The 144179-nt window shown below is 40.7% G+C and overlaps 3 protein-coding genes across 18 annotated transcripts; 1 reads left to right on the top strand and 2 right to left on the bottom strand.

The window, feature by feature from the left end:
* Positions 1 to 42309: 42309 nt before the first annotated feature.
* Positions 42310 to 67192, bottom strand: frmpd2 (FERM and PDZ domain containing 2). Of its 8 annotated transcripts, none has more exons than XM_085170696.1 (28): positions 66947 to 67192; positions 61940 to 62064; positions 61167 to 61330; positions 60845 to 60910; positions 60567 to 60746; positions 60378 to 60453; positions 58955 to 59042; positions 58512 to 58668; positions 57243 to 57314; positions 56739 to 56913; positions 56515 to 56650; positions 56289 to 56427; positions 55867 to 56019; positions 55557 to 55742; positions 54905 to 55064; positions 54579 to 54771; positions 53705 to 53793; positions 53415 to 53504; positions 53117 to 53224; positions 52720 to 52836; positions 49351 to 49559; positions 49123 to 49200; positions 48397 to 48490; positions 44756 to 44841; positions 43875 to 44070; positions 43204 to 43418; positions 42597 to 42663; positions 42310 to 42516 (listed from the first exon to the last, which is right to left on the bottom strand). In XM_085170696.1, the coding sequence occupies exons 2-28, from the start codon at positions 62058 to 62060 to the stop codon at positions 42479 to 42481; spliced, it is 3453 nt and encodes a 1150-aa protein (XP_085026822.1). In that variant the 5' UTR covers positions 62061 to 62064; positions 66947 to 67192; the 3' UTR covers positions 42310 to 42478. The 8 variants fall into 8 exon arrangements, with proteins under 8 accessions (XP_085026822.1, XP_085026824.1, XP_085026826.1 ...); XM_085170698.1 differs by having other exon boundaries at positions 53415 to 53495; XM_085170700.1 differs by having other exon boundaries at positions 49351 to 49538; positions 53415 to 53495.
* A 1463-nt stretch (positions 67193 to 68655) lies between these two features.
* Positions 68656 to 108391, top strand: mapk8b (mitogen-activated protein kinase 8b). 5 transcript variants are annotated; one of them, XM_085170078.1, is made up of 12 exons: positions 68656 to 68963; positions 81104 to 81284; positions 83730 to 83859; positions 84479 to 84537; positions 85667 to 85805; positions 87508 to 87673; positions 88928 to 88999; positions 92563 to 92745; positions 94696 to 94820; positions 96920 to 96983; positions 98394 to 98471; positions 98936 to 108391. In XM_085170078.1, exons 2-12 carry the CDS (start codon positions 81163 to 81165, stop codon positions 99124 to 99126), a joined length of 1329 nt encoding a protein of 442 aa, XP_085026204.1. In that variant the 5' UTR covers positions 68656 to 68963; positions 81104 to 81162; the 3' UTR covers positions 99127 to 108391. The 5 variants fall into 5 exon arrangements, with proteins under 5 accessions (XP_085026204.1, XP_085026202.1, XP_085026206.1 ...); XM_085170076.1 differs by lacking the exon at positions 88928 to 88999 and adding an exon at positions 89788 to 89859 and having other exon boundaries at positions 68657 to 68963; XM_085170080.1 differs by lacking the exon at positions 88928 to 88999 and adding an exon at positions 89788 to 89859 and having other exon boundaries at positions 68660 to 68963; positions 98931 to 99077.
* arhgap22b (Rho GTPase activating protein 22b) lies at positions 99328 to 143793 on the bottom strand. 5 transcript variants are annotated; one of them, XM_085170073.1, is made up of 10 exons: positions 143007 to 143793; positions 132966 to 133165; positions 127817 to 127904; positions 117473 to 117601; positions 112861 to 113068; positions 112628 to 112760; positions 112477 to 112550; positions 112266 to 112387; positions 111125 to 112136; positions 99328 to 109269 (listed from the first exon to the last, which is right to left on the bottom strand). In XM_085170073.1, the coding sequence occupies exons 1-10, from the start codon at positions 143047 to 143049 to the stop codon at positions 109047 to 109049; spliced, it is 2232 nt and encodes a 743-aa protein (XP_085026199.1). In that variant the 5' UTR covers positions 143050 to 143793; the 3' UTR covers positions 99328 to 109046. The 5 variants fall into 5 exon arrangements, with proteins under 5 accessions (XP_085026199.1, XP_085026198.1, XP_085026197.1 ...); XM_085170072.1 differs by lacking the exon at positions 143007 to 143793 and adding an exon at positions 136423 to 140907; XM_085170071.1 differs by lacking the exon at positions 143007 to 143793 and having other exon boundaries at positions 132966 to 140905.
* Between the last annotated feature and the right edge of the window lie 386 nt (positions 143794 to 144179).

Below are 144179 nucleotides of genomic sequence, written 5' to 3'. Positions count from 1 at the left end.
TTTATTAAACTGTTATAACCCCATTGCCAGTTTATCAAAAATATCTGAATATAGTTGCATTTGTGTTAATCAAGAAATTATTTAAAGCCAATTTTAATGGATATCTTAGCATGAAGTAGATATTTCTGTTGGGAGTTGTCACTCGCATTTTACCCCAAAACCTGAAAGCTGACAGGCCTACAGAGAATTACCCCACTCTTCACACCACTTTAGCATCTTTCAGCTCAATGTTTTGGTTTTATTATCCTTGTTTTCCAGGCAGCAGGTAAAGAAAAGCCTTACCAATGTGGTGAACAGCTTATTTATCAGCTAAGGAGCCATGGAAGACAAAACTGAATCATGCAAAGGACAGAAAAGGTTTGCTATCATGCACCGTTTGCACCACTTTTTCCCTCATAATTTTAAGTTTTCCACTGGAGCTCCAATTTCAAAAAAGTATTAAGACGTTAGAGGAGATTTTTTTGCTCGGTGTATCAGATTCAACCACGGTGTTGCTCTCTAAATCAGTTTTTCTCTTGAAAATGGGATCATTTTTTGTATCCTGTGGACACAGGTTAAGACCCCCCCTCACATCGTAAAATATGAAACCGAGTCGCTCAAGATAGGCAATGTAAATGTGGTGTGAGGAACAACAGAAGCCATCGCCGTCTGCCTCCCCCTGTTAAATCTGTAGCTTATCCTTATTTATGAGCACATGTAGAGGGGGGTTTAGGAGATGACAGAATATGGATATCATAAATGGACGCCGAAGCTACACTCGGCAGACAAAACCGATGTCCATGTGGAAATGACCCAGACGCACCCTCTTCATCAGATGTCCAGGATGAATCCCACAAGCAAACATCTGTAGGAAACTGAGCGTGTGTGCGTGTGTGTGTGGTGAGGATGAGAAAGAGAGTGATAACGATTACAGGAATGTTTCTGATTCATCAGCAAAGCTTGTTTTCAGGTTTCAGATGCCAAATAAAATATTTGGTTATTGTGTTTCAGTGAAGGAGACTGACAGAGTCAAACACAGTTATGGTAAAGAACGAGAGAACATAAAAAGAGAGGAAAGAAGGAAGAGAGGTGGAGAGACAGAAGGAAAAAAGATGCAAGCAGAGGCAGAGAAAGGAAGGCTTCCGCTCTTGCTTCATCTCATCAGTCAGACAGGTTCATGACTGATAGCAGCCAAAAGACCAAGCGAGCAGCCTGTCCCCGCCGTCGTCCGCCCTCTGCTTTATTTCATTGTGAAAGTTTTATACGTGGAAAAATAACAGGACGTGGAGCCAAGCGGCTCAATGGTTGAAAGAAAAGAGGAAAAAAAAGTCTGAGCCCTGTGAAACAAAAGGCTTCTGTTGTTTCTAAATCAACGTTAATTTTTAACTTGGCGATCCCCTGCCTGGAGGAAGCTTGCGGTAAAGAAAAGAAAATGAGGGGGGTTATTTTCCTCACATTTGCCATCTGAGGTCTGGGGTTGTTTTTTATGCAAACCTTGTGGCTTAGCCTTAAAGTTTTGAATTTCACCTCTGTGCCCTCTAACGCCCAAAACGGCTTTTTTGACCATGTGGGAACGAATGCAGTGATGGCAATGAATCAGAGCGAACGCTCATCCTGGGATTTGTCCACATCACGACAGAAGCCTTGGTGGAAACCTTTGTCCTGCATTTGTCCTCCAGATGATTTGTTCTTAAAGGCCCAGAAAAGAGACTGAAGTCAGTGTATTTTAAATTCAAACTCTCGGGCGCAAATGCACGGTAAAAGGCAGGATTTGAGCAGTCACAGAACATTTAACTTTATGGATCTTGGTAGGCTTCACAGAAGCAACAATAACAAAGAAAAAAAAGATACGCAGAAGGGAAACTCGAGTGGTGAAAGCGAGACGTGAAATGTGCATATTCCATATCTACATCTGTCCCTGAGTTGGCTGCTTTGACTTTCAAGCAGGAAGCATTGCTGTTTTAGTTGGAGAGTCGGTTTAAGTTAAATTAACTAGATGGATTAACGGACTGGTGTTTTGCTAAAGTACAGATAAACAAAATCTGATCTGCATTATTCACTGTACACTACGGCAGTACGGGCTGGTGTGTTAATCTAACACTTCAGATGGTTTGTCCAAGTCTTGCTGCTTGCTGTACCAAAACAAGGCAATGAAGATCATAAACTGGGAAAACTGACTGAAAAAAGCCAAAATGAATATCTGAACTCAACATTGTCTGAATTTTCAGTTAACGTTATTCAACTTTCTGCGATGAAGAAGTTAATAGTTTTACATATTTCCGTCTTTCATGAAGTATAAAGATAATATACAAAGATACAGTTATCATTACAAAAGAGGAAGGAACCTGACTTTTAATATACTTTAAGTCCCTTAAGTTGATAACCGCTGTCACTAACCTCGGCTTAATTTCTGCAAACAGTCAGAGAATCAGATGATAATTGCCTAAAGATCTGCATTCTGCCTCCAGGTCACTAGATGGCGATAGGTGTGGCTTTTTGTCTTGACATTGGGGAAACACAATCACATGATCATACTGAAAAAAAAGAAAAGTATGTCTTAAATCTTGATTGCATCGTTTTCCAGAAGGAGACTCATCTGTGGCATGAAGCTGCACAATCAGTGGTTAATTAAATGTCAGTCACAAGTCATCAGCCAACAAGTTTGAGGTTTCAGAGTCAGTCTTCATTCATTGTTTTGTTTTTTTCTGCAAACAAGATGGTGACGTACGGTGAGGCTTCCAAAGAGGACTTTAAAATAATTAAAATGAGCATTCCTCCTAAATTACTGTATCTCTTTCTTGCTTTACCTTTACCGATTCCTGTGAAGCAATTCAGGGAATGGAATAAACAGATTTCAAGATTCATTTGGCTCAACAAAAGACCAAATGTGAAGTTCTCTACTTTGCAGTCGCTGAGGGAAAAAGGGGGCTTGGCTCTACCTTCTCTGAGGGATTACTACTTGTCTGCTCAGTTGAGATCTTTGGTGTGTTGGTGTAACCCATCTTATTGTGCAAGGTGGATGGTGATTGAGATGTCTCTCTCGGAGACACCGATCTGGTCTAGGCTTGGTCACGCAGCTTCTGAGTTGGACAATATTTTGACAACCAGCCAATGGGTCAATTAGACATTAAAAACATGGAGGGGAGTGGTTAAGCAGGCACAACTTCAAGAGGAGATAAAACTTCTGAGGTGGCCAGCGTACAACCCTGAATTTTTACCTGCCTCCCATTACAGCACATTTAGACATTGGGCATGGCATGGTATTACTGCTGTGTGTACAGTTATTGCAAAATCTAAAATTATGGCTTTTGATACTTTATGTAAGACTTATGACCTCGAGAAACAAGACTTCTTCCGATACTTGCAATTTCGTTATTGTATTGGTAAAAAAATAAACAGCTGTGTTCTTGGAGACTTCTCAATTGTTAACATCTTCATTGACGCTTATGACTCTGGGAGTAACAAAGCCCTGATAAGTAAACTGTACAAATGTATGATTAAGCTTAAAAAGGACTCAACAATTTACATAAAACAGAAATGGGAAAGAGAAATGGACATTGAGATTACAGAAGATGGGTGGACAAGGATTTGGGAAACGCAGTTCACCACAACTAATTCCAACATGTGGCGGAACTTTTGTTGGAAGAACATTGTGCATTTTTTCATAACACCTAACACATAACACCGGTCCTGCCCGTCCGTACGACCCTTCTGGACGGAAGTTTCAAAAATAATTCCAAAAGCACTGGGATCTAATGTGAGCGATGTATCTGGGATGTTTTGCAGAAGATTGAGTTACAGATGATGTTTATCTCCTGAGAATTCTTTTGGCATCTGCGAAAAAGGCTATAAAAAACCGTTGGCTTTGTAAAGATCCTCCCACTGTAAGTCTTTTTATTTCTATAGTGGAAAACATCAGATTGCTGGAATGTATGACTTTCACCCTGCGACTTCAGGGGGACTTGGGAAGGAGAAAATGGCTGGGCTTTACAAACTGTGGCAGCACTATTTAATGCATAGAACTTACAATATATAGTTTTTATGTATGCATGTATGTGCAGATGTATATACGTGCATATATTTGTCTTCCCATGACCTCATATCTTTTTTGTTTCCCTTTTTGCTGTATAAAAATTTTAAATAAAAACAATAAAAAAAAAAACAATAGCTGCCTCCACTTTTTATACTGACTAAAATTTCATGATATCGCCTATTGATGTATGTATATCTTAATTTAGCTGTTAATCATTTTCAATCGTGGCTCAAGAGTTGGGAGTTCGCCTTGTAATCGGAAGGTTGCTGGTTTGAGCCCTGGCTTGTCTCAGTCGTTGTGTCCTTGGGCGAGACACTTCACCCGTTGCCTACTGGTGGTGGTCAGAGGGCCCGGTGGTGCCAGTGTCCGGCAGCCTCGCCTCTGTGGGTGCGTCCCAGGATGGCTGTGGCTACAATGTAGCTTGCCATCACCAGTGTGTGAATGTGTGTGTGAATGGGTGGATGACTGGATGTGTAAAGCGCTTTGGGGTCCTTAGGGACTAGAAAAGCGCTATACAAATACAGACCATTTAACATTTTCAATTCAGATTTTTGTTATTACTGTTACACAAACTTAAATTACATAACTAAATGTGGCCATGTGAGGTCATGCACGACACATTTTTAACATCAAACCCTAAAACTCACTGGATTTAAAATTGGGCAATTTAGTTTAACTCAACCCAGCTTACAGTTTACCAGTTTGATTCAAACCAGTTTTGGTTATTTGACCTTACGTTTAAAGGACACTGGGGTAAAATGAGTGTTGGGCTGACGGATTCCTGGAGGATTGAGGTAAAAGCAGGGGAGGCACACAGTCCTGCAGGCTTTGGCAACTCTAGTACTCTGGGAAGAAACCATAAAGAATTTACATATTTTTTTTAACCACCAGAAATAAAAAGTCACATGTAATAACAGTTGTAAAGAGTCAAAATTATCTTGGCACTCTATACAAGGATATCCTTTAAACTTTGTACAGTCACCCTGGGTATAGCTCTTAATATAATCTCCAGGTCAATGACTTTTCAGTATTTGGAAGATGGAAAGTGGTATTGGCCATTTTAAAACTTTAATTTCCTAATGACTTCTCAACATCATCATCAACTCTGTTATAAACTGACCTAATTACATTATCACTGTCGTCATACTGTTGGGTAATGTCGATGTGTTACCCAACAATTTTAATAGAATACAATGACTTGGTATTAAGATTTAAACCTCAACCATCAGTTTGATCAATCAGATGGAAAATCTGGTTATAAGTCAGCTGACCTATAAGTGTGTATGTAGGTTCTTCTTATATAGATTAGCAGGGTGTAAACATGCTTTAAAAGCTGGAGATTTTAACATGGGATTCTATGGGGACTTGAGCTTCAGGTGGCACCTAGCAGAACTTCAGTTTTTGTCACTTCATCACTGGCTTCATTCTTCAGCTACAAAGGTTGCCCCTAGGTTCAACCCTCACAGCTCCCTTACCTAAACCATAAAGTGTTTCCAGTCATGCAGTATTTGAAGCTGATTGTTTCCTCCTGTGTGAGAAAGGAAAAAAATCCCAAACCGATTCTCCCAGAATTTATGTCTCAACAATTTTGAGCGTAGATGCTAACAACAAGTCAGTAGATTGGCACGGCTGGCATGCCAGCTCGGTAAATAAGTAGCCTAATTTAATCCATAAGTGACTGAAGGAAGGACAACAAGATCAAACTCGCTTCTCAGTTATTTCCGCTTATCATATGCCAGCCTCTTTAGACATGATGTAGATGAATATGTATGGTTTGAGAATGAAAGCTAAACGGTAACAGCTCCATGAGAGGTTGCTATCCAAACATACTCTGTGTGAAAGATGCAAAGCATGACAGAGAGACAACAATGGTTCAGAAACGTGAGACAGAGTAGCATGAAAGAAAGCAAATATCTCGCTCCGGGTTCCGCTCTACTTTCTTTAAGCTTCGAGGCATAAAATGAGAAAATTCCACCCATTGCCGACGATAAAGACAATGTTATTGCAAGACTCGCGGTGTTGCGTTACATGATGTTTGTCTCCCTGGAAACGAGCCCATTGGAGAGGCGGATGGGTTAGCAGTAGAGCTGAGATCAAAAACAGGTGAAGACTCTCTGCTGGTCATACTATCTCTGCACCTTCTGCCATATAAATTGGGAGCAATTGCATTCAATATGGTCAAATATGACAATTTTCCTGTCAAAAGCAGATGTGTTCAGTCTGCGTTCTGGGTGAAAAAGCATAAGGAGCAGCATTTACGTCATCACCAAACACTACACTGAAAATCCGATAAAGTTCATATCTGGAGGCTAAACAGATGTACGGTGACAGAATTCTGACTTTGTGTGACTGAGCTCGGCGACTGAGAGCTTTACCTGACTGCCATTGATCTCCATTTAAAAGCCAGGTCTGGACTTGATTGGGAGGTGAGCGGAGAGGCGGCCAATTTGTCATCATTTGGGTGACAACTTGTCTGACTGACACACTCCCTTGTTGACCTCTCTGTGCTTTGAACTGATAACAAAACTGCACGTGTGCGAGCAAAGGGCGGAAAATGAGAAAAAATGACAACAAGAAGGGAACAGGAGACGTTAAAGAGAAAAGCAGGGCTTCTGGGTTAAATTGTACAATTTCAAACTTTTCCAGACCTTCGCATCATGATTTCCTTTGAAGGGATTGATATTCACCGAGGTCTGTGTCGACTTCCATCGCATACTTTTCCCCCCACAAAGACAGATATGAAAATAAGAGATCATTTGCATTTGACACCACATTCAATCACATTTTGGTAAAAATGTTTCACTTTCTAGTTTAATTTTCTTTTTGGTCTATTAATTTCCAGACTTGATGCTGTTCCAATTTTTATTTTTTAAATTTTGCTCTAATTGAGGAAACACTTAATACGCTAATGGCTTTAGCATTATGCCACATTGGGGCTATGTTTAGACTGTATACAAAAGATGGAAAGAAATCATGACATCACCCACTGGTTTATGGATATTTAGAGCCAGAAGTGACCATATGTGAATGAGGTGAAGTGCTAAGTTATCAGCTAAGGCCAGCAAGCTCTCTCCAAATTTCACACACTGAAACTGAGGCAGTTTTTCAGCCCAGGAAGCTGCTGCTCAGTGCTACACACAGCTGCGCAGACACACATCTACATGCTGTAACTGGGTGCTGCCACTTGAGGGCAGTATCAGAAATATGTGGGACAATGTGTAGCCTGCCATGTCTGTGCAGTCAGAGAAGACAGATGTTACAAGATATACAAAGGAGTTCTTTACAGTGGATCAAAGCCAAGTGCTAAACACAATTAAAACTGTCCACTGCACTCACCGCCTGTCCTTTAACACCAGGAATGTTTCATATCTGTTGTTTATGCTCTTTATGGTGATCTCCACTGTTTTCATTCCTTATCCTGTCCAAGCCAACTTCGCAACCAGTCCACAGTGATCCTAAGCATAGCATACAAACAGGCTGATGTTGGCTCACATGTGGAATACACACACTGAAGTCTCTCTGATCTTTGTGTTGGTTGTATACATAAATCACCCTTAAGGCAGATAGAGGAGGACTGCGAAAACAGTATTGCAAACGCTGGAGTCCCAAGTTAACCAAAGAAAACAACTTAAACAGAGTTCAGCAATGAAAACTTCAAGTTTGTATGAGTTTGTACTAATAACACTGTACATTTTAGTATATGAATATTATGAACAACTGATATCTTAAAGGCTGGACACTCATAAATATCCACCAGTTAGTTTTTAAATTACATTTTCCAACAAACACTGATGCGTTCTCATAAAATTGAGTCATACATTCCAAATATCTCATCATCTTGGATACAGTGGCTGAGGTGAACATCACCGTTCTGCACAATCACTTTTCTTTACCAAACAATTGAAAACATGATGGAAAGAGAGAACACAATGGATAAAATGCCATCTTCTTCATCTTTAGCCTCATCTCCTGAAATGACGTCAGGGCTCTAGCACATGGAAATGTTCACAAATGCATATTTATTCCAGATATTGTGGCACGTGCTTACTGCCAGCAGATTAGACATGTCCATCTCCGAACAGCTGACAACAAATCGGCTAAACAACAACAACAGCTGGTTATAAGATAACCAACAGTCAGCTGTGGCTGTTAGGAGATACAGGCTAAATTTCAAGTTTTTGATCTCTCTGCAGTGGCGACCACAGCACTGTGGACTTGGGAGGATGATAATAAATGATAAAAACAGTGTGAAATCAGTTGCCCAGTCTGCCCTCATCCTCAACCTGTGCTCGTGCTGACAAAGGAGCCCGTCAGTCGCCGTTGGTTCTCCATCAATTTTTGTGTTAAAGGTGGTAGGAAAACACTTTACGCTCTTCAGCTACTGGTCTCTCACCTTTCAAAGTATCTCTAGGTTTGCCTTGCCTAGATCCAGTCACCCAGCTTGTTTCATTTGCTAGTTTCAAAACTTCTTTCAATACAGCACTCTTTTAATACACCATGAAGTTGATTTTACAAATTAAGAGTCCAATTCAGAGTAAAATTTGGTGTCCTTTGTGTAACAAATCATATGGACAGTGTCCTGTTTCTCAGTTAGATCAAAATATTCAAGATTCAAAGTGTTTATTGTCATGTGTCACGAAGTTGTTCAGTGTTCAGTTGTATTTGGAGTTACCGTAAGGATCTGAATGTTCAGTTTTTTCCCCCCTATTAATATTTCCACAGTTAATAATAGCTTGCTACCCAAGCTAGCTGGCTAATTTGCTCATCATTTTCAAGCTCTCATCCAAATATTTAACTCAGTTCAATTCAATTCAATTTTATTTATACAGTGCCAAATCACAACAACAGTCACCTTGAGGTGCTTTATATTGTAAGGCAGACCCCACAATAATACATACAGAGGAAAGCACTTTGGCAACAGTGGGAAGGAAAAACTTCCTTTTAACAGGAAGAACCAGGCTCAGGGAGGGGCGGCCATCTGTCGCCACCGGCTGGAGTGAGAGAAGGAAGAAAGAACCAAAGGCTGGGTCTCATCTCATCAAGACATGCAATGGGTAAAACTTAGCGATAGCAGCCCCGAAACTGAGGGGTGACGTCCCGTTTGTGTAAAACTTATTGACACAATCTGTGTTTTAAGCAAATTAACGATGGGGATGCAGTGACAATAGAAATTAATGTAAATCAGAGATCTTATGATTGCCTAATTCTTCACAGGAACTCTGTGTAAAAGCTTTTTAAATACAGCGATGAAACAATTATTAACATAGCACAAGCCACAAGAGCACTGCTGAGAAAGTCCGTGTGAATGTTTATGTTTCGTGTGCCTTCGTTCATATTGGTAATTAAACTGTTTATGCATTAACATTTGCGGTTTGTGCTTTCGTTTGCTTTTTATTTTTGCCCATTTACTTCTTATATCAAACACTGTGCTCAGTCACTGTTTAGTTTATTGCCTGTGATTAAATAAACACATGCCCGTGCCCTATTACTCACACAAACAGTTCAGGACCATCAACGTCTAAATTAGAAGAAGATGACGACCTGGTTTTCGCAACGCCACGAAAAAACAACAGTTAATAAATAAACCAAAATCTGAAGTTGATTACGAAAGTAATGAGTTTTCTGTTTCAGAAGCAGCTTTTGTATTTTTGAATTTTTTTTTACAAGCAGTTGGTAGCTGTGCAAATAACCCGACACGGGGAGCCAGCCAGGTACTTAGATGAGGTTGCAGGCATTGTGAAAGCAGAATAATTACATGGGATAAATGTTTTTTTGGCTAACAGCATGGAATGGAAGATTAGCTCCCCAGGGAGAGAATTAAAAAGATCCAACCTCTAATACTGCTGGCTTGAGGACAATTGCTGAGGCAGACAAGATGCAAGAAAAGAGCCTTTTCCTGCATTTCAACATTTTGTCTTTCTTAGATTTGGATGGATATATAATTTAAAGAGAACGGTAAACAAGAATCATGTGTGCACCAGCAGCTTTAAGAGTTTCCCACCTCTTTAAATTGCTCCACGGGTCTTTAGCGGTTGTTGCAGGCCAGCAAGAACAACTGATGAAAAGAAGGCAAAGTTCAGCCACAGCCAGTTGTGAGTGACTAAAGCAGCGGTCAACAACTGTTACTATCAAAAGAGCCGTTTTAGAGCAATTTTGTATAAAAAGAAAAAAATCTGTTTGGAGATACAAACCATCTGAGTCTTACACTTAAAGTCAAATGACCTATTTAGTGCAAATTTGCCTGTGAACATTTCTAATGGTGTATAAAGAATTATAATCTGGGACTTCAGACTAGCCATTTATGTGTATACGCCCGTGTTTGCCTCTGCTACTGATAATCAGCAAAATTAAGAGGATAAGGGACCAAGCGATAGGCGTAGGCTATGAAATTTGAATATTTTTTTAAATTCTCAATGGCGTAGATTCAGCAGGGCGCTGGAACCATTCCTCACGGAGTTTGGTCCATGTTGAGATGATAGCATCACACAATCGATGCAGATTTGGTCCGTTTCACATCCTCGATGCAAATCTCTCGTTCCACCACATCACAAACGCTCTATTGGAGATCTGGTGACTGTGGAGGTCATTTGAGTACAGTGAACTCACTGTGATGTTCAAGAAACCAGTTTGAGGTGTTATGAGCTTTGTGACATGGCACACTATCCTGCTCTGTGCAGTCATCATTAAAAGGGTACGCTTTGGTCACAAAGAGAGATTCAAGAATGTGCTGCTACACCACCAGCAGCCTGAACCTTTGATACACGGCAGGATGGAAACATGCGTTCATGCTCTTTATGCAAAACTATTCGAATGCTGCAGCAGAAATTGAGAGTCATCAGTACAGGGGCAGTTTTTCTAAGCTTTTGTTGACCATGTCCCTTTACTACGCGGACCTGTTTTATATATACGCAGGGAATAGTTTTCTATACGAGATCGCTGCAAAAAGTGCAGTTACGCCAGTTACGTGTCTGACTGGATCTAAGAAGTTCCTTGAAAAACATGTGCAAACACGCCTGTCATTCACAGGTCTCTCCAGCATCCCTCTTAATGACCAAAAGGTGCCCTGACCTTCTGTGGATATGTGTATGCGTGACACTTCTCTACCAGCCTCCTGCTTGGCACCTTTAGGGGTTCTTCTTTCCTCACCGGTCACGTCCAGCCTCCTTCACGTCCACTTATTCTGTCTTCTTCACTTCTTCTGCCTCTGCTGCTAGTCCAGCCTCTGCACTCCTCACTGGGCTCTTCTACATTCTCTGCTTGACAAAGCTGAACAATTTCATAGTTAATATTGATGTCAGCTTTGATTTTACATAAAAAGCTGAACGTTTGTTCCACATACTACCAAAAATGTGGTATTATAGGATACACGAGTAAACGCATGTTCAGCAGCATGAAGCAGAAACCACCGCTTTTCTGCACAGTTCAGTGTGCTAGCATGTTGAACAGTGGTTCTTTGTTAGAAGACAGAAACATTCTCCCTGTGTGATCACCACAGGCCTCACACACACACACACATACAAACTAATGGAGCTTATGCCACAGAATAGTTGCCCTCCTATGAAAGTTTAATAAGTAGGGAGAGGGGCCAGTCAAAATTCACACACACACACACACACACACACACACACACACACGCACACACACTTAATGAGGGGTGTCTCACACGTAGTGGTTCAACTGACGCCAGCAATGGTGGGAGAAAGGAAGGTGTCTGAGTGTGTGTAAGTGCGTGTGCGTGAGTGTGTGTGTGTGAGTGTATATACATTGCGGTGGGGGTATTTGAAGGTGTGAATCAAACACTTAACTAAGCTTCTCCACTTGTGCTCTCCCAGGACTTACACAAACACCTTAGGCTGCCTGTCATATTTCTGTACACTGACTATATGAAGCAATTCCTGACTACATCACACCCCAACCACAGTTTTTAGTAGTATGCTCAGCTTGTGCTCGACTAAGCATAAGCTTAGAATAACCTGCAGTAGATGCACTACTGCACATTTCATTCACTCTTTTCATTTCATGATGGGGCAGCGTAGAATAAGACTACTGGAGCATTTATTTTTATTCCAGCCCATTCATTCTCTTTCCTTCTTAGCAGACTATGCCTTCCTAACTTTGACAATTACTGAAGCTGGTCTCAAGTATTGCAACTGTATGATAAGAAGAAAAAAGAATATCACAAAAATGACAATTTCCTACACAGTCCTCCAAACAGACTCCATCTAAAACGCACTCATCAAAGGTTAAACCCTTGAAACATGAAATAATTGTCAGAAAATGCCCATTTTTGTTGAAAATAGAGTTTATTGAACTGTTTATTGACTTCTGACAATTGTTTTTTTTTAATTAATTACATTTTATTTAGCATATATCAGCTTGAATTTTATCATATTTACTATATCTGGTATTGTTTTGCATTTTATTGCTCAAAATTGTATTGTGCAATTGATTCTTTTTTCACAGTGATGATGTACAAGTCTCAAAGCTCACAAAAACTGAAACTATCAAATATGACGCACTAGGCATTAAGGGGTTAAGCAGAGCTTCCAGGGGTTGTGGGTGATCCTGATTTAATCGTAGCTGAAGCCAAAACCTTCTTGATATGCGATGATAGGACTCGTCCCTACAACGCTGTGCTGCTCCAGTTTTGCGTATTACGACTCAAGCCGACGCACAAAACCTCAAAGCGAGACTGCACTGGTGGAGGGGTAATGATATGGGTTTGTTTCACAGCTACAGGGCCTTGGCACCTTTCAGTCACTGAGTCAACCTTGAACTCTTCTGTATGTCGAAGTATTAAAATGTGAAGAGCATTAACTGTGTGCACTGGGACCAGAGATGGGCAGATCCGATTACTTTTTTAAAGAAACGAGTAAAGTAAGGGATTACTATTGCAAAAAAGTAATTAGATTACTGCTACCTTCCCGTAAGCACACTGCGTTACTAAACCGTCATGATCCTGTTTGTGAGAGTGTCTCATGACAATGACGTGTGACGTCCGTGACAGCAACAGACGTGTGTAGATCAACAATGGATAATATGGAATGTGGGAGAGAGTACGACCATGCAGCGTTTAAAGCTTGGAAGTACTGACATTACTTTGAGTTTTATTCCGTAAAAAGTGACAAAAACATTAGCGTCCGCTGTGCACTGGGAAGAAAACTTCTTTCTAAAGTGAAAAATTAAACTTCAAATCTGAGCAACCACTTACAAGCCACCCTGAGAATGTGAAATTCACAGAGAAACCCCGCCACTGAACCCCCCACATAGTGGATCCCCCCACTGACATGACCGCTGCAGCACCGGGCAAACCTCCACCTGCCCCACTTCTACTAAAGAGGTGACAACAGACTTAAGAGCGACAGGACTATGTGTCGCTTAATCTTTGATTTTATCTATTTTTTGCTGTGTTTTACTTGCATCTATTTGAAACAATGAGTGTAAACACAAAAAATATTTTCATTTCATATGCTGGAATATGCAGAAAATACTTTAAATGTTAAACAATTTTTTCAAGTCAGAGACTGTTGCATGATTAAATTTTTGCTTAATGCAATGTGCATAAAATTAAAAGATTAAAAGTAATAAAACAAGTTTTTAAAAGAGACTTTTTCATTTGATTCAATTTTACATGATGGATTATGCAGAAAAAATAGAATTTGGCTGAAAGGGCTGAAATTACTTTTGAAAAAAGGTGATCAGTAAAGTAACGGGATTACTTTCTTGGAGAAGTAATAAGTAATTAGTACCTAATTACTTTTTTCAAGTAACTTGACCAACACTGACTGGGACAAAGATTTCAAGCAAAAAGAAACGAATGAAGGTCGAAGTTTAGACCTCAACACGACTGAAACGGTGTGGCTGGACATTAAGAGAGATTTTGAAAATTTTCAATAATCAAAAATATTTCAGATGCTATATAATGTCTTGGGACTACCACAATGGTTTTTGGAACATGAAAAAAAATTCTTTATAAAAGTGTTGATTTTTCACATTTCTTTATTGTTTACCTCTTTCTGTCGCCCTCTGATGAGTGTTTGCCTGTTTGATATACAATGTGGGGACTCGTGACGTTTTAATTTCAAATGCATAACATCAGCGCACAATTATGTATTCACTGGTTTTCAAGCAGGCAAACAAATTTGGAGTGAAACCTGTCGACATCTAGGAGCTCGTAGCCCGGAGCTTCTGGCGCGGTTGCATTTTATGGGAACTGAAATGATAATAATTAGTCGGCAGAAGAGTTTCTGATCTTCCAGAGAAAAAGAGATAAAAGCTTTTGGAGCTTCTGTAGGAAAGCAAATACAAAAAGAAAGCGCTACCAAGTTCAGGTTTGTATATTTTGAAACCCTAAATGCATGTCACTGCTCCTGCTTCTCCTGTCAGAGTTACTTGTTGAGTATTTGCCTCTCCCTCAGGCCTGAGCTGTTGCTGCAGCTTTTGGGATGTGTTTGTTGTTTCTTGAACTTGCCCAGTCAATTAAGGTTAATGTGACAGACATGATTTAAGTACATGAAAGCATCTGTGGCTTCCTGGTAAAATACCTCACTGGAGAGGTACTCCAAAGACGCGCGTGTGTGTGTGTATGTGTGTTAGTTAAGACACACAGGAGCTAAAACAAGCCCCGAGGTTGTAAATTATCAACGATCTCGGGAGAAAACCCTCTCTTTGATATAAAGACATGGCACCCAGGATTTGTGGAATGCACAGTCAAAAACTGCCTGATACATCCAGACATGTTTACTTGGTTCATGTCTTTCCACAAACCAATCAGCGGGCAATAATGTTTAGGCTCTGGGTAAACTGGGTATAGTGTTTCTGTTCATTTAGCTGTTGATCAAATGCAGATCTTGAATTTTATCATTAAAAAAAAGACCGTTTTCCATTTTCAGCATTTATTTTTAAATTTATGGTAAACACAGTCGTGGCATATTGAGTAAATCATAAAACATGACAAAATAATATTAAAAAGATGGGAGAATACAAAGAGCTAACAAATCTGTCCAAGTTACAGCGGATAGCTGCAATGGGCCATACTGGGGCCTAAATGAGCTTTGCAGGGAATGTCCAGTGGCCCATTTTCTCATAATGAGCATGGTTAAAAAAAGAAGAAGAAGAATTTTTTAAAAGCTACCCATATGGAAAAGAAATAGTAAAAACATATATGATTTACTCATGAAAGTGGCCACTTTCTCATTACTTTCATATATTTTTTTAGTAAGTATACAAAACATACAAGTTTCATTATATAATTTTTCAAGAGATCTTATATGTGTTTTCACTCTTGTATGCTTTTCATACAAGTTTCATACAAGACAGATAAAAACTTTATAAGATTTATATATATCTTTTCCATATGGGTACATAAACTGATTTATAGCTGTAAAGTTGCAGGTTTGTGAGCAAGGTTTGCATCCTGTATTGACCTTTTCAGTTTCCAGTTTTTTTGCACTACATAGGTTTGGACACTTTCGCTAACTGATTGGGAAAAGGCTGTTTGGGTTAAAATACATCCCTTTAACTCTAGATGACATAGCACCAGGTTATATCACTACCAAAGGACACTGAGACACACCAGTGGGTTTGGCATAACATAGCATGGCTTTGGTTCTTCATCATCAGACTCTGGTCCATTCATTTACAAGATAGTCTGTGTAACTTCTTGGTGTCTATGCTGCCATGCTCCTAGTGTGATCTCATCTCTGGCATTCATTAAAATCACACATGCAGACCCACCACATGTCCAGAGCAATGGTGGTCCGCCGTCTGATGATCTGCAGCACCCGGTGGGAAAGTGAATCCTACACGGTGTGCAGGAGATTCGGGACTAGTCCAAGTTCTCACCTATTAAAACGAAACAAATCACCCCCTCAAAGAGAGGGCAAAATCCCTGCTAATAGCTGCAAAGGCCTGTCGTGGACCTGCACATTCAGTCACTCACACATACACACACAGAAAATAGAGACAGTGATGAATTGTACTGGGAAAATCCCTGCTGTACGGATCCTTCAAAGGCTAAAACCTGCAAAGCTCTTCAAGCAATAGCCTCACAGCACTCAAAGTGAGCTTGCTTTCCCCCAGTAAAGGGAATTAGGCTGAATGAAAAGCACTGGAAAGTCATTCAGACACTTTATTAAGATCTCAAGTCATAAAGCCACTGGAAAGCCATCGGATCCATGGCCATTTGGACTCCGTCTCCTATGGACAGCAATCAAAACGCTTGATGCATAGCGTACATCTGGGATAGTGCTTGAGTACCGTGTCTCCTATATTGGGGTCCAGTTAAGAAAACAATTGCAGAGGTGAGTTGCAACCAGTGTTCTCTGCAAGGCAGTGGAGTTCAGTTCACCTAAACAATCCAGCAGCTGAAACCTGGAAACTTTACCACAACACTCAATTGGAAATGTTGGACACATAGAAATTTCAGTTAAAATCAGGCCAAAGAACTCTTGGACACTCAAGGAGTCTCTAGATACAGTCATAAAGCATCAACATGTTATATCATGCTGATTGGGCCAGCATGGAAAGGCTGAGTTTAAAAAAATACTATAGATAATTTTAGTGGACTCAATGTTTTGTTTTTCTTTTCTGTCAATCCGGACATTACATATATATAACATCATGGCATTCATATACTACAAGCTAGGTGAAGTGAATAACACGGATTATCTCTTCACCATGGTACCTGTTAGTTGGTGGGATATATTTTGTCCTCCAAGTTGACGTGTTAGAAGCAGGAAAAATGAGTAAGCATAAGGATTTGAGAGTTTGAAATTGTGTTGATTAGATGACTGGGTTACAGCACCAGAATTGCAGCTCTTGTGAGATGTTCCTAGTCTGCAGTGGTCAGTGTCTATCAAAAGCCATACAAGGAAGGAACAGTGGTGAACCAGCACCAGGGTCATGAGCGACCAAGGTTCATCGATGTACGTGGCGGGCAATGGCCGGTCCATGCGGTACTCCCATGCCTCGACGGGTCAGGGCTGTTTTGGCAGGAAAAGGTAACCAACACAATATTAGACAGGTGGTTATAATGTTATTTCTTATCAGCATATAGTTGTTTATTACACTTTTTAATCCACTTCCCATACAATTGCAATACAATAATCATTCTATCTCATAATTGATATTGGAAAAAATGTATCTGGAATATGACTAGTGGTACAGTTAACAGCATGCATAGACATCAAAGCGTTAAAACTGAGCAAACTGTGTTAAAACTGTGGAAATTGGTGATGACTATTGATAGCAACTCAGCTAATCATGTGTTTCTGGTAGCACAGGGTGGCCCAACACCTTACTAAGACAAATGCAAAAACCCAATAATCCCCAATTTTTGTGAACAAACACACATCTATGCTGCTCAATTAACTTTAAAATAAGAAAACATTCTGAATTCTTAAATTTAAAGCCCTATTCTACACTTCCTGTACAAAGCTACACTTCCGTAAGCCATCACATCCTTCTATCCAAAGTCTTCTGACGTTCGGGTTGGTTACTGTAAAACAATATCTAATGCAGCCTGCATTTACAAAACCACTCATCTTCAAAGACTCGTGCGCAGCTGTGATGGGAAAAGTCATGTGAGCCTTCACATATGTTCTGACCTTCAATATCATGATGTTTCTTTCCATTAATTTCAATTTCAACTTTGTGCATCTGGCACTGAGTCATAGGAAACATTCAAATCAACAGACAGCACAGCAATAAGTGGAGATACAGTTACAGCGTCTTGTGCTTACACAGGAAGTCTGTGCTGCTTCTGCTCCACTGGCTGACTGAAAACCTTTCATATCCTTGAGTGACGCATTTTATCTATCAGAGGAGACAGGATGCCTTTGCAGTTATGTAGTGGCAATCTGAGAGGGTGGGTAAAGAAATAAAAATATCCTGGTGAACATCAGGCGTCAGACCATGTCTCTCTCTTTGTTTACTTAAATAAGATGAAGAGGAAGGAAGACAAGAGGAAATAAAAGAAGAGACCAGAGCAGATAGTATTGACATTATGCTAGAAGTATAAAAACACAAGGCAGATGATATAATACAAATGATGGAGGTGGAAAGATCGATCCAAATATAGATAAATATCAATTAAAAAGTTGGTATTGGTATCGGCTTGATACTAGAATGATAGGATTGATATTTTAAGTACTCTACTCTAAATTCAGTCTGTAGTCCACTAAATTATGTTGATTACTTGTCTTGTCTTCCTCCCCTCACCCCCAACTAGTCACAGCAGATGGCTGCCCCTCCCTGAGTCTGGTTCTGCTGGACATTTCTTCCTGTTAAAAAAGGGTTTTTTCCTTCCCGCTATCGCCAAGTACTTGCTAAAAGGGGGCCGTCTGATTGTTGGGTTTCTCCTTATCATTGTAGTCTTTAACTTACAATATAAGGCACCTTGAGGAGCTGTTGTGGTTTGGTGCTGTATACAAAATAAAATTGAACTGAATTAAATTATTTTTCATGGAAATAACAAGCCGTATGAAAAATGTCTGAACCTCTTTGTGTTGACTGTCACATCTATTTTATTTATAGGCTATGGCACATTTAAGCAAAAGACGTTGACCCATAATATTGCCCTTATAGGATAAATGCATCAGTATCAGCTGACCCTGTATATCAGGGGTGGGCAATTCCAGGCTCCGAGGGCCAGTGTCCTGCAGGTTTTAGATCTCACCTTGGGTCAACACACCTGAATCACATGATTAGTTCATTACCAGGCCTCTGGAGAACTTCAGGACATGTTGAGGAGCTAATTTAGCCATTTAAATCAGCTGTGTTGGTTCAAGGACACATCTAAAACCTGCAGGGACACCGGCCCTCGGGGCCTGGAATTGCCCACCCCTGCTGTATATTCTTGGTATTAAAATAGAGCATGTTAAATATGAAATATTATGAATATTGAAATAAAAAAAATGTAAAAATAATAACATTCAGTATAATAATCAAACTATTTTGTCTCAGTAACCCTGCATGTCTGCCATATGGACAAGCCAGAAGTCCAAGAAATATCAGCGGTGAATCGACGACTGCATAGAATTTTTTAAGAATTTGATGACCAAAAGCAGATTGTTGCAGTGACCAAATGGTTGACTAGACATTGAGCATACAACACTTTTAACCTCTGTGCGACCACTTTTGGTTGAAATGTCTTGATGCATGCTCAATCATCCAGGTAAGTAAATCTCCAAAAGCTGATTCTGTTCATCTGGACGTAATGTTTTCAGTGGGAGAAACATTTCGCCACTCATCCAAGTGACTTCATCAGTCTCAGCTGACCTGCAGGTTTCTGAAGAAGTCACTTGGATGAGTGACGAAACATTTCTCCCACTGAAAACGCTACGTCCAGATGAACAAGTCAACTTTTGGACACTTTTGGTTCAATTTTAAGGAAGTTGCAGGAGTGGCATGGTGGGAGGCAACTTGTCTCCAAACAATTGCAGTCAGACTCAGACTGGCTGGTGATGGTTTAAAGACAAGTTGCAGTTGAATTTTAAAACCCAGACAGATGAGTGCAACTGATGTGCAACGTGTCACTTCACAATATGCAACCAGTTCAGGCCCGCATAATTTTGCAGTGAAATTGCCATTCTGCGGCAACTACATCAATATTTGTCGTAGAAAATCTGTTACAAATCTACACGTTTTTAACTAGACTCTAAATGCAAGTTTATGTGAATTGTTGGTATGTTGATACCAACAGTTTCCACAACACAGGTGTAGTTTTCTTCGTACCACAGTTTATGTATTATCACAAACAGTTGCCAACTTTACCCCATTCAGTCTCAAAGAAAATATAGAAATATAAAATATAAAAGTTCACACACGTGAGTCACACATAGCAGGAGGGGGGTTGGTTCTGGTTGTGTGTGCTTTACTAATACATTTGGTTGTAATGTTAAGTAATCGGTCATATCACAGCAATTAAAAACTTGGCAATTTCACACAGAAGAAAACATGATTGCAGGAACTGTGGTGGGTAAAATTCTCCAGGACTTACCACACATACCTGCGGTTAGCTTCCTAAATTGTTGACTTCATGTTCGACAATGCAAATCTCATTAAACACACTGAGCTGCGCAAAGACAAATGGGCTGAATTTAACAAGGCAGAGAGCATCTGGTAAAAGGAAATCTTGGATCTTAACAAGGCCAAGCCACACAGACAGAGCAACGTGGTGTAAAAAGACGTTATATGGAGATAGGAAGAGGATAGCTTTATGGGACAGCTGTTTAACCCAAGAGCAGAAGGAAGTGTTAAAGGATGCTACCGAAGCGTGCTGGCATCAACAGTCCTTCATGACTTTATCCTGCATCCTAAAGAGTTTGTGGAATAGTTTGCCAGGATAATTTCATCAAGACTTTCCAGGATTTCTGGATAAAGACGGAGCATGTTTCTACCTGCCTGCGTGACTTTGTTGAAGAGGGAAGACTCTAATTTTAAGTGAAATTACTGTAATTGAGAGTATTGTTGTTTAAAACATTTGAATGAAAATGATACTGATCTTCATGACAGCGTCAACATGACTTGAAATGAATGATTCATGTCTGCCTACGAATTCAAATGGCTGGTTTCTCTCGGTAAATCTAACTTGAGGGAACCTCAAATATTTTGGCTGTTAATTTTACTGTTGCTGATTAGCATAACCCAGCGTGCAATTTAGCACGCAGGAGCAAATCATTCCAGCTTAACAATTTCCAGACACATTCAACATCTTATCGCACTTGTACACGCATAAAAGTGACTCTTTGGGATCTTTGGATCCCATCGCATTCCTCATTTCTTCGTGGGCACTGTAGCTGTTGTCTCCGTCTTTCCTGACTCATGGGGGCCGGCTCGCTGCCATGAAAGGAGGGAGGGTGCTGTCCTTCTCGTTAGCATTGGGACCATTTAAAGCTGATTATATGGAGCTGGCTGTGCCATAAAGCTTCCCTTCATGAGAGATCACCCAGGCAAACCGCACGTCCGACTGTCAATATGATGGCCGTTGCCGGGTCGGCCAAACGCAGATTGCTGGAATGCGGGGGTGTTTAATCAGAAGACAAATGCCATATTTTGTGCAGTTTGTTTTTAGGGCCCAGCAGGCGGGTGGTTATGTCTCCTTAAATTTGTGCTGTTATATAAACCTGCATTAAGCACATTTTTCTCTCATGCTTCTGTACTTACTTCATATTAATATACCTGTGTGTGTGTGTGTGTGTGTGTGTGTGTGTGTGTGTGTGTGTGTGCGTGCGCATGTTTGTGAGAGATAATATGTGGCTTTTCTAGAAGTGAGAGAAAATTAATGCACACGTGAATAAGTGCACTGTGTGTATACATGCAGAAAAGCATAGTATGTCTAAGTTTGTGCAAGAGAGATATAGAAAAAGAAAGTACTTTGGGCACGTTAACATTTAATTATATGTGCATGTGTGTGCGTGTGTGTGCGTGTGTGTGCGTGCATGCTGTGCCAATGGCCCAGTGTGGCCACCCATGATGACTGTGGGGCCTCAGAGTAACACAGCTTGAAGCAACAGTGAAACAAAACACACTTGAACCCCGATGACTTTCTCTGTAAGTAGCCATTTAATGGTGCTGCCCTGAAAATACAAACAGCACAGTAGCAACCATTGTGTGAGACTGCCTTCATGCATCTAGCCTGTTTTGACACTTCTGTCCTCCATTCAGCAGAATGCATAAAGAAGGGCCATAGAAGAAATGTTCTCTGTGGGAAAACTGACCACAATTTAACTGCTGATCTGGAGTCAGATGTGCTCCTTGGAATTCTGTTTGTTATGCTAGCTAGCCAGCAGGGTTCAGTGTTTATGGCACTTGGATAAGTGCAGCATAGAAATGTACATTTAAAAAAGTATTTTTTAATGGTTTAGAGCACGTCACTTCAGGGCTTTGATGGAAATGATAATGCCGATCCACGCTTAATTTTAAATTTTAGTGATTTACACTGCTATTCAAATATAGATTGAATTCCTAAATACTGGGCACGCGTTTTATTTTCAACATTTGCTATGGTTTTATGGACCTTAATATTCCAGTTATAACCAACATAAAGGGATCTTAATGGTTTGTGGACTACCATTCTTAAGCCAAGAGTTTAGAATGTTGGCCATTGCCTTGGATATTTGAAACCAAGGTAACTAGTAGGACTAGAGGACGCAAACTCGCGCAAGATAGATTGGTAGCAAGGTTCAGCCATCGCTCATTAATAAAAATCTACCGAAAACTAGGATTTTTTTAGCTGAGCTGAACACCAAACAACAGGAGGGACCTGCCTGAGAACTTGTGAGAGCATTAGTTATTTTTCACATGGTCGCCACAGCACTAAATGGGACCAGAAATTAAATCAGCATCATACTTGATCATAGACGACACATCAGAGTTGAAATTTGCAGTCAAGACTGTAAACTGTTCAGTGGAGTACCTTTTCTTTAGTCTTTAAAACAATCCGGCTTCTTATCATAAGCTGAGAAGTCATTCCCCGACATTCACTTTGCAGCTTGGAAAAATTGGCGGGCTTTTGATCACAAGGTGATTGCACAGGTTGCTTTGTGGGAGGCAACCTGTCTCCAAACAATCAGGGTCAGACTGAGTGCAGTCACTCCCGGACAGATCGGTAACGGTTTGAAAAGAGTCTGATTTCTAAACACAAACAGATTGCTAAACATGTTGCAATCGATGGCTGGTTGTGTCGTTACAATGCAGCAACTATGCCTAAATTTCTGTTTCAAGTCTATGAGGTACTGGCTGAACTCTGAATGTGTGTAGTTATTTTTATGAATTTCTGTTTAATGTGAATTCAATTTGATGATTTGTATGTACACAGCAACAAATTTGCTGCGACAGTTTTGTGATTTTAACCAATTTTTCTCAGTGAATTGCAGGATTATCACAAAAAGATTGGATGTAATTGACAGCTTGGCCCCATTCAGTTGCACACTGATGGCAGGCTGATTTTGGATTATTGCCATTTAATCGCAGTCTTGACGCACCAAACTCCCTTTGAAGACAGCAACCGAGCCCATTTTTCAGAGGCAATGGGATAGCAAGTTTATTGCACATGATTGGAATCATTTTTGATCATGCCGTGGTCTCCACCACCATAATGAACGTCTGTTGAGAGTGTCCTTTTTAATGGAAAAGTTTGCCGTGTGTAGATTTTGTCCTTTTGTGCATGTTAACACTGGACTCAAAATCACATTGTGTGTAAATGTCTAATCCAAAATCTTTGATCAAAAATGAAAAATGAATGATGCAACTGGAGCCAAATTTGCAATCTGTAGCTTTCCAACTACAGTGACAATGACGACTGAACATCATTACAGAAAAGCCTCTGAAAAGCTACAATTACTTTTACTTTATTGTTTTAAATCCCTGTGCCTGGCACAGCTGTCATTTTCTTCACTCCCAGTGAACCAGACCTTGGCATTATGCATTTTCTGAAATGCATTTGCACTGGATAATAAAGTCGAGCATTTATCGCTCACGCTCATGTTTCATACTTCGTAAATCTCTGCGTAAAATGCATTAGAAACCCGCGGTTACGTTTAGTTTTAAGACATCAATAATAGTAACTCCATGTCCTGAAGAGAACTTAAAAAGAAGTCATGTTTTTGATTTGTGTAGGATTACTTTTAACAAAAGACATCTGTCTTTAACCAAAAATGTGGAGTACCATTTGGGCATACATGTTTTATAAAACAAACAATAAATAAGGTAGATTTACACTGGATTAAAAACGTACATGACCTCTCCAAACACTAAATAAGAGCCGGGCTTTTGGCAGAGAGGCATTTCGTAGGAGACTGTACATTTTGTTCCAGGCCTTTTGAAGGATGCAGGATAAATAAATGCATGAAGGTTTTCATGGCAGTTTTTCCTTAAACACATTTAAAAACCTGCGGGTGGTGGTGCCAGGTAGCCTGGGCTGGCTTCTGGAGATTAGGAAGACTTGTTATGTCTACCCTTCTGACTTTTTCATTCCGCGTAGCTGCATTTTGTTCTGTAATTGATTGCTGGTTACTTTGATTTGGGACAGACCTATGATGACGGCATGAAGAAATAAACCTGAATTTGAAGTAGAATTTCAACTGCTACCTCTATTACAGCCAGAGCCTTAGAGAAAATATGCATTAAAATCAGTTCCATGGTGAACATATAAACAGTATTTAGCATGATTAGATGCACCAACTCTAGAATGGATGTGGTTAACTCAAGGCTTTACTGTAGAGGATTTTCTGTGTTGTCCAAACCTTGAACTCTACGTCGTGATAAGACCGCATTCTGGCAAGAGACAACTTTTACTTGAAAATCTTTGTTGGAAACCATCCGGGTCAGTCATTCTTGGTCTCCTGGGGCTCCGGAGTACTCTTACCAACCACTACTTTGTTTCTTAAGTGGGGAAATAAATAACCGAAATTTGTGTCTTCCATGTCGATAAGCTCAAACCATTTAACAGGAATGCTGTTTTCCGCTTCTCGCTGGACCTCAGCAACCTCTGAATATTCTCAATGTGCATGAATCAAAAACCACGGGAGTTCAGCCAGACACATACAACGATCAGAAATATGTAGAGGGTGACACACCCCAAATCGCTTGGAATGTCCTGCATTTGTGGGTGCAGTGTTTTGAAGAATGATAAATGAATGCAATCTATAAATCTAATACTCTTTCTGTATTTTTTTTTGATCAGCGTGGCATGATATAACAATGTTTTTTCCACCTTCAAAAGAATCCATGTGCTCCTTTGCACTGTAGCTCACTGTGAAAACAAATGTAAGAGTGTCAGAATCTAACAGAATAACCATAAAGTGCACGAGTTGTGTTTTCATATCAGTAAATCATGAGATTGCACTCTGCTTCCTGCCAGTCATTTGATGCCCACAGGAAGAAACCGAAGTGCTACGGGGAATGCTCCGTCAAAAATGTGCAACTTTATAGACCCTGGCACGTCAAGGATCCAACGGGGTCATATTTGTGTTTTAACATGAACCTGCAAATGTTATCAAGTTATTGCAGAAAAAAGCAGCTTTGGTTCAGATGCTGTGCAGACCTACTTCCTTGTTATATAATTGGATGCAAGCAGTTAACAGCAATCCCCATGTAAATGCTTACGCAGCATGGCTTGATTTCCATTTCAAAATTGGGTCTGATATCAGCAGGGCGTCAACCCTCTTAGTGCTTTGGTTTTATTCCCCACAGTAACTGTATTTGCATTGTTTCATGTACTTTGTGTGGTAGAGCTATACTGTGCTATGCACATTACAAAACTGCTGTGAGATTGCACTTAATAGAAGGCTGCTGCTTTGGAATAACATCTTTTTCTTCACTGAGTTGCAGAGCGCCAGTCTTAGTAGCTGCTATAACCCTGAAATATACTTTTTGAGGGGCACATGTTCGTTACAGCATTGCTTAATTATGGGAAGCATTTGATAGCTTTCTGTGATGTGTGATTTGGAGACAACGGCACTAGTAAAAGACAGGAGGCCAAGCTGGAAATTAGAAATGAGTGCATCAGACAGGTGTTCTGAAGATAAAGTTAAAGAGGCAAAGTTGAGATGGTTTGGGCATGTGCAGAGAAGACAGAGTGGATACACTGGGCAACGGATGCTGAGTATGGACCTGAGGAGGAAAAGAGAAAGACCACAGAGGAAGTTCATGGAGGACATGCAAAGGGTTGGTGTTACGGAGAGGGATGCTCTCCCCTAAAGGCAGCAGCCCAAATAAAAAAAAGAAGAACAGCAATTTAATCCAAGTCTTTAAAAGGATGTATGAGAAATATGTGAGTGAATGAATGACACTATGGATGTGCCAGTAAAGTCCAGTAAATGGGCTGTAAAAGGACAAGATGTTATCCTTTAGCAACGAAAAATAAATGGCTTTGGTCACGTCTGTTCAACATTCGTCTTCCTCTTGCTGCTGCACTTTTACCCAGCCGGGAAACCACATGCATAGTCTATATGATCTAGTCCATATCTAAAGACAATACAGGATGGGCTTCCGTCTGGAGTGCCACTGGGGGTTTTGTATTGGCAGTCTGAAGAGATCATGTTTTGTATCCCACTTAGTGGTTTTGGGAGAGGAAAGACACTTGCGGAAATTAAAGAACTATTTTTTTTTTGTGGAAACAAAGATCATCTGTCTCTCGTCTTTTTCTCTTTTGACAGGAAAAAGAATGTCTGAGGGTGGTGATTAATGAAACCATGGTGAAGGTACAGTAAGTCAGGAAACATGCTCACACGCAGTCAAACAGAGCCCAGGCACCTGGAAGAGGCATGGATATAATATCCATCACAGTGAGAAAGGATGACACATTTTATGTAGTGAAACGTTAGCCTCCACCAGCCGGCTCAGCTGTGTGTCCTGGGGCATATGTCTTTGGCACACACACACACACACACACACACACACACACACACACACACACACACACACACACATATGCTGCAGCTGAAGGAGCTTCAACCGTCATCTGAAGTTAAGGATGGAATCTTAGTTAGAGAGAATAATGGTGTCATTATTACAGTGAGGTCATCGCAGATGGAGCAGCCAGTGTCACATCTACACACATTCATAAACACAGAAGCAGACAATAACCCACTACACACCTATTCATAATAATAATGTATACTTTATTGATCCCTGTGGGGAAATTCCTCTCTGCATTTAACCTATTCACTCAGTGAAGCAGTGGGCAGCCACTGGGACAGTACCTTGCTCAGGGGTACCTCAGGGTAGCCGTTCAGTGGATTCGAACCCCCAACTTTCCGATCATGGGGCCACCATAGGCATCCTTACACATATATGACCTGTCCACAGTCCACACACATGGGCCGCAATGGAAATATCACTTTTTACTGCCCCTCACAGGTTTGTGAAGCATCATGAAATGTTCAGGAAACAGAGCAGCAGCAACTGAGCGTGCTCCCAACCACCAACCGCTAGGGTCTGGAAAAGCTGTGGTCGCTGTGGCTATCCATTGAGGTTTGATGGGAGAAACAGCAACTCAAGATCAGTGACGAAACCTCCCAGGTTTGTCCAGATGAAGTCCAGTAGGTGTTTTTTTTTCACCAACTGTTGTGTTTCAAGTGTCTCTTATTCTGAACAGAATGCTAGAGGTTGTCCTAAAAGGGATAACGCAGAGAAGCCTGTTAACCTCACTCAAGAATGGAGCTTTTTAACACGTGTATAATGTAGAAAATCCTTTCTAAGGCTCTGGGACTCTAACCAGTCGAGAAAATTTGGAACAGTGTGGGTGGCTGTAGGAGGTAGAGCAGGTCATCTACTGATTGGAAGGTTAGTGGTTCGATCCTGCCTCACTTCCTGATGCATCATCAAAGTATGGAGTTATTGAGCACTTAAAATCATAGAAGAAAGTGATTGTGTGAATGGGTGAATATGGCATGTTGTATTGAGCGCTTTGCGTACTCTGGGGGAGTAGAAAAGCTCTATATAAGAATCAGTCAATTTACCATAACAGTGGTGAACCTTCCCAGGAGCGGCCAGCCTACCAAACTACTTCAAGAGCACATCAACGACTCATTCGGGAGGTCACAAAAGATCCCAGAACAACATCTAAAGAACAGCAGGCCTCGTTTGCCTCAGTTAAGGTCAGAGTTCATGATTCAGCAATAACAAAATGGCATGCATGGAAGAGATCCAAGGAGAAAACCACTGCTGACAAAAAACAACATCCTCTCATATTTGTCAAAAAACATCTTGATGATCCCCAAGACTTCTGGAAAAATATCCCGTGGACTGACGAGACCAAAGGTGAACCTTTAGAAAGTTTGAGTCCCGTTAAAATTGGCTTAAAACTGACAGAACTAACAGAGGATTTAATAAAAAAGATAACAGTCAAACATGGTGGTGGTAGTGTGACGGTCTATGGCTGTGGTCAGGATGTGGACGACTTCCTGTGATTGATGGTCTCTAACAGAAATGCCTGAAAGAAATGTTTATGCCCTGAAGTTCATGCTCACTTGGGTTATGCAGCAGGACAATAAGAAATAAACCAACAAGTCCACATATGAATGTTTCAACAAAAAACTAAATTTACAGTGGTCTAATAAAAGTCTGGATTCGAATGAGATTTAGCTGTATTGGCATGACCTTAAACAGGCTTTTCACTCTTGAAACCCCCCATGTGGCTGAATTACCACAATTCTGCAAAGAAGAGTGGGCCAAAATTCCTCCACAGCAATGAGAACGACTCGTGGCCAATTATCATAAACGCATGATTGTAGTTCGTGCTGCCAACGGTGGCACAACCAGTTATTAGGTTTAGGGGGCAATGACTATCACTCTCACTCACAGCCAGGTAGGTTTGCAAAACATTTAACCTTAATAAATGAAAGCATCATTTAAAAACTGCATTTTGTATTTATCTTTGTCTAATATTCAATTTTGTTTGATGATCTGAAACATGTAAGTGTGAAAAATATGCAGTAAGTTAAGAAATCAGGAAGGGAGCAAATACTTTTTCACTACACTGTACATGGATATTGTGATGATTTGTTTTAAATGTATGTTGGCCAGCGTGTAGATGCTGTTTTATGTCACTGAAAACTGAGATTTTGAAAAATTGCAGGGTGAAGATTTTCAGAAACTCTATTTCTGTGTTTATGTGTGGAAGGAAAAACACAGATTCTCTATTGCAATGTCAAAGGTGTGCACTTGGTCTCCTTTTTGACATCAGACACTTCTCTATTTTGCTTTGCTGTTAACAGTACCTGACATTGTTTTTTGGGTTTTAAAGTGGCTGGAGATATTTTTCAAAAGAATACCAGAAAATGGTGTTATTTTAGCTACCAATTTTAGCTATTCGTTCATTCAGCTAGAGTTTATTACATATCATTAACATTACTTTGGCTAACATATATGCCACATGTATATTCAGTATGTTTATTTTTATGTGAGCTGAAGACATATTGACTTACCATTAGTGAACCAGAATAATTGATTCCACTCTGGTTCCATCCTTGGATCCCCAATTAGGACGAGAGCACAGATTTCACATAGAGTCACGCGTATGCAATTACACATGCACATCCATGCATTCACATGCGCACTAAACAGACAGGAATGCACACACTAATAACACATATACTTTACCAATCTGATGGTCTGTCTGCTCCGCTAATAGCCAAGCAGACAAAGACAGTTAGACTGATAGTTCCTGCAATTCTCTGTAATGATGGACAGAGTTGAACTTATAGAACATGTTACTAAAGTAACAACAACAACCACAAAAACATACTTACAGTTATATTAGGATCAACTTCAGGTAGCGCTAAAGTTACATTCATATCAGTCTTGAGTCCTCAAGACTTCCAGAGACGCTACTGAGCACAAACTGGAGCACAAGATAATGTCAGGCTGTATTACTGACAGTAGCTGAAGCTCTGCACTGCCATCTTCTGGATTTGCATATATTGTAATAAATGGCAATGAGTTCATGGGACACATTTGGTTGAGAAACATGAAAAACAGCAAGGGCTGGAGAATCAAATGGAGAAATAACCGATCATTTATTATTCAAATATCAATGGAAACTTTAGAATTCTTCTCTCCTGCAAAAGCAATAATCACAGGCTTTATATTTTTTTTTGTATATTTCAATATATTGTCCTACCATACAGTAACAAATAAAGCATTAATAATGTTTTTTGATTGTTTTATTTTGGTCATTTCATGTCTGTTGATTTTGATCATCCTCTAATTCATACTTTTTACATCAATTTTAATATTGCCACCCTTTCTGCAAAATTATATGAAAAATAATAAAGACTTAAATTTGTGGTTTTGAAAGGCACCATATGTTTTTATACATAAGAGGAGAAAATACATATAAGGAAACTCGTTAAAATTAGAAAGAAGTACATTTCTGTATTTGAATGTGTAAAATGAATCTTGGTTTTGTTGCATTAATGACCCCCATATGTAGTCTTTATTGTGTAATCGAAGATAACTTTGCTGATCCAGCTGAAGGATTTTATGCAAACAGACCCTTTCATCCAGGTTTCTTTCTATGGTTGAATTTATTGGGTATGAGGTCAAAAATCATAAATGATTCAGAACCTGCAGAAAAAGACTCTTTGTATCCGTAAATTCCCAAAAGGAAAAGCAACAGAACTGCCCATAGGAGCACAAATAAGAGGCGGCGATAGCTTGACCCCGCAGGTCAAAAGAATGCCTTTGCATTATGCAAAGTCGCTCTTTTTTCTGCGCTTGCATGCGTGCATCCATCCTTCAGTTCAAACCCCAGTCCACCTTGTAACAATCTGTGCATGCTGTGCATCAAATCATCCGTTCCGGGGAGTGATTGAAACAAGATGGACATCACACGGGGAGCACGATTTGTAAAATACATAGCAACAAATTATTTACAGGGATCTTTGCCACCCAAAAAACATTTACGGGGAGAGGAGTCTGCTGAGTTTCTGCTGGGACGAATAAGACTTTTATGAGATGTGATGGACAGATACAAGGCTGAAATTTATGGCTCTGTTCATCCACGGGGATACATTAAGGAAGAGATGGAAGGGAGAAAGGAGCGAGAGAAAACGGCAAAGGGACGTGAAACGGGAAATAAACTGGAGGAACTAGAAGGGTGAAAAAAAGGGTAAAAGAGTTCTGTGGGAATTCCTTTCATTCACTGCCATTATCTTAATGTCAAAAGAACAGCGAGGGCAGTGAGGTGTGGTCACACTACATTCCTCTGCAGTGTTTTATTTCCAAACCCCGAGCATGTGGCTAATTTGCCCTCCAATGTTCGACAACTCTATTCCATCTTGCGCTGAAACCCTCACTATGTACACATTTCCAGTCGTTGACCCGTGTCCTTACTTTATATTACAGATTTGAATAGCACCGTGATCACAGCCCATCTGTTTAAAGAGGTAGTGAGAAGCTAATTGGGCTATCAGTTTGCTATAAAAGCACATGCTGTGCTGAATGGAAGCAAGAGAATGAACCACAGAACCACAATTTTAAGTCAAAAAGTAGCAGCAGAAGATAAAGTTGCTGCTTTGTTATCCTTAATATGGAGTTTGAAATAATATAGTAGCATATCCCAGTATAACCCAATAACATAACAATAATATATATATATATAACAACATGGTACATTTTCTGTCAGTTCAGTCATTTAATAGATTATATAAAGACCACATGGAAAAAGCTATTTCTTTTATACATTTCAAGTATATTGTGAATCATCATATGTTTAATTCTGAATAAAAGAATACTGTATATCAAATTTGAAACACTCTTCACAAACAAATGGTTAGATGTCCTAACGTAAAATATTGTGATCTAAAGTACAAATGTAAAGATTGTAATTTTAAGTTTAAACGGTAGCAAAGATTCTAACGTTGACTTTTTTTTTTATTCGTAAACTCTCTCCAGACTCTTTCATGTGGTTCTTGTGTAGGTGGTAAAAAGGTTTGTGGTGTCTGAGCCTGTTGCTGGTGTGTGGCAGGATTTGCAAGCACAGTTTTCTTGTCTGTGTCAAGCTTTCTGTAGCCCAAACCGCATCCATGCTGCAAGGGTGCCCACTCATTAAGGAATGAGCCTCTTGCTTGGCTAGTCCCATTCCTGGTTAAAGTCACCTGGTTTTACCTTATTTTCACTCATTATGTCAGTATTCACTTTTCTGCCTGCATCCGTGTGAGACTGGAAGTTATCACCCAAAATTATTGCTGTCAACAGTTTATATTACAACTCTGAAACAAAGGCATAACATTAAATGACACAGAGACCCAGCACTGACACTTGTCAACTCCATGTCTAGAATCGTGAATTGCATACAGTAAAAAACTAACAAAGTTTTGAAATTACCCAAAATATTGCTTTAAAATCTAAAAAGCACCAGAATGAAAATGATGGCATAGGATGGCTGGAACATCTGGCTTACACTGCTGTCAATATGTTGCCGCTTTGTTTAGCAGAAACAGAACAACCCAAGCTATCATTTTAAGTTCGCCACCTGGCAAATGTTCATCTGTAAACCCTGTTGTGTCTTCACCAACTCCTTATGAAAGCGTGTTCCTTTTTAGCAGTTAAATACTTACCAAAATTTGCTAAAAAGGAAAAAGGATTTATTTTCTCCTCTTTGTTTAAAAAAATGCTGTTTGCTTCCACTGTAAATTCTGTTGCTGATGAGGGTTGTAACAACAACCGTACTAAATTACTATTACTAAAACATATCAGAACCACTGCAGGTATAATAATAAAATGTTGCAAAAATGTGGTAAATTTGCACAAAAATACAAAATTAATAAGAACAAAATTGTTTTTTGTCTCAAAATCACGTCCTTTCACTTTGCAAGTGTTGGATAAACCTCCAGTTGCTGTTATTGAGGACATGGATGATGCAACCAGCAACGCCCTTGCACGCGCGCATTGCCTTGTAGAGGGAACGTACGAATCAGGGAGCTGTATTCTATTCTCAAAGTATGCATACTTCTGATTATATTACCAATGCCTGACTGCAAAGTCTACTATAATGTGATGAGATAATTTGATGAGATAATTGACTGGTACCACTTAAAGTGGTGCTGTTGTTTTATGTCTAATAAATTTGTGTCTTTTTGAAATTTAGAAAATTTCTGAACGTTTAATCTGACAAAATGTGCTGTTTTTTTCTAATAAATTAGCAAAACCGAAAATTCTGTTTTGTTACCCTGAATTACCCTCTGTTACTCCACCCGGTCCCAGCAGATGGCTGATCCCTGAGTCTGGTTGTGCTGGAAGTTTCTTCCTGTTAAAAAGGAGTTTTTCCTTCCCACTGTTGCCAAGTACTTGCTCAAAGGTGGCCGTCTGATTGTTGGGTTTCTCTGTATCATTGTAGTCTTTAACTTACAGTATAAAGCACCTTGAAGCGACTGCTGTTGTGGTTTGGTGCTGTATAAAAAATAAAATTGAATTGAGTTAAATTATTTTTTATGGAAATGACATGCCTTATGAAAAATGTCTGAACCTCTTTGTGTTGACTGTCACATCTATTTTATTTATAGCCTATGGCACATTTTCCTTCCCACTGCCAAAGCGCTTACTCATAGGGGGTCATATGATTTGGGGGGCTTTCTCTCTGCGTATTATTGTATGGTCTAACTTATAATATAAAGCACCTTGAGGTAACTGTTGTTGTGATTCAATGCTGTTTAAATAAAATAAAATAAAATAAAATTACCTGAATTTTCTGCATACCTCTTGTAAGAAAAATGTAAGAGGTTCAATATGCCAACCACTTGCTGTATAGATACAGTGCAGCTCTTTTTCCATTTGATGGTAGAGATTTCTGGCTGTATGACTGTTTCATATGTGGAAAGAAAAGGCTCCATATAGAAGCTGTTACATCTTAATTTTGAGAGCAGTTTAAGAAAAAACTAGAACAAAGAAAACATGCACACATTTGCCTTAACAGAGCCAAAAACCATAATGCTTTTTAGTAGTTTAAATCATTTAGGAGTTATAAATCACAGGGAGAAAGCTCAAATTTATGATGTGGTCACCACTAGAACTAGAATCAAAACATTTCCAATCTTTGGCTACTGCCCTGTCTAAGATCTTTTTTTTTTCTTTCTTTAAGTAAAACCTCAAGCTGTGAGTGCTAATGGGCCCCAAAGGAGTGGTCTGACAGAGGACAAAGGGCCTTTGGGGGAGACGGGAGGGCTGATTGAGGCCTGGACAGAGAGCGTATTGGGCTTGTAAAACTTGTCTGGGGCTGATGCAGTCTCGCTTTGTTTCACTGGGGCTGATGTTAACTGCCCCAGCGAGGTGGAGGGTCCAAGCTTAGTCTGTTTCTCCTGGACACGAAGGTAGCCGGGGGCTTAAAGAGAAAAAGAGACAGCTCTAGAAGACACGGCTCTCACAGCAGATGGGCTTTACAGTACGAGTGAGAGTTGTACTTTATGGATTTGACCCTATACATCCATGTGGTGATGCCACCCGGATGACAGAGTTATTGCTGGCGTCACAATAGCCCTCATTTACTGACAGTGCTCATGCACCAATTACACTAATGTAACCAGTTATTCATTGACAGTCTCGTACCTGAATACGCTTTTACATTAAGAACATATTTAGAAGTGTTCCATATGTTCAAATGAATTATAAAGGCCTGGCTGTCTTAGAAAATTTAAAAACATTTTTAAAATTACTACTACTACTACTACTACTAATAGTAGAAGTATTGCTTTTTGGTCAGGATTGATAGTTGTCTAAAGTACCATATGCCACAACATTCTCAGAATTACAGATAAATAAAAATAAATCAATCACACAGAAAGAATATGAACTGCTCCATTGAAAAGTGTAAGCTTTAAACTTTTAATTTAAATATATTTCAGTATTATTATTGTATCTTATCTTAAAGTTACAGTGTGTAAAATCTCACAGTTTTTGAAAGTAGTTCCAGTGAGCAGCAACGCCCAGAGGTTGAGTATGCAACATTGTCAACCCCTACTGATCGCTTTCAATTGCAAGGCAGTTGCACAGGTTGCTTGAGGAGAGGCAATCTTACTCCAAACAGTCACAGACTGAGTGCAGTATTTTTCATACAGATCAGCAAAGGTTTTCATAATAATTACCCTCTAATTTATTAACGCTTCCTGTCTTCCTTCTCCTACCCCAACTTGTCATGGCAGATGGCCCCGCCTCCCTGAGCCTGGTTCTGCAGGAGGTTTCTTCCTGTTAAAAGGGAGTTTTTCCTTCCCACCATCGCCAAAGTGCTTGCTCATAGAAGGTCATATGATTATTGGGTTTTTCTCTGTATGTATTGTTGTAGGGTCTACCTTACTATATAAAGCGCCTTGAGGTGACTGTTATTGTGATTTGGCACTGTTTAAACAAAACTGAATTTAACTGAACGCAGACGGATTGCTAACAAACTGCAATCAATCTGAGTCAGTCTGCACCAATAAGTAAAAAAACTGGTTATATTCTTATGTAAAAACAAGGCTGCTATCATTCTGTTGTTGAATTGTTCTCCTGCAGCAATTATATTACTATTCTTCGAGGAGTTTTTGAATTTGTTTCAAATCTGTGAGGTTGGCTTGATTCAATGTAAGTCGCTAATGTAAATCTCTGTTTGATGTGAATTTCTTCGTATGTAAATGGAAACAGCTTTGCAACAGACAGCAACAGATTTGAAGTTTAAGCTGGTTTATAACAATTCATCACCATATTATCACAAAGTGATTGTAATTGGCAGTATGACCTCATTCTACTATAATGCCAGATGTCTGGGCACTCGAGTTAGCTGACAGCTAGCCAGCTAGTTAGCGTAACCTATCTTTCCGTATTAATACTTTAACGTTTACACCAGTACTGTTTATTGGTGAATTTAAAGTAGTCATGAGGGAAAAATTATAAAGAATGAAAATGGTTCTCATGTTTATTGTAAAGTTAAAGTACTGTAAAGTTCGTTTTTTTTTTTTTTTACATGGGAGTCTACTGGATAGACTAGAATCCATCCCCATTTTCAGCACTTCCATACAATTTTTCTCAGTGAAGTGACAAATGTTTTTATGGTTATCAGCTATTAACAGCTGAATCGACGAAAGGTTAGCTTCATGCATTTGGCTGAAAAAACAAGCGTGGCAGATACATTTCAGACAGTTAGTCACTCCTGGAGTAAGGAGCCAGAGTCAAATGCTGACCTTATTTTGGAAAATATACACTTTTACTGCCTATGCTACTGCTGCCAGTATTAGTAATTTAAAACGGCTGCTTAGACAAGCAAGATGCCAGACAGATTCATTGTTCATCAAAATTCATTTCCTTCTTCATATCATATTTGAATTATATCCCCCCCCTTCTTGACACACCTCATGTGTCAAAGGTAATTATTTTAAATTCAATTTCTAGGTTTAATTTTAAAGTGAGCATAAATTTAAAAGAACAGAAATCAAACAAAATTTCACAGTTTCACCATTTGACATTTTTCCTTTGTACTATTTTATTTGATTGACCTCTTGCACAGCCCTCTCAACTTTTGGAATACAGTTTGTATCTAAATTTTGTAAATTGGTACATTAACTTACATTCTATTATTATTCTCCCTTTATTAATGTAAAACTGGGGCAGATTCCTCTATTTTTTGGCACTACTGTACTCCTTCTTCTTACGTAAGTCTCATTAAAGCTTCTGGAAAAATGAGTTAATTTGTCACACAATACCTTATCCTTCTGGTCTTATCATCACTGTAAAGGGATTCAGACAAATTAAAGTCCCATCACTCCTCTGTCCACGTCTGTTACGAGTACCATTCCTCCACCGCTGTAAGTTCATAACCAGAACGTTTGGCCTTGAAGCATGAAGAACACAAGGTCCTGCAAGAGAGACTGAGCCTCTTTCCTTTTGGCCACTTCATCCTTTGCACAGATGGTTTTCTTCTGGGAAAAGGTGTTGAGTGAGAGCTGAAAAGGCTGGTTTATGGCATTAAAAGAACCCAAGAATACTGAAGACTGTTCATGCTGTTCTTCCAAGAACCACTGAAGAACAGCATAACCAAACCATTAGCAACAGTGCAATGAGCAACGCAACAGGAATGAATGTGAGAATAATTGGGTTTTATTTTTCTGTCTTGAGACCTCAGATTCACCATCTTTACATTTACGAATACGAATAATGAAGAAAATTTGGCAGCTCTGCAGTGTGGCACATGGTAAGTGAATTAGCAATGAAACAACTGAACCTGGCAGTTAGCAATGCTCATTCACCACAACTTCTAAAAACTTACCTCTTGTTTTTCACCTTTACTTACCTTGGTTTTAACATTTGAACAACTTGCTAACTTTCTTTGTAACTTCTCAGACTGCTAGCTAGCTAGCACCAAACATTAGCACCGAGAGAAATACATGATAATCAGCAAATGTGCTGCAATATCAAATTTGCAAATGATGAGCTTTAAATGCTTTAAGAGAATGGCCTTAGGGTGAGCTATGTACTTGTCAAATGTCTTGCGAGCTGGACGTCCTCTTTAGCCACAATACTTTTAATTGGGCGTGCTGTTGATGTAGTGTGTAGCTCCCAGATGTAAATGGGTGTAACCAAGTGTGAAATTGGTGTTGCTGAGAAGGAACACATGCACGAGACACATTACCTTTCCCAGGATAGGTGGATCCCGTCAGTGTGTGGACAACTCCCACTGGGTGGAACTAAGAGAACATGAGAGCTGTAAATCGCATCTAATGAAGTAACTGCTGAACCCTTTGACACCAATCAGAGAGCTTATCATCGCCCAGCAGATGTATAAACGGTCATTTTTGTGGTAGGGGGACATAAGCAAGTGACAAACCAACCTTCTAACTGCCATTTGATAATGTTTAAATGCAGTATCTCTTTCTTCTTAGCTTTGACACATGAGCTATTGAATTCCTGTCATCAAAATGAATAAATCTTTCATGATCCTTTCCGCCTCATGGACTGCGACAACCGCAGCTCTGGCTCCAGCTTGGGTCTCGTCGGTCCTCTCGTTAGGCTGTTTTGCTTTCTTAAAGAGATGTATGATGAGGATTTCCGTTGAAAGAGCTGCTGAATTTCTCCCTTGAGTTCCAGACAGGTTCGGGGCGACCTCCCACACCGAACGGTGTTGACACATTATGAACTAGCTGAGTAATTCTCCCATTTCCTTTGATTCTCATGCTTTCCTCAAAATGTGTCTGTGTGTGCACATATGAATACGCACCCACTTAGTCCTTCACCCTCTATTCATCTATTTGACATATTGAACAGTTTTTTTCTTCTCTTTTGTCTGCTTCCTTTTTACTGACATCCCCTCCATTACCGTTTCAGTCTTCTCTGCCATTTTGACTCCCCCAGAAATGTGGATTTCTTTGGCAAACACCTCCATTAGGATGTGCAATTACCGATGTTTTCATTTTTAAATATTGTCCCATTTTGGTCAGGATATAATTATAATTAGGATTTCCTTTTCCACTCGCCAGTAATAAGTCAGATTTGATGATTTCCCTTTTATATTTCAAGCAGGGCTGGAGGGCTTTTTCCAAGCACAGAGTTTGTGTCGCTGGATGCTTGGCACTGCAGCCATGGTGATGGATTTGAAACCCTTCTCAAAAACAACACAGCTTACCTTTAATCGCGGCGGCCCACTTCACACGTTAGCACAATCAACTTAATTGGGGAAATAGCTGAGCGAGAGGTGACATCAAAGACGCAGGCAAGCAGCCAAACTCATGCAATCACTCAGCATCCATTGCTGCCTCTGGATGAGGCTGTGTGTCACGGTAGCTACAGTGGAAAATGTGAACCCCGCACAATGTCCTTTAATGGGCAAGAGAGGTCTTTGAGGCTTGCCAGCCTGTGTTACGGTGCCTATTTGTCTTGGTGGAGTTTTTATCAGGGCTTTAGAACTCAAAGATGTGTTAGTCTCTCCACAAGAGACACTAACGGATGAGAGTAAAAATGTGCACCCTTTGAAGGTTAAAGTGTGGACCAGCTTTGTTTTCCAGGAAGCAGAGCTTAACCTTAAAGCAATAATACTTTTTGGAGCCTCCAGTGCCACATTATAAAACTGACTCTTAGCAAGCATGCCTGGTGTCATTCATTTATTGCCAAGTTTCTGGCCACATACAAACATGAACACAAACACACACAGTTTAGGTCCATTATTCATGCTCTGTTTTACTCCCCACCAGGTTTGGGGAAATATCTACTAAATGTTGTACTGCCTTCATTGGCTAATAATGTCCTTAGCTGCTGAACCTTGCCACAGAGAAGTGTGCAGAAACCATAAGATGTAAAAATAGAACTGATTTTTTTAAGGAATGTTATTTAGTTAGTTATTCAACCCATCTTTGTTCAAAAGTAAAATTATTCTTTAACGCTATAGTTTGTGCTAAGTAAAATTCATGATATGATCAGGTCTGCAGCATAAAACTGTATATAAAAGATGGAAGTCACTACTATTGGTTTTGCATTGTCATTTTGAATTAAACCAGCGGTAGTGTGTCAGAAATGTCACTGTTGTTTTTGGACTTTTGTTTGAAACTCTCCAGTTTAGCGTTTTGGTTCTTTCCATCAGCCTGGGGGGTTTGTCAGCTGACTAGCTAGTTTGGTTAGCAAAGCAGCATCCTTAACCTGCTGGTAAATGGGATGCTAACCTTTACCAGCAGGAAAAAAAGAGCTAAGCAGCCAAAACCAAAATGTAATCCAATTACAAACAGAATTGATCGTTTAATCCACCCCCAACAAGTAGTCATGGCAGATTACTGCCCCTCCTGAGCCTGGTCCTGGCAGTGGGTTCTTCCTGTTAAAATAGTTTTTCCTTCCCACTCTCACCAAGTGCTTGCTTACAGGGGGTCTTCTGATTATTACAGTGATTATTACAATCATAGTCACAACAAGCTTTAATACCATTTACACATTTGTCTTGTATGAAAAACTGACCATTCATACGATGTCACATGAATGTGGATATTACCTATATGACCAAAATTGGTTTAAGATGTTGGCTTTGTTTTTGTTTTCCACCTTTGGAGGTTGTCACTTGGTCATTCAGCTGTCGCTTTTTATTATGGGCATTCTAAGAAACTATTCCTAAAGAAAATCGAACAAAAGGGAGTTACTTTATTAACTTGGAACACCTGCTTCCAGAAACAGCAACTCTGGTAATGCTTTTACTGCTAAAACTGGGAAAGTCACTCATTAATGGTTGTTACTTTTTGTTTTTCAAATCCAACAAAGTGCGACTTAAAGAAATGTTCCCTTCTGTGTAGAGTCATGCACAAAATCCAAATGTATGGAAAACGTATGTGGAGGATTTTTTTTTAATTATTAGTACACCACAAGACAAGGGTTAGAAAACATCTGAAAGGCCGCACAAATCCATCTCCAGCCCGTCTTTCACTGATCCGTCATCACCACAAGCAGTGACCTTAGCAGAGGCTGCAGAGGTCAAACCACGCTGTCCATCTCCGTTACTCAGTTCATGAATAAACAGAGGCCAGTGTATGGGCGTACACGTCTGCTAGGGTGATTACACGCACGCAGAAACATACGCATGCATGCTCATACATCCTCGTGCCGATTCCACTGGCATAATTAGAAACATTTGGGATCATTTGCAAAGAGAACACAAGCTCTGATGGGATCCAGATGCACTACTGGGTTTCACTGAAAATACAGGAACCCTTATTTATGAGGGGCCTTTGCTGGCTCCTCACTCAGGGAAGTGTGTGTGTTTGTGTGTGCTGCCCAGTTTGTTCATATACTAAATGGGTGTTTGGGAGCAGATCATCCGTATTCAGGTCATACTCAGTTTAATGGCTTTTGTTTTTGTGAGAAAATGAAGGTTTGCATTTCTCAAAATTTCACTCAAATTAAAAAAAGAAGCAGTTAGTGGATCACAGAAATGCCTGATGACGGTTACGTCCCTCTGAATGAAAATATCCTGTTACTTCAAGAGGTTTGCTCCAGTCGTCTTCTTGTTTTGATGTCACCAAAATGTTTGCTGTGGAGAAAAATAAAACAAACCATAACCATTATGAACTAAGTCATAACACAAGACTCAATACTAGTGATCTCTGGTGCAAGGCAAAGACAGTGTTGTTACATGTAGCACAATGCTTCCACCTTGTGGATAAGATATGAACAAACACTTTAAGATCAGTGGGAGTTGATAGATCTCACAGTGGGGTATAGGCAGGAGAATTATGATGACGCGTGATAGCCAGTAGCAAGCTTCTGGTACAGTTTTGGTCAATGTTCTTATTTAAATTGGTTGGTTTTCTGGCACCAACCAAACTTTTAAGCATAGTCTAAAACTTTTAATAGGGTTGAGTGTGGGGCTTTTTAAAGGTCAATGTTAGTTTGCCTTATCCATTCCAAAACTGATGTGTGTTTGGGATCATTGTCCTGGTGGAAAACCCAATTGTGTGTAGTTTTCAACCACCCAGCTGTTGATTGGAGGAGGGGGAGATTGAAGAATGTGGAAGTAGTCCCCCACCTTCATTATCCCATTCACTTTTTTATGTGCCAGTACCATTGCACCAAAACAGCCGTGGAACATGATGATCGAACCACCATGCTTGACAGCTGGCGCACTGTTCTTATGTTTGAAGACCTCATTCAATATTCCTTAAACATACCTGTTGTCATTTTGACCAAATAACTTAATCTTTGTCTCATCTGATGATAAAAAATTTCCCCAGAAGGTGTTTGACTTTTTATCTGGGTAGCTGCAAATTTCAGTTAAGCTTGAAGGTGCAAATAAATGTAAAACTTGCTTCACTGTGAACATTGACACTGGTGTTCCAGCGTTTTCCAGTTCATGGCAGATGTTAAGTTTCTCTTAATTTTCTGTCATCTAGGGATTTGGATCTTCTTCCAGACAAAGTGGAAATAAATCTGAATAATGTGTGGTTGTGTACAGTTGTTTGAACCGATGATCTTAGAATCTGAACTTGTTTAAAAATGGTTGAGAGAAACCGTCCCAACCTGTGCAATGCTACAGTTCTCCCTTTTATTCACTGGGATGCCTGGAGTTTCCCATTGTTCTGAGTATTGGTTAATCCAATAAATGCTGTCAAACCTTTTTATGCTGGCAAGGAGAAACTACCAATAACAAGAAGTTAATAGATCTTGCTGAGTGAAATTATATGAGACATTATAGAACCTCCACCACTGCTTATTAAAATACTTCAGTGGGTGTATTTATATATTTGAGCGTGTTTGCACACTTTTAATCCTCTGTCGATGAGGAAAAATCCTAAATAAATTTAAACTTGTACTCTGATTCTTGTTTGTTTCTTTTTAATGACATTAAAGATGTATGCTTTTTAATCATTCCATTTTAAAAGCATTTTACAGAAATTATGTGCACAGTCTGGGTGTAACAATCTACATCAATAACATTATTATTTCTCATTATCCAGACACTCACCTATACATCAGATATTCTGTCCAGAAATAGCCGTACTGTGTCTCCAACATCTCTGCTCTTCTATCCCGTCTTTATTTCTTTGAAAAACAAAGATAAACTTTCATTATTAGTTAGAAGCACAGCCTCTTAATTTAATAAAAGTTACATTCCTTCATGTCATGGCACGTTATGTAAGATGTTAGTGTTAGCAACATTATGCCAAATTACAATGTTAGTTATGTAAGAGCAGTGTTTATCCCTGTGGACTATCAAACACGATTAAACAGACTTTCCAGTGTCTTTCTGACAGTGATAAAAAGTGACCGTGTAATCACATATGACAAAACTCCCACAGGCTTTTTATCACAGTGTTGCTGTCAAGTCACATCAGCTGACGCTGTGGAACATTCCTGACCTTTCTACAGTGTTGGAGTCCATTTATGAGATCAGCTTAATGTTCCTGTCAACTGATCAAAACAGCTTTATCGGCCGTTCTCCCTACAGTCTCCGTCGCCACCTCCTGCTTTGTTCTAAAGCACACGGTTGCTTCAGACGATGCCGGCGAAGCAAGACGATGAGGTCACTCATGAGCCAGCAAACTGATCAATTGTAGGAAGAATCCCTGGTAAACAGGCAGACAAGTGGGTGAAGTCGGTGCATGTAGAAACGTGTATGTGCGTGTGTGTCAGAGTGCGTATTTACCTGGTGGAGGACGACAGAGGGTCAGCTGGACTTCAGGTGGTGAAGTTTTGAAAAGCTTTAGCACCTTCTGCAGGATGAATAGTTGATAACAAACAAAAATGCATGCAGATATTTTTGAGATTTTAATCATCGTATATACTGCATAGAAACCAAGTTTCATACAGCTATATAAAATCCATCGTATCATAAGACTATATCTGATTTGAATGGAAGAAAATCAAAGCCCACTAACAAAACTAGCAAACACAGATGATTAAGCTTAAATGGACGGTTCACACCAAATTAACAAATCTTCCCTCTTGCCTGCAGTGCTGTTTATCCTACAGATTGTTTTGGTGTGAGCTGTCCACTTTTGTAGATATCAGCTGTAAAAATGTCAGCCTGCTCCTGAATATAACAGAACTAAATTGTACTTGCCTTGTGCTGCTCAAAGCACCAAAAAAGTACATTTGAAAAACTCAGCAGTGATGTCTCTTTCCAGTAATCATGACCCAGTTACTCAAAAAGATTCTCAAGTACATCTCAACGAACATCTACCACAAAATCTACAGCCCCGAGGATGAATTTGCATTTGCACTGCCTACTTTAATTTAGCATCTCCACATACTGGATAGGACAGCTCCTTGAGCGACTGGCCATTGATGGCCAGCAGGACATCTCCCTCCTGGATTCTGCCGCTCTGCTGAGCAGGCTGACCCGGGAAAAGCTGCTTTATCCGGACGAGGCTCCCAAAATCTCGGATGGGCGGGTCCAGCTCACACATCAAGAAGCTGAAGCCCAGCCCATTCTCATTCTTGATCAGAGTCACTTCCTTGGTGTTGTCTTTGAGGTCGAGGATATGGGCGGTAATGGGATAATGATAAGGTGAAGCATTGGAAGGTCAAAGGAGAAGAAGAAGGAAGATAGAAGAGTGTGTAGTAAATGCCTTCATTCAATAACGTCTCTGTTAATTCATGTTGCTTAAATGCTTACGAATATGTTACACCAACTCCTAAAAGTTCTCTTATTCACCTATTCCTTTTTCCTTTTTTTCCTCTCTGGAAGGATTATGTGATAGGCCAGTCTGAATCTGTATTGTTTGCTCTTCAGTCAAGTCACAGTGATGTCTCCTGTTTTCCCCACTACACCTTTTTGTGTAACAGTTTTTGTAAAGATAGTGGTCTAAAATCCCTCCTGACTAACTACATGAAACATCTCATTGATGTGCTTGCCATTAAGCATTTTGTATTCATTTTGTATTAATGTATTAATTTCTGAACCTGAGCTGAGGTGTCGTACCATCAGTAACAAAGCTGTACTCGTAGGGCCGATCAGATATCGTGTTTAAAGTAGTGCTCACAGATGAGGAGCTGTTGCATCTTAGCTGGCTGGTAGATGAACTCAGGCTCGAATTGGATACAGTGCTGCTGGTATCAGCAATAAGATAGACCCTGGGTAGGTTGACCAACTCCCTCTCCACAACCAAGGACACTACCTATGATAGAAGAAGACAGGACAAGATTGGGATTTGGTTAAAAAAAAAAAGGGGGGGGGGGGGGGGGCGGAGATAGGAGAGTAACAAAAGGAAAAATGTAAATGGATGGCCACGGTGGAACAGAATTCAGTTTGATATGAAGCAAAGAGATGAGACCAAAAACTGACAGGATAAATCCATTTGCAGCTGGACTGAAATGGAATTCATGTTGGATTTCTACCAATGTGGCTCAGTCTGGACGCTGTGCTCGCTCATATCTCATCTTCAAGTGTCTTTGCAGACACAATGACCACAGGACATAGCACTCAAATCCAGAATCATGGAAGTGAACTAAATCCATCTTTATACTATCAGGGTATTATAGTTGGCACCATGGACAGCAGCATAGACAGAGTGCAGTACCGGCACTTTAGTGAGAGATTATTTTAGACCTTACTTTAGATCGCTTGAGATCCAATAAAGTTACAAACTGTATCTAATACGACGGCAAATGATTTTCAGGAGTTTTTTTTAAGTCTGAGCACACAAATCTGATTCTATACTTTTGGATAGTTCATCATGCAGTAGTTGTTTCTCACATTGACATCCACAAATCCACATCATTAGTATGGCTAAATCATAAGTCACCATCAAATGCAGACACTGGTAATCCTTGGTCCCTTGTAGTTGCATTTCATTAATTTACCTCCCCAGTTTTACTCAAGCACTCCACAGCCTGCTGGTAGGTGAAGCCCTGGAAGTTAGTGCCGTCGATCTCCAACAGTCTGTCACCTGAAAATGAAAGAGTTAAGAAACAGTTAACTCTTACTATAACACTTCTTTTTACAATTACAAATGTGTGATATTGTAGTTTTGACTCCTTTGTGCCTCCGTGTTATTTGCTTTTGGGTTGTTGTTTTTTTTTATTTATTTGATTAAAGCATTAGGTTTTAGCATTGCTTGATTTAACACAGAGTGTAAGAGATGAGAGATGAGATAGCCTTTATTTGTCAGTTGCTCACAACCGAGATGACAGACCTTGCCGACCGTACATACAATACACAAACATCACATTGGGGAGACAGGTCAGGCTAGGTAGCAAGGGGGAAAAAAACATCGAAATGTGTAACACAAAAGGATAATACAGCAATGCACAGATATCAACACACCATAACACAATAAAACACAGACAAGTCAGAGCTCTTTTGAGCCAACCATCCCTTTAACGTTAACTAGTGATGACTTCATGAACTTCTTCACAAATAAAATTTTTATCATTAGAGAAAAAATTACCAATAATCATCCCACAGATGTAATATTATCTACAGCTACTCTTAGTTCCATTGATGTTAAGTTAGACTCTTTTTTTCCAATCGATCTTTCTGAGTTAACTTCAATAATTACTTCCTCCAAACCATCAACGTGTCTTTTAGACCCCATTCCTACAAAACTGCTCAAAGAAGTCCTGCCATTGATTAATTCTTCGATCTTATACAGTATATGATCAACCTATCTCTAATAATCGGCTATGTACCACAGGCCTTCAAGGTGGCTGCAGTTAAACCTTTACTCAAAAAGCCATCTCTAGACCCAGCAGTCTTAGCTAATTATAGGCCAATCTCCAACCTTCCTTTCATATCAAAAATCCTTGAAAGAGTAGTTGTCAAACAGCTAACAGATCATCTGCAGAGGAATGGTTTATTTGAAGAGTTTCAGTCAGGTTTCAGAGTTCATCACAGCACAGAAACAGCTTTAGTGAAGGTTACAAATGATCTTCTTATGGCCTCTGACAGTGGACTCATCTCTGTGCTTGTCCTTCTTGACCTTAGTGCAGCATTCGATACTGTTGACCATAATATCCTATTAGAGCGATTAGAACATGCTGTAGGTATTACAGGTATTGCACTGCAGTGGTTTGTATCATATCTATCTCATAGACTCCAATTTGTGCATGTAAATGGAGAGTCCTCTTCACACACTGAGGTTAATTATGGAGTTCCACAGGGTTCAGCGCTAGGACCAATTCTGTTTACATTATACATGCTTCCCCCTAGGCAGCATCATTAGAAGACATAGCATACATTTTCACTGCTATGCAGATGACACCCAGCTCTATCTGTCCATGAAGCCAGATAACACACACCAATTAGTTAAACTGCAGGAATGTCTTAAAGACATAAAGACTTGGATGGCCACTAACTTTCTGCTTCTTAACTCAGATAAAACTGAGGTCATTGTACTCAGCGCTGAAAAGCTTAGAAATATGGTATCTAACCAGATTCTTACTCTGGATGGCATTACCTTGGCCTCCAGTAACACTGTGAGGAACCTTGGAGTCATTTTTGACCAGGATATGTCCTTCAACGCACATATTAAACAAATATGTAAGACTGCGTTCTTCCATTTGCGCAACATCTCTAAAATTAGAAATATCCTGTCTCAGAGTGACGCTGAAAAACTAGTTCATGCATTTATTACTTCCAGGCTGGACTACTGCAATTCATTATTATCAGGATGTCCAAAAAACTCACTGAAAAGCCTTCAGTTAATCCAAAATGCTGCAGCAAGAGTACTGACAGGGACTAGAAAGAGAGAGCATATTTCTCCTGTTTTGGCTTCCCTTCATTGGCTTCCTGTTAAATCCAGAATTGAATTCAAAATCCTGCTCCTCACATACAAGGTCTTAAATAATCAGGCCCCATCTTATCTTAATGACCTTGTAGTACCATATCACCCTATTAGAGCACTTCGCTCCCGCTCTGCAGGCCTACTTGTTGAGTATTTAAAAGTAGAATGGGAGGGAGAGCCTTCAGTTTTCAGGCCCCTCTTCTGTGGAACCAGCTTCCAGTTTGGATTCGGGAGACAGACACTATCTCTACTTTTAAGATTAGGCTTAAAACTTTCCTTTTCGCTAAAGCATATAGTTAGGGCTGGACCAGGTGACCCTGAATCTTCCCTTAGTTATGCTGCAATAGATGTAGGCTGCCGGGGGATTCCCATGATGCATTGAGTTTTTCCTTTCCAGTCACCTTTCTCACTCACTATGTGTTAACAGACCTCTCTGTATTGAATCGTATCTGTTATTAATCTCTGTCTCTCTTCCACAGCATGTCTTTTATCCTGTCTTCCTTCTCTCACCCCAACCGGTCGCAGCAGATGGCCGCCCCTCCCTGAGCCTGGTTCTGCCGGAGGTTTCTTCCTGTTAAAAGGGAGTTTTTCCTTCCCACTGTCGCCAAAGTGCTTGCTCATAGGGGGTCATATGATTGTTGGGCTTTTCTCTGTATCTATGAAGCGCCTTGAGGCGACATTTGTTGTGATTTGGCGCTATATAAATAAAATTGAATTGAATTGAATTGAACAAGCAACATGGGAGAGTATTCCAGTGTGTACAGCTGATCTGGGAGCGCTGCAATCTTTGATTGCACCTCCAGTTGATCCGGTGTCCACATCGGATGGGAGGTAAGCAGGAGGCGTTGGATTTGGGGGAGGGAGGGTGATAGTGAGGGCGCATCAGTATCAGTATCAGTGTACATGTTTCGTGCGTGTGCATGTGTGTATCCCGTGTTCAGCTGAGAGAAAGTGTCACCACGCCCGGTTAAGCGAAGGTCAACGGTCTCCAGTGGACCCAGGTGGCCTTGAAGGAGGGACAAAGAGTTCTGACAACAATCCTGTTATCATGGGAAGAATTTGTTGTTCCAGTCAGCTTCAACCTTGGCAGGCCTTCAGCTGGCGCCAGGGGGGCCGCATGAGTGAAGATGGTGAATGTTTGGGTTTAGTGCGAACAACTGCATCCAATTTTTACAGTTGGTCTAATGTCCATCACTGGTCACCAATTATCTCAATTCCCGTTGTTCTTCTCCAAGATCTTATCCATATTGCATTCAAAACACAGTCTGAGTACTCACAGCCCTGCCATCGTCTATCATGTTGGCCAGCTTTATGGGATTTTGAACAGCTGTAGCCGCTTCTTGTTCTTCGATAAGCCAGCTCCAACCAGCCCGAACTCTGTTATCGTGGTTCCAAATTGGTAGATGTCGTTCAATGTCCTCCATCGAGAGTGTCGCCAGACACACGACGCAACCAACCATAGAGTATCCGGCAGCAAACGTCTCCACAGGACAATCGGGCTCTCTCAAGCCTAGCAGGGTGTCAATTCCATTACGGGAGTAGTTGATTAAATCCATAATTCTTTAGGTTTTAGAGAACAAGACTGGGAAACTCTTTGAGGGTTAGAGTTAGATGAGACTAGACAAATACATAGAAGCAGCAGCAGGGAAGATAAGGGAGGGAGAGGGAGAAAGATGCGTCCACCTCCTCCGAGAGCCAAAGAGCAAAAGAGTGTAATACCTATATGCAAACGTCCATCTCTCTCAGCAGCCCCTCCTGGAACAAGGCTCTTGATGTAGATTCCTCCATTAGGAAGGTTAGTGTTGATGCCACCCTAAACCATCATTAACAGAAGACCTTAGTTTAACTTGATGACAACATAGATATATTGATAATTATACTGTGATATACTGATAATAAAGTTGCTTAAAAAGGTTTATTTTGAATAAAATAGGAGAGCAACCTATGTGACAGATTCTCAGCATACTCCAGTCAATCTGGGTCAGTCTCTTTGCAATGGAGAACTCAACTCAGCTGACTGTCAACTGGTTGTATCCTAGTTATTTTCCTAAATCATCCATTCTGCGTGTTTTTATTGAAGAACATTTATTAGAGGAGCTTTCACTACAAAGTACTTTACAGTGTGGTATTGCTTTCTTTTCCAGTGCAGATCAGGTCAAGAAAGGTAACTCTCTCTAATCCTGTCAGACCATAGATGTTAATCAGATTGGCTGCAGTCTACTGCTGGAGATGAGCTGCTGTACTAATTGTCCTCCATGACTGTTAAGCCTAATGTTTTTAATCGAATTATTGCCTTCTTAACACATTAGTTAGATGCGTACAGGCTATTGAATGCTAATACCAAAAAAGCTATTTTCAAAATCTCAGTTTGTAGTCCACATCTTAAAAGTGGGCAATTTCCTGCCCAATCTGTTCATTCTATATTCATTCATGTCACAAACTTACAGATATGCTAATGCCCAGATTTCCTGATATCTTCCTGAGCTCCATGCTGATCTCTTCCGGCTTCACAGAACAGCTATCCTGAACATAACACAGACATTAACAACACAAAGTTCAAGCTTCGTCCTTACCTCACCTGAAGTATGCTTAAAGAAGGTTGTTAAACAGATATTTAGCAATTAACTGTGCAGAATTATCACAGTTTAAATCCCTAAACTGCTTGGATGTTACCTGTGTACTGAGAACTCGAACTTCAGGGGGGAAGTCTAGTTTCTTGCTGGTCTTTGGCGTCATCATGACTGACACAATCTCATCAAGGCTATCATCTCTCGATCGTCCATCTGTCATTAGTGTTGTCTGGGATATATATTTTCTCAACCCAGGAGAACGACAATTATTACTGCTGGGACTGATGGGAACTGTGGATAATGGCAGAGACACTGTAAGAAAGAGAAACAGTATTCAAAGAATCGTAAATGAAAATGTACAGGATAATTTTGCAACAGCAAAGATGGGGGTAGTGCAAAAACTTTTTAAACCCTACTTTAAGTGAAAAAAGTAGGGTTTTAAAAAAGTAGGGTTTTTTTTATTTATCTAAGCTAGCTAGTTGCTAGAGAGCATATGGGAGAAGGACGCAACCCATAACAACAATGCTCAGTGGCTATTGGACCAAAGAGCAGACCATGTCAACCTTCCTGAACAGGGTCCAGTGACCATCACAGTGGCATATATCCAAGAAAGGGTCCCAGTGTGAAGAATTACATCACTAGGCCCTGATATAATTCATGCCTACTGGCTGAAAAAGGCTGACTGCACTCCGTGAGCATCTGGCAGCACAAATGAACCAGCTGCTTGTAGATGAGAGGCCGTTAACTTGAGGCCGGACTGTCCTGATCTCCAAGGACCTCCAGAAGACAACGGACCCATCCAACTAGCAGCCAATAACCGGCCTCATTACCACATAGAAGCTCCTGTCAGGCATCTTAGCAGCTACGATGAACAGGCACATGGTTCAATAAATGAGCGGGACACAGAAAGGAATTGGCAGGAATACCAGAGAGGCAAAACATCAGCTACTGGTAGACCGAGCTGTCGCTCAAGACTGTAAGACCACCGCCTGGATTGACTACAAGAAAGCCTATGAGTCAATACCCCACACATGGATGCTGGAATGCCTAACTATACAAGATCAACAGGACCATGAGAGCCTTCATCAGGAACTAAATGGCAGCACTAATAATGGCAGCACAGTAGGGTTGGTCGATATAACGATATATATCGGATGACGATATAAAAACGTCTATCGTTTAATTTTACGCTATCGTTTGTTTCGTGGTGTCGCAAAATAAACTGTTTACGGCAATATTTTTTCATCGTTTTGATGGTCACTGTAGTGGCTATATTCATTTCTTAAAGCTCTCTCTTTCTCTTATACTTAATATAACCACACTACGGACGGACAAGCGCCTGTTTTTATGCGTTGTCATTAGCAACAACAACAGTAACAGCATCGCGTGTCCGCTTGTTTATGTTCCACATAAAACTTTCACAATAAAGCTCAAGATCCTGTTGAGACTTTTCAAAATAACTGAATCACATGAAAGAGTATGCAGAGTGTTTACAGATGAGAAGTAAAAAAGAGCCGCCAGGTGCTAAAAAATAAACCTTAGACTCAAACATTAGAACAGGCTTTTCCCCGCAGCACGCCGTGTAATAAATACTCACAAAGAAAAAGGCGGCCGTTACAACTTATGTCTAAAAATGTATCGTTTCATGCATCGGTTAAAACACTCGACTCCAGGTACATGACGCCCAGCTGGAAATACTTCACGCAAGTCGAGCTGCCTGAGATTCACAGAATTTACAGAAAATGTAAAATGTTTGTGATTTATATCGTTATCGGGACAATAGATGTCTTATATCGGGATATGAGATTTTGGTCATATCGCACAAATCAAATCAAAAGCACAGGAACAAAATCTCAGCACAAGAGCCATAGAGGCTGGGATCTACCACACCAGGCAAGACCCCAGGTGTGGGCTGTGTAATGCCCCACATGCCCCAAAGACAACCCAGCACATATCAGCAGGGTGCAAGATGCTAGCAGGCAGGGCATACATGGAACGCCATACCAAGTGACTGGCATAGTACACATAACATGTGTGCCATGTATGACCTGGAAGTCCCGAGGTCAAAATGGGTAGTCAAGAATGACAGAGCTAAGATCCTGTGAGACTTCCAGGTACAAACAGACAAACTGGTGATGGCTAACAAACCAGCCATGCTAGTGGTGGTCAAGGAGAGGAAGATGGCTGTAGTGGTAAATGTAGCTATACTGAGCGATAGCAAAATCAGGAAGAAGGAACACGAGAAGCTGGAGAAATACAAAGGCTGAGAGAAGAGCTCGAGAAGAAGTCGGGAGTGAAGGCAACAGTGGTCCCAATGGTAATCGGAGCCCCCTGTATTAAGTGCTTCTGTAGTCTCTTTTTGATAGCTAGGTCTATACAAGCTAGCACATGAACTGAAACCTGACTAGTAACAAAAGAAGTCTGTTGGGTACCAGTGTTGGCAACTCCTCAGTAAGGAAAATCGCTATTGGCTGTCCTAAAAGTCGCTAGAAGTCGCTAAATGATGTCATCACCTAATTTGCATAATTGGTCATGCTAATGTAATTGTAATCTATGTTGTTGGAGAGAGAAATAACATCGTGGATGAGACATAAAGTGAGTAAAAAACATCCTAAATGCATTTAGAATTTATTTAGAACTACAAATTAAATTTATTTTAGCAATTATTGTTTTTTTAATGTCACAATTCCAACCCTGCTCCTTTACCCGGGCTTGGACCGGCAAAAGTGACCCGAAATAGGCACTCTGGTGGAGTTACTTTGTGTGTGTGTTTATAAGTAGTTTTAAACCTTGTGATCAGCAAACAGCATAAGAGTAAAAGAGTAAAAGAAGAACTGATTGCGTTACAGCACCCGCTGCTTGTTGAGAGTAAAAGCGATATGCGCTTTCACGTCTTTTTTTAGCGACTTTTTTTAGAAAAAAGGGGGTCTGAAAACTTGCTAAATATAGCGACAAAGTCGCTAAGTTGGCAACACTGGTTGGGTACTTGCTAGTCTTGCAATCTGTCATCAAATCTGCTTGAAACTCTTGGACAGAGCAACAGTGGGCAGTTTCCCATTATAAATACTTATTTTTTCAACAAAATTAAACAGAATCTGCTTGAAAATAAAATTATTCATTTACATTGATCTGAGTCGTAAAATCTTAAAGTATACAAGCCATTTACGTAATCCTGTTTTATGTTTCTTTCTAAATGTAAGGCAAAGCAGAAAGAATGAAATGCTAACACATATTAACACTCTCAGCCTTAAGTCAAAATGGAGACTGCGGTTTTAAGCTTTTTATAGTGACAATGGAGGCTGGAAGGTGGAATCAACAAAAAACTGAAATGCTGCTAGCAGGCTAAAAGGTAGAAAAAATATAAAAAGCAGCTGAATCCTCAATATTACACATAAAAGTGGTCAAAGGTCACAAGTACTCAAGTATTATTACACACATACAGTAACCACACACACACATGCACACAAAGCACCTTTCGGCTGTGAGATAATAAGCTGCACCTCCTCTGGGCTGTTTTGCATGACCTCTGCTGCCTCGCTGAAGGTAACACCTTCCAGGCTGATGTGGTTCAGAGAGATCAGACGGCCACCTGTAGGCAAAGGTCATGGTGAAATTAAATGGTGCTAGTGTCCAGTGACAGTACATGTACAGACTACATGTGACCTCAAACACCCCATAGACACCTCAAGTGCCATCTTTGTCCTCCTTTCTTCTTACATGCTACATATTCTCTGCATCATTTTTCTTAGAATAAAAGACGATGCTGGATGAAACAGTCAGCATAATATATTGGAATCCGTTTTTCTTCTTTCTAAGTGTTTTATGTGGTATTACTTAACTTTAAGTAAAATATCCACATGAGTCCATACCAGCTCTAATGCGTCCATCTTTATCAGCAGGTCCACCAGGCACAATAGAGGCTACAAAGATGCCCAAATCATAACGCCCTACTGTGTCCTCGCCAACTATTACTATACCTGTAAAAACATATGATGAACAGAGAGTTTGTTGGGTTGAACAGATTCCAGAGGAACCGTCACACATATTTATACAGAATAGTAGTAATATGTAGCAGAAATGGCACAGTGATTGTATCTAACATGTATTAGTTATGTCCAGCTGGTTCTGAAAACAGCATTTTATATATACAAAGTGAGTTTAGCTTACCTAGGCCAAGCTTTGGGTCTTTCTTTAAGGAAACACATATCACTTCTCTCTCAGATGGTGTCCCCAGTTTAGTTGGAGTTTCTACAAAAAAAATGTAGTTTAACAGTAGAGTTAACATGTGGGAAAAGCAGCTGTGTTTCAATGACTTGATGATGGAGCATTGAATCACAAGGCAACCAACCAGAATTAAACGTTTTTAAGATGCTGCTCTATCATAAGAGTACTTGGTGTAAACCACCTGTCATGTGTCGGTTAAAGTGGCTGAAAGTGTGTTTGGTTATATAGTGTACCTCGGGCTGCTGGCGAACCACAAGGGGCTTCAGATCCACTCCTCTGAGAGCACGATGGTGAGAGCATACCACTGCTGCTGCACTGACTGCTAGAGCAAGCATTAAATAAGAAACACAAAGCACAAAAAAATTACCCGTGGTAACTTCATGAAAGCTTTAATATCTTTCCTCTTCTATTCACCTGTCTAGTACACCTTTATAAAAATAATAATCTAGATAAGGATTACATAACTGCAGGAGAATCACTGACATTCTCACGAAAGTATGGGCCATAAAAGCCAATTGCTTCTCTGTCGTTGCTACAGTTATGAGATAAAAAGCTGATGACCCAAAACATTACGACCACCACTAGTTGGTATTCACGTTGCACTACCAGCACAGCTCTCACAAACCAAAGCATGGATTTCTGAAGCAGTCCTGTAGCATTAGGCATCAACACGACAGCAGCAGATCCTTTAAGTCCTGTAAGGCGTGACTTGGATCAGCATTCTTCCAGCACACCCCCCAGCATGCTCTCTCCAGTTGGAGGTTTGTCAATGCCCTAGGTATCGCTGCCTGTAAGTACTCACCACAAGCCTTGCTGTTTCAGAGATGATCCAACCCAAGTGGCTGGCAGCAACCAGTTGGTTCTTGTCAAAGTTACTCAGCTCTTAACACCTGCCCATTTCTGCTGCATCCAACACATTTCCTACAAGAACCAACTGTTCACTTATCATCTAATATATATATATATATCCGTCACCTCGACATGCACAGATGCTACAACACGATCAGTGTTCCCTAAGTGGTCATAATGATTTGGTTCATCTGTAAATTGAATGTTCAGTGCGGGAAACAGTGTTATGCTTGTAAAAACCGCTGGAAAACAAAGTACCTTTGCTCGTTGAGGCGCTGCTGTTTTATGCGGGCCTCGATCTTGGCTGTGACATCATCATACAGCTTGGTCATGGACTCATTCTGAGGCGTGGTCAGACCGCTGTCATCCTGAGGGGTCTCAGAACATGAGGAAGACTTAAGCTGGCTGCTCTGAGCACGGCACACTGCTGCGTACTGCACAATGTTGTCCTCTGGAGAACAAAGAGGCAGAAGTCCTCTTTAGTATTTGGACAGCAGAGTAGACTTTATGGTTGTGTTTTTGTTAGTTTCTTCTGAGATTGGTGTATTTCTTCACTGAGACAGAGTAACACTGAAATAACTAACCTGACACCAGGCTGTGGCTTAGCTGACGGGAGTTCATCTCATTGTTAAACTTGTGCTGCGCTGAACAAAGGTTACAAAGGTATTTGGCTATCTTCGACCTCTCCGTGATGAACGTGTGCTTCTTCTTGCTGCCCCGGCACTCTACTACAAATTTATGCTTCTGCGGAAAAAACAAAGGAAAATTTTCTAGACCATGAAAGGAAACCGTGTGTCACTCCCATAGACTGTATAAAACATGGAGGAAGCTTCCAAGTCTCATTCCTAATCAGCAGAAGGCAACTACTCTGGCTGCAAAGAGATGTCTGGTTGTGTGGAAGTCTATGGGCAAATGGCCCTAAGCTCCTTTGATTCATGCTCTCAGTAAATATTTTTCTGCTAGGTTTACGGTCTTAATGACTAGTGTGAAGTATTATGAAAGTACTTTTTGAATTCCATTACTCTCCAGAAGGATAACTCAACAGGGTGAGCTTAAGGCCCGGCCAACTTTGTGATGGACAAGCAGCTACCATGAAAGAGTATGGTTTCAAAGACCTAATACGGTGATAGCCAGAACTTATTGAGACTTAAGAATAGCTTAGCAAACAACAGCTCCATCCTTTACACAGAGTTTATGATCACTACCAACCAATGGCGAAACCATTACTTCACTCACATAAGACGAGATGGTTGCTGTTTCCCTCCAGTAGAAAGTCTGAGCAGTGGATCTGCTGCCATCTTTCACCTCATAGACGATAACACCTTTGGCACAAACCCCAAGAATAATCTCTCCGTCTGAAGGCTTTTTCTCCCGTGTCACACGGTGGAACGAAACGCCGTACTCAGGCAATTGTTGACACACCTAAGAAAACACAAAGCGGTAACCACCATTTCTGTGAGACTAACAGTGGTCACAGCTATGAAGATATAGTAAAACACACTGCATCATTATTTAAATATTGTCACAATAAAGACAGGTTTGATACCTTTAGAAATTCAAGTTCTGATTCGTCGGTGAGCATTTGAGCATTGTTGGTGTGAAGTTGCAACAGCTCCCCCTGAATGTAAGGCAAGGCACATTTCTCCAACACGCTCTTGGAGACATACTGATCAGGGCGGTAGTAGCCCCTACCATATACCTGCAAACAACACCAGATAACAGACTTATGTTAATGCTATTCAAATAATTTCTGAACAGAATTAAAGGATAATGACATCATCAAGATCAAAAGCTAAACAATAATAATCAAAATATTCACCCCAAACTAAGGGTATGATGGATAAGCAGGATCTATAGAAGCACTCTACCTGGATTCCAGCTTGATCCAATCTATATATGAGTTACTAACTAACTATAGTGACGGCATATAACTATATTCTAACTATAGTTTAGCTTCAGGTACAGAACCTCAGGCATGGAGTCTCCATACTCCGTCTGCAGGGCCAGACCTCCTAGGTACAGAGCAGTCTCCTCATGACAGGACAGCCTGTCCTCCAAAAGATCTCTCCTAAGCTGGAGGTAATACTGGTGTCGGGACTGTTTGTGCCTGATGGAGAAGATCACACACACTCAAAAGTTTCTCCCTTAAACTAGGGCTTTTGGCAATAATCGAACATGGGGAAAAACAACATACAAAAGAAGAGAAATGTCGTTGATGAAGAATTTGACCCTGAAGAAAAGGACAAAGGTGGCAGTAGGCACTTTTTTCCAGCTATCTGGAGCAACTTTAGAAATCTTGGTATCATTGTCCACAAAGAAAAACTCATTATCTGACCAGAGAAGAGAGAAAAGAAAAAAACTTTAGTGACTTGATAACGTATCAGTTACAGCATACCCGCACCACACAAAAACGTTTACCATCAATGTAAGCAAGGCCGAAGTAGAAATGCTCCACAAGGTTGAAGTGAGCCACAATCATGTCGAAGACGTCTCCTCCTCTGGATTTCACCTCGCACCTGACAAGGATGCTCTGGCCATTCGGCATTACAACACTCAGCTCTCTTTGAGTGGTAGGAGATTTCCCTTTCTTTGACTGCAAAAATAGAAGTTAGAGAATATCGGATTTTTATCTGTCTAATTAATCTAACAGGACTGACGGGTCAATTTTGGTTGTAGATGAACAAAATAGATTATGAAAGATATAATTTTTTAGATGAATAGACAAAATATTCATTCTGCAAAATATTACTCTTCAGAATTCTATAATGGATAGTTTGAAACTAAACTGATTAATATTCCATTCAACCAGAGACCAATGCAACTGAGGAAAGCACATCAAAACTTGAGTAAACACATTTAGCAGTATTCTAGTATTGTGTGTCCTTGAAAGTAAATCTCCTAAAATATCAGGACTGTACTCACCACAATGGATCCAGGAAGTTCCAAGACAACCAGCGGCTCATCCAGCACTCTAATAAACTCAGGACCCATGTCCTGCAACACACAGGAAAATGGAGAGGAAAATATAGTGTCTGCCAAATTTGTTGGTCTAGTGATTTCAAAACAATTTAAATCCAATATTTCACATCTCTGCCACTTTACAGATTTCTGATGTGAAAAGTGACACTTCAGAGGCCTTCATACATAATTTTGTGTTGGGTCTTTGGTTTGCAAAGTGTGTTTAGAAGTATTTAAACCTTTTATTTAACTAAAAGTTATAATCATTAAGTAGCTCAATAGTGCATAAGCTGCATAATCAAGATATATTTAAAGCACCTTAAGTAAGAATACTCATTACATCGAATGGCACTTTTCAGAAACATATACATATTACTGGATCATAAGTATTAATCCATTGTTGCTTGTATATCTCTTTAATTTTCTACGTGTTTATCATTCTTATTATTTGTATTTGGTTTTGTGGTTTATCTCTAATAATGTTCAGCTATAAAATAATAAGTACCCTTTAAGGTAAAGGGTACAAAGCATGACATTTGTAATGAAAACGTAAAAGCAGAAAGTGGCACAACAAATACAAAATACAAGTATAAATACAAATGTATTAAATTTAAACTTTATTAAAGTAGCTGGGACATGGGGGAGCTATGGTACCTTGTAGATACGCCACTGGAGGGTTGTGCAACTGACAATTTTACTGTGTGATCGTGGTACACACAGGAAGTGGTGTCCTACTCAATTTGTTAAGGGAAAAAAGTCTGGATGGCGGCATATGTTGCTCCAAATCCTTATCCCTGTAACCCTTGTTCCTTCTCTAACCTATGCTAACAGAATATCCCATATTATTTTAATTTTTTTACTTTTGAAGACTGTTTTCTTGAGTCTTTGCAATCAGTGAACAAAAGAAACAAACTATAGCTAAAACTGAAAAATGTTCTCATTGTTAAAAATTTTACCTACTTTGTCTTTCACAGACTGGTGAACTCTTCACCGTCAGCTTCGAAAGGACCTTGTTTATCTTGGGTGCTTCTTTAAGGTCAGTTATGTTTCTGATTCTGATCAATCTAACAATCAGAACCTGTTTAAGTCTGAAATCCATTTAAAAAGACCATATTTCCCAATGTGTTGTAGTAATAACTAAATATATAGATGATTCACAAATTACATACATTATCACAATTATTTTGGGAAACATTATACTATACTATAATATAATGTCACAAATGCACTCACCTTTACTTTCTTATCATTCAGACTCATTGAGGAGTCAAACTGTGTGAGGGATCTTGAGTTGGCATTTCGATTACCATCCATATAAGGACTACCGGGGCTGCGGTTCAGCTGCTGCCAACTGCCGTACCTCTCTATTTGCCGGCCTCCCAAGGGAATCCTGGGGAAAATTAGATTTCCATTCTCAGTCTGATGGCAGGTGAGATCCGTCACTCATGAGATGATAGCTTGTGCACACAGGAGTAACATTTTGATGGAACTAGCTTTGTTAAACACTCCTTTGGGATTTGACAACTCTGCATGGTTTCTATGTCTTTTTTAGTTATTTTACCACACCTTATTTAAGAAAATACATTTAACTGAACGTGCCCACCCGTGACGCAAACAAAATAGGATTTAAAATGTGGCAGAAAGCTGTTATAAGATGTGTAAAACACATTTCATACCCTGTGGCATTAGCTGAATAAGATACCCCCGAGAATGTTCCGGACATCTTCTTCTTCAGCGACCATGTTGAGTTACTAAAAGAGCTCCCTGAAAAATAAGCATGTATGTCACATAAAAGCTGAATATTATTTTTTAAAATATGCTTCTTAGCTTTCTTGCAGGGTAAAGACTGATACCACTCATGTCTAGCATGTAGTTAGCTTAGCATATTAGCTTAGCCTAGAAGCAGGGACAAGCTCTGTCCACGGATGATGAGACTTCTGTGGCTCATTAATAAACACATTTTATATCAAAATCTATACTTTATCTATGCTTTAAAAAAATCTCAACTTTTGTTGGTTTTAAAGAATAATGTAGTTAGATTTACTGAACAAATTAGGTTTTCTTCAGTTGAGTCATTTGTGTTGTTTCACCAGCAGAAGAGAATGGATGCATGGATGGAGGTTATGTAAAGGTTAGACTGTGTTTTACTCAAGAAACTTATGACCCACCTGTGCAGGCTTGCTCTTATTTATTTTTATCTCTTTGTACTATTTTAATTTGGTGTATACTTACTTCTGTACTGTAAAGCACTTTGTGAATTCTGCTCTTAAAAAGCACTATATAAAAAAACCTTACTTACTCTAAAATGTTAAACTGATTTACTGAAAAGCCATTGAGTTAACCAGCCACAGTATTCTGCTGAAATAACACAAATGACTCAAGTAAATTTATACTGTTGCTTGGGAGTTACTTAACACAGTTATGTGTCTCTAGGACAGTAAGAAAGGGGATTTCCTTCAGGGGGCCCCGAAGGAACAACATAACTTATACTAGTATAACATTCTCTCTTTTGTTTACTTTAATATTTAGCATAAGTTAACTGAGCAAGCAGAGCAGTGCACACAGTCAGGAGTCAAAATTGGGACACTGGCACTTGACAGCTAGCAAGCTGAAAGAACGTAGAATGACACAAATCAGTGAGAAATGACAAAACTCTTAGTGTAACACAGAAAATGTTAGAGAAAAGTGGGACAGACCACAAAACATGACTCATCTGAAGAGTACCTGTCCTATCAGTGCCACTAGAGGAGTATTGGTTCAGCACCAATCAGCACTATAGTTAGGACTGACATCATTCTCATGCTATTGTAAAGCATTGTTAGGTAGTGTACTTTGACCAGACCTTTGACAATCAACATTAAACTCTTTTTTTCCACTTCAGACAAAGTGCTAACTGATGAAAGACCTGCTTTCCCCCTATTAGGTGGGCCTCAACTAGATCTACACTTTCACTAATGAGCACTAATGAACTATACCTGCTGATTGCAGCAGCTTTACATTTAATATACAGACATGAAAGTGCTATTGTTTTTCTAATGCTTTAAGCTAATAAGACTTTTCAGAAACATTATATTTTGACAATTAGAAGCACTTTCTTACTGTGTAATCTGTCCCGGACCACTTGACTGCGGTCTGTTAGCTGGGATCCATTATCAGCCATGGAGACATGATCAGCCTTTAAAGAAATCATTGTCAAACTCAAGGAAACAGAGTTATCACAAAATCAAAACCAGACATGATCTCAGCTAACCAGCGGAGCTTCAACCTAACCACTTAACCACTACTCACCGAGTTTCTGTAAACATCCTCCACCAGCTGCCTAATGAGACGCTCTGCAGGAGGAAGCATTGAAGCCTTGTGGTGTAGCTCACAGGTTTCCAGCACCGTTAGCAGGTCCGTCCTTCTCAACATCATGTCCTCGCACATGCTCAGTAGCAAACCTTCCAGCTCAGCACTTATTTGGACTGGCTGGGGAGAAAAATACAGAAGAAAAGCAAAATGAATGGCACGCAAGTGCTAAGAATAAAGAAGAATGAGATTACGGAAAGATATAAGAGGAGGAGTACCTGGTTGTGAGGTAGGTGATAGTCAACACACCAATAAAGAGTCATCCCCAGTGAGTATACAACCATCTGAAGAGTAGATACACACCAAATACGTGACTACTAAATGAGTTAACCTGAGATTTCATTGTTATCTACAATTTTAATCCTACGAGGTATCATGCATGATTTCCAATTATGTTTTTTCTTTTGGTCAGTGCAAGATTTTCCGAATTTAGTCAGCTGCATATTTAGCAAATTGCCCACAGCTGTGCTTGTGGAACATCTGTTTTTCAGAACAAGCACGCACTGCAATATAAAAGACCTCAAAGTAACAACAACACACCTTTTCGACTGCAGTCCTCGAGGAGGCGGTGTGACCCTGCTGGACTTCAGGGGCTGTGAAGGAGGCCACGTCTTCATTTCGAGCACAGCTTTTGAAGGCCAGACTCCCGTTGGCTGAGAGCAGCACTGAGCCTGGGCTCAGCACGCTGCACATGTTGCCTGAACCTAAACGGAGAGCACACCACAAGCTTGTCACCAGCTCGAGAGATTTGATAAAAAGAGATTTTTTTGAATAAGAGCATGCTTTCAGCCATAGTGTGTTAGTTATTGAACATTACTTTTGGACTAGAGAAAGAATATCAGAGATACTAAATGTAACTTTCAGATCTGAAAAGGGGGTCAACGAGAAGGTGACTTCTTTGGGTTCAGGGGGCCCTCAGTTTAAAACATCAATAAACTTTCATGTATGGAAGCATTTACAGTCTTGGTTGCTAGTTTCTGGTCCTAATAATTACATCATGATTTTCATTTTGTACATTATGAGCTCCCTTAGCATCAAAAGAAAGAAAAAGTAGGATGCACTGTACATCTGCCTTAACTTCTAACTGACAAATAGTTAGTCTATGACTATGAGTTGTCCCCTGGTTTCTTTAATCATCTACATCGACCTTTTCACATTGAAAACACCATGGCAAAGGTGAAAGGTTTCAAAATGGGACCTCATACACTAATGAGTACAGTGGCTATATCCATCTTTATTGTACAGTCTATGTTTTAAATCAAGCCCTGTCCTTAAACAGTTGTGAAACTGGGAAGGTGATGAAGGAAGGTTACCTTTTTTGGAGATTTCGAGTAAGGCATCTGTGGTGGCAAGAAGCAGACACCAGACCTCATCCTCATCCAGCGGTGAGCCCCGGGCCTCCAAAACCTCTGCCAGGGTCACAAACGTACCCATACTTCTGGGATACACAAGCAAAAGAGACAAACCCAAAGCACCCCATTACCAAATTTTTTATTTTATTGCAAGAGAATAAGGCTCTTTGTTTCCTTATGTTACAACGTAAAAGTTCAGATGTTCATCTACACTACATTTTGTAAAATAGACTCAATTTAGATGAAATACTCAATCAAATGCCATCGAAGCTTTCTGAAAGTTGATTTTTCCTTTTTTGTGTCAATAGAATTTAATTTAAATGAAAGCTCTTGTGACAAGCGCTTAGCATATTTTCTTAACAAATCATACTGATATGCACGTCTGAAGATTAAATGAAAGATAAGGAAACAGAAAACGTTAGATGTTGCAAGTGTATTTTTGAATCAGTTTCTTTATCAGCGCTAACTAAGAGCCTGCTGAGCAAAGCATGGTGATCAGCACATTTAAAGCACTTATGTGCTTAGGTTAAAGGATTTCTGAAGTGCTAAATTACCTTGAGAAGCTTCCAGTAAGTGAAAACATCCGGTGTACTGAGCAGCAACATGTAACACGGCTTATTGCTCATCACTATTATCATTTTCCAATCCTATAAATTTAATATATGTATTTTAAACAATACATACTTAATACAGTTCAGGAAGATATGCAGGATGGGTCACAACTGAACACATTAAAATGCAATAATCCTTGATTTTTACCTGCTTATATTTACTTTAACATTGGCTTTAAAGTTCCTAAATGTTATAAAATCATATAAAATACATTTTGAGGAAGTGGGATTTCTTAAAGGAAAAAGTTGGCATTACTAGAAGAAGTGCTAGAAAGGCTTTCTTTCCGTTAACAGCCAGAAAAAAGGCAAAGCTTTTGTTCTTGGACTCGATCAGAACAGCCCTGCATGACTCACTGTTGAAAAAAATGCATCTTATGCTGGGTATTACTGTAGCCCCTCAGTCTTTTTATCTCCTCTCACTTTAAGACCGCCTGTCCTAAAAAGCAATCTTCTTCTGATTGGCTGCCTGTCAGGAGGGTGGGGCTCTCAGCATCTCTCCCTGACATCACACAGACTCAAGAGCAGAAAAAAACTGTCTGAACTTGAACCTTTAGTGCTGTCTGAAGCCTGAGCTTATGACTTACAGGGATTACATTATTATTACATTATTTGAAACTTTGGCTATTGTAACAATACGCCATATGTATATGACAGAATTTAAGGGAAAGTACAAAACTGATTATACACAAAAAACTTTTTACAAAAAACTTATCATCATCAGCAACAATAAACCTGTCAACAAACTTTGTAGCAAATAACAAGACGAAGGAGAAAACTAAGTTACTATTTCTTTATAGTACAGGGAATATAACAAGCTGTAATGTAACCAGATTAACAACCTAAGACATTTACACAATTTAGTAACATTAATAACTTATAAGGTTTCCTGGTTTGTTGCCACTGCAGTATAATGAAGGAATAAAAGCGGAGGCATGGAAAGTTGTCGAGGCTTTATATATTGTTTTCACGCTGGTGTCTTTAATTTACTATATTTATTCATTCAGTTTATTTTTAGATTGTGCTGGTGGCAGGTTCTTTGGTTGGACAGAACTAAAGTTTGGCATGCAGTTTATTCCATGACCTTCCTGACACACGAACAGCATTAAAACAGTGACAGAAAGCAGACAAGCTTACTGTGCCGAGCCTGGCAACATGATCAATTGCCAAGTAACCCAAGCTCTGTTAATCAGGTTACGTGTGCTTTGATTTAATTCAAGATGACCTAGGGTCAGGCGTCGACGTCTTTAATAGACATGTTTCTTACAACATGTCTATTAAAGCCAGGGCGGTATCCCAGTCATCCACCGTGCACAATACCAGTAACAACTGGAGAACTGAAGAAGCTTAATGGAACGCAACGAAAATACCTTGCAATGCAAGTCATGTCAAGAAAATTCAGAGCTGAACACGGCTTATTGTTCATCGCCACTGTCATTTTCCATCCCTATTCTCGAGATAAGGCAATGCTGAGTTTCAAACGATCATCTAGGCAGCTCTTAAGGCCCTTTGCAGACACGATTCAAATAAGTTTGGGCTGTAAAAGGAAATAAATGATGCAGGACTTTTATTGTACATTGCTTCTTTACTGCAAATTAAGCACTTTTTTTTAGCATGCTGTTCTCTCCCTGCTGACCACTGCAAAGCCATGCCCAGGTAACGTATTTGTCAGGCAGCCACTGCCTCACACTTGACCTTTTGGAAGTCAAGGGTGGGTGTTGCTTAGTGATCATGTATAGGCGTGATTGGGGATCAAGCTGTCGGTCCTCAAGTGTATACATAACATAACTGAAATTCTTGCTTTCTGCAGTGAATGGTGCACTTTTTCAGATTTACAGTGGGGCAAAAAAGTATTTAGTCAGCCACCGATTGTGAAAGTTCCCCCACTTAAAATGATGACAGAGGTCAGTAATTTGCACCAGAGGTACACTTCAACTGTGAGAGACAGAATGTGAAAAAAAAATCCATGAATTCACATGGTAGGATTTGTAAAGAATTTATTCGTAAATCAGGGTGGAAAATAAGTATTTGGTCACCTCAAACAAGGAAAATCCCTGGCTCTCACAGACCTGTAACGTCTTCTGTAAGAAGCTTTTCTGTCCCCCACTCGTTACCTGTATGAATGGCACCTGTTTGACCTCATCATCTGTATAAAAGACACCTGTCCACAGCCTCAACCAGTCAGACTCCAAACTCCGCCATGGCCAAGACCAAAGAGCTTTCGAAGGACACCAGGAAAAGAATTGTAGACCTGCACCAGACTGGGAAGAGTGAATCTACAATAGGCAAGCAGCTTGGTGTGAAAAAATCAACTGTGGGAGCAATCATCAGAAAATGGAAGACATACAAGACCACTGATAATCTCCCTCGATCTGGGGCTCCACGCAAGATCTCATCCCGTGGGGTCAAAATGATCATGAGAACGGTGAGCAAAGATCCCAGAACCACACGGGGGGACCTGGTGAATGACCTGCAGAGAGCTGGGACCAAAGTAACAAAGGTCACCATCAGTAACACACTACAACGGCAGGGAATCAAATCCCGCAGTGCCAGACGTGTTCCGCTGCTGAAGCCAGTGCATGTCCAGGCCCGTCTGAAGTTTGCCACAGAGCACATGGATGATACAGCAGAGGATTGGGAGAATGTCATGTGGTCAGATGAAACCAAAGTAGAACTTTTTGGTATAAACTCAACTCGTCGTGTTTGGAGGAAGAAGAATACTGAGTTGCATCCCAAGAACACCATACCTACTGTGAAGCATGGGGGTGGAAACATCATGCTATGGGGCTGTTTTTCTGCCAAGGGGACAGGACGACTGATCCGTGTTAAGGACAGAATGAATGGGGCCAAGTATCGTGAGATTTTGAGCCAAAACCTCCTTCCATCAGTGAGAACTTTGAAGATGAAACGAGGCTGGGTCTTCCAACATGACAATGATCCAAAACACACCGCCCGGGCAACAAAGGAGTGGCTCCGTAAGAAGCATTTGAAAGTCCTGGAGTGGCCTAGCCAGTCTCCAGACCTCAACCCCATAGAAAATCTGTGGCGGGAGTTGAAAGTCCGTGTTGCTCGGCGACAGCCCCAAAACATCACTGCTCTTGAGAAGATCTGCATGGAGGAATGGGCCAAAATACCAGCTACTGTGTGTGCAAACCTGGTAAAGACCTGTAGTAAACGTTTGACCTCTGGTATTGCCAACAAAGGTTATGTTACAAAGTATTGAGTTGTATTTTTGTTATTGACCAAATACTTATTTTCCACCCTGATTTACGAATAAATTCTTTACAAATCCTACCATGTGAATTCATGGATTTTTTTTTTCACATTCTGTCTCTCACAGTTGAAGTGTACCTCTGGTGCAAATTACTGACCTCTGTCATCATTTTAAGTGGGGGAACTTGCACAATCGGTGGCTGACTAAATACTTTTTTGCCCCACTGTATGTAGAACTAACGTGTTTATTTCTTTAAATAATGTCGGTTTTTCTGTTTATTTCTTCAAAGATTTACTTAACCAAACTAGCTTACTCCATTGGGGTGGCTGTAGCTGAGGAGGTAGAGCGCTAATCAGAGGGTTGTGGGTTTGCATGCCAAATATTCTCGGGTAAGATACTAACCTCAAGTTGCTTTCAGATGCATCAATCAGGGTATGAATGTAAGATGTTAGTGCTCTGAGTGTATTGTAGAAAAGCGCTTTATAAGACTCAGTCCATTTACCATTATGTAGCACTTCTGTTATTCAGCTTCTTCCAACATGTTTGCAAACCTATACTTTCAAAGTAGTTTTACCCAACACTGAAAATACCTTCAATGAAAAGCCCTCTTTTTTTAAGATGTTTTTATTGGCATGCAGACACATTTGTTGACACAAATAACAGCAAAGTACAACAGTTGATTTAAAAATCACAGCTCCAAATAAAACCTCCTGCAGAGAAAGTAAGTCACTGCAGTGCTGACATAAATGACAAAAGTCACAGTCTTTCTCTTCACACAGAGCACATGATGAATGACTTCAGTTGCTCTGTGTCACTTACACACAAACAGATAAAAATGAAGGCGGCTCAGTAAAATACTCCCGTTTTTCTTATTAATAAGCTGTATCTCACTCGCTGTGTGTGGGATTGAAATGGGTGTTTTCTGCCTTCCTCAACCGCTCCCTGTTCTGCAAACTTACCAGGACTGTTCTAGAAAAGAGAGTGAGTAGCTATAGCAGCTGACACGAAGGATAAAGTACAAAACATGCCGACTTTTGGTGACAAACTGTGTGACTGTACGCAAACACACACTTTTACACTTTGTCGGATGAGCGCTGCTCAGGCTATAAACGATAAAACCTGCATTCCACACATTATGGGGCCTACCTTATTTCATCCAGTATCTGGAGAGATTCTTCTTAAGTTCCTTTCTCTGAACCTAATCCTTCCTCCTCTTATGCATCCCTTGTTGCCGTTCCACCCACCTCTCCCTCATCCCGGCGCTCCCGTCTGGCAGCTCGTCATACCCCAGTCATCTCCTCATCACAAGAAAAAGAACCCATAGCTCAAATTTCCCCTGTGCTTGCGTCTAATGACGTGGCCCTTTTCCCTTATTTTCTACTATTTTTAGACCGGGGAAACTAAGAACATAATTGGATTTGCAGGGCAAGCTAACAACAGATGGGGCAGCAAAGCACCAATCCATTGTAGGCAGCACTGTGTTAATCTGATGCTTCAACTACTAGTGACACATTAGGTTAAAGCAGGAATAACCACAGTGTCTTCATGCAGCTACTGACAGCTTCATGTGACTTCTCTAAAAGTGATTTTCTGACAATGCATCATCAGTAGTGAGCTTTGCGTTTAAAAATTTGCAAAATAACAACTCAGTTGTAAATGATGTAGGTTACAACCTCGGATACCTCAGTACTATAAAGTCTTGTAATTAGACAGGCTCAAAAGTTAAATATTCCTTGAGAAAACTGTGTAATTTTGGGGAGGCAGTTTTATATGGTTTTTTTTTTTGTCTGCTTAATTACTTCTTTTATTACCCTAACATATGAAAGAGCACTTCGTAGAGACATCTGCATTTCCCCCATTCTCTGCCAGAGTAAGCATTTTTTTTCTATATAGACAACAGGATGAAGTGTGGAGACAAAAAATGATATCATTTAGAGAAAAAATGACTTAATAAACTTACTATAATAAAAAAATGGATAAACAGCTAAATAAAAGAAGGTAATTGATGTGTAAAGCTGTGTATAATTATATATTAGAAAATGTGGTGCTGGAATGATAAATATTGCAGTTCATAAGCTATGAAATAGCGATGAAATATTGAAGTCCACTGTGTGATTTCTTATTTCGAGGTATTGATCTGACAATTGGGCATCACTGATTAGCGCTGCTGCAGTGAGCAGGTCAGTGAAAATGGCAAACAAAGATGGAGATAGTGAGCCTTGGTGTGAATCTTTGTGGTGTGAACCCGTCTGTGTACCGTTCTCTTACTCAATGGGAGACTGCCTCTCCAACACCAAATCTGTGTAGGGTGCTGAATAAAATGTCATATGTATTTTACTTATACATAATTTAATTATATGTATGGGATATATGTTGATTTTGAGGCCTTGATAAGTCAAAATGTTACAAAGTATGAATCTATGGACCAACTTTTGTACTTTTAATGAAAGGTTTTTATCTAGAAAAGTAAAGCAAAGGCTACACCGCATAAAAGTAGTCTATAAATACCTTTAAATTGTCATTCAGGACAAAATTATTTTCATTTGCCGCTTTAACTATTCCAGTTAATCTTATACATGTTATTTTTTTATGTGAACCTGTCTTACATTTGCTTGATAGCTAGGTGTAGAAAACAGCTACAAAACTGATAATACTTTGTTAGCGCTATTTTAAATGTTACTCGTCACTTTTGTATAATGTTTTCAGTAGAAGATGAGTAGTTGCACCCTTCAGGTTTTTAAATAACCCTTTAGCTTGTAGTTAACATCCACCCATTCCCATTGAACGCGACATCATTCCAAAACGTTGCAAAACCGTCGCTTCCGCTTTGCAGACGTAGCCGCCGGGAACGCGCAGGCGGTTTTGAACGCCCCCCTGGTTCTCATTGTGCAGCCGAGGAAACATCGGAAGGTTTTGACGACGTTGGTATGAAATGGCAGAAACTGCCTGGGTCGCGGAAGCACTGAGACTAGGTTGCGTAGAAGCTACACATGTATCTTGCGGTGTTCCCAGCCTGCTAGTGTGACGAAACGGGAGTGTAACCGGAGGGAAGAAAGGGATTAAAGCGCTGTTTTCCTCCTAAACACCGTCCAGCTTGTGTCTCCGGCAGCAGGCAGCGAGTGGCGACTGCGGGGTCGACACTGTTGGAATTAACCAGAGAGGGGTGAGCTCGACATATGGATTTTTTTTCTCCCACTGAGACATGTTTGACGTGTTATTGTCAACTGCTGGGAGGGGAACGGACAAATGTGGGTCACACACATTACTCTAAATAGGTGTCACCATAACGTATAGGGTGACCAGCACCACAGCAGGCAGGACAGGTCTGGCCTAAATGGTACAAGGCAACCAGAGTGAGCGGCTACACTGGGAAGTATACCTATCCATGTCATTAGCACAGCTTACACCGCCAAGCGTGAACCGGGTGGTGTTTGCCACTCGTGAAATCCTCAAGGAAACCGCTATGACCTCCAGCTTGTGCTCACCTACAACCCCAGTGTAAACAGAAATCACTTATTAACGCCTTTGAATACACCCTGTTTTTATTCAGCACCGGTTTTCTGCTTTTTTTTTATGTTTTGTGTTTGGCAGCATAGCTGTACAGCTTGCAACATCACAGAGGTATATAAGTATCAGGCTCAGACTGCAGTCTTTGTGCTTGTGTGTGTTTTTAATGTGATGATTTAACCTGCAGATTGACAAATGTACTCCTTTTTTGCCAGTTGCATCAGTTTGAGAGCATTTCTCAGCTCCTGTCTTTATTATAAACAGGGATGAGATCAGAGGATTGTGTGTTTCTTATCTAACACACGAGATTATTAGCTTTATTAAGAATTTTATTATATGGCCAAAGTTGGGTTAGGCAGAAATCACCCCAGGTTGCAGCTTGTGCACTCACTATGTGCATCTTGGTAACACTGAAGTGCTTCTGTCGTCATATTTGGGCGATGCAGCTCTCACAGTGCACTGCACATTGCTAGCGGGGCTTTTGGGAACAACCTGCCAAGAGGACAGCGATGGTCAGGCCAAAAGATCCAAGAAATCTGATTCCTGCACCAAAAGCAAAAGGTAGCCTGCAGAGCCGGGATTATGAATCCACATCGAGCCCACTCTGACATCTTGATACTGAAATGTCCGAGGGATTATAACCCTCTTAACTTGTGAATTTTACCATGTTTTCAGCTGATTTGTGTTGTCTTTCCGTGACAGCTGTTTGTATCTAGACACCCATCAGCAGGCCATTTTATTAGTAGACACAAGTGTGTAGCATCATTATTTTTTTTTTGGAGAGTGGAGTCATTGTTTGACATAAAACCAGTCGTCACGGTAGCGATGCAGTGCTCGTCCTGCTGTATTTCTTCTGCTGGGACCAGCCCTAACACAAATACAACAATTAACCCAGCACGTCACAGTTCAAACAGTCACAGCTGAGAGCAGAGACGGTTGTGCCTCTCTGCACTTTTAGATTATGGACACAAAAGGTTGGTCCATATTGCTTTGTTTTTGCCTACAGAGGCCTTAATAGCATATACATTAACCTAAATAAATTAAGCTTCTTAAAAGAAGGGCCCAGAATTTCTGAGCAGGAAACGGAAAACAATCATTTTTTTTGTATATTATGAATTGTGACGCGTCCTCTTCATTATCTGCAACATTTTACACACTGCTCCGGTCGTCTTTGTTATTTTCAGACAGCGTCTGTGATTTGACATTGCTGTCACAGTGTTTGCAACTACAGTATTAAATAGTAATGTTAGACTGTTATCAGTTATGTTTACATACTTGGGTTGTGGACGTGCAGTCTCATATAATGCATTTATTTACTGTAAACAGCATGCTGATAAGACACTTAAGCAGAGCCAGTTTAAAAATGCTAAACTAGCCGACATGGTGGGGGGAAAATCCAGTCTGTCAGCATCTTATCCAGCTGCCTGGTTCGGTACCTGTAGATTGTCACCATTCTAAAATTTTCATCATCATCCATGAGCTGAACTTCTTATATGTTGGCGACAACTATGATGACGCTACCTGCAGGTCCTAATTGAAATAGGCTTTCAGGCTGTCAAACAGTGCACTCTTCAGTTTGTAGGAATATTTTGTGTTTGACCAGGCGTTTCCTCAGATTAGATGTATTGCCTTGTATTGAATTTTGAGCTACAAATAATGTAGAAAGCACTATTTTGTAAAATAGAATCACACCTGAGACTGCTTTCTGCTTTCCACCGCCTCCTTTTCGGTGCATGTTGTTCTTCAACATGTTGCAGAGGTGGCATCGGATGCTTTGGGTCCCTTTGTTGTTCTAACCCAGTTTTTTTTAAATTTATTTATTTTAAAGTCGAGCCTTGTGTTGTCTCACACATTAAAAGAATAATTCCCAGTGTCATCCTCAGAGTGAAGATTACAGCTTATTAACTCTGGTATCAGATTACTACTTGATACTGGCAGATACCTAAAGCCAAGGTATTGGTATCCTATCAGCACTGGAAAAAGCTGAATGAGCGGATCACTAGTCTGGAGCCTAGGGGATGGGTCTATTTACTGGTATTATAGCATGTGCCCCTCTGCTTTATAGATTGGTTAAGCTTTTCTTGTGGTGTGTTTCCTGTTTGCTACCATGAGGCATGTGATACTCACACATTATCTGCCTGTTTTTTTTGTTATTTTTGGGGTTTTTTTTTAATTTAGGTTTTTCTTATTCAGAGTATTGTCAATTACTTGATCAGCAGTTTGTCAGACAGCTTGAAATCTAGGCCAAGATTACAGAAGTTTAACAATAAAGCCCTCGTGGTTTGTGTCTGCAGATGGCCATGAGAGAAGTGTCATTCAGGGCCTTTATTGGTACCAGAATTTGGCACTGAATAAGGCCTTGTGAGCTCTTAACAGCAGCAGCTACTTTGGCTGAGTGCGAGCGCTTTGAAGATAAAAAGCGATACTGCTGGTGGAATCGACTGTGGTCACCCAGATAACTTGGAACTGTTTGATATTTGCAAGAATCTCGCGTTTATGGTTTTTCTTTTCTGGGTGAAACAGAACAAAGGTAGAGAAGATGGGAAAAGAAGGATCAGCTCCCAGCAGTGACAGCGTGATGGACAGCTGTGTGGGAGAATATCTGGACAGGAGCGGCAGTTCAGAAGCCATATCTGCTACTTTTTGACACAGTTATCTGTTTAGTTCTGTCTGGCTGTCAGAGACCTTATTTGCCCACCACCAGTGTGTCAGTGTATGGCAGTAGGTGTGCCACGTGTGCTTAATTTGAATTCTGATACAGCTGCAACTTTCATGTGCCACATGTGTTTATAAAAGCAGGTTGATGGGTTTAAAAACACTGTAGTGCTGTAGTATTGTCATTTATTTTCAGATTAGCATGTACAAACTAATCCTAATTGATAACTGAGTCAGTTGTCAAAAAACCTGCACCACTGCTATGGCAGTTTTTCTTTAAAAATGTCTTAAACCTTAGTTCTACTGAGCTGCTTCAGTGTGTTTTCACATGTGTAAAAACATTTATCATTAAGAGCAGGATAATAACATACATTAGCTAATTAAATGGTTGGAGCTGGTGTCTTAAGAAAACATCCCTGATGCTTGGGCCTGGCAGAGTGTTCAAAAGCCAGCCCGGCTGTGGTGAGAGCAGCTTATACTCGGAGTCCTGCTTGGATTTTCATCTGGAAAACTGCAGAATCTTACCTGTGCAGACTAAATAATTAATAAGCTAGTTTAACAGCTTCTTGCACAGTTAAGTATTTCCTGATTCATGTTGAGACAGAGATGATTGCTTTTTTTAAAATTTCCATTCAGTTATATGTAGATCTTGGCCCGTCTTACCTTTGTGGTCGTCTAGGGTTGTGCTGTTGTGATTATAATTTCTTATTCAAGTGGTTCAAACATACCTGTGTAGGTTGACTTGATTTGCAGTTCCACAATTCCTTTACATACATTATTTTATTTTCATGCAGGCTTCCACACGTGCACCATTCGCTGCTTTCTAACAACTGAGGTTGATGGGGCTGATAGCTTGATACACTCCATCAGATTGCTGAGTTCCATCTTAAAAGGAAGCTGGGGATTTACCTGTACCACAGGGATCCTGACAACCTTTGCAATGCTCTTCCTTCACATAGGAGAAATGATCATGTACCATTTGTTTAGACATACTCTTTGCAGCGCTGGGATAGAGCTACACATACTAAGTAAAACAGAGCTTGAATACGCCCTCTCCCTCCTGTGTGGCCTATATTTGATATGCTAAATGACTTTTTCTGAAAAGCGTGTCCAGGAGTGTTTTGCATGGTATTTCTGGTCTGTGCGCAGAAGGATACCTCTGGCAAATAAAGCTGACATTTTTGCTTTGTGGTGGATGCGGCTAAATGTTGTACATGAAAGAAGCTGAGCTCATTTGGATTGAACGGGGAACTGAATATGAAAGCGACGTGGAGGCCTCAGAGTATTTGCTGTCATAGTTACGCTAGACATAATTGTTCTAGTAAATTCTTGCATAGTTGCTATAGTAGTCTAATGACATGATTGAAAACTGAATCCTTAAAACCATTGCTGTTTCATACTTAACTTCATTTAAGAGTTGCTTTGAGGAAACATACTGACGACAATTTTTTTTCCTCTGATTCAACAAAAGCTGGTCAGCTGGCAGTTTTTCTGTGTCGCCTTGGTAGTCGGCAGCATGCAAAGTGAGAAAAATTAAATATCTTCATAGGTCAATCTAGCTAAACTGGATAATTTAAACTTAAATTATTAAAACAAACTAGTGGGGCTTTACACAGTGAGACTTGACCTGAGCATTATGATGATGATGATGAGATAGCCTTTATTTGTCAGTTGCAGTTGCCCACAACCGAGATGACAGACCTTGCCAACCGTACATACAATACACAAACATCACATTGCTGAGACAGGTCAGGCTAGGTAGCAAGGGGAAAAAAACATCGAAATGTGTTACACAAAAGGATAATACAGGAATGCACAGATATCAACACTAGGGATGAGTATTGATAAGATTTTCACGATCCCGATTCCATTTTCGATTCTGTTTAACGATTTGATTCTTTAACGATTCTCTTATCGATTCTTTTTTAAAAAAAAAGGAGAACACTAAGGTCGATTAGATTAGAACTTTGTTTTATATTTTCTCTTTGAACAAGATAGAAATTTAGGAGTAACATGGCCTTACAAACCCAACAGTGAGATCTTAAGAGGTCCACAGCCTACAGCTCTTCAATGGGGTGTCACAGGGTCCCCAGGAAAAAAATTGTAAATGTAAAATAATAAAATAAATATTCTGCTGTAGCAATAACAAAGTATAACATAAATTCTTCTGTAGCAATTACACAAGAATATCCAGTAATGTCCCTGCCTACAATTAAACACATTCACTTACCAAAAATTGGGGCAAATGGGTGCAAGCCTTTTACCACAAACTTAGTCACTGCTCGGTGACATTCGTCTGTCCTGGCCTGAAAGGAGACGCTACCAGAGACTGCAGCGAGAACTGCCAGCGAGCGCCAGCCAGACTCTGTCTGTCTCTCTCATCATGGTCACCTAAATGCACAGTAATGGCAGGTTTTGTAATAAGGCAGATTGCGCTAACATAATATCCACTGTTAGTTGATTATTTACCTGCCGCATTAATGGGAGAGGACGTGCAAACGTTACCGCTGCTGCTGGGTTAAGATTCACGAGTCCGGAGCGGAATTAAAAACACGACATTCATTTAAGGTCATCGTGTGTTTTGTGAGCAAATGCTTTTGCATATTCGTAGTGTTTCCTCCCTTAAATGAAATATCTACTTTGCAAGTATTGCAAGTTGCCCTGTTGTCATCCGTTCTCGTAAAGTATAACCAAACTTTTGAGCGTTTGAGCCGCTTAGGCGCCGTGTTTCCTGCCAGGTAAATGACGCTCCGCAACGTGGTGACGTCATTCGGGGTGACTGGAATCGATAAGGAAATTGTTTGCAAAAATGGCAAACAATTCCAAGGAATTGAAACAGTGGGAACCGGTTCTCAACAAGAACCGGGTTTCGATACCCATCTCTAATCAACATACCATAACACAATAAAACACAGACAAGCAACATGGGAGAGTATTCCAGTGTGTACAGCTGATCTGGGACCGCTGCAATCTTCGATTGCGCCTCCAGCTGATCCGTTGTCCACATCGGATGGAAGGTAAGCAGGAGGCGTTGGATTCGGGGGAGGGAGGGTGATAGTGAGGGCGTATCAGTATCAGTGTACATGTTTCGTGCGTGTGCATGTGTGTATCCCGTGTTCAGCTGAGAGAAAGTGTCACCATGCCCAGTTAAGCGAAGGTCAACGGTCTCCAGTGGACCCAGGTGGCCTTGAAGGAGGGACAAAGAGTTCTGACAACAATCCTGTTATCATGGGAAGAATTTGTTGTTCCAGTCGGCTTCAACCTTGGCAGGCCTTCAGCTGGCGCCAGGGGGGCCACATGAGTGAAGATGATGAATGTTTGGGTTTAGTGCGAACAAATGCATCCAATTTTTACAGTTGGTCTAATGTCCATCACTGGTCACCAATTATCTCAATTCCCGTTGTTCTTCTCCAAGATCTTATCCATATTGCCTTCAAAACACAGTCTGAGTACTCAAAGCCCTGCCATCGCCTATCATGTCGGCCAGACTTATGGGATTTTGAACAGCTGTAGCCGCTTCTTGTTCTTCGATAAGCCAGCTCCAATCAGCCCGAACTCTGTTATCGTGGTTCCAAATTGGTAGATGTCGTTCATTGTCCTCCATCGAGAGTGTCGCCAGACACACGACGCAACCGACCATCGAGTATCCGGCAGCAAACGTCTCCGCAGGACAATCGGGCTCTCCCAAGCCTAGCAGGGTGTCAATTCCATTACGGGAGCAGTTGATCAAATCCATAATTCTTTAGGTTTTAGAGAACAAGACTGGGAAACTCTTTGAGGGTTAGAGTTAGACGAGACTAGACAAACGCATAGAAGCAGCAGCAGGGAAGATAAGGGAGGGAGAGGGGAAAGATGCGTCCGCCTCCTCCGAGAGCCAAAGAGGGTTATGAACCCAATCCAGCATGCAGTTGAGCCAAAGAGACCAGTGCAAAGAGAGAGATCCTAAACACAAGAATAACCAAAACAATCTGACTGTGTGGTTCAAAGACACACGAGTTAAAAGGTGCGTTTGGTTTAATTTGGTTTAGTCTGTGGACTGAAAAAGAGAGGGACCATTGGGCTTGTTATCTGCACTCAGTTCAAACGCCTGCATCACTGATGGTATGGGCTGCATTAGCGCCTGTGGAATCAGCTTGCACATTGGGAAGGCACCATAAGGGTTGTAAGGCTCAGACTAGTGTCGGTTGAAGCATCGTACAAGAGCTGGTTGGAGTTTAAGGGAACGATGGCTGCAGGTTTAATGTATGAGGAACATTGAGTGCACAGTTGGATACTATTACGTCACATTAACACAGCAAAATGTTGCATTTTCCTTCAACTGAAATGCCAATCTAGAGAGCCTGTGTAGGTAAACTCTGATTAAAAATGCATGAAGAGTGTTATTGAATTTAGCAGCTAGCACATTTATTATTGTTTCTCCTGCTGTTTTGTTGTATACACTGTGTGTCTTTTTGTTAAACATCCAGCAGCACACTTCTTGCTTGTGTTCAGGGTTGTTTGTAAGTTGTGCTCTGTATTCATCCCTGTACCTCTTCTCCGTCCGGCTTAGATGCCGAATTTTGACAAGGTTCTGCAACGGGGAAGAGAGATGTTCTGATCAGAGTCAAAGAGAATAATGCAGCAGGAGAGGGCACAGAGGAGGAGAAGCAGAAAAGACAAAACACAAGCAGCACAGGCAGAGCTGTGTTTAGAGCAGACAGGCAGGGTGGCATGTGAGCCAGTATAAACATCCATTTCTGAATGAATCTGTTGGTTTCTTGTAATTCGGGTTTGCTAGTTTTAATTAAAACTCAAACGATACGTCTTCAAACAGACGCGCATCTCATTTTTGATACTTGGAATTAGACCCCTGTTCTTGTTGGGCATCAACATACAAGTAGGAATATCCAGTCACTAGTATGTCACTTTACAACTGGCCTGACGATGCATCTTGACTGACCACTTATAATAGGATCGTAGTTTATAGGTGAGTGTATAATGTCTGAGCCCTGAAAGGAACCAGCAGACATGCACGCATGCATGCCCTGCACTTCAAAGTCAAATCTTGACCGCATCTTTTAAGTCCTACAACCTGATCTGTACTGTGATCAAACACAGTACTTTATTTTTAGTGTGCAGTTTAGCCAACAGCTATATGCAAAACAAATAGTGTATTTTTAAAAATATGGCAGGAGGCACATTATTTGATGTGACTACCACTGCATTTTCAAGAAACGCAGCAAAAAGAATGTGACCCCGTGTGACGTAGACCACTTCAGAATGTGGTCTACCACATCCAATCTCAGTACGTATTGGGTGCTTTCACACCCGTCACTGTTGGGCAAGCGCAGTGACTCAGTTCCTTTCTGCACTGCGTCTCAGATGTGACTCAGGTTTAGCTGAGGTGTTCTTGACTTCAGTCCTTCAAAGCAGCGTTGAAGCAAAGGTGAAGAAAATGAGATAAAGCTGAATGTTCTTGCCCTCAGCAGTTGGCTGTGTTTTTTTCTGTTCTTTGAAATGCACCTGTGTTGGTCACGTGGAGGGGCAGCAGCAGTAATCACTGTTTGTTTGACTGAAAGTGTGTTCTGGGTTTTATACTTATGCATTAAATGTGCCATAGGTACTTGACCCTTCTGAAATCCTACACTGTGCTGTATCCTCATACACACCTTCTTAGACCTACTACATATCGAGTCATCACAGCTATCCCACATCTGTTCGGTACTGCTGTTTCTGCTACTTATGCCTCTGCTGCCATTTTTCAAATTGACTGGAACAGAATGATTCAATTCCAAGAGAGAGACCCCACCACTAACTAATGCTTCAGCAGTGAAAGGATAGAGCAACACAGGCAGACTACCCCCAGGTTTAAAAGCTGGCACTGGTATCGGTCACTTGCTTTCTAGATTAATCTTAGTAAGTAATGACAGAAATTAAGATGACTCCACTGCTGTTATAAAGGTGTTTTTTCCCAAATAATATCATCCATACCAAAACAGTATTTGTTGTTGTACTACTCGTACCAACAGAGTGCTTTGTTTAATATGATTTTGTTAATAGACATATTTCTTTGAAAGCTATCCTAGATAATAAGTTCTTAATTTCTGTGTATCAAACAGAGTAGAGGAGGTTGGTGGGCTGACTGATACTGAAAAGGAAGAGGGTGGGGTGTGGTCTGCCTGCAGTAGCTGGAGAAATCCAGTTCAGGGAATGACCCGTGGAACGTACAGCTATCACTACACAGCCAACCTCCTCAGCACAATGCTCCAAATTCCACTAATGATTTGTCATCTTCATCCCCTGCACGAAACCCGGCTTCCTTCTTCCTCTGTGCCTTGATCACTCCTCCCGTCGCCCTGACCTTTGGAATTTATATATGTGCGCGCAGGTCCTCTGGGCTATAAGTTGGATTGCAGAGGCTTAGTTGTCATTACAGTTGATGAAGCTTCCTTAAGGATTTGAGACACGGCTGGTTTGATTTTTCTGAGATTAATGAGTTCTTCCGGGTTTTAATTGGGGGGGAAGAAGCGGAAGAAAGCAAGACAGGATTTGTACCATTATGTTTTGCGCTGCCGTAGACCTGATCACTACAAGTCAGTTATTTTCAAGAAATAAATCTGATTTTGTTTGATACAGATAATGATCCTAAATATTCATTATGAAAGGGTCATACATAATGCTAACACTGTGAACATTTGATTAAATGTAACCGATAAGATAACTGCTTCCTCCTGGCTTGTTTGATTGAATTAACTAGTAGCCATTGTAAGATAATAAACTGTGTCAGACGGCCTGTATTGTGGGATAGTGTATGGAAATACTTTCCTGAGTGCTTCAACAGAAATTCTTCAAATATCAGTTTTAAATTCGGTGCAGTTTTCAGAAAATAGTTTAATTCTGCTAGGGCAGAATTAAAAGAACAGTAATTAAACATCAGGTGGTAGGAAATCTATAAACTGATAAGCTGATAAAAGATGGACATAGCCACTGTCACATCACTCATTAGTTTTGAACTTTTGTTTTGTTTTTTTTATTTCTTTCAAAACAGTATAGCCCCTTTTCCATTAATACTTACTCTGACTCTTACTGGTTCACAACCCAGTGTGCGTGCTTGTCATCATAGCAACACGTCTGGGCATCCAGCGATGTAATTAATTTGCGACATGAACGCTACAACAAAGGTGGACATGTGGCTTTTTGTGAGACACGGGGAACACAGCCATTTTGTTTGGGGGTTTTTTTTTTGGGGGGGGGGGGGGGTTTGGTGGCTTAAATTTTTGTGAACGAGAGGCTCTCATGACTCATTCAGTGATGCTACTGCAGTGTGGCGACGTCACATTTTACTACCTGCACGGATCGCTTGGAATCCCGGTCGAGCAGGTACTAAAAAAGTTCCTGGTACCAGGTACTATGACCTACTGGGAATATACTGCAAACCGTGCTGAGTCAATCCGAGTAGGTACTAGAGCAGGGCGATATGACCAAAAATATTAATCACGATATACGTTTGAAAATTTGCGATAACGATATAACTGACGATATAATTGACACGAGACAAAACACTTTACAACTCCACAACTTTATTAGTGCAAAAAACCGCATCAATGTATTTTCACTTAAACAAGCAGCTGTTTTTTGTGCATTGAAGTTATATAAAAATGTAACAGTGCAAATTCCTTGCTGACAGTTTAACCAAAAGGCATTTCCAGTGGAAATTGGCCGACATATCTTCAGCATAACCATGTTTAATATCCACAAAACTTAAAAAGAGGTTATACACACACAATACGGAAATATTATGTTGAAGCACAGTACGTATCACTCCGCGAGGCTCCTGCCTACAATAGCCGTAATGCTCTGACAATCCATCAAGCGATGCGGGTTCGTAGCTTAGCAAAGTCGTACTAAAACATGTGACAGATTTTCCAGCGCCGTGTACGACATAAAATCTTTTCGAGGTCAGTAAACACAACCAGAATTCATACATAAGGCACACGGGATTATAAGGGGCACTGTCAATTTTCAGAAAAATCAAAGGATTGATTTTAAGTGTGCCGTATTTTACAAAAAACACTGTAATAACGATGTCCCGCTAGCATGCTCTACCAACAATAGTGTTTCTTTGTGTATCTGACGGACAAAAGCCAAACCAGTTCCACACCACTCAAGTTGCAGCATTTTTACAAACCAATTCTGGTTCATCCATTTCATTCAACAATCCGCTTTCGCTCTTCTCATTCTGCGTCGCCGCCATGTGCGTATGTAAACATAGGCACTGCGCATGCGCGTTTTACCCATATTCTATCGCGATATTTCATTTTCCTATCGTTACCCAAAATTACACCGGTATTACCGTGAACGGTATGATATAGCCCAGCCCTAGTAGGTACTATTGAAAAAGAGTATTATGTGACTGTCAACTGGAAGAAAGGGTACCACAGAGGAGTGATCAACTAATATATGTTCCTGCTACCTAGCTTGGTTAGTAACCTGTGTAATTTTGAGCGCCAGAGAAACTTAAGGGCAGACTGTCGCTGTGCCTTTAAAGCCAAATCTATTTGTTTATGTGCTGTACAGTTGATCTGTGGGTATGGACTGTTGGAACTAGTCCCACATGGTGACTGAAGTAACTCCAGTTTTTAGAACTTGTTTACTTGCATTTCCTGAACAGGAAAGCCTTGAGAAAAACACTGTTGAAAATGTAGCTTTTCTGTTTTGTTTGATGTAATGAGTCAGTGAGGGTGGTCTTTGCTCAGATCTGATAGATTTGTTCCTCCAGTCTCAGCACAGTACAGTGTGTATCATTTACTCGATGATTTATCTGCTTAGTCTGTCAATTGTAGCATTTACAGACACGCGGAGATGCATTTTCAACACTTTTCTGCTTTGTCATTCACATTTTTATGCACAAATTGTAAATATGCCAAAAAAGAAAAAGGACGGTGGAAAAATACTTTTTGGCTGAGATAACAAACGGCAACTTGGATGCTGGTAGGACCTGCTCGCATACTTTGCCTGGGGACAACTATTTATGGCTCACTGATTTTACACTGGGCTTTAAACATAAAGAGGGTGTGCTGTAATGCACAGCTATAGTGTATCTTGATTGAAACATGTGTTCTAGAAATCTCTATAGTCTGATCTCCTGTTAATACTTTGCAGGTCTTGAGAGGCGAGCTCCATTTGGATGCCCAGTCACCGATTTTGTCCAAGACTTCACCATGAACCGAAACAAGCGTGAAAGGGAGTACTACAGTATAGATGTGGGCGATTCAACTTTTACAGTTTTAAAGCGCTACCAGAACCTAAGACCCATTGGATCCGGAGCACAGGGAATTGTTTGGTGAGTATATTTACTTTCTGCTGACCCAGATGACAACCTTCACTTGCAGATTGGTCACTTCTTTACTCAGCGAAAAGTTAGATTTAACTTCACCACCAAAACCTGTCTAACATTTGATGAAAGCTTGAAAAGCACACCTTGGACTTTGCCGGCTGCCGTTGACAAAAGTTGATAAGAACAGATGTAAAAAGAGCAGCATAAGTTGCATACAACACAGAAAATCAATGCATAATATTCTATTTGTTGACAGCACAGTGTGGTGTTATCTTTCCTGTGAAGTTTTGTTGATGTGAGAGGGTTAGGTGTTGGAGTGAACTGATTCACACCACAATTGGTTTCTAAAATTTTCTAGGTTTTTTTTTTTTTTTGGTATTCTTTCATATTTGCAATGAGCTGTGAATTATTATTTTTTGCTTATGCATCAAGTGGTTGATTGATTGGCCCATCAAAATCACACAGGCTGTCAGAATGAATCCATTTCAACTTGTAACATAAGATGAGCTTGACGAACTCATCTAGCGTCTTTGCTGTCATTAACCTTCTCTCTTCCTCATACCAGGTAGGAATACCAGAAAACTGATGCACAACACAGTTAAGAGTGTCAGTTAAGACTTTAGCTTGTCATGTAAGAACTTGTTGGCTACAAAATCTCAACAACTGCAGTGCTTAGTGCTGGAAAAGGATTAATAGTGGGCCTGTTAAACGTTTCTTTATTTTCTGTCCCATCTGTAATGTTACGACGCTGTGAGGTCGTACACACATGATCAAAGTTTTGTTTAAAGTAATAAAGTCAGGTATGTACAAGTAATCCCTAAGAACCAAAAGCTCAGGCTTGATGCTGCTCTAAATGCTCAGTTTCTTCTCTGTTATGTCAGGGAGAGGGGATATTCCTAATATCATCAATTCAGGCATACAGACCCACTCACATGAGGGGTGGACTACAAAGCAATTACAACACAGAGCCCTTTTTAACATGCCCGTTCTGCTTCAGGCATTCTGCACACTCACATTTCTGCACCACCTGACTCTAGTCCTCACAAAATGACACAATTGAGTTCCACCTACAAGAGAATCCGCTCATATGAAGCTTATAAAAAATATTACTAGAAAATCCTACAGAGGGATGCTGCATAAAACAATTGTAAATGTGTTTGTTTGTACACTTGTTTGACTATTCATTTTATTTCTATGACAGCTGCACAGTGGATCTCTTTAACGTGACATTTAAGAGCATTTGCTGACATTTTAGCGGTATAAAACAGAGCAGCACAGCAGGACTAAACATGTTCGCGCATTTTCTACAGTTATAACTAAAGTTCCTCTGACAGTCTAAAGCATACTTGGCATTACTGATGTACATCTCTGCATATGAAACATCACCTATGGCCGGCATTGACAAGAAAAGAATTTGGGTCTACATGGTGCTTTATCCAGCCAATTATAAACCTTAGCTCATTGGCAGTGATGTTTTTTTTGTTTTTTTTTAACAGATAGAGTAACCAACCTAAGTTTAAAGTTGGAGGAGACATTATGGGCTGTCCGAATGTATTGCTCAATAGACAAAGTTTGCTGACTCATTCTGCATAGAAATGTCCACTCCTCAGTTTATCAGTTATTACCAACTAAATTTGTTTCTTTTATTTAAAAGGAAACCGTACGGGTGTAAGGATTTAATATTTTGGTTGCAGAAATGAAGAAAAACCAAGCTTTGTTGTTTAAATAGTGTAAAAAATAGGTCTTCCTCTCTCTTTCTGAGGCCTCGGGGAGCGTGTTATATGTTCTATTAGATGGATTTCTAAAATTCTCTCAAACCACATATACCACATATATTTGGTCAGGTTTAAAACCGAGCAAGGCATGCTATTTGTCAAATGATTCTATTAAAAATGCTTCAAAAGGCGCCGCAAACGTGGTCAGGACTTCAGGTCGAGTGGTTCTGTTACTGGCTGTGAAGCTGTAGCTTTCTGTAACCTTTAAACATACACAACATCAAAACCTTATTTGATGATTTATATCAAAATGTAGTTCGTGTATGGCTTTCATGACCAGGGAAATCAGTTTTTGGTAATGGGATGTAAACATGTTTGTTTCTGTTGTAAAGCTGGTCATTTAACCCAGGGGTCATTGGGTTTTATGGCAGTTTGCAGAACTACAGATTTTTGGACTTAAGTGCAACACAAGGGATAACTTTTTAGAGCTTTTTTAGCTCCCCCTTAGGTGTATATTATGGGCAAAATATTAGCAACAGACTTGGCTCACTTTAGTTCAGTTCTATTTCTCTCTTCCTCTGCTTTCCTGTCAGTCTCTACTGCCCCTAATAAATAAAGCTGAAAAAGGCAAAATCTTCATATTCCTTTGGCCATCAGGGAAAAACAACAAAAACAAAGAACAATTTTTGACATCCATTATTGCTGACTGAATTTCTCCTGTGCTCCTTCACCCCAGTTCGGCGTACGACCACAACTTGGAGAGGAACGTTGCCATCAAGAAGTTGAGCCGACCCTTTCAGAATCAAACTCATGCAAAACGGGCCTACAGGGAACTGGTGCTAATGAAATGTGTCAACCACAAGAATGTAAGAGCCAGAATCTAATGGCATTTTTGTTTCTTTTTGCATGGTTTGAATGTTTTGGTCTAACTCTTTAGACATTAGAGGATAGCCTTACCTTTTGACTGTATAGTGTAGGTGCATTTCATGTAGATAAACCTGAGCATTGAATAGAAGTATAATTTAAGCAGGAGCAGAGAATGTACAGTAGAAATTAAAGGGGACAATTAGCTTTGAAAAGTGTTAGCAGGATGCATTTAAATGCTATTCTCATTCCTGTCCATTAAAATGATTTAAGTATTGATCTTTAGAGTCACTATATTCAGAGCTGTGTAAAGTGTGAGTCAGCAGGGAAGCAAAAGGACTGCACAATATGTTGGTTTTAAAGCAGAACCTGCTGAGCTCCACACATGGAAACGAACCATAAAAAATAGTGTTTTGAATGACCACAAACTTCTCGGTGCTGCTGCCTCGGAGGTGTGAATGAGGAAACCATCCTGCTGTTATTCATAATTAATGCTAACGCTTCCTCGTTTAACTTTTCAAATTAAGAGTTGGCCTTCGTGTCCAGGGATGCGGATGTGAAGATGTTGTCAAATATATAAAACAACTCCAGCAATTACACTTTTTTTTGTTGTTGTTGCAGATTATCGGGCTGTTAAATGTATTCACACCACAGAAGACACTGGAGGAATTCCAAGATGTGTGAGTATCAGCGAGTCAAATCGCAGCTGCTCAAATCAATACAGGATACAGAACGCCGGGGGCTTAGATGATCTTTTTGGGGGCTTAGCCGGATCTCTTGTTGTGCCTCACGTTAAATACTTCAGGGAAATGATGCTTTATAGCCAGTGGGATGTCAGGTGTGCATATTTCATGGTGAATATTAGAAAAGCACAGACCGGATCAGCTGGTGACAGGAATGAACCAGTTTTCAGGCTGATTGGCCACAATCTGTCACCAGCCTGACACTCACCTGTGAAGAGCTGTAGCTATACTATATATATGTGCCATGTATGCATGCACTTTAGTTGCCCTGGATGCCCTGGATGTGTTTCGAAGTCGACAAGATGTCCGTGTAAGTAGCTGTAAAATCAGAGGGGAATGCTGGGATGTGGGGGAAGTGATGGTTACCAAGAGTATGATGGGAACAAACATGATTAATGCCATCCTTTTGAAGCCCAGAGTGTGTATACACATAGATGTGTGTGTGTGTTTGTGTCTACTCTGCTGTGTTTGCCTGATTGGAGCTAAAAAGGAAACTGGACAAATCGTAGCCAGAGGGTAGCGGGGCCATCGCAGAGTCGGAGGATGAACACTGCATTTGCTTTGGTGTTTGTTTACTTGAATGTATACTGGCACATACATATGTGTACCCATACTATTGGTAATGCATTGTAGCCAGTTTCAGTATTTTATAAGCTGTGTGCAAGCACAAGTTCTGCTTTGTAAATGATCGTTCTGACACAAAGATGTTACTTTGTTTTTTGTTGTTGTTGTAACAAAACAAAACAAAAAATCTGTCCGAGGTTTCTTACTCCATGTAGTGACTGATGATGTAACAGCTGACAACTGTGATAACATCATCACTGTTTGGAGGAGATACCGTACTGTCACTTCCAAAATGCCAGGCAAATTAAAGCTGATTGGGTGAGAAAATCTCACACTTTAATGTAGCTTTATATTCTATTGGCATGTAGGAAACGTAATACAGAGTCAGGCACGTGCACATGCTGCATCTATACACTGTAATACACCCACTGAAACAAACATAAAAAGCCCCTGTGTTTGTTTGTCTCTGCCTGTGTGCTTATTTGAACCTCTTTCCTTGCAGGTATCTAGTAATGGAACTGATGGATGCCAACCTCTGTCAGGTGATTCAGATGGAGCTGGACCACGAGAGGCTGTCGTACCTGCTCTACCAGATGTTATGTGGAATCAAACATCTGCACGCCGCAGGGATCATACACAGGGTAAGCCATACCAGGGGGGCCACATATGCAGCTGTACAGATGTGACTCGGAGCAGTTGCAAGCTGAAGCTTACACTGAGTTAAGTTCGTGTTTTTATGAATTAAAAGTTTCACATCAAAGGAAAAATATGAGACTACTGAAAGATATCGAAGTTTAGTAGTGAAAACACAGTAGGGTGGTTGGAGGAAGGCAGTGACGGTGGTACGTTTTTGGTGACCAGTTGTGCAAACTAATGCTTAAATCATCTCTAAGTAAAATGTGATGTAGTTTAACTTCCTGCCATGATATACACTATAGATGGCATGCTTGTGGGCTAAGCTTTATGGGTTCTTGCAGCTTCTTTAGTGTGCAGACATAAAAGTGGAACCTTCCAGCCCGTCCACAGGATAAGTGTGCCTGCTAAAATGTCAAGGCGCTCTTTTAAAGCTGCAGTTGACTGGATCTCATTGCATTTACACTTACTGGCGTTTCTAACATGAAAGCACCAGATAACACAATCACACATTTACAGGTTGCAGTGGAGACACACACTGCACACTTGTCGTTACCTTGAAACATCACACACAGAATGACAGTACACACCCTGAGGCATCAACAGCTGTATGAATAGGTTTTTCATATGGACACACTTACACAGAGTGACTGGCAGCCTCCTGTCAATCACCCTCAGAGAGATGCGCTCCAGTAGATTAGCAGAGCTCCTCTTGCTCTGCCAGGCAGAACTAATTGAGCCGCAGGCGGAGCTAACCAGCCGCGCTCACACTGGCACAGCTTGGCACGCGAAGTTTTCATCAGGTGAACAGATGCAACGTGAGTCACGGATCGCCAGAGATCGTGCTCTCGTTTTTTGGGGGCATTGTCTCAGTGATCAGAGCTCTCTGGTCTGTTTCAGCTGCTCAGAAGCTACCTACGGAGGAGGCAGTATGACTGACTGTGGTTTAGCCCTCCAGTCTGATGTTCTTATGATTAACAAGTGATGATAATTATTATCAGGAGGATTTTCAGCTGTAGCGCATTAAAGATTTCCTGAAATTAGCGTTTGCCCGTGAGTACCCTTCAGGTGTAGTCTGTTTATTCTCTTCTCAAAACCAGACGAGGCTCATTAAGATGTTATCAGATTAGCCTGCATGTAAATAAGATTGAAAGGGGGAAATTATTGCAATAAATCACCTGGCATATGGCCAGGTTATAGCCATAGGCAATGAGTCTTTATCGCAGGATTGCTTATAGTTCCTCTCGATTCTGTCGGGTTAGCTTCAGAAGAGAGGAGACACCCTTGAGCAGATGGGCTGTTTTTTAAGTTCTTGTAAGGAAGCATTGCCAAAAAAAAGCACACAGAAATGAACACACTGAACTCAAGAGAACAGATAAACAAGGATGAAATGGTATAACCAAACAAAACAAAGACCTTTGTGGTTACAGTGATTCATCATCCTCTCGGTGGGTATCAGCTTTTCATTTAGTAGAGGAGAGAATGATCGCCTCTTCTGAGGGAAAACAAACCCTGATATTTGAGCCCCATTACACCAGCGACCTGTGTTTCCCATATATAGACATTTCTAGGAATATTTGTCCCCGCACCAAAAAAAAGAGTCTCCTTGCAAAGCGAGTTTGATTTTCAGTCAAGTCTTTTAGTTGTCTTTTGTGAAATGTTTAATCTATGTCAGGTTGTAACTTTTGCGGTGGTGTTGTGTTTGAACAGGACCTGAAACCCAGCAACATCGTGGTAAAGTCCGACTGCACACTGAAGATTCTGGACTTTGGTTTGGCCCGGACGGCCGCCACTGGTCTCCTCATGACGCCCTATGTGGTGACGCGTTACTACCGCGCCCCTGAAGTCATCCTGGGAATGGGCTACCAGGCCAACGGTAAGTGCAGGAAGTGGATGAAGCGGCTTCTTGACAGCGACCGGCTAATGAGGAGCTGCTGCCTGGCCTGCTGCATGGCCCTCACCCCCTGAGATGTTTCAGGATCACTTCCCAAACACTCTCTCCCACACACAGGCACACACTCCCTTTTCCTGTAAAGGTTACGCTCAGGGGGGGAGTTGGCATGTGTGGCATCGGTGCTTTGTGGGGAACTTCCTGTCTGAGGACTGTGGTGCCCAGCAGTGTTTTAGCATGTGTTTGATGTTTTATTAACAGGTTGCCTGTCCTGAGCTCAGCTCAGCTAAGCCAAAAAAATAAACCTCAGTATGAATACAGGCACTAATGCATGCTTCAGCAGTTTCACCGTGCACCCCTGCTTGAAACACATCACAGTTTGAGCAAGGCAGTCTGAAGCGCAGAAGTTGACGTATGGTATAATATGTCATATTGATCCATTAGATGCCAGAGCACCAATATCATATAGTTGAGCAGAAAGATTAGTAGAGGACTGGGAGGACTGTGCTATGAATTAGTGCAGCCCAAAGCTAGCAGAGATGAAACAAAGCATAAGAGATGTACTGCGATATGTGATTAAAACCTATCACCACTAAAACCTCAGTTCTGTATATAGATAAAAATCTATAACAGTGCAGTAAAAGCTAGGGAGACGCATTGGGTGCAGCTGTGGTGCCGGTGGTTTGTGTTAGATGAGCATTTCCTTTTAAGAAGATGGCCTTGTTGTGGGAAGTCTGAGATTCTCTGCTGTGATTGTGTGAGATATTGACATTATCAGCACTGAGCTGCAGACACTGTAAGGCGAATGCCAGCACAGCTCATTAGGTTACTGTAATACTGGACATAAAATGTATAGAGAAGCCCATGAGTGGAACAGTTTTGTTATAATGTTCTGTCCCAGTAAGGAAATAAAGATTGAATTGATTGGCTAATAACATGCTGAGAGTCAGGTGGAAGCAAAAACACTAAATGTAATTGGAGAGCTGCACTGTTTGTTTGTTACTTTTTAAATTCTGTTGATTTAAAGTGTACATATTCCCCTACAGCACAGGTGCAGGTAGTACAAGTCCCCTCTCAAAAAAACAATTAGAGGGTCTCATAAAAACTAATGCTCATCAGAAACACTGACCTGATTCTTTTATTTTTTTTTCCTGCTGACTTGTTGCATCTTTCTTTCTTATTTTATTTCCTTTTTTTGGGTTATTCTCTTCTCCCTCCTTTTATGCTGCACATATATAGTGGATATTTGGGCTGTGGGCTGCATTATGGCAGAAATGGTTCGCCACAAAATCCTTTTTCCAGGAAGGGATTGTATCCTTGAGCTGCTTGTAGCAGTGTCTGGCATTTCATGTGAAATGAAGATGGCCTCAAAACAGTCACCTTTTTAGATCTTCTTTTGTTTCCTGATTTTTATTATTTTTTTATTTTTCTTTCTCATCAAATACATCGCAGCTATAGAAATTCTGTTTCTTGGATTTGCCTGACACCTTGACTTGCAGCCGCCCACCTGCTCTTCCTGCAGATTCACTGCCTCGACTCCCTCCTCACTCACTCGAGCAGCAACACTGTTGCTTCGAGCACCATGACTGTCACATGAAAGACCTGAAATAGAATTAATAGTTTGCTCTGCCATAGCTGAGAAGTGAACTGCATAAAATCCTCGAACTGCTTAGCGTATGGCTTTTGTTGTAATGTGAAAGAAAAACTCTTAATCTAAAATTTAACACAAAAAATGATTTCTTGGCGTCATTAGTTGACAGTTTCCAGCTTAAGTTGCAGCGAGGATACAGAGAACATTAAATTGCATTTTTGCAAAAAAAACAAAGTTCTCATAAATCTTAAAAGTCTTGATCTGAAGGAGAAGTAAACATACATGTTTGCAGCTATGATGGAGACAAACACCTGTTAAACACTGATCCAGGTGTGAGAGTGCTCTCAGATGCATGCAGGTCATTTTGCGTCATGTGTCACCTTGCACGAACATCATCGTGTTTATGGATTATAATTTCCCCTCTCGTCTTGTTCTTATTTTCATTTTTGTTTTCCATTTGGTTTTCAGTCCTGCATGCTAATTCGGTGGTTGTCATTTCATTTTTCAGTTGATGTCTGGTCTGTTGGCTGTATCATGGCTGAAATGGTCCGGGGTAGTGTGTTGTTTCCAGGCACTGATCGTATCCTTAAGTTGAACCTCCATCCAAACCCCCGTCCTCCTCAAACGACCGTTGTCCCATCCTCTGTCTGACATCTTGTTCATATCTTTGCACACAAAAGGGGGGAAAAAAACCTGCCAAACCTGCTGTTTAATGAGCGATGACAACATTGCGCTCAGGGTCGACATTCATCACTCGCAGTGGCAGAGCTGGAAGAATTGTAGCCATCTTTAATGGCAAATGCTGGCTCATTACAGCAGGCAAAGTACAAGTTTAATTATGTGGTGACAAGAATAATGGCTCCAATCTATTTAGGTGACCCAGTAAGTCTTATTACACCAAGGTTAGCACTTCTATTATGCTGTATCAGACCCTGTTCAATATAAATGGTTATAACAAGAAAGTAAACATGCACTACAACTCTATTTGATCCCACTAGAGAAATTGTGAAGTAGTGGAGGGAAAGAATACAGGCATTTTATGCCCTGATTCAAAAAGGTCCCTATATAACAACATATTGTTAAAGAGCTCCTTTGTTTAGTAGTTATGTTTTTTTTTTTAATGGGCTGATCATGATATCACCGACTAGTTCCTAGTCTGAAACTTCAATATGATATTAGAATTTCATCATCTAGGTGTATTATGTATCAGACTGTAAAACTGCACATTCACTGACTATCAGTCCGCATTTGCTAGAATATCCTAAACAATCCTGCTTTCTGACACTTAAAGTTACAAAAATTCACATAATGGACTTAAAGTTTTATTCAGAATAAGTGACTGAGCCCATAAGATCAGGAAAGTATTTACCGAGGTTGGGACCAAGGCCCCTTACTACAAACTTTCAAACTAGGCTTTTTGCAAATGCCAGTATCGCCCCCTGTTGGACACTAGAGAGAATGCTGGTTTTAGGCCCTCCCCAATTGGTTTTAGTTTAAGATCCAAAAGCCAGCTAGACCTTTTATGTGAAAAAAGGCCACTCTGTAGCTTTGTGTCAAGGATGATATTGTCAATTGATTTGTTTTTATCAGATCTTTTTAGCAGTGTAGGGTGTTTGGTTGAAAACATGGCTTAATGGCTAGCTTCTAGGGGTGGGCGATATAAACGATATACGATAGAAACAATATAAATTTGGCCAACGATAGAGATTTTGACTATATCGCTCTATCGCGATAGCGCATGTTGATGATGTCATCAAGCTGCGCCTGTTTTGGTCGAAAGCATCGCAGTGGCTACAACCATTATCATCTGCAAATTATGGCGAGTGACAGTCACAGCAAAGAGATGAAGCACTGTTGAAATATGGGGAAAGCCAAAAACTGCGCTTCCTCCACTTCCGTACCATTGATTCATTAATGTTGAATTCTCTCGCAGCTGCTCTATTCCCATGTTGTTGCAGTATATTAATAACTAACCTTGTATTGTGAATGAATGATCTCAGTTGTTCTCCTGACTGAAGTTTGGCCCGTGTATAGCATCCTGCTATGCGATTGCATTTGTCCCTGACCACCAGAATCTCTCACGTTAACTTTTACTGTGCTAATGTTTTGCTCACATAGCTGTGTCGCTAGCAATCACGTAGCACATCATTATATACCAGGTAGTCCAACTTCAGTAATCCTGCAAACGCCACTGCTGTTTAGTTTTCTGTCTTCATTTATGTCGGAAGTGGTAGCAGAGCTGTACGTTTTTATTAGTTTCAAAAATCTCTCAGTCAGAACGTGGTATGAAATGTTTAGGTGTAAACTAGCGAGCTAACTTCCTGTTAACTTCTAACTCCATTAAATTTAATAAATTCTGTTTTCATGGATGCATGGATGTTAAACTTAATTGTTACACCCGATAAAGCAGCAACGCTGATGATTTAATTAAAGATGAAATAATTTAGACCCTTTTTAACGTAATGCTCTGACAATCCATCAAGCAGTGCAGCTTACCAAAGTTGTACTAAAACATTTTTTAACAGATTTCTGCACGCCAAAATCGTGATATATATCGTTACCGCACGTGCTTCAAATTATATCGCGATATGAATTTTAGGCCATATCGCCCTACCGACTGCTAGGATGCTAGCAGTCGGTAGCTTCGATTTGTCTTTATGCAAATTATTTACATTCACAAAAGCTGCTAAACAACAGACTAAAGGATAAAGAAAAAAATCAATCATAGCAAATGTACTTTGGCATTAGGAACTTAACAACCAGAGCTTTTTGTTTTCTCAAGGCTAGGTTTCTCCTTCTGTTTGTTCATTCATGTTTGAGAATGAACAAAGATGTGAACAAGCACTCTGAATGTCTTATGTGTCCTTACATGTGTGTGACTTCTATTTCCAACATCTGGATGTCTTACAGGTGAAACTCACATTGCTTCACTTGACGCCTAGCTGTGCAGATGTTTGAAATATATGTGTGTGTGTATTATTTTTTTCAGATTGTGTGTATCCCACTCAGCCCATCCTAACAGGTTTCTACAGAAATAATGTGCAAACGAAAATAATTTAGTTTCAAAGCTGTGTTGTAGTTATTTGTGGTTGTAGTTATTTGCTTTTGTTCTTTTTGTTTTGTTTTGTTTTGTTTGAGCTTTCTTTATCACCTCAGTATTTGGGAAACATGTCCAAACCAGATCAATGCAGCCCTGTCACAAACATTCCTCAAACTTCTCTCAAACTGGAGCATCTTGTTTTCCAATCCAGCCGTGCGCTTTTCTTAACACTATAACCAAAAGATATTGACCAGTGGAACAAGGTGATCGAGCAGCTGGGGACACCATCTCAGGAGTTCCTGATGAAGCTCAACCAGTCCGTGAGGACCTATGTGGAGAACCGGCCACGGTATGCTGGCTACAGCTTCGAGAAGCTCTTCCCTGATGTCCTGTTTCCTGCAGACTCTGAGCACAATAAACTGAAAGGTAGGGGTGTCTTGTAAATTCTTACTCAAGCACAAGAAGGTAATGAGTGCTGAAACAGTTTTGGTGGATGGTTGTTAGTAGGAACAATGAGGCAGTCATTAGTTATGCCACAGTGTGTTTCAGTTTTACTGCTTGAAATCACTGTCAAGAAGTTATCATCTGTGACTTTTTAGAGGTATTGTTTTTTTTTTTGTGTTTTTTTTTTGGGGGGGGGGGGGGGGGTTGCATTTGGAAGTGTAACAGATGAGTCCGTGGGTAGTCAGTGAGTACACATTCAAGGACGTATAGATATGAACTTCTCCTCCACATGTGCTTTGGGTTTGCAACCTAACAAATATCTGCTGACAGCAAAGCCAAAGCAAGATCACTGCTCAGCGGCAGTCTTTGCTTAACTACTTATTCTAGAAGCTGGCAGCACCAAAGTTGTTTCTTCTGTGAAGAGGAATTCACCTCAAGCGTGTCTTTCTCTGTAAATGGAGAGGTGGTGACAGGAACACTCACAGTGAGTGCCACAGAGCTGTTGTAAGATGTCGCAAAAAAAGTAGTTCTTTTTCAGTCCTTGTTACTTCACAGAAGTAGGAACATGTGATGACAGTGTGTTCCCCCCTCAAGTTCTCTGCTTTAACAACTTCAATTAGCTGTGATGACTCACTCTGTCAGGTTTCATACAGAATGTGAAACAATGTGTGATAATCAAGGCGGATGTCCTTGACAGGCTCAAATGGAGACAAAAGTGGATACATGTTCTCTGTTGAAAAGGCAAAAACCATTGGCTTTGTGCAGTTTTTTTTCTAGTTTAAGGTCTGTGTGAGTCAGTGTCAAAACCCTAAAATAGACATCACAGGTACAAACTTCTGAGTGAGCAAATAAGCTCTAACCATGTACCATTCAGACATTTTGCTTGGGAGGGGTAGGCAGTCACAAGAAAGTTTAATTCTCTCAGTCATACAGGATTGGTTCATGACCCCCTATTAACCTTCGTTAGTTTAGGGTAAAATATGTATTCCCTGGGTAAAAATGGTCACAAAGACTACGCTGCACCAAAAATCACCTTGTGATTGCCTTGATTGCTAGTAGATTGGCACAGTTGCCCGTGGTTTGATGCCCAAACTTGCTAGCCAATCAACAAGCAGTAGTTAAACTTGAAAAAGTGGTGCAAAGAATTTTAGAGAATTTAAAGTTGTCTTACTGCTGAAATCAACCAATGACACAGCTTTTACTCTGAAGCTGAACGTGCTCTGTTTCTGATTGGCATCTCACTCTTCAGTTTCACTGCTGCTTAGCAACTAGTTGGTGAATGTTTGCAAACAAGTTGGCAACAACGAGCAAACTCCTGTAACCCTTCACAATTAATAGATTACAAGTGACCTCTGTGTGACTAGTCTCTATGTGAGTGAGGCCTTAACTTAAAAAGGAATGGTCAGTGTGATTCAGATAGAGGCAAACTTAGGGCCACAGAATAAGATAAATGGGGATTAATCTCAACTGTGAACACCCAACCAATTTTGGCAGATGGCCTCCCTTTACCTGAGCCTGGTTCTGCTGGAGGTTTCTTCCTTTTTAAAGGGAGTTTTTCTTTCCCACTGTCACCACCTGCTCGCTCATAGGGGGCTGTCTGATTGTTGGGGTTTTCTGACTACTATTGAAGGGACCTCACAATATAAAGAATATTGATGGGACTTTTGTGATTTGACGCCGTATTAGGAAAGAAAATGGGTCTGAAAATATACATTTGGAGCTGAATATAAGCAGAATTTTTCCTTTAGTGGTACCACGAAAATTTTGTTATGAATTTTTTCCCTTCTTCACGGATACTCATTTGTTTACATTTCAAAGCGGTTGCTGCCTACATTGTTTCCTGCACCAACATCCCATCTCAACAGGAAATGCATCTCATCAACCAAGCTGCACACTCCTGCATATTTTTTATGTTCAATTATTTCCTTTCAGCGAGCCAAGCCCGTGACCTCCTATCAAAGATGCTGGTAATAGATGCATCAAAGCGGATCTCAGTGGATGAGGCTCTCCAGCACCCCTATATCAACGTGTGGTACGACCCAACTGAGGTGGAGGCAGTAAGTACTTGAGTTTCGTGTATTTTTATTGCATTCCTGTTTGAGTGATAATCACGTGGAAGTGATTATCACTGCTAATAGCATCTATGTTCATTGATTATGGCGATCACACCTGAGCTCTACCCATTTCAGACCTCTTAAAAAATCCTTAATGTGCAACATCAAAGCCGCTCTAAGTGTAATATAATTTGTTTTAGGCTGGAATATATCCCTCATATTGAATAGCTGATGGGAAAATTAGATTTAAGGGTCTTTTGAAGTTTAGCAGGAATGCCGCAATGTAGCTTTTCTCTGTAGAACATTGAAAATTGTCCTGTAAAATAAGTTTAACACCTTTCAAATGCCATTTTAAGCTCCCTGTTCTGTCTCAAGACTACAAACTGTAAAGCTGTGTCTTTGTGCTTCAGTCTCTAAAATTGAGATGGTGACAAATGTCAAGCCTCTCCTTGGAAACGCTGTGACTCAGCCAGTGCAGATTGATTTTTGACTGTGTTTTGGCAGATTGGGAAATGAGGCAAATTGTTGCTTTTTCCTCCTCTCCCCTGCCTCCTGTGGATTCCTCAGAGCTGACGGTGCATCCTTGAAAAGTGCAGATTTATACACAACTGCATCAAATCATATGAGCTGTTCTGACGGCCGACTATAACTCATGAGCTTGTTTGTTTGCTTGTGGTTTTTCTGGAGTTGTGCATCCTCCTGGTCTCCCAGGTTTTTACCCTCTGGCCATAGAAGGCTGATGTAGGGCTGCTCAATTAATCGAATTTTAATCACGATTACGATCTGGGCTTTCAACGATCATTAAAAATGACTGAGCCGATTATTAGCCCCTCCCTCGTGCTTTACTCTCGCGCTGCTCCGTGTGGCAAATTGAGCACACCTCTCTGCATTTCGAACACGTGTCACAACCAATGACTGTATGAGCAGCGGTCTCCAACCCTTTTTGCGCCACGGACCGGTTTATGCCCGACAATATTTTCATGGACCGGCCTTTAAGGTGTCGCGGATAAATACAACAAAATAAAACTAGAACCGGTACGGAAAAATGTATTCATAACACACGTGAAAAGACCAAGGAAAACTGAGTAAACGATAACAAAATAACACTGAAAACCGATAAAAACCCTGAAAACTATACATTTCCCACCTGAGCCTCAACTCTCGCTACCCGGTACCAAACGACTCACGGACCGGTTCCGGTCCGAGGCCCGGGGGTTGGGGACCGCTGATTAAGAGGACCCGAGGGAAGCTCGGAAAGCTAAGCAGAAGTTATTTGGAGAGGGGAGTGACTGCCGTTGGTTGAAAAGAGAGGTAAAAAAAAACTTCAGTGGTGTGGAAACATTATGGGTTCGCGGAGTCAGACGTGGATCAAGTAGACATAGTGTGTAAACTTTGCTACAGTGTCGTAGCTGCACCACAGAGCAACACTGCAAAGTTCACTAAACATAGATGTTTACATTTTTCATTTATTTTTTATATTGCAAACATTTGCACTGTTATCAGTATTCGCACACTATTTTATATTATTTTTTTGACAATCTTTAAAGTCATTATTCAATACATTGTTATTGTTAAATAAATATTGTCAAATAATCGAGATCTCAATTTCAGTGAAAATAATCGTGATTATCATTTTTGCCGTAATCGAGCAGCCCTAGGCTGATGGGTCAGATGGGTTTGAGTCTCAGTGAAAACCGGTTTTCACTGAGACTGAAAACAGGTTTTATGAAAACATTGTGAACACTTGAAGAAGGTGATGTAGTAATACCATAGGTGTGTCTAATAGGAGGCTGAGGGATACCGCTTGTAGTCGGCAGTATTTTTCAACTCAGGATTCACTGAGTCTGAGACATCCTCATACACCTGCTGTATGTGACTTCTGTAACTTTGACCTCTGGTTTGGTAACACTCATAAATCAGAGGCTACTAGTGTCGGCGTTTGTGTCTCTTAAAGAGCAGCATCAGCATCTTCTCTTTGCTCTGTTAAATGTTAGAAAAGGGAGAGGTTTAAGCTATGGCCTGAATCTATAATGTGTGCAGATGTGATATGAATGAAGTGACCATTTGGTAAAAAAGACACATTATTCTGTTTTTCTTTCCAGCCACCACCGGTGATCACAGACAAGCAGCTGGATGAGCGGGAGCACACAGTGGAGGAATGGAAAGGTAGGAAGGATCCTCTCCTCTCCTGTCATAAGCACTTAGCCGTTTACAGGGTGATGCATAAGGTTGGTCTAGCTTTGTGCTTCACAGCCTGTGGGACATTTAATCTTTGTTCTGGAAGGGAGTTGCATCTTTTCCTCTGCACAGTCTGTCAGAAACCATAAATGCTTCAGTGTCAGACCCGTAGTCCTCATTTTCTGCTGAAAATAACTCTGTGTCCAAAGCAGCATATTTCCCCCATTGGTCCCCTCGGCCAGAACATCAGAGGTTTACCGGCTTGGGAGAAAGATAGAGAAGAGGGAAAAGCTCATTTTCATTGGTGTATAAATGCAGATTAACATTTGGTTTTTGTTTAGTCTAAGTCTGCAAAATGAACGAAAGCTTTCAAAATTAGTGCAGCTCATTCTTCACGGTTACTTTACAATCCCCATCATCTGTTTTTAGTCACAAATACTAAGGTGTGCAAACCTGCATCACCTTCCTGCTGGGTCTTTATTAACATAACTGTTCCTTTAATGTGAAAATGGTAAATGTAAAGCCTGTTTGCTTCATTCACAAAAATACATATTGCTGGATGATGATGCTTGGAAGCCTTGTGGGTACAAAATGAAGCGTATGCTGAGGTGCTAAATGCTAGAGTTGCTTTATACTGGTGAGAAAATACCCACAGGCTACATGTTAAAATGCTCGTCTTATGCATGCAGGTTCAGTTCTCTCTAGCTAATTTGTCTTTAATGACAAACGTTTGATTTTAGTGGTGTTGAGCCTTAAGGATGAATGGGTGGGCACAGTGTAAGTGCTGCATTAGCTAGCACGACTCTTACATTTAAATACAATCACGTCTGTTTTTATGAAACAAAACAAACTGAAAAAGAAGCAAAACAAGTTGAACCAATTTTCCCTTAAACTAATATGCATGTTTTATGTTTCAAATTAATTTTAAATGCCGTAAAAACTAAACTGAGTAGCTGTTTTTCTTGTGTCCAGTCACATGTTTAGATTGAGCAAAATTGTGACCTCATCACTTTAGGTTCAGGTTTTTGGAAATACTTGAGCTTTTTTAGATTTTTTTAATAGTAAAAGAGGCGTTTTCTCCATGTTAGTGTTCCTTTGAATATCTTTAAGCTCCCCTGTCCTAGCAGAGCAGTGTTAACAACAGGAGGTTCACACCTGAAAGTGTAAATGTGACGCACAGATGGCTTGAAGACACACTGTCCCATTTCTGTCTCCTTAGAGTGAAATGTTCCCGTGTAAACTGGGCATTCATTTATTACCATTTTTTAGTCTGAAGCTTTTTGCCAAAAGAAGAAAAACATTTGTGCATGACCTCATCTTAAAACTGTCTTTCACCCTTTTTTCTTCTTCAGTTTTTAAAGTGATCTGAATAAATGGCTTTCCTTGTGTTTGTTACAGAGTTGATATATAAAGAAGTGCTAGACTGGGAAGAAAGGACAAAGAATGGCGTCATCAGGGGACAGCCGGCGTCCATAGGTTGGTGGACTTTGTTATGTGAGAGAAGGTTTTAAAATGAGTTTGTAATGGAAGAGGTGAATGTGTTTGCACTGCACAAGACGTCTGCGCATGATCACGGCTGCTGCACTATATTGCAAGTGATTGTAATGTTTCTGAGACAAAGATGTTTTCCTTCAGATAACATATTGCAGCGCTTTGATTTAATTTCCGTAATCGCTCTAATGGGAGCAGATGCGAACAGCGTTGGCCCTGCGCTCACATTTGTGTTAATTTATTTATTATTTCTGTGAATCTTCAAAGTCGTGTAGATAAACCGGATACATTCAGGCATTTATACGGCATGTGGTTCAGAATGAATCCACTCGTTGGTTTGTCAAATGTAAAAACCAGCCTTCACCATCCCGTCTTTATTAGATCAGCTGCTAAAGCACAATGCTGTTCCGTGACTGACCACAGGCCCATCCCTGCTTCTCATAGCACAGGTGCAGCAGTGAGCAGCAGCCCCCAGCAGCACCACCAGCACCATCCCTCCACTTCTTCCTCCACCTCCGCCAACGATGTCTCCTCAATGTCCACCGACCCGACCCTGACCGACACCGACAGCAGCCTGGAGACGGTGGGCCCTGCCGCCGCTGCTGCTACAGCCTCCGGCCCAATGGGCTGCTGCAGATGACTATCGCCTACACCTGGTTCTGGGCTGGGCCACACCACCTGGTCACATCCAAGACCACCAGCCCGACACCGGCCCCTAGACCCACCCGCTGTGTTTGCCTCCCCTCCGTGCTCGTCTTCAGTAGTGTAGCTTTAACTAGCTAGCTGTTTGAAACATTTCTGAAAGGACAGATCTTTTTCTTTTTTAATGAAAGCTGTAGTCTTTTTCTTTTCTTTTTTAAAAAAAACAACAACATTAGGATTTCTTTTCAGTTGAGTCCTAGCTGTAATTTATTGTGGAATTTCTTAATTTTTTCAGAAACCTGAGATGATCAGAGAATTTTTATCATTTCACTATATTCCGGTTTGTATGAGCCAACAGTGAAAATTTAAAGAAATATCTGTAAAATGTTTCAATGTGATTTTTTTTTTTTCCACTTGTTAAGCTACTGCTTTTACAATTTGCCATATACATGTAGATTGAGTTTGTACAGATTTTATTGTAGATGTAGTTTTACTCTTCGATACAAGTTTGCAGTGAGCCATTGAAAACCTAATTTAATTGACAAACTTTGTCTTAGCACTCCCCCCGTTTCTATTCTCTCTCCCATAATGTGGATATTAGATCATATGTATATCCTTTTATTTGAACTCTTTTGAGTCAGTACTACATTCTTCATTGTAAATTTTAACTCTAACGAAAGCTTTATAATCAACGTATTTTTCCCATCGTTTAAAAAATGCTGACATTTTCTCACCATGTGATTGATTTTTTTTTTTTTTTTTAATCTCTTACTACAGGATTGGTTATGGCACAGTTAGGTCCTGCAGGATATCCTCTCGATGACTGTCTTCTGTATTATTTTTAAGTGCTTTTAAAGTACCTCTTATCTGCAGATGGCTGTGCGACACGTTGGACGTAGATAGGCGGAATAGTTTCGGCATCAATTCAGGACTTCAGAATGTTCTTCATTGTGCTTCGGGAGGTTTTTGTAAGACGTAGAGTAGTTTGAGGTTGTGAAGTCGGCGATGGCGTAAGTGGAATGTGTTTCGGTCAAGTAGGGCGACGTGATATTCAAGAACGCATGCGAACGTGTTGATATTTGGCATCTCGGAGCGACAGTGGTTAGGTGTAAAAGGTGTGTGCCTCCTTACTCTCAGATCCCGTTATTAGTAATGTGTTTTTGTTTTTAATTTTCAAATTTTTTTTCGTAATAATCAGCGAACACTTTGCGAACTAGACTTGCCTGTAACTATGGATCAAACGAACTATCTCTATATAACCTAGCAGCACAAAAACCAGAGTCAAAAGAAACAATTTTTTTCTTACTGTATGCAATAATAGCGTCCTGTTTTAAGTGTATATGATTTTTGTGTTGAAAGGAAAAGTGCCTGTTGTTTGTCATTCATTCCTGAGTGCGTGTAGGAGGGAGCGTTTTATCCGTCAGCTTCTGGATAACAACAGTAGTGTCCATGTCAGAGCGGTGACGTGCGAGGGGAGGTCGTAGTTCTCACGAGCGTGTTGTATATTTTTCTACTTGTTTTGGTTTTGGACTGTTGAGCAAGAGACTGCGGTGTCTTGCAGGAGAGGGTGGTGGTGACGTATGCATCGAGGTGCTTATGCATTTGTTGGAGTCATTTCAGAAGAAGAGGCAGTTTTATCAAGGTCTTTCATCAAAGTAAAAAGAAGTGTTTCTTTGCAGTGACAGCAACCAACATATAGAATAATGACAATTTTTATACATGTAATTTTCTTTAAGTAGTTCATTTAATTTGTTGACTGATGGACAGAAAAATTAAGTGCTGGATCAAACTATATGAGCAAACTCTGCGACTTAATTCATGCTAGTATTTTAAAAAGCTTTGGATAAAGTTTAATATTAGAAAGGCAGATTGACACTATAGTAGAAAAAAGGCAGAGCCATGCAGCCACATCCACAGCGCACATAACACTTGTATTAACTGAAAAAAATGTCCTTGCCATATTGAATCAGCTAGCCATATTAGCTTATTTCCTGCAGCAAATCTGCCTGCCACCAAATGTTTGCATAATATTTATTTATGTGATGCGCTCTCACGTGGTTCGTGGATGCTGACAGCAGAGGAGTACATGCTACAGTGCTAGGATTGTCAAATTGTGTAAGACAACACCGTCTGCATCCTGTTGTTTTCAGGGGTGACGTTATCTTTAGACTGTAGCATACACTGTAGCTCCACTCAGGCAACTTCTCTGCCAGATATTTAACCATTTATTAACGGCATGATTTCTCAAATATTAACACCACTGAGGGCCTTGTCGGTGTCAGGTTCTGAATTAGCACCCTATTCATATGTTATAACTATAACAACTGGTAACTTTACATCTAGTGGTTTTTACTCAATCAGGTTGAACCATAAAATATGTCTAAATAGCTGAAAAATTATCTGTAGTAAGATTAATGTAAACGCCTAATATTGCACCAGTCTGTGATGGCTAATGCTCGCTAATAGTCCTAAGCTGGACATATTACATAAGCCAGCTAGTTATCCAAAAGCTTATCAGATCCAAACTTATCAGATCAACAGCCACACATTATTCAAAACAGATTTTCCCAAAGGGTGGCATGTTTTCTTTCCTGAGCTAGCATGTAATTTATTAGCGAAACAACTGTTTGTATGTTTGGGTTTTTGTTTTTTGTTTTTAAATACAGATGTCATGTTACTAGCTTCGCTGGTGTCATTTAGCTGCACAGCCAATAGTATTTCATATATCAGCAGACAAACATGGCTATCACTTAGCTGCACAGTTGTTAATATTTTACATTTCAAAGCAAAAGCTGGCCCTATCAGTGAGCTACAGGACAGTTAGCATCCAAAATGGCAGCCTGGTGTTAGCTTAATATCTGGTGTGTTAAGAGGCAAATGTTAGCGTTTACACCGAGCTACACTGTATTAAAGTATAAAAGATGGACGCAGTCTCTGTGATGACGTCTACATAAAAACAGGAAAGTGTTTACTGAGGTCAGAGCAGAGTGCTGTTTCTCCGAGCTTTATTTTTAATAGCCGACTCGTGGCTATTAGAAAGATTGCAAGTTCAAGGACAAAGTACAGCGTTAGCAGCTGTGGAGCTTCACCCATACAGCACAAAAAATCAACCTGCAGTCATTTAGTTTCTAACTAAATGTTGTAAACTAAAAATTGCTTTTTTAAATGACACAGTTAATGCAGAGAAGCAGTGGTATGCATCAAATTGTCATATTAGCTGAAAAGAAAGATGTTCTGTAAAGTGCTCTTAATTTTCTTAGCCCATCGGTAGGAACAAATAATTGGAGTATTTTCTTCTTCTGAGGTTGTTGTTGTTTTTGTCATTATTACATCTCTCAACCACTTTCATTCTGATTCAAGTCAGCTTTGATGAACTACCTCACGCTGAATTTCTGCCTGTTCTTGCATATAGTCGCCTGCAGAATTAGCTATCGAAGACATGTGAATAACAGATTCCATTATTTATTTATTTGAAAGTGTACTATTTGTCGGTTTCAACAGACTTCTAGTTTTGTACATTATGTATACTTCACCTAGAAGTAAGAGAATTGTTATATGTATATATTTTTTTTGTTGTTGTTTTCTTTTTGTTTTTGAACTAAATGTGCAATACCTTCAGCAAACTGTGCGAGTAGTATGTGATGGGCCTAGCCTTTGTTAGCTGTCTCCTGAAGGTAAAGAAAATGTTTGGTACTGTCAATCCATGTTTTGATTTTGTTTTTTTTTGTTTTGTTTTTTTAATGAATAAGATCAGTTTTTATTTCTGTGACTTGTTTATAGTCAAAATGTTACGTATTTGGTCTTACCCGTCAAAAAACAAAGAAACAAACAAAGTCTTTCACCTGGAGTTTGATGCAGAGACCGAAAGTTCTTTGACTCACACATGGGTGACAGATTTTTGATTTGGGGACATGCTTAGAATAATATTGTTAAGAAACTCACACAAAAAATGAGTCAATACCTACGAGAATTCATTATATGTATGGTGCTGGTTTGTAATGTTTGCTAGTGAATCCAGCCATGCAAGTAGTTTTAAGATTTCCTGGATCTGCGACACCCAAAAAACGGCAACCCACAAAGACGTGCACTACTAGAATACATGCATTGGGATCTGATGATGCCACCTCTTAAAAACTCAAAAATGGAAAAAAAAAATGAAAAAAATAAAATATACTGCAAATAAAACAAATACACTTTGATTCATTCATTGTATGTCTGTGTCTGTGAATAAAGACAAATGCAGTTCTTAAGGGTACTCGCGGTAAATCCCTGCATTTAAATCCTCCCAGAAGTAACTAATACTATCAACAGAATATGTATATTCGGTATAATCTTTATTTAACTGTGAAAGTCATTAAAGACACATTTTGCCTGGAAAAGGGTGATACAGAAAATGGTGTCGGGCTAAAAAAAAAAATCAAACATTTCAACATACCACCTGGTAAAATACTGCCCCCTGGTGGTGCAAGGTTTATTTAAGATTTGCGGCGGGTAATTACATAAAGTACCTTTTAGGACCAGCAAACTGTGAAGCAGCAGAATAACAGTAATGACAATAATAATAAAAAAAAATATTCATGTAGTTGTCCTTAAACATCACCACACATGTTAAACATTCATGAAACCCTTTCAATCAAAATGTAGCTTCTGTTGAGACAATCAGTTTGGGTCAGTTATGATATATTCATCAGCTAAGGACAAGTATTGATGTGTGTGTTTTTGGTTATTTGTGATATTTTGCAGGTATAGTTAAGAGTAACAAGTGATGACCACTCATGGCTTGTTTGATTTTTTTTTTTTTTTTTTTTAATGGGAAGGAACTGCCATAGACCAAATGACCTGAAACAAGGATGTGAACAGTCAGTTGTGGAAACGGAAGAAAAAAATTAAACTATCAGTGACTAGTATTTTTTGCAGTTGCCATCTTGTTTTGTTTTCTGTTTATTGTGAACCAAAGTGACCGTATTTGAATAAGAAGCTAGGCATCGACAAAGAGCTGGTCTGAATGAGAACCTAAAAACACCATGTGCGTCTACATCCTGGCATCTTATCTATTCCCTTTTTTTTCTTTCTTTTTTTTTTCTTGCCTGTCCCATTTGGTTCTTTTGCCATCAGAATTATTGTCTAAAGGCAAAGAAAGATGCCCAACGGATTTACTTTACCAAATGGAACATCCCGGCCTTGCCGTATTGGTCCTTTTGATTGACCTTTGTTTTTATTGTTTATTTTATTTTATTTTCACTTGCTACACACGGGACAGACATGACTGGAGGAAAGAAAAGGGAGAAAGAAAGAGAGGTAGGGAAAGAAAAACAGCGGGGAAGAGGAACGGTGATAAAGGGCAAAGAACAAAAACAAACAAAACAAACAGACAAAAAATACATATATCAATCACCTCGATCACCTGTTGAAGAAGAAAAAAGAGCAATATAAAAAACAACATCATTGTGATAATCTAACAGTAAATAACAGTAAATACTAAATATTGAATATTATTGTGCAGCACGTAAGATCAACAGCACACAGTGTGTTTTGAGGCAGGAGCCAAAAAGGGTGTCGTTTGTGTGTGTGTGCATCTGTGAGCATGAGCACGCTTGTATTTAAAAGGTTCCTTCATGTAATGATCTGCTAGAGGGTGTGGGGAGCCACATGTCCTCCAGGGCATGAAGCAGGTATGGAGGAGATCCAAGCTCCAGACATCCAGAGGCCCTCAGAGCACAAGAGACCAAGGAAGACCAACAGAGGGGCAGCTGTGCCACTCTCCCGGAAAGAGCTGAGGAGAGATGAGGGGTCACTCAGCAGCCGCGGAGCAGAAGCCAGGGGGGGTTGCAGTGACGTGCCCGTGAGCTCCGCCGGCAGCCAGCTGTGCCAGAGTGACCGAGCCCCAGGCCGAGAGGCCGAGGGCACCCCACCCCCCAGAAGAGGCCTGACTGAGCCCCAGGCTCCAGGCCCCGACAAGCAGCCACCAAGGAGTGAGCTGGTGCGTACCTGGACGCCCATCCCCGGACACCAAGAACCACCAACGCACCGATGTCTGAGGGCGTCTGCCACTGGCAGGGGGAGTGGTGGGGGGAGATAGGCCTCCATACCTTGGAGGGCCTGAGATGTTCCCAGAGAGGTGGCGTCTGATACCCGACCTGACATATAGACACAGACATACAGGCACACACAGATACAGACATCCATCCCCACCCTCATGCTCTCATATGCAATTACTCAACACTCACCCAACGTGGAGACAGACATAAATAGATACTGTACACATAATCACACTCCCCAAGCGTACTCTATACCCCAGGTCTAGGTACCCTTGCATCTTATCTATTCCAAAGTAGCTGAATTTTAAAACCTATCTTCCTGGACCGTTTTACTCTGAATGGGATCATCAGCCATCATAAATCCACTAAAAAACTTACTTGGTAAAAAGTGAAAACTCACTTTTGTAACAGTGCAGTTGTTTTATGTTGCCAATCTGAAAGAATGGCAGTTAGCATCACTTTGCTAGGTTCACTTCTTTATTATCTCTGAGATCAAAATATGCTCACTGCGTTGTGCTTATTCTATCATTCAAAGTTTAAGTATTACAGGATTGTGAAGTGTGCCAGTATTGGATTGATTATTAGCCAGCATCTGCTATTTGAGCTAAAACTTTAGACCAGCAGTCCCCAATCCCCGGGCCGCGAGAGTTGAAGCTTGAGTGTGAAATTTATGGTTTATCGCTATTTTTTAAATCATTTTATCATTAACTCGGTTTCCTTGGGTCTTTTCCCGTGTGTTATGAATAAATCCTCTTTTTTTTGGTACCAGTACTGGTTTTATTTTGTTGTATTTATCCGCGACACCTTAACGGCCGGTCCGTGAAAATATTGTTGGACATAAACCGGCCCATGGCGCAAAAAAGGTTGGGGACCGCTGCTTTAGACTGTATATAAAATTGGAGGCCAGTGTCAGGATTTGACCACACCCATTTTGATTCTGGGGCCAAAAGTGGCCATATTTGAACAGAAGGTGGAGTGCTAAGTTATCACCTGTAACACTAACAGATCAGAAACTCCAGTAGGTGAGGTTCATCACCGTCATGTGTGTGATCCTTGTCACCTTTATTTCCATACATGGCCATTTGTTACAATAGTGAAAATCCATAATAAATAAGCACCATAGATGATCAGCAGAGCAATAACAAACATTTAACCTTCGTCATGAGACATACATAGGAGAAAAGTAAAAGGCTGTTGGAATCAAAGAGTTAGACCAGCGTGTACATGTGCAAATGAAGTCAATATAACAACACTGTATTTTAGCTCTTTAAAAAATGGTCACATTGCCCAACCAAAAGCACGCTTTCACATATAATTGTACTGCCTAAAGGGGCCCTTCGGGGATTGACTGTTACTAGTTACACCTCTCGATGTTCTGATTAACGGTAAGATGCTGAAGATAACGTTCTCACAAAACTCAGTAGTACTCACTCATCTTGGGAGCAGACATTTGAGTGTTACAGTGAGTTTGATACTTTCTCTATTGTTTACAATTTTCTATGGGGCTGGTTTGATCAACGACACGTTACATTCACTATAAAGATACATTCTTAATGCAAAACTTCCATTCAATTCACAATTCACTTTCACAAGAATTGGCACCTTCGAGGGACTCATCAGCATCAGCAGTTTGTTCCATATGTCTTTAAAAAAAAGCTATTATGGAGAAGTATATGCACCACATCTGTGGACTAGCAAGCAACACTTCATTTTTCCTAGTTCAAAACGCTTCCCTGAAGGCACAACCAGGAAACTCCATTGTTTCTTTGAGGGCAGTGTTCAGCTTCCTGTGCCAAAATCAACATGGCTTCCAGGCAGGCCATTCTGATCTCTCGTGAGCGAACTGAGGCGGTCTAGCTTTGGTATTTTACTGTGTACTGTAAATGGCCTTCATGTACTGAGGCACATATCCCGTGTGCTAAGCTGAAAAGAACCTGTTATATTATCTGTACATTAAAGGTATGTTGACATCAGTGAGGATCAGAGCGAACCAAAGATTGAGGCTTCGCCATCAAATGAGTTCGGGAACCATGTCGATGGTGACGAGAGGCACTGGAAGAGCCTGAGGATAAAGAAGAGCTATGGCAGAAGTCCCATCTGTTAATGCGTTTGCTTTTTTTTCCCCCTCTGAAAAGAAACTGTTTGGAAAGAGTAGTTTTCTTAAACCTGCCTTTGAGTTGCAATATACAAATTGAACCTGCTAAAGCTACCACTGTAGTTAAGGAGTCAGTTTACCCAAATAGTACAAAATACTCGTAATTAGAAGTTATAAGCTACTCAAAAACTTTCATTTGCCCAGATTTGAAAATATACAGTACATGAATGGGATTTTGGCCTGCACTAACCTAGTATCATTTCAGTGTCTGGTGTTTAAAAGATTAAAATGATATTTTAAAAGGGTCCATTTGTAAAAGTTACAGTTATTTTTTAGAAATTAACATTTTCAAATTCTGAAACAGAAAAGCGTTTTCTAGCTTCCTCTACAGCCTAAACTGACCCTGCAGTATAAGACACTGTTTGACATTTTGGGAAGTGTATTTGCTTTCTTGCCAAGTTTTAGCTAAAAAGTCCAATACCATTATGCATACTAAAGCTAGACATAGCTACCTCGGGTTAGCATGAAAACCACAACCTAATATTTTCTTAATATTTTAGTTTTTAAGTGCCCAGAAAATGAAATTATATATGCTAATCAATTAGCTTTGCAAGTGTCAGTGAAGTTTTTATATGTAAGCAGTACTAGGCCACCATTTTAACTTGTGTTACGCTAGGCTAATTGGTGAGCTACCTTTATCAAACGAGCCATTTCTAGCAATTTCTGATCAAAAAAATCTATGTATGGGGCCAAAATGCTTTTTGAGGTGTATGATGAAGGAAACACCACCTGTTAGGTGTATAATGACTTATTACTAACAGGCGTAAATTAAAGTCTTTTACCATACTATGCATAACAGCTTTTGTCTACTAATGATTCTTTGTTGGTTTTAAATTTTTATTACTAAAATGATATTTTGATCTAACGAAAACTAATTACTTTCCCTTTTTTAAAATCATCAACAAAGGAGAATAACTGTGAAGTGTAAGAAAATATGTCTAAGGTATTAGCTATTTATGTCTTAGCTACCTATTAACATGTTTACGCCTACTTTGAAACAATCACTATGAAGCTGTGTTCATAAGCCCAGTAGGCTTTTGCATTTTATAATCAATAGCCTAATAGCTTAACTATTAAACTTCTTAAAAAAATGGCTCTTTACCAATGGTTCTAGAGCCTCGTGTTTGTGCCCCTAAGCTAGGCTCAATGGCTATTAGCTTTAGCGCCTTCTTTGACATACAGGCATGAGATTGGTTTCACACTTCTCATCTAACTCTGCAAGACAGCAAATAAGTGTATTTCCCAAAATGTGAAGCTATTGCTTTAAGATCCCATACAGATAGACAGCAGTCCGCTGTTGCACACTTTTAACACAAAATCCATTCAGTTATTGTCCTTTTAAAGTAGTGGTTAAAGAAGTCAGTGCTATCCACTTCATAAAATGTTACATTATGTTCCACCCTTCATATCCAGGCACCTGAACTCCATTTGTAAGACAAACCTCTGCAGTAATCACAGGAGGGCCATCTTTTTTAAATGAGTTTGAAGCATGCGTAACAAAATCAAGACCACTTGCTGTTTAGTAGAGATGATCCTCAGAAAGAAAAAAGTCAAAGTTTATTTCCTTCAGAATTTTCTATCTGGTCTCTACGCATCTTTTTAACGTTTCCTGAATGTGCACAAGTAGGTTTTCTTTATTTTCTATTTTCAGTCTTATTTTGAGTTAGGACCCATACCACAAAATGCCCCCCCACCCCCACCCCGAGACAGATGAGAGGCCGTGTATCAAAGGTCACTAGTCCTTGCACCAAGGGCCAGATCGCCCAGCGTGGCAAAAAAATCCTCCATTTCCTTTTCCAAGAGGCGGTTGCGATTCTCCGCATCCTCCCGTGCCCGCTCAGAGTTTCTGAGTTTTATCTCCAGCATGCGCTGCTTCTTCCTCTCCTGCTCCATCTCCTGTTCCAAACGCTCCATCTGGGCACACAGAGCAGCACTAGACTCTTCCAATCTGTGTGGAAGCACAATACACACAGAAAAGGTCACGGACATTTGCCTTTTTTCTGTTTGGCTGAACCACCCAGTAAAGCACATAAACACTTCCTACCTTCCCAACTTTTTGTCTGACCCGTGTGCCCAGATTAATAAGATTAAATAATGTGATATTCTTGGCATTGGAGGAAATAAAACAAATCTGCCCTGCAAGAACCACTGTTAGCTATCTCTCTCTATATATATATGTCTTACTTACATAATACACATAATCTCTATCAGTTTTCTGCAAACATTTCCAACACTATCTGGAGCTGAGCTACCAAAACTGGCACACAGGTATAGCTTAGACCCCTGAAGGTTCTTATCTATAGCAGATAATAACATCATCACGTTGCCTAGTCAACACCTACCAAGGGCTATAATGACCCATTTGCAGCATTTATGCACCTCTAATGCCTTATAAGAGCATTGTATAACTTTAATTTTGCAACGGTAAAATTTCCTTTGTATCCAGCTTTAATTATATATAATATATTATGATGTCATCATGTTGCCATGCAACCACCTAACAACAGACTAAAATTATAGACCAAACAATGCCGTGCCCAAATTCATGGGCTGCATCCTCCTGAGGACGCATTTGTAAACCGATTACGTCACAGTGACGCGCCGAAAGTGACGTCCAAATTCGTAGACTCCTCCGAATGCAGCCGACAAATGCGTCCTCCTTTTCACCTAATTTGTTAGGATGGGTCGGGTGTGTCCTTCGTGGCCCACCATATCCCAGAATTCATAGTAGCGGTCGCCCAGCCAAACTCCAGTTTCCGGCAATGGCGACCGCTACTAAGTTTTAAAATTACTCTTATTAATCTTTCTGAGTCACAAAATAAACTTTTAACATATTTTCAGGCAAGAATGTGGGGGTGTGTAAACTTCAAATATCTGCTCGGTTTATCAAGATATTGCATATTTGCAAAAGTGCTTCGATGTTTTCGGAGACATCTGTTACCCACCAGCTCGATAGCTAGCCGAGAGCTTGAGGGTCACTAGAGCCACTGAGAACGGCACAACTCCCAGTACATCATTTTCAGATCACCGCGGGCTTTCACTACTCAGGTTAAACATAATATATAAGTCACTTAGACAACCAAAAAATGTTATTGTTTGGCTTTTTTCAGTGTTTTATTTGTTCGTGAGTAAATTGGTTTGGCTGAGATTAAAGTTATTAGATTAGATTCGATAATTGTAGATAATAATAATTTGGACACGACTAATAATGACACATGGGCACAGGTATATAAATATGCTGCTTTCAGCCCAATGATTTAACATTTTGTTTGTTGCTTAAAGCACCTCTGTGTATGTCTTAAAAAACATGCCATTTATTTCCATGACAGGCTTTAGTTGCAAAAAGGGAAAGGTTTTTGAAAATACCAGTTCATTTTCAGTGTTACAGGTAACAACATTTTAAGTGTTAACACACTTAAACTGGTGTGTTACAAACTGAGCATAGGTGTGCTTTAACCATGCCATTTGGGTTTAGTATAAAAAAAATGGTCATTGGAATTATGGTAAATATACAATCTTTTGTTGTGGGAACTTTTTCCATCTCAGGATATATTTCATATTTATTTATTCAGTCTTTATTCACTGTCTTCCTGACGTGTTCCCCCAACTGTAAAGAACAGCAATACAAAAGTTTAAAGGGCTCACAGCAGGTTGTAATTGAAGTAATTCCATTAGTTCTGTGCTAATGAAATAAAAAGCCTAACATCCAAAGCCATAAAGTTCATTCAAATGTCTTTCTATTTACCATATAAAAGGCTGACACTACTATTATAAGTTTGAAAGATCCTGCATCAGAGACTTACTTTTGGATCCTGGCCTCATATGTAGTCTTCTGTTTTCTCAGCTCGTCTTTCAGTCCCTCTACCAGGCTGCTCAGTGTTAGTTTTTCCCCATCTCCATCTTCGGACATGATAATGGACGGCACCCCGGCTGCCGTGGCCACGTTTCCATTTTCACTGCAGGCTGCGCTGCTGCTGCACAGCTCCATGGCCTCGCAACTGTCCTGCTCGGAGCTCGCGTCTGTCGTCATCCCTCCATCCCTTTCCTTGTTAATCTCTCTGTGGCTTTCTCCACCTTCCACCACACCTCCACAGTTCTGGTGCACCGGGGGCTCGCTTGCTGAGTCCGGGACAGATATTTCACAGGAGGACGTGGACCACGGTGTGCTGGATACACTTGGAACGCTCCCCATGCTAGAGGAGGAGGTCACGTTGTCATACGTGGACAGCCTCTGGGAGGAACCGGTGGAGTCACGGTCACGGGTGGACCGTTCACCTGAAGATGTGCGCCGGTGTCCCCTCAAGGAGGACAAACCATTCATAAGCCAGTTGCCCCCGCTTCCACCTCCTCCACCACCAGAAGACAGACTGGTTGTATCTGCTGCGGAGCCACTGCTGCTGGTTTGCTTAGCTTGCGGCTGGGAACGAGGCGCTGAGGAGCTTTTGAAGGAATATTTCCAGGAAGGCATGGTCTTGGCTTGTTTACTCGGACTGATTACCGTCTCACCCTTTCCCGATGAAGACCCAAGTTTTGGTCCAGGGTTTGGGTTGGGGGTCTGAGTGGGACTGACGGCTGCGCACAGCTTGGCGTCCAGGGATGAGGCACTGCTGTGCAGATCTTGGTCTGGGTTGGAGACGGGGCAACTCTGAAGGTCCTCTTCAGAGATCCAGGCTCCGAGGCTGCGGTGTTGGAGATGATGCCCTTGGATGGGGATCTCAGTTTGGGGTAGAGCTGGCCCCTCCTGTTCCCTCCCTGAGTACAAACGGTTGTGTTCCCTGATGAGGACTGTCATCAGGTGCTGGACAAGAGAAGTTCCTAGACAATACAAATCACATTCAGCCGGTGTCGGTATAACCTTTTTTAGTTTTATTCTAAACTATCATTTTTAATAAATAAATTACAGAAAAACAGAACCTTATTTGATTGTCATTATTTTGTCTGTACCTTCCATGATAGTGACCGGGTCCTCCATCTTCGGTCTAAGGATGTTAGGTCCAAATACCGTGGCAAGGTTCTGGACACTCATCTTGTTCTCATTACAGTGGGACTGGACCTCATCAAGAAATCTAAGGAGAGATGTAGTGAAAAACTAGAGTAAAAAAACTTATTAGGCTACAAAAGCTAAGTTCTCAACCTAACGGATGAAGTCACTCACTTGCATATGTACTTGAGGAGGTTGTAGTTCGGTAGAGGTAGAGTGCTAACTTGCTTTCCAAGCTCCTGGACTCCCTGATATGAGACAAATCATCCTTATTCTACTCACAGTACCACTCAAAGTCCTCACACCAAAGGTAAACAGCACGTACCTCCTCCTCATCTTTGGCCAAAAGCTGCGCACAGGTTAGAAAGTCTTCGTATTTGGAGAAGGGGATAACTGGTTCAGGCAGCTCTCGCAGGTACAACTTCAGCAAGGATGCCACTGTGTGGACGTCTGTGTTACTGCAAGTCAGAAAGAAAGATGATTCAGTAGAATTCAAATCAGTGATGATCATAAAAGTCTTTGGCAAAGTGAATTTTCCCATTTCATCCTCTCACCCACCTGTCAAAAAGGGGCTTGTCCCCACAGTCGAAGGCCTCCTGCAGCTCCCTGACCAGGTTGGCCTGTCCTGGCATTCGAAAGAGACCTTCCTCATCCAGACCCCTCTCTCTGATAAAGTCCACACACTGCTCAACCAGCAGGGGTGCAAGGCGGGGGCCAAACTTCTTCTCGTACTGCACTGTGTCCTCTAGACGCTGGCCAAATATCCCTGTTGACAGATGGAAGAAACATAACATGTCAGGGCTTTCTGAAGGCACGATGCCGTAGTTGGTTTTTGGATGGTGGAGCAAGTGAAGAAAATATGTACATTTATTCTGTGGGAAAATTGAATATGACAGGATGTTTCTGGAACAGCATCTTTGTGGTTATTTGTAGCCTTCATATGATTACAAAGATAATTAATAAATAAATAAAAAGTGACAGTTAACATGAACAGAGGGAAAAAAATGCCCAGAATAAATATGCAATTTTATGCCAACTTAAATATCTAAACATACTTAATTGTATACATCCTAATAACTGCAGGTTATTACCTGTTGTTTGGCTGCAGCAGTCACAGCTGGATGTTAGCTTGCAGTAATGGTAGTAATTGAAAGAACAGGAGCTGCACAGTTGCAGAAAGCGTTTGTCATACCTTCCCAGCCCACATTTCACCATGTTCATCCATTCCTGTTCAGGCATTGACTCTTGTAGCTGGTAATTAATCTTTCAGCAGAAACAAGCCAAGTTGAGGAAAATGACAGAGAAGCTTGGAAAGAGCAGCTGAGGAAGCAGAGACATGTTGCATGGGATGTGCTGTGACTGCAGTGCTGCTGTTAAGGAGGGGTCTATGATTTGGCACAGATCTATTCTGGACACAGAGGCAGCAGACTGACACATTTTGCCTGTGAACTGGAGAGGGAGGCTGGAAATACCACCCAGCCGGTCAGGGGATTCACTCTGAACATAGGTGTCAGTGTATTGACTTTCACTGTGCATTTAGTATGAATGTTGAGGGAAAAGTGAAAATTCTAGTGATATAGGCTAATGATAAGCTAAGCTAATGCGCAAAAATATATTATTATATATTCATTCTATTGTTTCTTTTTCACGATTTTTTTTTCTATCTCGTTTTAAAACTTTTCCTTTGGAAAGATAAACCCTCGCATATCAGCTTAAAAATGCTTCAAAGAACCAAGGTTAAAGTCCCCTTCTGGCCACCTGTGCCTCAATTTTATTCCACACCTTAGACATCCACATTACTCATACTCTCATAACACATATATATAGGGCCTTGAGGGTGTGATGGCGTCCAGTGGACGGTCTGTGTATTCAATCCCACCTCTGGCGCCAGTGCCCACCTCTCAATTTTAAATCCATGTAGACATTGAAGGTTCTCAGGAGGGGCCGTGCTAACACCTCTCTGGCAGCAGTACCATGCTCTCCCCTTTAAATACACCTTAGAACAACACGCAACAACACTACACATGAGCGAGAGGAGGGAGGTTTGGGCTCTTCACACACCCCTGTTCTCTGCTGGCCATTGGGGCGGGGGGGGGGGGGGGGGGGGGGGGGCTGGAAGGAGATGTTGGCTGTCCGATTGGCCTCCCTGCTGCTGCGGAGCCTGGGGTGGTCTGCTTGCCTCCATCCCGGGGGAAAGGGTAATATCTCTTGGGTCTAGGTGCCATTTCCCCCTCCAGGGGCGAGGGTACCTGGACCCGGGGTATAGAGTTTGTTTGGGGAGTGTGATTGTGTGTACAGTGTCCATGTATGTCAATCCTTACGTTGGGTGAGTGCTGAGTATTTGTATATGTGTGCATGAGGGTGGGAATGCATGTTTGTGTCTGTGTCTATATGTCAGGTCGGGTCTTACACTCCACCTCTCTGGGAACTCCCAGGCCCTCCAAGGCCTATCTCCCCTCACCACACTCCCTGCCGGTGACTGATGCCCTCAGGGGTCGGTGCGTTGGTGGTTCTTGGTGTGCGGGGCTGGGCACTCAGGTATGTACCAGCTCACTCCCGGTGACTACTTGGCGGGGCCTGGTGCCTGTTGCTCGGTCAGGCCTCTTCCGGGGCAAAGGAATTTGGATAATAGAAGAAAATGGTTACCAATGGTTACCGCAGGCCCTCGGGCCTCCGGCCTCTGGGCCTGCGGCTCGGTTCACTCTGGCACAGCTGGCTGCCGGCAGAGCCGGCGGGCACGCCACTGCAGCCCCCTCTGGCTTCTGCTCCATGGCTACTGGGTGACCCCTCATCTGGGGCTCTCCTCAGCTCTTCCCAGGAGGGTGGCAAGGATGCCCCTCCGGTGGTCCTCCTTGGGCTCTCGGACTCTGGGGCCTCTGGATGTCTGTGGCCTGGATCTCCTCCATGCCTGCTTCATGCCCTGGGGGACAGGACTATGGCTCTCTACATCCTCTAGCAGACCATTACATGGGGAAACCTTTTGAATACAAGCACGCTGATCCACACAGGTGTGCACACGGGTGTTCACTGTTCATAGACATAAACTACACCTTTATTGGCTGCTATCTTCAAGCACATTGTGCGCTGTCGGTCCTGCTTGCTACACGACAACATTCAATATTTAGTATTTACTGCTTTTTACTCTTAGCAAGATTAACGTGATGGTGTTGTGTTTAGTATGTTGCTCTGTTTTTTTTGCTTGTTTTCTTTTCTTTTTCTCTCAACAGGTGATCCAGGAGATTTTTTTTCTTCTTTCTCTTTTTAAGTGCCCTTTCTCACTGTCCCTGTTCCCTTCTGTTTTTCTTTTCCTTCCTCTTTCTTTCTCCCTTTCCTATCCCTCAGTCATGTCTGTCCCGTCTGTAACAACTGAAAATAAAATAAAATAAATAATAACAACAAAGGTCGATCAAATGGACCAATACGACAAGGCCGTGATTATACATTTGGCAAAGTAAATCCAAAGTAGTATCCTTGTTGGTCTTCAGACAACAATTCTGACGGCTAAAGAACCAAATGGGACAGGCAAATTAAAAAGAAAAAAAAAAAAAAAAACTTTTAAAGGTGCTTTAGTTTTTTTTCCTTTCGAAGACCTACACAAAAGCTAGCACTTTTTGGCATCTTTTCAACAGTCAAAAATCTAGAAAAAAAACATGCTAGCTTTTTGTGCTAGCAGCACAAAAAGCTAGCATTTCACAAAGGTTAACAGAAAGCTGGACAAAAATGCTGTTAGAATTTTATCAGTTGCTAGCACAAAATGCTAGCGTTTTAATAAAAAGCTAGCATAGACAAAAAACTAGCACATATTTAATACCAGATTAAAATGAATTATTATTTTTCCTATCTTTTTGTGGGTATTAAAAAAGTTCAGATAGTGAGAAATGCTGTCATTGTCCAAAACGATAAACATTAGTGTGACTGGAAAGATGACCCAGGACTCTTTACTCTCATTTCTTCATGCACCAAGTATAAAATCTATCTATCCATTTTCTTCTATTATCCAAATTGAGGGGGTGGGGACTGAAGCCAATCCCAGCTACCATGGGGGGAGTGATAGGGTACACCCTGGACAGGTCAGGACGGGGCTAACACAGACACAAATACTCACATTCACACTTAATGGTAATTTGGGACCTTTCAATTACTAACTGGATGTCTTTGGATTGTAGAAGTAAGCTGGAGAGAACCCACACAGACGCAGGGAGAAGATGAAAACTCCACACCGAAAGACCCCAGCAAGCCAGTGGATTCAAGCCCACATTTAAAACTTCTTGTTTTGTGAGAGCAGTGCTAACCTCCGTGCATAGCATTGTGGTATTGCAACTTTTTCTTAATTAATTAGGCCTATGCTAGCTATTTATAAACGTCTGTTATTTGTGTTACTTGTGTGGACATTTAAGCTAGTCATGCTTGTCATAGATCTTCCCTTATTTTTCCATCAGCCAAGCTTACAGAACTTCTTTTTTTGGGTGTTTTTATTTTCTATAATTGAGGGAATAAACAAAGATAAATGACTCATTTTCATAAAGAATAGGTCTGCTAATTGCCAGCAGCTCTTAAACATGCTTTACTAAAGACAAGGATTAAAATTAGATTAATGATATCATACAGTATATTATTTATGTGTTATTCTACATTTATCCCCCTGTTAATATAGAGCTGCTTTGTAACCCAACACCTTCCCGCTCAGCTGCTCCTTATGCCCCACATCATAATATATTTCTGGCCTTATGTCACGTTACACTAGTTAGACATCCCAAGCAGACAGGGTGAGAATTACCTGCAGGCTAAAGAAATGAGACAGAGTTGGGGTTGGAGATAGTTTGCATAGCTCAGCTCAAGTGTGTTACCTAAACATTAAAGACAGAGCAGAGATGTGGACTGCAGTCTTTTCTATTCTAGCAGAATAAGCAAGTTTCAAATATTTTGGGCGATGTGTTGAGCTTATAAGGCAGAGAGGAAATCTCCTGCACTGGAAGGCATGCCTTGAATTATTGCTGGCAAAGAAATATGAATAATATATCTTTCTTTTACACAAAGATGATGAACAAAAGCAGTGTTAGCTTGGCTTTTATGTTTGTATATTTTCCTTAGAGAAATATGGATTTTTAGTTGCTACTGATTGGTGGCCTAATATGTTTTTTTGTGTTTCAGTTCAAAGGTTTGGCTTTACCTCCTCCAAATGGTGCCCAGATGACCCGCCGTATGGCCTTGACCCAGTCGTCCATATCGCTCTGGGAGTTTGCCATGAGCAGGAAGGATTCATGGCTGATGGGTGCCCGATCCTTCTCTCCTGTTCCGCCTGCGGGGACACACAAGGAAGAAGCGTGTGAGTGAGTACAACAGAGATGAAATAGGGCTTAATCGTGGAATCAAACTTGTGCTCTGCAGTGTGATGCTACTAGATGGGTTTTATTTTTGGTTATTTGTTTGTTTTTTTGTCTTTATAGGGAACTGCCTCATAAATTTACCTTGAAATAAATGTCAAACTGCTCAGGACTTTCTCTGAAGTATCCTAGCAGTTGAATACAAGATAATAAATTGTTGAGAAGATGAACTCTAACAGAAAAAACATTTAAAACAAACCATTACTATTAAGAATTAACAAGTAAGTACTACATTACAACATGTAACATGATAAATAATAAGCCAAAAACTTCACAGATCTGATAAAGGGGAAAAGATTATTTGGATTAAGTTGGAATTGTGATAGCAGCAGATTGCACAGACAGCATTGTTTACTAGTTACACATATATAAGTGAATTTGATCTTCTTTACCTTAAGGTTTTGAACTCTTATTAGGTCTCTATGTTATGCATGTTTGATACCAAAATAATACATTAAAACTGAAAACAAGTCCAAAACATACGTTTGTACTGGACTTGAGTGGGCTAAATGCTGGGGTAAATGTTTTGGTTTGGTAAGGTGGATTCAATTCAATTCAATTTTCAGTTCAGTTCAGTTCAAATCACAGACATTGATAACAAGTGTGATTCAGTGTAGAGAGGTCTGTTAACACATAGTGGGTAATAAATGTAACTGAGGAAGAAATACTCATAGGATGCATCATGGGAATCCCCCAGCAACCTACACCTATTGCAGCATAACTAAGGGAGGATTCAGGGTTTCCTGATCCAGCACTAACAACAAGCTTTAGCAAAAAAGGAAAGTTTCAAGCTTAATCTTAAAAGTCGAGATACAGTTTCTTGTTTCTTGTTCTAGAACTGTATTCAAAGCCTACTTGGGAGCTAGTGTATTGCAGATCCTTGTCATAGTGTTTTTGAGACTAGCATCTTTGGCTAAAAGGGTATCTATCAATGTTGCTCGGGATATCTCAGAGACAGAACGCTAATGGTTTTGTGAATAACAGTACAAATGAAAGGTAATTCCTCTGCTAGTCGATTGAATGTTCTAAACATCCCAAAAGTGCTCTTGGACTAAGAGCTGGATATTTACTTTTATTTTTATTTTTTTATTTTTTTATTTCATTTTTAAGGGCATTTTAAAATCTAGAAAAGGTATATAGTTATAGGTTTTGGTACTGTGACTCTGTGAATATGGCCTCATGATGTAACAACAAAGAACGAGAGCTGATTTGAAGGCCTGGAGAAACCACAGTTTTGCTGGTAGGGTGTTGATATCTAAATGTATAGTTTATTCATCAAACTGAACATTTTACAGACAATGACACTTGAAGATACCCGCCCCCCCCCCCCCCCACACACACACACACACACACACACACACATCCAACTTCTAAACAATTAAAAAAATAAATAACATAATTACATTTTGAAATAACCCCTCAAAAATGATGCAAACATCTAAAAGTACCCCTCCCTCAATCTCTTGAAAACTCCTTTTTTAAATTTAAATTGAAGGTCTTAATTTAGGCTCAAATATCAACATCTTTTAAAGGTTTAAAAAATGTTATTTGAAGATGAACAAGGTAGCAGATTTTCTTTTCCCTCCCTAGATGAGACATTTAGATGGGACATTAGTGAATTCAAAGTGAAAATTATCTGATTTTATCAAAGATATTTTATAATATTTCTGACAGCAGCAAATGTCCATTTTTAAATTTTGTGTATTAAACTTGTTTTGTTTGGATAAACCAGGTTGAAAAATCACTGTGCTTTAGAAATGTGGGTTTCTTACCACTAGATGGCAGAGCTGTCCTATTGGGTGCTTGTACTTTTGCACTGTGACCCACACTGTGGTCCAGAGAAGAAGTGATGGATCTAAAACATTAGCAAAGCTCATAGCTGGCTGAAAACGTGGGAAGGAAAAACACATCGTACTGTAAACTCGGTGTGAGTCACAGTGAGCGACGCCAGGTTGATATAAGAATATCAGACATCTTATTTTTGTTTTTCAAATGTGTGAAATGTGATCTGGTGTGATCTTCAGCAGCACTTGGGCATTAGGGTTAGATGTGGGCAATTGGCTGTGGGTGCAAAGTCACCGTCACTGTTGTTACAGTCATTTAGTTGTGAGAAGGTAAACCAAATATAAACAGTGGTGCTATAAAGCTAAGTGCCATTGTCACCCAGCTTTTCAAACTCACACTACCATGATCAACAATACACAGCGGCGTGTCATCACAAATACTCCACTGTCTGGGAATACTGTGAGGAAATAGACTCACTGTCAAGCTTGCTTGTATTAATGAGCAATATATGTAGTGTCATAGAAGCATGAGTAAATAAGTCCACAGGAGAAGAGGGGTGATAAAAATGTAGAGAAGAGATTTGGACATTAAAGTGCTACCACATCTCCTCTACACACACAGAGCCACTTAAATCGTAACATCCAAGCCTGGATTGACCAGCGACACAAAGATCCTATTTGCAGCCAGTTAAGATAATGTTTACTGCAGACAGTCGTCTGACTGGGCTTTCCTCTTCAGCTCCCTGCAATGAATTTGATTTTGGTTGCTCCACACAGGTATGAGACAGAGGTTGACATTTGAGCCTGCGAAGAGGTTAAATGTTTGCAGAGCACATGTGTAAAGCTGCAGTGTTAGGAGTTAGGAGTGCCTGTGTATATTCCATTTAGATTATCCCTGGAGATACGCCCTGCTTCAGTATTTAAATGTCACAAAGCTCATAGACACTGTGGAATAAACGATAAGGAGTGGAAAGGATGGGTGGAGGAAGACAGGAGTATAAACAAGAGCTCTCCTAGCTGAAGTCACTGTTTGAACTTAGTAAACTGTCACAGTAGGTTGAGATACCTGCACTCAGTTGAGGTAGTGCATTACTTTCTCATTATAAGTATATTTATGTCCAGGGGTGCACATAAGTGGTCCGCAGGTGCGCATTCGGTGTCAAAATAAAAGACGGCATATTCTGCACCACATCTCTGTGCGTTCATCATTTGTTTGAAGCCAGCTCACCTCCTCCAACCACTTTTCCGAGAATACGCGTTTCTTTTGTGGTCGGGCTCCTTCTGACATTTCTTTGGAGGTGGAGGAACACCAAAGTGATTGCTTAAAGGAGCTTCTTCGACATCTTTAGGAGTTCTAAAAAAGGTCTGTCCTTCTCCAGAAAATCTTATGTACGCAAACGCGCGTTGCAGCTTCTTATCTGCACGTCTTTTATATAGACAGCGAATGCGCACCTGCGGACCACTTATGTGCACCCCTGTTTATGTCACTTATATTTTTATCCTGTGGACTGGCTGTCTGTTTTCTTATTAAACAAAATTGAACAATTATTTTGCTGGTATCCCCCATCTATGAAGTTGCTTAAAAAATTTATCAATTACCTATCATTTAAAAATCATTCAGTCAAAAGTAACACTATTATTTGTTAAAGCAAACAAGCAAAACACTTTTCAGTATGTTTGCATTAAAGGTTTTCAAATAATAAGAAATACAAGTAATATACTTGTGTCATCATCTGATTCAGCCGCAACATACCTGCAAAATATAAACAGTAAAGCTTATAAATCTGGATACTGCCCCTCAGTAAGCTTCCAGAAACTGGACAATCAGAAGAATGTGGGTTTTTGAGAGGGAGCGGTTAAAGAGCATGAGCAGCTTGTTTCAGATAGTGGATGAACTAAGGAACTGCATAAAGGGTTGGTGTAAGATAAGCAGGTCACGTTTTTCTTTTTTTTTAAAGGGAAATCATATAAAGTTACTCTGTTAGTTACTGTAGTTACTCTGAAGTTACTCTACTCCCAGAATGGACATATGGAGCTGTGTGCATGGGGTCTTTCCGGGTACTCCGGCTTCCTCCCAAAGACATGCAGTTAGTGGGGCTAGGTTAATTGGTAACTGTGTCTATGTGTCAGCCTGTGACAGACTGGCGACCTGTCCAGGGTGTACCCTGCTTCTTGCCCTGGGATAGGCTCCAAATGAATGAGTGACCAAGAAAGGGAAACAATAAAAACAATAAAAATAGATTACACAACAGGTTCTACTTCCTGATACGTTGTACCAACTATACAGTGAGTGATGGCTACGAGATCAAATAGTGGTATGACCAAGTGGCAGCCTCTGAAACTTAAAAATGAAGTTCCTGAAAGACTGCACGTCCTCTAGTGGCCACTTGAGGCACCAGAAAGCAAGTAACTCCCAACAGACGCTTCTGTTAGAACACCTAACTTTTGAGCATTAACAAGCTTGTTTACAGCCTATGGGTGGTTTCCTGCTTCATAAGAACTTTACAGGGGGTTGAATTTTTAAAATAACTTTTCCACAAAGCTACCTGGACTTAGCATTCCACTTTTTCTTCCATATAAGCTTCTGGCTCCATGAAATCCGCATGCCAGCAACCAAAATACTAACATCAAACCTTCAAAATGTGTAGTCCCACATGAGTGGGTCAAATGCCCATAGGCTTTCTATCTATAGTTTGACAATCTATTACAGACTGTAGCAGTGCTAACCATAACCAAAGACACAGATACCCTTGTAACTACAATGTAGAACTATTGTATTCTCCAAACACACATTACAGCACAGGAACAGCTGTAATTTACCAGTAGCTGTGTGCAAGTGACCTCTCAGTCATGCAAGTAACTGCCAAGAGACATTAATTTGCTCATAAGGGTATAAAACCACTTTACCTAAAACAGAAGGGAAGAAGTTCAACAAGTCAGTATACTGCAGTGTGAAAATATGAGTGGATTAAACTAAAAGAAAAGTTGTTAGACAGGAATTAGCCAGCTCAGTGCTTTTCTGCAAAGTAGTCAGCGTGTCATTCTCTTTTGTAATCACATATTTTGTACAAGGCATTTTGCAGCAAAGCTTTTCATATAATTGCTCTTGTTGAGGCATTGAAATTTTGAAAAAACACCATCCGTTAAAAGTGTTCTTTGTGGGGCAGGAGGACAGGGCGGTCATGTTAAATCTGTGAAAAAAAAGCTCCATAAATAAAAGTTCTAAACATGCTGTAAATCTGACAGTCTCAAAGCTGCTCGGCCGCTCCACCTCACTGTCTGCTACACTTGTAAAAAATCTCCAGCATCTGTTTCCCGTTACCTTGGAGATGTTGTTTCTTCAGTCTGTCTGGTTTACAGCAGACCGGCCCCATGGCTGAGTGAGCGGCGTGGGCAGGGGCAGGCGCTGCCTCCGGCCTAAAGCTAGAGCTCGCAAGAGTGGCTCCTCCGCCACCGCCGAGTCCGTTTGGAAGCAGATCAGTACGCAGGTAGCACCGACGGACAGAACCTGCCAGCGAGGCATGCTCGATGCCAGCGAAAAACTAAACCCCGTCAAATGACCCCAGCCTCTTACTCCTCACTCGTTTATTCTGCCCTTCCATTCACTCCTCTCTTCCTGTCTCTCACATTCAGCAGTGTGGGCAGCAGGTCCGTTCCCTCAGCCCCCCTGGGGAGAAGCAAATCCCTGAGGAGGAGTGTAACAAGTCTCTCTCTCTCTCTTTCTGAGTGTGCAGTATCTGGGAGATGGGCTGTCCTCCAGTCTTTGTCAAACAAACCCGTACACACACACACACATATACAAAGAGAAACGGGGCAGTTTCTATCAGGCTCTGTGAGACAGATTCTTCCTTAAATGAAACAGAACAAAAAATATGTTACTGATACATATCCCTTTTACAAACTATTCTAGAAGTTTCTACACCTGGTTGCAATTGTAGAAAACTTTAGGAAGATGTGTTGTTCTGTCTTGTAAAATGTCTCTTGAGCAATTTAACCAGCCAATATGTGACCATGTATTCTGTTGACAGAAAAGAAGCAAAAAAGAAAACCGAGCATATTTTTCATACCCGCTGCTATAAAATACCGTTAATGTGATGCATCTTGCATGCATCTGACTCATTTAAAGTCAGAGAGAATCAACATGGGACCCAATATGTAGCTGTGTTAATGTTACAAAGGTCAAAGTGTAAAGAGAACTGGTTCTTTACTTGCAGTCAGACATTTAGGGTCGCCATATGAGGCAAGATAGCTTTTCAAACACACAAAAATCCTATGCGTGTGTGTCTGTGTGTATTATTCATCCATGGGTGATGTACTGTGTGAGCAACTAGTCCACAGTAATGAATTGGCAGAAGCTATCACATTTGCACAGCCGCAATTGCGCGTGCTCTTGTCCAGGTGGCTTATCATTGCGCCGCACCGCCAGAATAGAGGGTTAATATCCCCGAGCCAGCCGCTAAGTTAAAAAAAGAATAATTTAAGATATCTACTTATTTGCTTATTTCCCTCACGCCTGTAGGCTTTAAGACAAGCTCAATTCAGACTCAGGCACATGACTGTTGAATCGGCTTTGTTTGGGTGCACTGCTAGCTTTGTCTCGAGTACACACTGATTTTAAAAAAAACATAATAGAAGCCCAGTTTTTAATTGCAGGAATGCAGAACTGCTCATGTTATTTCAGACAAATGCCAAAAGGAATTTGGTGTTTTTTCTGCTTCCACTCAAGTGACATTTAAGAGAGGGCTGTCTGCAGAGACGCAGGATAAATGCAGGCTGGTTATGACTTTGATGTTTCACATTTGTCAAACACTGAAAACCATTCAGCAGCACTTGCTTGCTTGCATGGGGGTTATTGTGTTGCTAGTATCTGCCTTGTGTCTACCTTTTCCAATACGGTTGGCTACTTAGCACCACAAAAAAGAATGACCAGTGTGTGTGTGTGTGTCTGCGGCCAGACACACACACACACAAACGTAGTCTTGCCAGAGCAGAGTCTATCAGTCAATGACATGACCCAGATGAAAAGCCAAGGTCTCTGGGCTCCCTTGAAAGACAAGGCTACTATTACAGCAGACAAAAGAGTGCTGAAAGTGAAGGAAAACCAGGCGCTGATTTATCAGCACTGATAGAAATGTCCCCACCTTCATTTCTAGTCTGACCTCATATCGAGAGGTTACCAGTGCAGAAGTCCCAAACAGCTGCAGTGTGTGTGGGTTGCACCACTGCTCGTGACTGCCTGTTGTAAACAGATGTAGTTCAAAACGGTTCACTTTTAAACCTTTACATACAAATGATTCATTTTCCAGCCCAAAATAAAAGGTGAACCTAATGTGAGGGAACATAGAGATCCATGCACTATTTAACCGTTTTAAACGGGAGAGTGAATTTGGGCTGCAATCTGTTTGTCTTTTTCCCAAATCTGTTTGTGTACAAATCATAAAAACTGAAAAAACTATGGATACTGACAATAATTTGACCATAAAATATGTTTGATTCAGTTCATCTTTATTACATATTGGGCAATAATGCAGCCCCTCAGGTCATCTTCTACCTGAAACAAGCTTGTTAACCCTTCCCATTTAACCCTCTGAACTGTAAATCATCATAGGTGTTGATGCTAGCCCTACCCATACTCTAACCTCATATTCTGAGGTGATTGTTTTCTTTGTTCCCTGATTTCCAGCTCAACAAAAAATCTGCTTGCCTGGAATTAGAGGTAGGGCTAGCGTTAGGGTTTTCTATGATGATTATACTTTCTATATTTGCAAGTCCGTTAGAGGGTCTGAGTTATGTAAATTGTGTCATCGGGCGATGAGGGTCCGTGCGGACCACATGCTTCCTTGGTTTTTGTGACCACATAAACTTGTCTGCGCAGAATTTCCGTTACAATGGACAAACTACACATGCTCCCCGGGTGGTGGACTTCAAATGGACTTCAAAGAAATATAACAGAAATTACTACTCTGCAATCAGGTCTCCAGCTGCCTGCAGTGGAGGAAAATCAAGGCTTTAGACTTCTGAAGGTTAAAGGTCCTGATCCTATGCTTTACAGGCCCAACTATCAACGTGGGAACATAAATCCCTCATGAGGCCACCCCACCCCTTTGAATCCAGGTTTCTTCTGATTGGCTGTCCCTCACAAAAAGAACATTTGAACTCCAGGTGGGTGAGGCTGTTGCGCTCACAACCAGATCTGTGTGGCTGATGTGAGCATCTTAGACACGTTTTCCTTACTGACATACAAAGACATCATACATTCATACACACACACACACACACACACACATATATATATATATATATATATATATATATATATATATATATATATATATATATATATATATATATATATATATATATATATATATATATATATATAGGCAATTGCTTACAATCAGAATACTTTAATAATCCCTAAGGAAATTATGGCAAAATTATGGAAAGCATTTTCAGTGCTCAGAGTGAGTAGGAAAGTGCTATACTAGCCCATTTATATAGAATATGACTGAAAATTAGGAAACACACAATAAAAATACCCTTAAAAAATTACCTGCCACCTAATTAACTAACAGATTAACATTTTTAGGTCTCTGCCCTATGTAAACGTATGCAAATGTAAATTTTACAAAAGACAAAAATCCTGTTTATTGTATAACAGAGACTACAACATAGCAACACGGCACTCCATTGTATATGTTATAGTGGCAAATCACTATTCAGTGAGCTCATTATTGTATGTTTCAAGAGGTACCGCTCTATGAAATTGGCTGCACACATGGCCAGACACGTTAATGATTGCTTTAGAAATGAGAGGAAGCATCATTTTAACACAAGGTACAGACTCGAATCTCCAAGCCTATTCATTTCATACAAACGGGAGCGTGTAAACCTTCATCACACTAAGCCGATTACAGGCTGGAGGAAGAAAGAGCATGCTAACACGTGCTTCTGCACTGAGCAGACAACAACTCTAACGTGATGTAAACAGCAGATGGAGTCGTCATAAATTATGGACAGGAGGGAAAACACAACTTATACAGACTGATCCTGATAAGCTTTTATTACAGTTAGAATCCGGCAGGATGTGGACTGTGGATCTTGAGTGACTAACTTCCACACTCAGCATGTACACACCTAACATGAACTGAATTTCTTTGGAGTCTTGTGGTTCCTGCATCCTTCTAAATGATATTTGTCTCCTTTGACTGACCTCCTCCTCTCCTCTTTCTTTACACTCTTCTCCTGCCTTCTCTAGCTGTGCTTCTTACTCCTCTCACATGTTGGGGTTCTTAAGACTTTTCTGGGGTTCACACCCGTCTGCGATATTGACTGGCCTTAAACAAACCACATAGACACTCACAAGCCTGTCGGCCAGTCTAAACAGAAGAAAGGATCTCCAAACAAACACCACAGAATGAGTAATAAACAGTCAAACTATTACAGAGGTCATTTGCAGTATGGATTAGAGAATCCGATTTAGAGATTATACCTGTAGCTCTGTGGCTGTTTAGTTGTGGCCCATTTTTATACGCATATCTTCTCAGATATGTCTTAATATACACTTTAAACTGCTGCTCAGAGATGGTATTATTTTAATCTGTTACACAAAACGTTAAGTATTATGACAAACTTCACCTTCATGACAATAAAATGTGTTGTATTGATTGAGTGAAACCTTGGAAAGCCATGTGAGGTCAATCTAGCTAGACCAGTTGGCCGCAGGCAGCGCTTCTGTGTTTGAAGCATGACGGCTCACTAACAGTCCTGAAATCTACGGTCTCAGAGCAACAGCATGATGGAGGGCGAGGCTGTTCTCTGTCTTATTTTATGTTACTCTCACACAGTAATTGACTTTCATGCTCACACGCCACAAGCTAGAAATACAATACTGGAACTGCCAGCACTGAGGTCAAGAGACGCAAGACAAGGAGGCAGACCACTGTGGACAACAGCGCTCTCTAGTGTTAGCAAACAGAGTAGGAACTAAAGAATAAATAGAGTCCAGGCACAATGCATACAGGTAGGTATGTGAGGCGATATGAGATGGTGAATAGCAAATTTAATGCTAACTATAACAGCTAGGAGAGAGTAAAATTATTTGACAGGTTCTTTTTTAATACAAAAGGAAGCTCAGTGAAATTAATGTCATGCAAACTAGCAACTGATGGGAATTCCTTGCTGCTTCCTGCATATAATCTGTGGTCACGTGACTTCAGATATTTGCATCGCTCACCGTAAAACAGGATATTACATTTTTGGCTCAGACGGTCAGCACAGAGATAAACGCACAATGGGAAACCTGCAGGTTTTTGTGATAAGGGTGCAGAGAATAAGGGATCTCACCTGGTACGATCTCAAACAGGTGCCTTCCTGGTTCGTCTGGATTAGCTGTGAGTTCATTGACCAGGCATCCCTGCAGTGGTATACAGCCCTGAAACGCACAGGAAGAAGCTTTCAAATTGTTTCCCACCACAGAAGCATCGATTTCCTTTGTCTTTTCTCCGCTTTCACTAGTTTCTCGACTTTTTACTTATATTTTACTGTAACTGTCCAGAAAACTGGCTAAAGAAAGAAAGATAGAAAGACAAATGTGAGGAGCTGGGCACACTGAGATAAACACTTGTGGTTTGGAGTGACCGTGACCTACAACATGACCTGTGATGGATGTCAATTTCCTGGCTTCTGTGACGTAACACTCGGTCAGTTGGTAGTTTATGAAAATCTTATTTTAACAGGTAACCTTATCCATGGCAAATGTTTAGGATGCAAATGAGTCCAAGCCTGTGATAAAATCTGTTTTTGTGCCCCACTTGACTCACTGCAGTGGCGACACCCTCTCTCTCTGTTTTCAGTCACCTCTGCCAACGTGTTATCACAGCTTACAAATAGTTTGCTTGTGGTCTCTATTCCTAACTAAACTCTGAGTTATTCTGGCAGGATATGGTGGAAACTCCAGGCTAATTTTAAGATCATTTGACAGACAGGTACAGTTAGTACCTGCGTAACCCTCTGAGGTCTAAACCCAAACCTGTGTCATGTTTTCAAGGGTTATGGTTTAACTCTGTTAGGTCTAAGTCATCATTGATGATCTTTTTAAGTTGAAATTTGGCATGCCATTTGGAATGATATTAAGACTTAGGGTACTCCCATTAGGCAATCCAAAGTGTGGCCAAGCATGCTGGACCAACAGTGCCCGATTCTTTTGGGATTGCTGCAAATTGTGCTCGGGCAAGTGTGCCATGCCCTGACCTGCTCAAAGAGGCGTCCCTGGCTGATTGAGCTGGGGTGATTGACCATGTCTAAGAAAGGATCTCCAGTCCTTTGTCAATAACCGACTCTGCAAACCTGAGGACTGGGTGTGACTGATTCCAAAAGCAGCCCCAAATGAGCCACAAAATAGCGCACAGATTTACTCGGATTCTGCAAGATTGCCTGTTTTTGCCATTACATCGTAATGAAATGAGTGAGTGAGAGGCTCGAGTCTGACTTAGTTGCCTACTCTCCCCCCCCCCCCCCACCTCCTGTTTCCTCCCTCCTTATTACTCACCTCTTAGCCCCTCTAAAATTTTAAGCAGCTACTCCTGTGATTGAACAGGGACCCACACAGATTATCAGAATACATTATCCAGATCAATACCCATTTAGCCCCGAGAACTTAGGGCCAAGTGAGCTGTGAAGAGATGCCAGCGTCTGTAGGTCGGCCCCGTTAATCTCCACACTGGCATCCTCCATCAAACAGGCAGAAGAGTCTGCCAAACAGCCTCAGCCTGAGGGCCGGGCTGTCGCCAGCATTAGTCGCCATGGCAACAAATGGAAAGGGGTGGAAGCTGTGGATGGATAGAGCACAGGGGCAGGGCAGGATGGGTGTCCCAAGGGTGCTATGTGCTCAGAATAACACAAGTAGCTGGCTGGGGATGAATGACTAAGAAAAGGCAACACGTAACCCGAGAACACAAATCACGCAGAAAAGTAGGCTAGATAGCACTGTTTGTCCTTCCCTGCATTTTAACCAATGATACGGGAACTGTGCGCACATGTAAGGGCTTCAAAGCAGCTGCAAACAGATGCGGCCACGCCTACTTTAACCTCGTTTCTACACGAATGCCAGTCAGTTATTCTTCTAGCCTGGCCTCTCGAGGTTTGTTCACACTTTTATCTCACGTTGGCAACAGTGCAACATGAACAGCTAGCGCATTGTTACTCATGGACCTTACGCAGTGCTGTTGATCGGTACCGCGTGCCTAGATCTGAACCTGAAGCACCCCAGACGCGTCCTGTTTGGCACGTGCCATGCCCAGGTCTATAAACACACGCCTCTTAAAATTAATCGGTGCCAGAAATGGACGTAAAGCAAGAAACAAAGGAGCAGTAAAGAATTACTGGAACAGAAAGCCATGTACAATGCTGATGCTGCCAAGGTTTCGAAGCACCATAATGTCAGGCTGAAAAATCTAAAATCATATGAAAGAAGTAAGTGATGGGGTTGGGCATAAATCAAATCAAAACAAAACCAAATATAAACTTTAAGTTTAAGCTCTTTTTAAGCTGTTTTTTGTTTATTTTGTCAAAGGTTTTGTGTATTACAACCAGAGTCATGGTTGTGTGATGGTGGTGCCCTTTGTGTACCGCCAGATAACTGGACTCTGTTTGTTCAGCAGTGTATTCCACCCCCCCAGACCAACACACACGATGAAAAGGAAAAGAAAACCCCCATAGATCCTCATCCAGCGCTGCCTTTCCTGCTACCAATTATCACATCCTTTCATCTTGGTAGTGGGGCAGTCATGTTCTGTTCGCAGCAGCGCTCGGACTACACCCTCCCCACCCACGCCTCCACCCCCGACCACACTCCCGGCCTCAGGTTTCCCATCGATTAAGAGATGAGAGGGTTAAAAAAGGCCAGAATCACAATTTCTCACACAACTCAGAGGGTGTGCACGCATGAGGGGGTTTGTGATGGTGTGTGTGTGGTGTGTGTGTGTGCGCGTGTGCAGTCAGCCACACACTACATGTGACTTGAATCCCTTGGAAGTTGCGAATCAATATGAGCTGGATGAGTATTGGCAAGCTCTGATTAAAGACTGTCATTTTTTCTCCTCAAAATTGGAGACAGAGAAGTGGGGAACACGTCATTGTGTGTGTGTGTGTGTGTGTGTGTGTGTGCGCGCGTGCGCGCGTGCGCGCGTGCGCGCGTGCGTGCGCATCAGTCAATCATGAACCTTCCGTCTTTTATTGTTGGATTACATCGCTTCTTGTTGCATCTACAACTAAACCTATTAGCTTCACTGAATCTCCATCTAAAAGTCTTTGATATAAGTGTGTGTGTGTGCTTGTGTTTTGTAGGAATGCAGAGTGGGAAAATGTGAGTCAGCTGTTTGCCACAGAAGATGGCGTTCAACAAAGAAGCAATGGGATTGATTGGAGGGTTATTCTGTAGACAGTTTTACAATGATGTACTAATGCGGTAGGAAGACAGGCGTCACACGCTGCCCTGCAGTTTGTACTAATGCACTGAAACGTCTGCTGAGTGTGGTTAGTTATCATTACAGCTGAGTGTTTTCATCTGACAGCAATAAAGCACACGCAGTATTACTGTTGGTAGCGGTCACTCATTGTACATAATTAGCTCCAAGCCTTGATGTTTTTAACTATGAGAACCATGAGGAGGCAGAATTGGAATTTGTTACTTACTTGCATGTAAATGTAAAAAAACGAGGTGTTTAGCAAATATAAATAATAATATTGGATAAATATAAGCTTTAAGAATGTGCCTTATTGCACTCTGCACTTTTATTAGTCATTGTTCAAGTTTTTAGGGATAAATAGGGATAAATGTTTTTTCTGCGTATCTTCCGTGTGTCTTTGATTTATTACTGTTAGTTTATTGCTTTATTCAAATGTAATCATTTGTAGTGGCAGTATCTGCCTAGTGTAGCTGCATAAGGTGCTATTGAAGTGATAGAAGTGATATTGATATATGTTGTTATATGTTGCATTTTTCCCACCCCTAAAGAAATGTTAAAAATCTGAAAATGAAATACTGAGCCACATATGATGTTACCCACATATATGTGGGTAACAGACATCTCCAAAAACGCCGGAGGACTTTTGCAAATATGTGATGTCTTCATAAATCGAGCAGTTATTTGAAATTTACACAGCTACATTTTTGCCTGAAAATATCTTAAAAGTTTATTTTGTGACCCAGAAAGAGTAACATTAAAACTAAGTAGCTGCCGCCAATGTTGGAGACTGGAATTGGCTGGGCCGCGCTATGAATTATGGGATAGGCTGGGCCATGAAGAGTACACCCGACCCATCCTTCAAATTCGGAGAAATGAAGGACGCATTTGTTGGCCGCATTTGGAGCAGCCTTCGAATTGGGACAGCCTTCGTCGCCTGGCTGTGACGTAATTGGCCTTCAAGTGCGGCCTCTAAAGGATGCAGCCTATAAACTGGAACATACCTAAAGTATCTGAATTTCACAAGCGGGACCACAGCGGGACCACGCCTCCAAACATGCTCCTTCCAGATCTTATCTATATATGTTCCCCCACTTCTACAAGCTGTTAATTCTCGTTTACGTGCCCCATCCTCCCTCCCCTTTCCAATTCTTTAACTCCTTAACTCCTTTCTATTTAGTACATGGGGATCTGCTAGGCCCAGGTTTGAGGCCTTCCCCAAACCGCAGCTCAGTTCACATCCAAGCCATTCACCTTTATCTACTAAAATGCTGTCAAACCTAAAATGAGGATGTGGGCCCAGCTAGTGAATTGTATCTTATCTCATTTTATGAGAGAATTTTCTTACAAAACATCTGAATATCATAACTATGAGTTCTGGCCAAGGCCTGTTTACTTCATAAACCTCTCTATTGCCCCCAAGTAGCCAATAAATGGAATGAATGCATGTTTAAGGTGGGTTTAAGTCCAGTGCTCAAATGTAGAGTGACTTAAAACAAGCAGATTTCTCACAGATGGAAATTAGGATAATTTTTTCTTGAACTAATGGCTCAACATGCTGTTTGGCAAAACTGCAATCAGATCTAATGATACAGAAAATGTTTGGGAACAAAGTCGTTTACAGAGATGACGTTAGAGGAAAACAGGGCTTGCTCGAGAGTACTTAGGGATCAACAAGAGTTTCTTTAATTAATGGGCAATCTGCTCCGCCATGTGAGCTGCTCATGCTTTGATTTGAAAGACCTAAATTAGTTGCTTCCCCTTCCCTCACTCAGACACTCACACTGAACATCAGCTGCAGATTTGAAAAGCTTCAGATCAAATCATTTACATGAAGGTTTCTCATGTATTCAGCTGCACATTAAACTCCATATGTTTGAGCTGCATGACTCAGCTGTCCCGTCCTCCAAAAGGAAGCTGCACCTCATTATGTAAATATAATCACGCCGGCCAAAGAGCAGTGCTCCACCTTTTAATTTCGCCAACCTCTGACTGTTTTCCGTTGTGTGTGAACGTGGCTGAAATATTACCTGCGGTTTGGTTTCTTCCTCGTCTTTGTAGAAGTAGAGCTGGTCCGAGCGCAGCACGAACCAGCGCAGCTGCCAGTTCTTCATGATGCTGCGCTGCTTCTTCAGCCACCCCGCCTTCAGAGCCCCCTCGTGGAGGCTCGGGGAGGCTGGGCGGCATGATCCTCGCGACACCTCGCTCATCACCATGCTCTTTGACCTGGCTGATGACACATACACAACACACAGCATATTTTTTAGGCTTATACACAAGCAGCTGAAAGCAAAGGATATTGTTTGTTTTGATTTATTTACCATCTTATTGTTTACGTTCTAGTAGGTGTATGCTCTCACTCTTTTTTTATCCTGAATGCACATAGTGCTCTACCAGGGGCTTTAGTCATGACAGCCTTTTAACCCAGGCTGCTCCACATAAAAGGGAATGGGACTGCAGAGAGGCAGCAGACACAAAAACTAAGGGGAAAAACACCCACACACCCACACAGACACACACCATGCATAGCCTCGGGTGACAGGGATAACCCCCCTTCAATTTCAGAGGTCCTTGGAATAGACTTATTGTGCAGAGGTACAACCCAGCAGAATAGCTGAGGCTTTTGAGCTCAGATAATAGGACCACATGGGACTGACTGGCTGACTGAATGATCCTCAATAAACGTGTGTAACCTGAGCTCAAGTCAAAGATGGGTTTTAAAAGGGAGTGTGTGGCAGCTTTATAGCTACCGAGGTACTCAGATTTTCCTGGTATGACATCAGCGGTTAAATAATGTCACGTTTGTAGTTATTGCGCTGACATTTAAATAAAACTTCTGTAGACATAAAGGAGCGTGACTCTGCACTGAGATGTGTGTTTTCATCAGACGTTAAAGGATACATTATTTTTACACACTTACAAAAAGGTTTGGCACAGATAAATAAACCTGGGGCAAACTAGTGAAAGGCTATTTGATGATCATGTATTATTTAGAGCAATCAATTCTGCTGACGTCCTCCCTGCTGGTGTGTGTTCTTTGCCCCCCCACATACCTCAGACACACACACACACGTATACATGGAATCGATGGCACTGAGGCATGGAAGGGGAAGAAAATCAATTTTTATTCTTTTTTATTGTCCCACATCTTTACCTTCAGCCTATACATTGAGCTTAACGAACATGGCTCATATCATTTTTATTGCACATCACAACCTGTTTTGACACCCTGAAAAGCCTGTTGATGCTGACAGACGTGGTGTGGCCCACTATTTCTTTATGCAAACTGGGTCCAGGCTTGCTGTGGAAACCTCTTTAATATATATTCAGTAATATCTTACCTTAAAGTGGTATCTTTTTTCCACTCTGTGTCTAATGCTGTCCTGTCTGCATCCTTTATTAAGGTTTTAGAGAGCACACAAATGCTGCCTAAACTAAAACAATATTCTTACAGTGCTCTAAAATATTGTGTTGAGCTGAGGGTAACTACAGTGTAGAGGCAATTCTCCGTTAGATCACCACTTGTTTTATATTGCCATTGTTATTGAATCTGTTGTTTATGCGAGAATATTTGCTAGTGCCGCTGTGACTTTAACTTGGTTGGATTCAGTTTCAAATTTGCTGAATATGGTTTGAAATTTGCTTCAGTGTGTGGCTTTCATTATGATTGTGCCATTTAGCCTTTTTGCCAGTGACCAAGCATTATTCATGTTCCCTGGTTTCAACAAAGAGGGGTGTCATATTACCCCTTTTGTTTAATCCAGCTTTTCATTGTTAGCTTTACTCTGAATGTTTGTGCAGATAGTTGGAAAACACTGGCGGCAGATACAGAGTACTGCATCGTGGTGCTAGTGTTTGGGCTGCTGCTGTTTAAAGGTGTAATATGTAAGATAATAATATACAGTCTATTAACAGCAACCCACAAGGGAGAGCAGCTCATTACTAGAATGCTTTGGTAGTGGTATACTCCACTATTGTAGAGTAAAGTAAGGTAAGCCTTCTGGTCAGGTGACTGTAACCACCTATGACTTCAGTTTTTTCCAAAACACTAAAGATTGGCACGAATTCACATGATGCTCTAGATGGTTTTCTTTCAAAAGACTCTACGGAAATTTTAGGAAGTCATGGAGAGTGCCTCTAATTGGGATTTATTTATATGGTCACATTGACACATGACTCATGAAGAAAGATAACCAGTTTAGGGATGGGGAGTGAATCTGAGGGCTCAGTAGAGTCAGAGCCACTGACTAAGTAACATTTTCCCATTTTCTATTTTAATATGAAGTGACGTTTTCCTTTATTTCACGATTTTATACATGGAACACTCTTTTTCCACATCTCTGTTTAGACAGTTGCTCTTGCAAAAGAAGGAATCAGATGCATTCAGTCTGTCAGTACCGACCCACAACTTACTGAGCAGGATAGAGGCAGCGTTGCTAGTTAAACATAAAAATGAATGCCTTTTTTGCAAAGAGCCGTCTCTTCTGGCTGCCATTAATAACATGAGCTCATCATATGCAGTGTGGGCAGTGCTACCCATGGACTCATTATCACCTCTTAAGCTACGAAGACAGATTACAAGGGTCTGGTTGGGACTAGCTGCTTGTTATGGGCCAATATTTCTGCAACGTTATGCAAGACAACTTTGACATTTGGTCAGACTCTCTATTTCTCCACATTCTGCTGTTGAGTTCATTTTGAATCATTTTAAAGTAATTATAACCTATTTTAAAAAGCTTTAATACCAGCAGACTCACCTCTCTTTATGTTTTACCTCTCTCCTCTAGATTGGCTTTCTTTCTTTTTCACTGTTCCCGTCTCCCCTGGCTCTTTATTTTCACTCCTCTGCCCGACACCCTCCCTTTCTCGTACTTTGACTCGCTCTAATTCTTCTCGTCTTTTGAATCAAAGCTCTGTTGCTCTGAGAGCACCCAGCGCACATGCATTTAAAGGACAGTTTTGTTATCAAACTGGCACGGTAACTAATTTTTGAATTACAGCTAAACTTTAATTGGCTGCATATAATCTTTTACATTTAAAATTATTTTCATTTTTCATGAAAAGTCAATTTGAAGCACTGCAAAGCATAGGGTTATCTGTTATTGTTTTGAACAAGAGACTCTTCTGCAGCTGGCTTCTTCTCTAACCAGTTAATATTTAGCAGAAGAAGCATAACTTGAATCTCTCTTATATCATTTTACTTTGTAGATCTCTAGTTTTCTTGGATTTGTTTTTTGAATCCTAAACTATGCTTTCATTAGCTGTCACTATTCTTTGATGTTTTGGTTGTCCAGCGTTGCCTTGACTACAAAAATGTGATAGCACAACCCCTGCACAGATCACTGCACTGGATATTTCGATATGGTGAAGTGTCTCATGTGTGCAGCATCAGCGGTGTAAACAGATCAGTCTTATCCTGACTGGGATCATCGCTACAACTAACAAATTGCAGTTGTATTGCAGTTGTATTGCAGTTGTGTCACTCACCTTCCCTGTCCTTCTTAACACCTCTGCTTTTTCGCACCACATCCCGTCCCTCTTGCCTTTCCATCGCTCCTCAACCTGCCACTGCTCCCATAAAAGAGGACCACTGTTCAACACATAAGCTGCCTGGATCATGGACTCAATGGAACATATGCAGGGCGATGATTCACGCCTGACTCACAACTGATTTTTGATTTGTGTGTGTGTGCATGTGTGTGTGTGTGCGTATCAAGCACAACTACCCACTGTGCCAATTTGGACCTTCTATTCAGAGTGATTCAGACGTTCCTTGGTTTGGGTGGAGCTGGTCTGTGGTCACTTCTACAACTATCAACTACAATGAAGGAAAAAAGGCCATTTTGCTGTAAAAGTGCACTTTATACACAATCACTGCAATTCAGTGTGGTTATGGAAGCGCTGAGTCAAATTGCAAGGGTTCATCATCATGGATGACTTTGTGCAGTACAATATACCCATTATTGTCCATCATGACTTCTCTGATGATAACTTATGTAACTGAGAGAATGCATCATGTTATTTCACTGTCACGGAATAATTGTATGTATATCAAGGGATACCTGATGGATTGGCTACATATCCAGTTACGATATCATGAAAATTGAAGCTGGTTAAAAGGAAATTGTTAAAAAAAAAAAAAGGGCCATATACTGTAGCTCACTTTAAAAAACATATTTTTTGTGCTATTTACCAATAATTATATTTATCTGTCCAGTACACTACACCCCTGAGTTACAATCAAGTCTAAAATGTAGAAAGCTGTTGTAGCTTATTAGCTATATGCTTTTCAAGACCAATTGGTTGTACAAATGTGCCTTTTGACTAAACTTACCGTTCAAAGCCCCAGAAACAAGCTGACTAAATGATAGCTAAGTCAGCTAGCTTAAAAATTAAAGCACGGAAAGCTAATGTGACTGACTACTTCTAGCATGTTCTTAAATTACAGTTGTGTTAGCTTTTAGCTCAGCAGCTACATTAGTTTACCAACTAGCCCAGTGAGTAGCTCCTATGTCAACAAGTCTCTAGCACTAGCAACTAACATTAGCGACTTCAAGTCAGCAAGTACAGGGATGTACATACATAGTTTTTTTAAGCCACTAGCAGCCATCAGCTACAAACTGATTTGGAACCTTTCCTTTGGTTCATGTCAAATAAAACGAGGTTACAATGATTTACTATTAGATATTAGTAATGCTACTACTGAAACTCCTTCCTCTTTCCAAGTGCTTTGGCCCAGTAATGTCATGAGGACTGATACCTATGATACCAACATTCAAAAAAGGAAACAGTACTTATTTTATTTAGCACCGCAGGCAGCCCCAAGGCTGCAGTTAGGGTTGCCAATTGTCCCATTTTAGCCAGGACATCCAGTATAATGAGCAAAACTGATGCATCCCTTATATTAACTATGTCACGTTTATTGATTGTTACCTGCAACGTCACTTTCTGACCAACAGTTGGCACTCTTACAAATACCAAATCTGATTTGACCGCAATTATATCAGATGAGTGCTTGTGTCCAGTCACAGCTGATGTGAGGAGTAATATGTGAGTCATAAAAATACGGTGCCATTTGGTCTGCTTAATAAACTGGGTAATTGAAGCCTGTATTTACAGTATTTTGTTTGATCATTTTTCTTTTTTGCCCATGTGATTTCTGTCATTTATTGTTTTAGATGAGGTATTGATTAAACTGAATACCAACATTTTACTGCATTTGTATTTTAAGAATATGAACATACAGTGCATATTTACACTATGCTCAGCTAGCTGTGCACTGTGTTTCTGGCACACCAGAGTGTCCCTTATGTGATAGTTAAGAAGTTTGCAACCCTAGCTGCAACTCTTCTGTGAATTTTAGTTTATTCAACATGCTAAGGAATCAGGTAAGGAAGTACTTTGCATTGTTGTCCTGAAATACACGTTACTACTTATTATTATTTATGTATTTGTGTATTGAGACAGTTAGCACTGCCATTGTAAATCAGTTATTTTTATGCTAAAATGTTTACAAAGGACTGATATTTGTACTGACTATTAAATTTCTGGTATCATGACATTCCTACTTTGGCCAGTAATTTACATAATGTTCACTGCTTCACAGTGGCATGTTAACAGTGGATTTTTATAACTCCACCAGTATTGATGACATTTTTAGGACTACTGCTCATTGTTAAAATGTTTTATTCACCATTGTATTGTGTGGAAGATAAAGCCGCAGTATAAACATGGCAGATAAGGGCATATGTTTGCTAATTTGTGTGAACTGAGCCTTAAAGAAGGCTTTACAGGACAGAGGACTCCACAAAGCAAAACCATGTGAGGATGTAGCTTCATTCAGTTTGCTCGTGTATAAACATGAGAACGGTGATGCTGATTGTTCAGCCACAGAAATAGACAAACTCACAGAGACTGAAATTCATGCAGCCCTCAAAATAGCAGCGATGGAGTGCCCTGTCCTGGACTCAGCAGTGGCACATATGGAACTAATGCCACAATGTGAACAAATGGTTGTCAACAAACGTAAAACAAAGCACAAGTGGTCTGACACATGAAGACACATGATGCCTCGCACACATGCCTGAACGCGCACACTGCCTGTGATGTCACTTTATACAGTTTGGAGCTGTATATTTATCACCAGTGGAAAATTGATATAAGGCTGTTATGCACATCAGAGAGGAGTGGATCCATTAGCATGGCCGGGCGAGTGCTCCAGAGTAGCTTGGTAGCACTACACTGATGGCTAAATCACATGCACGCAAGCACAAACATTGGCATGTTGGAAGGATCCAATTTCATTAATCTGGTTTTTGTCCAGTGATTTATGGCTTGCGAAAAAAACAGCACAGGGAGTTACAGGTGCATCAATACGTTAGCCTATCACTGCTGATTAATGCGTTAGCTGTTATGTGTGTGTGTGTGTGTGTGTGTGTGTGTAGTAGCATTTCTTGGGTGGGGGCTGCAAATAATATACAGCCTGTTATGTTAAAACTGCAGTGGGGTAGACGTGATCTGCACTGGTGGGTGCGCGTTATCGTCTCTACATGTACGTTATGTGTGTGAATCTTTCCTCCACAGTCTTGCTCACAGCATGTAGTTGTGAGGGTGTTCATTTGTGTTTCTTTGACAGGCATTATGTCAGGGTGTTGCTACATTGGAACACTTTGATCACAAAACCATGGTAACACAGATCAAAAAGATGCAGCTGATATGTGGGCAATTAAATCTGCTACTATTTCTGTTGCCAACCATTGTAACCACAACCCTGTTACAGTTTTAATGTGTTAGTAGCTGACACAGTTATTGCTAAAAGCCAACAGTTAGATAGAAGCTAAAAGGAAAATAATATCAAGTCTGTAGTTTAGACATGATGGAAATTTACCTTTATTTGCTTCCTTGATAGAAAGATAAATCTGATACGGTTTGTCTGTTTGCTAAATAAGAAGCAGAAGCATCTGAAGAGCAGTGTGCAACAGCCAGACTGAATGTTGTGGCCCTCTAGGATCTGGGTGACATGCTGTCATTTACCCTCCAATTTGTTACAAGGGCAACTACCTCCATTAGCTCTAAAACCAAAATGGACACTGTACCAGGGACATTGTCGAGACTTCTTGTACACAGCATATGGTTGTTCACATCAAGTAGCAACCTCTGAGGTTAGAAAATGAAGCCAATGTGGAAATGGCAATTTCCTCAAATGGGTAGTTGAGGTTGGCTCCAAAAGTGGAGTCAGTCCCAATAGACTCCCATGTAAATATGTCCAGCAACAGAACTAGACATGTTCTGTAGACTGACACACCAAAACATCTTTGGTTTTTATAGAGTGGACTGGAGAGATTCCAGCTGGATTCAAGCTTGTGCCACCAACTCTTGTTTTTTGGGGGTCATTAAAGATGTAAATTGTAAAATCGTTCCATCGTGGAGAAAGGTCACTGGAGGCCTTCCGACCACAACTTTATCCTGTGAAATTAATATTTATACGTTGATACTAAATATTTTTTCACATGTATAACTCATATTCTTATAACTGTTTTATTTTTGATTCAGTTTAGCTGCAGACTTTTGATTAGACGGAAATTACATTTTCATTGTGTATGCCATATTCCACATATTTTAGAAATGACAATAAAGTTGACTTTTCCTTTCTTTGCGTCCATTGTGCAAGAGAAAAGGTTATTTTTTTAATATAATGCAATTAGTTTATGTTATATTAAGACTTAAAGTTGACACAATAAGGACAGTTTGTTTGCAATTTATCTTATTCAGTTAAAATAAGTTAGAAGCTAAAACAGTGCTGTAATGAAATGTTCAGAAAAACAGAAATCACAAAGCAACGGGTGACTTCACAGCCATCTTTTACATACAGGCTACACTGTAAAAAAAAATTGCAATATAAAAGTATTTTACAGTTTTGTACTGTTTTTCTAGAATATCATTAAATTCACATAAATAGACGGTGATTTTACATTTCAAATGTAAATTAACGTAAAATCACTGTAAATGTAATAAAACATAATTTTCTTGTTTTTTAAATGTATCTGCCTGTACATATGCATATTTAGATTGTTAAAATACATTCACAAATGTATCATAATTTCACAAATATTTGTCTGTTATTTGAAAGATTGAACTGTTAAATTCAAATGTAATGCTATGGAAAAATATATAAAATGATTCTTATAAACTTTTTTACATCAAATAATTATTATTATCATTGTTATTTAAGGCGATTGTGGCTCAAGAGTTGGCAGTTTGCCTTGCAATCAGAAGGTTGCCAGTTCGAGCCCCTCTCGACTCTCTCGGTTGTTGTGTCCTTGGGCAAGACACTTCACCTACCACCTACTGGTGATGGCCAGAGGGGCCGATGGCGCGATATGGCAGCCTCGCCTCTGTCAGTCTGCCCCAGGGCAGCTCTGGCTACGACTGTAGCTCCACCAGTGTGTGAATGTGAGAGTGAATGAATAGTGGAATTGTAAAGCGCTTTGAGGGTCTCAAAAAGCGCTATACAAATGCAATCCATTATTATTATTTAAACCAACTGTTAACTGTATATTTCTGTACATTTAAGTATTATTATTATTATTACTAACAATAATAATAATAATAATAAAAATGATAATAATGTATACTTTATTGATCCCCGTGGGGAAACTCTTCTCTGCATTTAACCCATTCACTCAGTGAAGCAGTGGGCTGCCATTGGGTGCCCGGGGAGCAGTGTGTAGGGACGGTACATTGCTCAGGGGATTATTATTCATATTGCCGCATTCATTGACCTCGTTTATAGGTAATTTCATTGTTTAATCACATTAAAATGTTCCTAATTTAATGTTTAAAAGCACTTGAAAAAGGCAAAATCCCATGGAAAATTAGGGCAACAAACTGTATTGTCATTACTGAAAATAACCGTATTTTTGTGAGAAAGTTATTTTCTGGTATTATTTTGGCGCCCCAGCTGCTGTAATATTACTGTTTTTTTAGGGGTTTTTTTTTCTCACGTCATGAATTCAGGAGCCAGGAATGATCAATACATGCGTGACACATCGTTAATTTATATTATGGGTGTCTTCTTCGACTTACCAGTACAAGCAGCCTAATCATCCACAGCGTCGCCACCACGCTGGTTGGTGCCCCGTCCCTTCTCGACCTACTGTGACCTTAGCTCAACTTGTGATATGCGTCTGTGCGATACTCCATGCAACAAATGTGATGCTGTCAGCAGTGAAGCACTAATTTACAGACGGTATGCAGAGAATGTTTCCCACGCAGGGCTCACACAGTCGCTATAATCGCTTTCATTTTCACTGTCTCAGATGTGCAGCGAGGATGTGAGGTAGTGTCAGCTCCTTAGATTATACGAAATATTCTTCCCTAGACTACCTTCCTTGATTCATAAAAATGCATTTTTGACCTTTATGCTAGGAAATGAGGGATTTTGTCTATAAAACCCCTTGTTTAGGTCAGACTACAGATTTAACTGACTTTGCAACCAGTTCTGTGCCACTCCAGAGGATTTAAACATCACTCTGCCATTCCTGGGAACTATTCATGTCATCTTATCAGATCCAGTTAGATAATTGTAGTTTTCAAAAAAGAAATGGGAGACAGACGCACACTCTCACACACATATTAATGTATCCATCCACAAAGACACACACATGCCACACGGCTGCAGCTTCAGGGGCAGCTGACGGCAGCCTGATAGTGCCTAGCGCTGCAGTGATGAAACTAGAGATGCTGCTCACGCCTCCTAATAGAATTCACACCGACGGCATCGACCAGCTGTAGTAAAATGCTAATGTACGCGAGAGGTTCCCTGTGTGGGCAGATCGCCTGTTTCATTCAGAAATGTGAGCCAAACAGATGGAGGGGAGAAAAAGTGCTTCTCCATGGGTATTAGAAAACCATAAGTATAGGAGCAGTTGTTTTTTATAGTAAAAGTGCGATGCAGTGTCATAAGGAGTTAGTGCATCTACTAATCCATCATCTAAAACTCTCACCACAGTCCCTGTGAGATGTGACGTGATGTATTTCCGTCCATGTGAAGGCAGAGAGAGTGAACCTACCTCTCCTGGTCTGTCTGATCTTTGGGCTCAGCATGGCTGTCATCGCTCGTCCGCACGCTCTCCTGTCGGCATGTTCCTGTACATCCACGCACCCCACCCCTGCGTTTCCCTCTGCCTCTCTCCTCTCCTTCTCCCACTGACCTTCTGCAGTGCAGCCGGCAGCTAGGGGGTTGGGTGAACACGGGGAGGGGAGGAGAATGGAAAGAGAAGAGGGGTGGTGAAGAGAAGCAGGGGGAAGAACTACCCCTGTTTTTTTGCCATGCCTGCGCTCACGCCCAGTGTCCTCCACCCCTTCCTTTTACATTATTCATAGTGGTACATCCGCCTGTGGTACATGAGGAGGATCTCCTCCAAAAAAATGGGTCTGACTGGCTGATCAAAATGGCTGATTTTAAGTGCTCTTATTTTCCACTGTGATTACTTTTTTTTTACATCAAGATCTGTCTGTTTGTAAAAGGGAGGAAGAGGAGGAGTGCTCATCTGGCAGGTGTCTCCTTCTTCTGCCACTAATTAAGCAGCAGAGCTCTGCAGCTCGTCTCCACCTCCCACCCTTAATTACTCATTTCCCCTCACCCATCTCCTGCTTTCTCTCTCACTCATCTCTCCTCCTTGCTGTACCAATATTTGATCTGCTCACTTCCTTCCCTTCCTCTCTCACCCCAGTTCCTGTTTTTAAATTCCTCTATAGCCTATGATCTGGCAATCCATTTTTATCTTTGCCAGCATTGGCTTTCTAAGAATGATACAGCCTCCGGTTCAAAATCGGGTGTAAGAAATTCCCAGTTCATGCACTAGGCTGTAATTGCACCTTCCAGGCATACCAGTGGCACTACTCAGAAAGACCAGGGGAAATAAAAAATACAGATCCCCTTCTAAAAGACAACGTCCTGTCTTCTTGAGCTGCGACAGCCTGTAATTGACTCAGGAAAGTGAGTAGGAGTGTGGCCCTTGGGAAGGAAAATTCAAAGCTGTTTTTTGTTCATTTTAGTACTTCTGGCTTTCATCAGTAAAATCTTTTGTCTATTTAGTAAACTTGTATAGGCTTTTATGGAATCTGAGGCTATTTCAACCATTTTAGTAGTTGTTACAGGTGTTCTTTTTTCAGGTTAGCAGAAAGGATACTTCATTAACTCAGCAAGCTGCTGTAGTTCACATCTTCAACATCCATGTTTT

This window comes from Neolamprologus multifasciatus, chromosome 8 (genome assembly GCF_963576455.1).
Source record: "Neolamprologus multifasciatus chromosome 8, fNeoMul1.2, whole genome shotgun sequence".
Lineage (NCBI taxonomy): Eukaryota > Metazoa > Chordata > Actinopteri > Cichliformes > Cichlidae > Neolamprologus > Neolamprologus multifasciatus.
Note: the sequence above shows the minus strand (reverse complement) of the source record. Positions and strands in the feature narration are given on the sequence as shown.

Bases quoted from the DNA above. Each gene is read 5' to 3' on its own strand.
- frmpd2 (XM_085170703.1), bottom strand. From the start codon at position 62,616: ATGATAATAGTGATGAGCAATAAGCCGTGTTACATGTTGCTGCTCAGT. The intron at 54,772-54,904 runs GTTAGTTATTTC...TTTGTTCTCCAG, and splicing joins AAGCCACAGCCTGGTGTCAG to AGGACAACATTGTGCAGTAC. The intron at 44,842-48,396 runs GTATTACACTCT...TTTCATTTTCAG, and splicing joins AGATGGACGTTTGCATATAG to GTGACAGACTGTTGGAGATC.
- mapk8b (XM_085170081.1), top strand. From the start codon at position 81,163: ATGAACCGAAACAAGCGTGAAAGGGAGTACTACAGTATAGATGTGGGC. The intron at 83,860-84,478 runs GTAAGAGCCAGA...TTGTTGTTGCAG, and splicing joins AATGTGTCAACCACAAGAAT to ATTATCGGGCTGTTAAATGT. The intron at 84,538-85,666 runs GTGAGTATCAGC...CTTTCCTTGCAG, and splicing joins CTGGAGGAATTCCAAGATGT to GTATCTAGTAATGGAACTGA.
- arhgap22b (XM_085170071.1), bottom strand. From the start codon at position 133,259: ATGGTAAATAAATCAAAACAAACAATATCCTTTGCTTTCAGCTGCTTG. The intron at 112,551-112,627 runs GTACGTGCTGTT...GTCTCATATCAG, and splicing joins TGGCCAAAGATGAGGAGGAG to GGAGTCCAGGAGCTTGGAAA. The intron at 109,270-111,124 runs GTAAGTCTCTGA...GCTTCCACACAG, and splicing joins TATGAGGCCAGGATCCAAAA to ATTGGAAGAGTCTAGTGCTG.